Below are 144,179 nucleotides of genomic sequence, written 5' to 3'. Positions count from 1 at the left end.
TCAGCATGGCTTCCCATACAGGTGAGTCTTGGCAACAGTTTTACATAATCTGTAATAAAAGTCTCTTTATGTTTAATGTATAATGATGTCCTACTTTGGGAATATAAAAACAGATAATTATAATTCTGTTGAGTTGGACACTTTCCAAGGTTCAGCCTCAATTTCGAGAAGGTATATAGCAAGATACAAGGCTACAATGCAAAAAAAGACGAGGGGCACAAAGATCTCACTAAGGAAGGCCAATCCAATTACCTCTGTATACAGGGAGCTCCCCCTAGTGGTGGCTGCAGACAGGATCTTATCATGTATCTCTGTATACAGGGAGCCCCCCCCTAGTGATGACTGCAGACAGGATCTTATCATGTATCTCTGTATACAGGGAGCTCCCCCTAGTGGTGACTGCAGACAGGATCTTATCATGTATCTCTGTATACAGGGAGCTCCCCCTAGTGGTGGCTGCAGACAGGATCTTATCATGTATCTCTGTATACAGGGAGCTCCCCCTAGTGGTGGCTGCAGACAGGATCTTATCATGTATCTCTGTATACAGGGAGCTCCCCCTAGTGGTGACGTCAGACAGGATCTTATCATGTATCTCTGTATACAGGGAGCTCCCCCTAGTGGTGGCTGCAGGCAGGATCTTATCATGTATCTCTGTATACAGGGAGCGCCCCCTAGTGGTGGCTGCAGACAGGATCTTATCATGTATCTCTGTATACAGGGAGCTCCCCCTAGTGGTGACTGGAGACAGGATCTTATCATGTATCTCTGTATACAGGGAGCTCCCCCTAGTGGTGGCTGCAGACAGGATCTTATCATGTATCTCTGTATACAGGGAGCTCCCCCTAGTGGTGGCTGCAGACAGGATCTTATCCTGTATCTCTGTATACAGGGAGCTCCCCCTAGTGGTGGCTGCAGATAGAATCTTATCCTGTATCTCTGTATACAGGGAGCTCCCCCTAGTGGTGGCTGCAGACAGGATCTTATCATGTATCTCTGTATACAGGGAGCTCCCTCTAGTGGTGGCTGCAGACAGGATCTTATCATGTATCTCTGTATACAGGGAGCTCCCCCTAGTGGTGGCTGCAGACAGAATGTTATCATGTATCTCTGTATACAGGGAGCTCCCCCTAGTGGTGGCTGCAGACAGGATCTTATCATGTATCTCTGTATACAGGGAGCTCCCCCTAGTGGTGGCTGCAGACAGGATCTTATCATGTATCTCTGTATACAGGTAGCTCCCCCTAGTGGTGTCTGCAGACAGAATCTTATCCTGTATCTCTGTATACAGGGAGCTCCCCCTAGTGGTGGCTGCAGACAGAATCTTATCATGTATCTCTGTATACAGGGAGCTCCCCCTAGTGGTGGCTGCAGACAGGATCTTATCCTGTATCTCTGTATACAGGGAGCTCCCCCTAGTGGTGGCTGCAGACAGAATCTTATCATGTATCTCTGTATACATGGAGCTCCCCCTAGTGGTGGCTGCAGACAGGATCTTATCATGTATCTCTGTATACAGGGAGCTCCCCCTAGTGTTGTCTGCAGACAGGATCTTATCATGTATCTCTGTATACAGGGAGCTCCCCCCTAGTGGTGGCTGCAGACAGGATCTTATCATGTATCTCTGTATACAGGGAGCCCCCCCTAGTGATGACTGCAGACAGGATCTTATCATGTATCTCTGTATACAGGGAGCTCCCCCTAGTGGTGGCTGCAGACAGGATCTTATCATGTATCTCTGTATACAGGGAGCTCCCCCTAGTGGTGGCTGCAGACAGGAGCTTATCATGTAACTCTGTATACAGGGAGCTCCCCCTAGTGGTGGCTGCAGACAGAATCTTATCATGTATCTCTGTATACAGGGAGCCCCCCCTAGTGATGACTGCAGACAGGATCTTATCATGTATCTCTGTATACAGGGAGCTCCCCCTAGTGGTGTCTGCAGACAGGATCTTATCATGTATCTCTGTATACAGGGAGCTCCCCCTAGTGGTGGCTGCAGACAGGATCTTATCATGTATCTCTGTATACAGGGAGCTCCCCCTAGTGGTGACTGCAGACAGGATCTTATCATGTATCTCTGTATACAGGGAACTCCCCCTAGTGGTGTCTGCAGACAGGATCTTATCATGTATCTCTGTATACAGGGAGCTCCCCCTAGTGGTGGCTGCAGACAGGATCTTATCATGTATCTCTGTATACAGGGAGCTCCCCCTAGTGGTGACTGCAGACAGGATCTTATCATGTATCTCTGTATACAGGGAGCTCCCCCTAGTGGTGACTGCAGACAGGATCTTATCATGTATCTCTGTATACAGGGAGCTCCCCCTAGTGGTGGCTGCAGACAGGAGCTTATCATGTATCTCTGTATACAGGGCGCTCCCCCTAGTGGTGGCTGCAGACAGGATCTTATCATGTATCTCTGTATACAGGGAGCTCCCCCTAGTGGTGGCTGCAGACAGGATCTTATCATGTATCTCTGTATACAGGGAGCTCACCCTAGTGGTGGCTGCAGACAGGATCTTATCATGTATCTCTGTATACAGGGAGCTCCCCCTAGTGGTAGCTGCAGACAGGATCTTATCATGTATCTCTGTATACAGGGAGCTCCCCCTAGTGGTGGCTGCAGGCAGAATATTATCATGCATCTCTATATACAGGGAGCTCCCCCTAGTGGTGGCTGCAGACAGGATCTTATCATGTATCTCTGTATACAGGGAGCTCCCCCTAGTGGTGGCTGCAGACAGGATCTTATCATGTATCTCTGTATACAGGGAGCTCCCCCTAGTGGTGGCTGCAGACAGGAGCTTATCATGTATCTCTGTATACAGGGAGCTCCCCCTAGGGGTAGCTGCAGACAGGATCTTATCATGTATCTCTGTATATAGGGAGCTCCCCCTAGTGGTGGCTGCAGGCAGAATATTATCATGCATCTCTATATACAGGGAGCTCCCCCTAGTGGTGGCTGCAGACAGAATCTTATCATGTATCTCTGTATACAGGGAGCTCCCCCTAGTGGTGGCTGCAGACAGAGTCTTATCATGTATCTCTGTATACAGGGAGCTCCCCCTAGTGGTGGCTGCAGACAGAATCTTATAATGCATATATAACTACTATTACTGCCCCCTATCTAAAAGAATATAACTACTTTAATACTGCCCCTATGTACAAGAATATAACTACTATAATACTGCTCTATGGATGGTAGGTAACAGAAAGTATTCCGGTGAATGGAGTTTCCCCGTAATCTACAATCAGACAGGTAAAGCCGGACCCTATAAATGCACAGTGACCAATTATATACACATCAATCTGTGCCAGTCTCAATATATACACAGCGGGTGGCGTCTCAGTATCAGTCCTTCCGCGCGGCACAATCAGTGCTACCATGTGTCGGTGCCAGGAGATCGAGCGGGTCCATGACTCCAGTGCATGAGCAGAGAACCTGCGGCTGAGACTCTCCCCGCCTGGCGACAAATCTGCCAACATCATGGGTATCTCATGAGGAAATATATATGTAAAACATAAACTGCTCCTCCACCTAGTTTAGTAGGTAATTGTATCTCAACTTAATTAATATTACAAAATAAATATTTAATTGCATAAAAGGGCAAGGCCCAATATGTGTGAAATCTAGATTGGGAAGACGTTGTATTGCAGCTCAGTCCATTATATACTGAAGTACCGGGTACAACCTGTGGACAAAAGTGGCGCTGTTCCTATACAAAACAAGCATGTTTTTTTATTTTCATACAACCCCATTAAAATGCAAATGTATCACAGGACCCGAGCGGACACAGAGCATCAGCAGCGAGGGAAGACTGATTTTATGTAAATTTAGATACATTTTTAAAAAACGCCAAATGGGAAAATGTGAAAAGCAGTAATCTTCCTGTATGATGTAATAATATAGCATTGGACGATATTGTACAAGCGATAAAATGACAGAGAAATGTGTGCAGCAGCCCTAAGTCTGACACTCCCATCCGGGCTCCCATAGGATTGCATGGAGAAAATGACTCCGATTAGAAGGCTTTGTGGTCCAGCTCTCTGGTACTCATGTGGTGCAGAACTGTGGTTCTGGGCATAGATGATGACCATGCGCTCTCCATATAATAACTATGGCTAAGTGGCTGCAAGAAAAAAATCACCAGAATGCTACTTTAAAGATTAAGCGTCACTTGCAAACAGGGCTGTATTTTGCCTTCGTGCTGCCCTAGGCACTTAAAGTGGTCGCGGCCCTTAGTGACAACGTAACACTGAGTTTTCGCACACGACATCTGTTTAAGGCAGATCTACTCTGTAAAACACTTGAAAAAGTATCAATGAGAAACAAAGGGCACTAACCCCCCCCAATGGGGATCACCACAGGCACATCAAAACATAGCATGGGTATAAAATATTCCCACCACACCGTCCCCACTTATATACTGTGACTGTCACACTGCCCCTAATATACTACACACTGCCCTCCCTTATAAATTATACCCACCACACCTTCCTCGATTATAAAATATGATCTGCACATTGTCCTCACATCATGCTGCCCCCTCCTCACAATGTCCCATGCATGCTGCCCCCTCCTCACAATGTCCCATCCATGCCCAGCATCAGCCTCTCTCCCCCCAGCCTCCCCCAGCATCAGCCTCTCTCCCCCCAGCCTCCCCCAGCATCAGCCTCTCTCCCCCAGACTCCCCCAGCATCAGCCTCTCTCCCCCCAGCCTCCCCCAGCATCAGCCTCTCTCCCCCCAGCCTCCCCCAGCATCAGCCTCTCTCCCCCCAGCCTCCTCCAGCATCAGCCTCTCTCCCCCCAGCCTCCCCCAGCATCAGCCTCTCTCCCCCCAGCCTCCCCCAGCATCAGCCTCTCTCCCCCCAGCCTCCCCCAGCATCAGCCTCTCTCCCCCCAGCCTCCCCCAGCATCAGCCTCTCTCCCCCCAGCCTCCCCCAGCATCAGCCTCTCTCCCCCGAGCCTCCCCCAGCATCAGCCTCTCTCCCCCGAGCCTCCCCCAGCATCAGCCTCTCTCCCCCCAGCCTCACCCAGCATCAGCCTCTCTCCCCCCAGCCTCCCCCAGCATCAGCCTCTCTCCCCCCAGCCTCACCCAGCATCAGCCTCTCTCCCCCCAGCCTCACCCAGCATCAGCCTCTCTCCCCCGAGCCTCCCCCAGCATCAGCCTCTCTCCCCCCAGCCTCCCCCAGCATCAGCCTCTCTCCCCCCAGCCTCCCCCAGCATCAGCCTCTCTCCCCCCAGCCTCACCCAGCATCAGCCTCTCTCCCCCGAGCCTCCCCCAGCATCAGCCTCTCTCCCCCCAGCCTCCCCCAGCATCAGCCTCTCTCCCCCCAGCCTCCCCCAGCATCAGCCTCTCTCCCCCCAGCCTCCCCCAGCATCAGCCTCTCTCCCCCGAGCCTCCCCCAGCATCAGCCTCTCTCCCCCCAGCCTCCCCCAGCATCAGCCTCTCTCCCCCCAGCCTCCCCCAGCATCAGCCTCTCTCCCCCGAGCCTCCCCCAGCATCAGCCTTTCTCTCCCCCAGCCTCAGCCAGCATCAGCCTCTCTCCTCCTAGCCTCAGCCTCTCTCCTCCCGGCCTCCCCCAGCCTCAGCCTCTCTCTCCCCAGCCTCCTCCAGTATCAGCCTCTTTCCCCCAATATCAGCCTCCCTTCCTCCACCGCATGCGCAGATCTCCGGTCTGCGTTAGAGACACCCGTCCCCCACGCTCCTTATAAATCTTCAACTCTGCGAGCACTTACCTGCTCCAGTGCCCGCTGCTATCTTCCTGGCTCACGTGAGTGTCCTCTTCTGACACCGGCTTCCATCGCGTCATCCTCCGCGGCGTCCTGCCATGAGCTCTGCATGTGATGTCCACACAGCATTGGACGCAGCACAGAGGAAGGAGCTGATTGGCGCGCGCCTGTGACCAAGGAAGTGCAGGCGCCGGCACTTCCGGGGTCAATCAGCTCCCTTTGCCCGGTGGCCGCAGTTTGTTTGCATTCCCGTCTTAATTGACGCGGACACAAATAAATGGAGGTGCGTCTCTCCCCCCACCGAAAACACAGCGGATTTAATCGACTATCTAACGGAGGGGGAGAGGATGTGTAAAAAAAAAAAAATATATTTTTTTTTTTTTTGCTGCCAGAAGGTGCCGCCCCCCGCAACCTGCCGCCCCAGGCACCGGACCACGGGTGCCTAGTGGTAAATACGGCCCTGCTTGCAAAGAACAATTTACAACACTGCCGAAAACTGTGCCAACATTAAGATCAACATAGCTTTCGATTGTCTGCAGCATAAGGAGATTTTCTTAGCATCATAAATGGCTAAAATTGCAAAAATGAACAACTTTGCTATTTGAAAATCTTTTTGCTTTTTCAGTTTTTTTTGTCCATTGCCTAGGTTACCGGCCACTTCTGCAGTAGATCAGCGGTGGCCAGTTTCCTAAGCAAAGACTAGTGCACTTATAAGATAATGCTGTAGCTTTTGCATTTGCTACAGAGGAAAAGCTACGTCTGCTTTCAGCACAGGAGAGCACACGGCTCCACCGCGCCACCCTGCCTGACCTGTCAATCACTCAGGAGGGCGGTGCACTCCTGAAGCTTTATGTTGAGACAACCAAGGGCGGTCATATCATTGGTGCAACCTGTGCGGCCACATAGGGGTCCAAGAGGTCAGGGTGGAATTGTGCATTTTGAGGAGCTTTTTGGGCTGCACAGGGCCCATATACAATCCTAGCACAGGAGCCTTCTTCTGTCTGTGTCTGCAAGTGGATACAACCACATTGAAGAAGTTGCTGGTGATGGCGGTATAGTTATGCAGTGCAGCAGCACAGTTTTCCGCCACATCGGTGTTGCACCTCATCTATGGTGTTGCTGCAAAGTGTGAACCATATGGCTGCAGTGATGCCATATACAGTATAAGGAGGATTTGTGATCCCATAAAATACCGAAATTGATCACTTGGCACTGTTGTTGTTGTTGTTGGCACCTGCAGAGCCTGTTCTGAAAGATTCCTCCTCCCCGTGTGTATTAGTTCCCTATGTCAGCACACACCTCTGGGTGATCGCCATATAGTAATCTGCTATACCCTGTACACTGACCGGTAATACCTGCAGAGTGGGGCACAGACGTCCTCCACTAATCCCAGGCTGGCATGGAGCGCGGGCACTGAGACAATACCAGGCTCCGAAGATAAATCAAGTAACAGGAGCGTTGGTAAATATGAGGCAAGAGGCCAGTAAAAGAAACACACCGCCTGCATGCTCAGCAGAACTGTAATATCGAGCCACAGGCACTATGTGTGCCGCCATATGTTGCTGAGAATACTTCATTTATAGGACACCCAATGAAACATTGCTCAATTTTTTCGATGCAGGAATGAGGGAATAGAATGTAGTTTACTACAACCCCCAATGTCCCAAAAATTACTCCAAATTGCCCAACTTTTGGCCTTGCTCTTACCCTTATGTGGCCCATGTTTCGCGCATTCAATTCCTATTTATTTGAATAAGGGCTGATCTGGCATCATAGCAATCAGTCTCCAGCCGCCTTTGGGTTTTCTTTACTCTATGCTAATGTGGCGCCCCTGAGGCTTCCGTCGCCACAGGTCATTGCACCCCATCAGCGGTGTGATGCCCCATTCTGGGAGAGGAAGAGAGTGAACTCCGGTCCCCTGGTAAATTCACACTACACCCATTGTTAGGTACATACTGGGACCAGGGAAAGTGGCAGGCAACCCTCCCATGCTGCATGCTGGGAGGGGCCGTAAGACCCATCCCTGCTCCTATAGGGTGGTAGCTTAGCAACTGGGGAGGTGGGAGGAGCCACCAGAGAGCAGATAGAGAAAGGAAGGTCGAGTTAGTTTCAGTTTACCTCAGGGAGTGAAAGAGTGAGGAGCCAGCATGTAGTTGGAGAAGAAGAACGAGAGCAAGGAGGGAGGAGGAGGCCTGCTGGAGGCAGGCAAGGAGGAAAGAAAGAAAGAAAGAAGGAAAGAAAGGCTCCAAGTCAGTCAGGAGCAGAGGAACTGAAGGAGACGCTTCCTGGTGAAGAACCTGGGACCCAGAGGTCCAGGTGACACCACGCAGAGACAGAAGGAGTCGCAGGGCCACGGGTAGTCCTGTAGGTACCACGAGCAGTCCTTGTTAGGTACCGAAGCCGAGGGCCTAGAGGCGCTACGGGTAGTTGCAGGCTGCGGTGGCCTGTTCCACATTGACATCGGTGGAGTGATTAGCTGCGACAGGGGACGGTCCCTAGAGACTGGAGGAGTGCAAAGACAATCTCCAAACAGTAAAAACCGAGGCCCAGGGACGTTGTAAGCACCCAGGGCCAGAACCCAGAGCAGACCTTCAAAAAAGGGGTAATCAGCCGACAGGTGACCCCCCAGCCTGGAGGCTGTAATGGAGGCCAAGCCAGGTCCATCTTAACTAAGGCAAGGCTAGTGAAGACAGCAGGGAAAGAGACACTAAGAGAAGGGTACCGGATTCCACGCTCTGAATCACCCAGAAGGCGGAGGTCCCTGACAGTGGTCCCAGCAGTCCGAGGGTCCTGCTACCCTGACAAGAACTGTGAGTAAAGAACTTGAACTGCACCCTTGAAGTGGTCTCTGTTATTTCCGCTGCATAGACATTCACAAGCACCAACTGTGCCCCGGGCATTGCTCCACCTGTGGGGAGCAGTACCACCTTTGCTGCCATAACATCATCCCGGTGGCCTCACACAGCAGCGGCGGCTTAATAGCCGCATACCACAGGTGGCGTCACGAACACAAACTTTAATTCAAGCCACATATTCTACTGACACCCACAAAGGGCCACGGAGCCGGGCCCAGCCACCACCGGACTAGTCCGGCCCGGCACCGGGTGTCCCATAGCCCTGGGGTGGGCGAGTCAACTTTGGCGTCACAAACAGGATTTCGTGCCCGGTCTAACCGGGTACTGTGCGCCTGAAGAACCGTGTAACAGACTGTGTACTTTACTGAGAAACCGCCGCCATTAGCGCTGCTGAGAGCGGGAAGAAGGGGGGCGTGCAAGAAGAAAGGGCGCGAAGAGAAGCCCCGCCCCCTTGTCCAAGAAAAGCGCGCGAGGCGGTGCCCGCCATAGAAGGCGGAGGAAGAAAAGATGGCGCGTGAAGAAGCTAAAAGGATGGACGCCGAGCAACGAGCGGCCAGAGGAGGAGTGGCCGAGCCGGGACACGCACCTCAGAACCGGGTTGTGTCCTGCGTCCTGGAGAGCGGAGAAGATCCAGCAGCCGCTGCAGGGCCGGGTAAAGAGAGTGACACCCCCAGCCGGCGGAGCCCGGATTGCCAGGTGGGGTTCCTGCCCGGTCCTCCTGCAGGCGCGCGTGCCACGACCGCAGCTCCGATACCAGCACCCTGCAGCAAGACAGCGACCACCAGAACACCGGAGATGCAACTGAGGGGTGAGTCATTTAATGCCCCTGCCGGCGCGAGAGCCCCAACCCCCGCTGCCATGCCCGCGGTCCCTGGAGGGACGCCCGACACGACGACGCCGATCCGGGCCGCAGCTACGCCAGGTGCGGCCCGCCAAGATCTCACCGCCGGAGCGACGCCCATCCACACCGCAGCAGCGACTCCAACCCACGCCGCCGCCATGCCAGGCGCGGCCCGCCAAGACAAGGAGGCAGCCCCAGAAGAGCCAGAGTGGCGCCGTATGGCTGGTAACCCCCTGCAAGCCAGCAGCCTCGCGCCAGCCAGTAACCCTATGCAAGCCAGCAGCACTACCTCAGAGCAGGCCCAGGCCGCAGCATCTTGCAGCAGGCCTGCTACAGCCACGCAGGAGACGCAGACTGTGCTGACCGCTGTCTACCTGCTTCCAGGTGGGGAGCCGGAGAAGAATCCCTACATGTAAAGAAGTAAGAAGCAGCTGAACTGTATATAGCCCCTGTCTGCCCCTTATTCTTTTCGAAGATGACACCCTTTCCTACTGTACTGCCCCTCATGCTTTTTGAAGACGTCACCCCCATGATTATATGTACCGGGCCACTGAACTGGAATGTGGGCCCCGGTGGATGTGTATGTGTCTTATGTAACCAGGCCATTGGACTTAATGGCTGGTTGATTTTGTCCCATTATTGTTTAATTGAAAGAAACGAACTGCCGGGCTACTGGACTTGTTGTAGCCGAAAATGTATATAGTTGCACCCGTTGTGCCCCCTACCAGAATTATGGGGGATGTGCCCAAACCGTGCAATGAACTGGAAGTGCACACATAGTTTCTTTATAAGAAGTTCGCAACGTTTACTGATATGTGCCTCCCATAAAGGGAAGAAATGTTTTATTGTTTTATTACTTTGCATACAAAAATGTTTTGCAGTTTCTCCACATGTTTTTGTTGTTTTCCAGCCCGAGGACGTGCTGGGATTTGCTGTGGGGGAGTGTGGCGCCCCTGAGGCTTCCGTCGCCACAGGTCATTGCACCCCATCAAGCGGTGTGATGCCCCATTCTGGGAGAGGAAGAGAGTGAACTCCGGTCCCCTGGTAAATTCACACTACACCCATTGTTAGGTACATACTGGGACCAGGGAAAGTGGCAGGCAACCCTCCCATGCTGCATGCTGAGAGGGGCTGTAAGACCCATCCCTGCTCCCATAGGGTGGTAGCTTAGCAACTGGGGAGGTGGGAGGAGCCACCAGAGAGCAGATAGAGAAAGGAAGGTCGAGTTAGTTTCAGTTTACCTCAGGGAGTGAAAGAGTGAGGAGCCAGCATGTAGTTGGAGAAGAAGAACGAGAGCAAGGAGGGAGGAGGAGGCCTGCTGGAGGCAGGCAAGGAGGAAAGAAAGAAAGAAAGAAGGAAAGAAAGGCTCCAAGTCAGTCAGGAGCAGAGGAACTGAAGGAGACGCTTCCTGGTGAAGAACCTGGGACCCAGAGGTCCAGGTGACACCACGCAGAGACAGAAGGAGTCGCAGGGCCACGGGTAGTCCTGTAGGTACCACGAGCAGTCCTTGTTAGGTACCGAAGCCGAGGGCCTAGAGGCGCTACGGGTAGTTGCAGGCTGCGGTGGCCTGTTCCACATTGACATCGGTGGAGTGATTAGCTGCGACAGGGGACGGTCCCTAGAGACTGGAGGAGTGCAAAGACAATCTCCAAACAATAAAAACCGAGGCCCAGGGACGTTGTAAGCACCCAGGGCCAGAACCCAGAGCAGACCTTCAAAAAAGGGGTAATCAGCCGACAGGTGACCCCCCAGCCTGGAGGCTGTAATGGAGGCCAAGCCAGGTCCATCTTAACTAAGGCAAGGCTAGTGAAGACAGCAGAGAAAGAGACACTAAGAGAAGGGTACCGGATTCCACGCTCTGAATCACCCAGAAGGCGGAGGTCCCTGACAGTGGTCCCAGCAGTCCGAGGGTCCTGCTACCCTGACAAGAACTGTGAGTAAAGAACTTGAACTGCACCCTTGAAGTGGTCTCTGTTATTTCCGCTGCATAGACATTCACAAGCACCAACTGTGCCCCGGGCATTGCTCCACCTGTGGGGAGCAGGACCACCTTTGCTGCCATAACATCATCCCGGTGGCCTCACACAGCAGCGGCGGCTTAATAGCCGCATACCACAGGTGGCGTCACGAACACAAACTTTAATTCAAGCCACATATTCTACTGACACCCACCAGGGCCACGGAGCCGGGCCCAGCCACCACCGGACTAGTCCGGCCCGGCACCGGGTGTCCCATAGCCCTGGGGTGGGCGAGTCAACAATCTAAGGTTTGGAAACTATTGGGGTCCCCTATGGATCTGTGTGACCCCTTCATTAAGTGGCTTTTGTTTTTCCTCCCCTTCTTCCAGGGGACGTCACTTTTTTCTGTTTCTTTCCCCATAGCCATGTGAGGGCTTGATTTTTGCAAGACAAGTTGTAGCTTTGATTGACACTATTTTACCCTAAATTGTGCAAAAAAAAAGCACAAAAAGCGAAAAACAGACAAAAGCACGAGATCCGAGGACGAATCCGCTGCTGTCTGAAGGTTCTGGGGTGGACGTCCCTATTCTCTGGGAGACGTGAAGGCACAAAAAAAGGCCGCGGCCATCGAATTCAGAAACTCATGGGAATAAGTGAGTTTATTACTTTATGGCGCCACATACAGAAGCACTGTGGGTGTAACTGATGGCACATTTCCCTGGCAGTATCTTCTGCCCGGTGACCTCTGCGGAACATATATTTATGCAATTTTAGGAAATAGACGCAATCTTCCTGTGTGTTACCATAAATGTGGTTGACGCTTGTGCAGAAATGTAGAAATTCTCTGTAGAATCAACCAGGATGTGGATAACGGTGATGAATTTGCAGTCCGGAATCTTTTCATCTCAGGACAGGAATTAGTGTAACTTTCAAAACCCCTAAAATGTGTCTATGAATCTACAATCATCTCAATCCTTATTACCAGGACAGGGAGGTATAAATAGGGGTGCAAATATCCCCCATATAGGCTCCATGTACATTAGAAGGAGAAACTTTGCCAATATTTGGTTCAATATCTTCTACCGTTTTGTGCATGCAGCACCGGTGCAGAGCTATGTGTCTGTGACGCCCTGGCGCCACCCGGTGGTCACAGAGAAACAATACACCCGACACAACACCATCCCACATCAGGTACCATCTGCCACAAAATTCTAGCCACCCCCCTCAGGATAAGACGGACACACCAGTGGGCAGGACACGGCGGATTGGGAGCGCCCACCTAGGGGTCTTGAGGATCCGGGGGAGGGAACCAGTCAGTTGAGTTTTAGTTAAGAAAAGTTAAGTGAAGTGGAGAGTCAAAGTGACAGTGAGGAGTCTGAAGTGGAAGTCTGAGCCTAGTGAAGGGTAGCCAGGGTAGTGGCCCTGGTCTACTGGCTAGGTGGCAAGCAGTGGACCGTGTCCAAAGGCGACGGGAGTCCAGTCACGGGAAATCCAAAGTGGACCGGGGCAGGGTTGGAGCCCGCCGGTACCGACACTCGGGATCCGGTCCAGGCGGGCTACCTGGACCCTAGTTAGAAGACGGTTGCAAGCCCTTTCTCTAATTAACCAGGCCGGGAGTAAGGTTCCGGACGTTGTTCCAGTGTGTTATCCCAGATAGAGCGAAACGGCAGCCCACCGCGGGGAATAGGGTGACCGCAAACACCCACTGAGATCCCAAGGGTCAGTTTTCGCGGGCACGTCTCCCAACCAGAAATATACCAGGAGCGGACTTCCCTGTTGCACACGAGGTTGTCCAGAATAGAGGAAAAGTACAGAGTGCCGGAGGTAGGGACATCGGTACACCAGCCGGGTGTGGGAACCGAGTACACCCAGAAGCGGCAGCCGGCCTCTGACACCTTGGTTTACCAGCAGACTTGTGTGCAATTATTCAACCGTGAGTACACCAACACCCTCCAGTCCGGCCCGACGCACCACCACCGGCAGCCATCACCTCCCTTGTCCTGGACACTGAGCCCCGGGGCATCCACCCCTACCCACAGAGGGGTTAACACCCAGCTGCAGCTCCATCGCCCCCGGGTGCTCCCCAACAGCAGCGGTGGTACTCCACCTTACCACACACTGTGGGTGGCATCACAAACTGTTACAACAATCCCGTGTACACGTTACATCCCCTTTTTATTTGAGTGTCCGGACCACCCCCGGGTCCGGAGACCCCTCGAGCCACTGCGGATCCGGACCCGAGCAGCCCGGCTGCTGACGTGGGGGCGGCACATGTCTCTATGGTAGGATTTTCAATCATGGTGCCGTTTCTTGATAGCCCAAATTTGCCAGGTCTGGTTACAAAATGATGAAATGATCACAATATGTCCGGTTACGGACACCCCAGGTGTAAACTGTACAGAACCTGGCAGCAAATGTTCACTTTGCCTTCAGCGCCACCACAGGCCAAATGAAGAATTTCACTGTGATGGATGAAATCTTTAGGCGGAGGCAGAGATCCTCTTTGTATCTGTCCTCTCTGGCTCATAAATAAGGGGCCTGAATTTGGGAACCCCCGGACTCCTCCTCGCTGAACTCAGAATCCCCTAACAGATCTGTCACCTGATGTCACAATACATTATTTGCATACAGTGGCGTAACTAGAGTTCGATGGGCCCTGGTGCAAAATTGCCCTGCCCTTAGTTTGGTCGCATGTATATATACAGTGTGTCCACCTATATTCCGTCCACCGCCATTAACTTGAGAACGGCGGCAGCTATAGACATAGAAGTGGTGTCTAGGTGTAGTAAAGTAGCCATGCACTACACAATGAAACCACCTATAGCGCCACCTGGTGGAAAACAACGGAGTTAGCATTTTTATCTCAAAAACAGAACGAGATAAAGAAAAAAAATGAATTTTAAAGTTGTAGGGCATCATCAATTCAATACGAATCGACACCTTGCATACAGAAATGCTATGATATGAAACCCATGACACCCCCCCACCCAAAAACATTGAATGCTGGTCACGCATATGGCGCTCATTTAACTTTGATGCTCAAAGTGGTCCCCGTCAGCTTTAATGCACATCTGGGCTCTGCACAGCATACTGTATCTTGCTGCATGTTGTGCAATATGGTAGGTGACACATTTGCACAAGCATCTGTGATACGTCGTCGTAGGTCCTGCAATGTTGGTGGAGGGGTCGCATACACCTGCTGTTTGATGTGACCTCACAGAAAGAAGTCCAATGGGGTCAGGTTAGGTGAGCGTGGAGGCCACTCCACACAGCCACCATACCCAATGACTTGTAGGAAGGTCTCCATGAGGTATCGCTTCACGTCCGCAGGCTTGTGAGTTTTACACGTTCTAATCATAGCATTTCTGTATGCAAGGTGTGGATTCGTATTGAATTGATGATACCCTACAACTTTGTAATTCACTTTTTTTCTCTATCTCGTTCCGTTTTCGAGATAAAAATGCTAACTCCGTTGTTTTCCACCAGGTGGCGCTAGAGGTGGTTTCATTGCGTAGTGCATGGCTACTTTACTATACCTAGACACCACTTCTATGCCTATAGCTGCCGCCGTTCTCAAGTTAATGACAATGGACAGGAGATGGGTGGACACACTGTATATATTTAGTGTTATAAATCCTATAAAGACATACAGGGTAACCCCCCCCCCATTATGTAGTGATGTTGTCGCGGGCGGGGAGGAGGGTGTCAGCACACCGCGCTCACCCCTTCTGCTCGGGTCCGGCTGCTCAGTGGTGGCTCGAGCCGTAGGCCGGATCCCGGGGGTTTTTCTCGAGCGGCACTCCTCGCCCGTGAGTGAAAGGGGGGGTTTGGGATGTTGGGATAATGTCCGTGACGCCACCCACGGTTGTGGTGATGTGTAGCACCACCGCTGCTCAATGCGGGGATCCCGGGGGTGGTGATGGGGAGCAGCCAGGTGTTGTGTTGCCCCTCCGTGGGTAGGGGTTGGTGATCCCGGGGCCCGGTGATGGCTTGGGAGGTGCAGGGCTTGGTGGGCGCAGGGACGCGGGGACAGCGCTGTGCCTTGCGGCACTGTGGTACTCACTCAGCCTGAGACGTGACACAGTTTGTACGGTAAACCAAACGGCTGGTAGGACGGTCCCACAGACGGCTGCTTTGCTTCCCCGGCAGGTGACGGTGATGTCTCTCTTCCCTGCACCTGTATGTACGGTTGGTTGCGATGGGTCCCCACCGGTAACCCGCTCCCCGGCTTCAAGCTGGGCCGGAGGAGCACTACACTTTGCCCGCAGGCGCTGGCCCTCAGAGACTGGTGCCCTGGCGGTGGCGGTGCCTCTGTTGTACGGGTTGGGCTGTTGCCTTCAATCGGGACTTGGTTGTTGGGGGAATCTACGTCCCCTTCACTGACGGATTCGGCAAATTTGGCGACTCCTAGCCTTGCCGGGGTCCGAGAGGCCCCTGCCCTGGTGCTGACTGTCCTTCGGAACACTGCTCCAGACCACCGGGCACACAGCCAACGGGGTCCTTCCAGGAACTTCCAAACGGTCCCCCTCCGGACAGTCACCGCCGTCGCTGACCTTGCTGTTCTGGCCCTACACAAAGCTGGGCTCTCAGGCTTGGCACACTCTCTGCTCTGTCACCACTTCTTGCTTTCCTCCTTTACTACTCTTCTTTCCTCCACTTTCACTTCTCTTATCTGCTCCTCACTCAACTCCGTTGTTACTCTTGCCCTCCCCGGGCTAATCTGCCTGGTACTTCCTGCCTCCAGAGCTGTGATCTCCTTGGTGGGCGGAGCCAACCGCCTGGCCCACCCCCTGGTGTGAATCAACAGTCTCTGGAGGAAGGCAACAAGGATTTCTGGTTAGCTTAGGTGTGCCTACCTGGGATGTGGGGTGTGGTGGTGTTGTGACCTGTGACCCCTGGCTTGCCCAGGGCGACACAATGTCCCCCATCCTGGCCTTCTTCCTGGTAAATATGTCCCCCATCCTGGTATATATGCCCCCCATCCTATGTATGTCCCCATCCTGGTATATATGTCCCCCATCCTGATATATGTGTCCCCCATCCTAGTATATATGTTCCCCATTCTAGCCCACATCCTGGTATATATATAATCCCATCCTGGTAAAATGTTTCCATTTTCCCCCATCCTGGTATATATGTCCCTATACTAGGGCCCTCTTGGTATATACCATCCCCCTCTTGGTATCTACTGTCCCCCTCCTGGAGCCCTCCTGGTGTATATTGTCCCCTTACTGGGCTCATCCTGGCATATACTGTCCCCTTCCTGGTATATATGTCCCCATCCTGGTAAATATGTCTCTTTTTTTGTCTAATGCAAAAACAACAGCATTGTACTCACCCTCCCTTGCTCCCTTGTCATGTGGCGTCCTCGTTTATAGCCAGTGCACAGTGGACGGCAGCTTTCATCTGTATTGGTGCTATTGCAACACATGATGTCATCGCCATGCGCCACCCTCAGTTACTGGAACGCAGATGAAAGCTGACGGCTTCTGTTTGGCCAGCTGCATGTATCGCCGCACAGGGACCCAACGGGTTTCTGCACCGCAACGCATTTAATCTGAATGTGCAACTGTGACGCCCTGGGCAAGCCAGGGGTCACAGGTCATCACACCACCACACCCTACACCCCAGTTAGGAACACCTAAGCTAACCCAAAATCCTTGTTGCCTTCCTCCAGAGGCTGATGTTCACACCAGGGGGTGGGCCAGGCGGTTGGCTCCGCCCACCGAGGAGTTCACAGCCCTGGAGGCGGGAAGAACCAGAGAGATAGAGTTTGGAGGAGGAAGTGGAAGGAGTGGAGGATTAGCCCAGGCAGGGCTCGAGTAAAGTTCAGTTTAGGAAGTGAAGGAAGTAAAGTGGTAAAGGAGGACAGTAAGAGTGGTGACAGGAAAGAAAGAGTGTGGAAAGCCTGAAGTTGGTCCAGCTGTGTGCAGGACAGAGTCAGCAAGGTCAGCAACGGCGGTGATTGTCCGGAGGGGGTGACCGTTTGGAAGTTCCTGGAAGGACCGCGGACGGGTAGTGGTCCGGCAGTCTGGAGCAGTGTACAAAGGACAGTCAGCACCAGGGCAGGGGCCTCTCGGACCCCGGCAAGGCTAGGAGTCGCCATAATTTGCCAAATCCGTCAGTGAAGGGGACGTCGATCCCCCAACAACCAAGTCCCGATTGAAGGCAACAGCCCAACCATTACAGTAGAGATACCGCCACCGCCAGGGCACCAGTTTCTAAGGGCCAGCGCCTGCGGGCAAAGAGTAGAGCTCCTCCGGTCCAGCTTGAAGCCGGGGAGCGGGTTACCGGTGGGAACCCATCGAGACCATCAACAACATCAGGTGCAGGAAAAGGGACATCACCGTCACCTACTGGGGAAAGCAGGTGCAGCCGTCCGTGGGAACTGTCTTTCCAGCCGTGTGTTTTACCGAGAACTGTGTCAACGTCTCAGGCTGAGTGAGTACCACAGTGCCGCAAGGCACAGCGCTGCCCCCGCGTCCCTGCACCCACCAAGCCCTGCATCTCCCACCTCATCACTGGGCCCCGGGATCATCAACCCCTACCCACGGAGGGGCAACACAACAACTTGCTGCTTCACACCATCACTCCCGGGATCCCCACACCGAGCAGTGGTGGTGCTAACAAATCACCACAACCGTGGGTGGCGTCACGGACAATAGACAATATCCCAACAACCCAATCCCCTTTCACTAACGGGCGAGGAGCGCCGCTCGAGAACCCCCAGGATCCGGCCCACCGCTCGAGCCACCACTGAGCAGCAGCAGCCGGACCCGAGCAGAGGGGTGAGCGCAGTGCTAACACCCTCCTCCCCGCCCGCGACAACTTGGCGTCACGAACAGGATCTTACCGCTCTACCGTCTGGTAGAGGTGCGCCTTGTTACCGCCGGAGGTGTCCGGCAGAAAAATTTCAGAAGCCGCCATCTTTGGCGCGAAAAGTTCCCGCTCGAGCGTCTTCTCGAGTAGCAGAGGCGCGAAGGCCGAAACCCCGCCCCGAGAGAGGAGGGGCCGGAAAGAGCTAAGGGGGACGGAAACAAGATGTCTGCGCCCGACGGAGCCGCTGGAGGAGCGGCGGTCGCAGCCGCAGTGGCACCCGCCCATGAATGGGCCTGCCCAGGCCCCGGTTGCGCTCGCGGGAGGTGCCGCGGCCCCCGCGCTCGCTCAGGTGATGCCGTTCTCCTTGCCCTATGCGCCCGGAGCTACCTGGCTACCGCAGTATGACGGGGAACCTGACGCTTTGCAGGTCTTCCGGAAAAAGCTTAACCCGTTGCCAGAACTGTACCCCCTGACCGATAAGCAACGTGCGGCGGTAGTGCTGGGCCAGTTAACCGGCGCGGCTGAGCAGGAGGCGGAGACCGGGGCCGAGGGGGACCGGCTCTCTGTAGCCACCATCTTTGAGAAGCTACAGACTGCCTTTGAGACCCGGACTGAAGCTGAGCTGAGGATGCAGTTTTACCAGTGCCGGCAACGGGCTGTGGATAGCATTCGGGACTATGCTTTACGTCTGCAGACCGCCCTCCGCACGCTAAAGCGGGTGAATCCTATCAATGAGGCGGATAGCAACAAGATGTTAGTAGAGCAATTTGTGCAGGGGATGAGATCCCCTGAGGATCGCAAGCAACTCCGGCTGTGGGCCCTGGAACACCCTGATGTGGACTTTGCTGTGTTAAAGGAACGGGCCATTAAAGCACTACAGCCCCCAGCTGCAGAAGTCCTGGAACCCGCCCCGTGGCCCGTCGAGACAGCCCCCGTTGTGGCGGCCCCTGCCCTACCAACCTCTCCAATACCTGCAGCCCCAAGCAGCACAGTGGAAGAACTGGCAGCCCAGGTCCGTCGCCTGGACGGAGACCTCGCCAAGATTCTTGCTGCACTACAACCTCTGACCAGATCTCAGCCTCCAGCACAGATCCAGCTTGCTGACAGCCCCGAGGATGTTCCCTGGATGCAGCGGAGAAGTGCTAATAACCCGCGGAGCAGACCTCCAATCTGCTACAAGTGCCGTAAGCCTGGTCATTACTTCCGACAGTGCCCGTTAAACGAGCAACCCCTGGGGCCCCGGGCCAATCCTCAGGAGTAGAACATCGTGGCCCCCCGGACTGGCGGGACCGATATATCGGGGCCCGCCTCATCATCCCCGTGGCTGTGGACGGCATACCAGTGATGGCTCTCTTGGACACTGGATCACAGGTAACCACCATACCATACACGTTGTACCAGCGGTATTGGGGAATAGACGAGCTGGCACCCCCAGATAATAGTATAACGCTAATTGCTGCTAATGGACTCCCATTGACCCAGGTGGGGTATAAACAAGTGGCTATGACAGTGGGGCAAGCTGAACTACAACACCAGGGTATGATTGTGATCATGAATGAACCCAGTGATCATAACCCGAAGATAGTGCTGGGAACCAATGTGATGGAGCACTGCATGGCTGATGTGTTGACCCTATTGCAACAGCTGGCCACCACAGCGGCAGGGAGCCGGCAGAGGGCTGTGCAGCGTGAAATCCGTGCCCTGATGTACCGCCAGCATGTAAGCTCAACAGGAGGGGAGATTGGTGGAGTGAGAGTGATGGATGTTGCTCCATTGACTGTGCCCCCTAGGAGTGAGATGATGATTTGGTGTAGGGCAGCAGTAGGGCCTCAGGGGCGTGACTACCCTGCTATGATGGAGCCCATGCCCTCCGAGCACTGGCCCACTGTAATGGCCGCCCGAGGGGTGGTGGATATAAAGAAGGGGAGAGTGCCTGTGAGGGTGTTGAACTGTGGGGAGGAAGAAGTCAGGCTTCCCCGGTATGCCACCATTGCCAAGCTGCTCACCCTGGATCCCCACACCATCCACGAAGCCAGTCCCTCAGTTTCCCCACCTAACACCAGCACTTCCCCGCCTCAAGGGGTGGTAAAGGAGTGGCACCAACAGCTACACGTGGGTACTGACGATACTCCTACACATCACAAAGCAGGGGTGTACAGGGTGGTGCAGGGGTATGAACAGGTTTTCAGTAAACATCTACTAGACTTTGGGCAGATCAAAGGGGTCCAACACCACATCCCCACCGGTGAACACCCCCCTATCAAAGAGAGGTACAGTCCTATTCCCCCTGCACATTACCAGTGTGCCAAAGACATGTTGAGGAATATGAAGGAGGCAGGGGTTATTCGGGACAGCTGTAGTCCCTGGGCCGCTCCGTTGGTACTGGTCAAGAAGAAGGATGGTACCATGCGGATGTGTGTGGACTACCGGAAGATTAATCAGATAACCCATAAAGATGCCTACCCACTGCCTCGTATTGAAGAGTCTTTGGCCGCACTGGGAACTGCAAATTACTTCTCTACCCTTGACCTCACCAGTGGGTACTGGTAGGTGGCCGTGGCCCCGGAAGACCGGGAGAAAACCGCCTTCACCACTCCGATGGGGCTCTGTGAATTCAATAGTATGCCGTTTGGGCTGTGCAACGCCCCAGGAACCTTCCAACGGCTGATGGAGTGCTGTCTGGGACACCTAAACTTCGAGACCGTCCTATTGTACTTGCATGACGTGATTGTTTACTCCCAGACGTATGAAACCCATCTGGAGCACCTGGCCGAGGTGTTCGCGTCCCTTGCCAAATACGGGATGAAATTGAAGCCTTCTAAGTGTCACCTGCTGAAACCCAGAGTGCAGTACCTGGGGCACGTGGTAAGTGCAGAAGGTGTCGCCCCCGACCCTGAGAAGATCACTGCCATCCAGGGCTGGCCGAGACCAACCACAGTGAGGGAAGTAAGGCAGTTTCTGGGTCTGGTGGGGTACTACCGGCGCCTTATCAAAGGGTACACGAAGATGGCTGCTCCCATGCAAGATCTCCTTGTGGGACTGACCAAAGGTGGTAGACCCCTAGGAGCCCCACTGGTGTGGGAAGAAAAGCAGGAAGAATCCTTCTGCCAGCTGAAAGCGGCCTTGACTGGGGAAGAGGTCTTAGCGTATCCTGACTATGGCTGCCCATTCATCCTCTATACTGACGCCAGCAATGTGGGACTGGGAGCAGTCCTGTCCCAGGTCCAGGATGGGAAGGAGAAAGTGATAGCTTATGCTAGCCGGAAGCTTAGGCCAACTGAAAGGAACCCCGAGAACTACAGCTCCTTCAAGCTCGAGCTCCTGGCATTGGTATGGGCTATCACCGAGCGGTTCCGCCACTACTTGGCTGCAGCAAAATTCACCGCTTTCACGGACAACAATCCATTGACCCACCTGGACACAGCCAAGCTGGGCGCATTGGAGCAGCGGTGGGTGGCCCGGCTAGCCAACTACGACTTCACCATCAAGTACCGAGCTGGTCGTGTCAACATTAATGCTGATGCACTCTCCCGAATGCCCCATTTGTCAGAAGAAGGGGGCGAGGATGATGACCTCGAGGAGATTGAGCTGCCTGCATTTCACGAGCCACCAACTGAGAAGGTACAAATACACCAACAACGGGTGGATCTGGACCCACGGCCCAGTCAGGAGTGGCAGGAAGCTCAAAACCAGGCGCCGGCTGTCCGCCTCGTCAAGACCCTGGTGGAACAAGGTGCTGTTGGAATGGACCCTGCCGCTCCAGCTGAAGCCCAGCGCTTGTGGAAGGAACAGAAACGGCTTTATCTACATCAAGGGAAGCTGTACCGTGAGCTGATCACCCCGAAGACCCATGAGAAAATCTGCCAGTTGGTTATTCCCCAAGCTGATGTGGCTACTGTTCTGCGGGCATACCATGATGGTGCCGGACACTTCGGGTGGAAGAAGCTGGAGATGCTGTTGAGAGAGCGGTTCTACTGGAGTGGGATGCGGGAGTCGGTAGAGGCCTGGTGCCGAGAGTGTGGTCCTTGCACGCTGAGAAGGAAGGACGAGACCAGCCAGAGGGCGCCCCTACACCCAATCATCACACATCAACCGCTGGAGCTGGTCGCCCTAGACCATGTCAAGCTCACCCCCAGCAGAAGTGGGTACGCCTACGCGTTGACCATCGTAGACCACTATTCAAGATTCATGGTGGTTGTCCCCGTCAAGGACCTAACTGGTCGAACTGCTGCTCGAGCGTTCCAGGCTTATTTCTGCCGCCCACATGGATATCCAGAAAAAGAGCTTACTGACCAAGGCCCGGCTTTTGAAGCGGAGGTGTTCCACGAGTTTAGCCAGTTGTACGGCTGTAAGAAGATCCGGACCATCCCTTACCATGCCCAGACCAACGGCATGTGTGAGAAGATGAACCACTTGGTCCTGGGACTCCTCAAGACGTTACCGCTAGAAGAGCGGAACCTGGGGCCGGAGAAGCTACCCGACTTGGTCGATATGTACAACAATATCCCGTCCAGCTCGACAAAGTGCATCCCAGCATACCTAATGAGGGCTCGTCCCGGCCGCCTGCCGGTGGACCTGGAAATAGGGTTGGAGTCCCCGGAAGCACTCCCTTCGACAGCTGAATGGGAAACTCGGCGGAGAGCACAATACCAGCAGATTCAGGAGTATGTGGAGAAGAACCTAAGTCGAAGTCGAGAACAGCAAGAGCAGCGATTCAACCAGAAAGCGTCTGCGGGCCCTTTCCAGCCAGGAGATGTGGTGTTAAAGCGGAAGAGGAAGACCCACAAGCTGGATGATCAATGGGAACCAATCCCATACGTCATACAACCCACAGGGTGGGAAGATGGGAAGGCCTACCAGATCAGTCGTGACCAAGGGGGCACTTTGGCCACGGTTTCCCGGGACCATCTGAAAAGGTGCCCACCAGCATTGAGGGCAACGGCTGACGTACCAGTTCCTCCACCAGCAGAGAAGGCAAAAGAGGTGATCCACACTGTGATGGGTGACTTCCCAGCAGACTGGCCTACACCGAACGGCGTGGTGATTCTTCCAGTAATACTGTTCCCACAACCTGTGGATGAAGAAGTGGTGGAAGCGGTCGACCGTGAGCCAGAACCAGTGCCAGTGCCCAGGGATGAACCTGTACCCAGCTCCCCTATGCCTCCGCCTGCCCCACACGATAGAAGGGAGGAGGAACCGGTTGTTCCCTCTGCCCCACTGCATAGCCCCACTGACACCGGACCCCGCAGGTCCACCCGTCCCAACCTAGGTAGACCCCCACTTAGGTACAGGGAGACTGTCCTTTAAAGAGGGGGGGTCAGGAAGTCTGTGTGAACCGGCCGGAGGCGGCACTGTTGTCCCCGTGGGGACCGTTTGAAAGTTGTTTTGCATGAGGAACTGCTCATGGACAAGCCCGTGAACTTGCAGGGCAACCACAAACGTTAAGTGGCTTGTAAATAAGTTGTTTGCCGTTACCGTTTCCGCAATGCCGCCTCCGGAGAGGCAGGTTGGAGGGAGGGTCCGCAGTAGAGCCGGCTGGGGCCCAGCCACCACAGGGACCGGTGGCTACCCTCTGGAGGGGAAGGACAGATCCCGCTCGGGTAACTTGTGCTGGACTGTGGGTCAAGGGGTGCTGCCTGGGTTTTTGGGGCAGCATCAGGGCCAGGTTGCTTGGGTGGGAGAGAGCGGAAACCGTAACCGTGAACCGTTATGCAACGTTTAAGAAATGTGCCTCCCGTCATGGGAAGAATTATTAAAAAATGTAAATATGTTACCGTTTACCTTTTATGCATTTTCAGAAAAATAAAACCGGTGTTGGACGGGCAGCCCGCGGACGGTCTGCATTTTGCTAAGGGGGAATGTGACGCCCTGGGCAAGCCAGGGGTCACAGGTCATCACACCACCACACCCTACACCCCAGTTAGGAACACGTAAGCTAACCCAAAATCCTTGTTGCCTTCCTCCAGAGGCTGATGTTCACACCAGGGGGTGGGCCAGGCGGTTGGCTCCGCCCACCGAGGAGTTCACAGCCCTGGAGGCGGTGAAGAACCAGAGAGATAGAGTTTGGAGGAGGAAGTGGAAGGAGTGGAGGATTAGCCCAGGCAGGGCTCGAGTAAAGTTCAGTTTAGGAAGTGAAGGAAGTAAAGTGGTAAAGGAGGACAGTAAGAGTGGTGACAGGAAAGAAAGAGTGTGGGAAGCCTGAAGTTGGTCCAGCTGTGTGCAGGACAGAGTCAGCAAGGTCAGCAACGGCGGTGATTGTCCGGAGGGGTGACCGTTTGGAAGTTCCTGGAAGGACCGCGGACGGGTAGTGGCCCGGCGGTCTGGAGCAGTGTACAAAGGACAGTCAGCACCAGGACAGGGGCCTCTCGGACCCCGGCAAGGCTAGGAGTCGCCATAATTTGCCAAATCCGTCAGTGAAGGGGACGTCGATCCCCCAACAACCAAGTCCCGATTGAAGGCAACAGCCCAACCATTACAGTAGAGACACCGCCACCGCCAGGGCACCAGTTTCTAAGGGCCAGCGCCTGCGGGCAAAGTGTAGAGCTCCTCCGGTCCAGCTTGAAGCCGGGGAGCGGGTTACCGGTGGGAACCCATCGAGACCATCAACAACATCAGGTGCAGGAAAAGGGACATCACCATCACCTACTGGGGAAAGCAGGTGCAGCCGTCCGTGGGAACTGTCTTTCCAGCCGTGTGTTTTACCGAGAACTGTGTCAACGTCTCAGGCTGAGTGAGTACCACAGTGCCGCAAGGCACAGCGCTGCCCCCGCGTCCCTGCGCCCACCAAGCCCTGCATCTCCCACACCATCACTGGGCCCCGGGATCACCAACCCCTACCCACGGAGGGGCAACACAACAACTTGCTGCTTCACACCATCACTCCCGGGATCCCCACACCGAGCAGCGGTGGTGCTAACAAATCACCACAACCATGGGTGGCGTCACGGACAATAGACAATATCCCAACAACCCAATCCCCTTTCACTCACGGGCGAGGAGCGCCGCTCGAGAACCCCCAGGATCCGGCCCACCGCTCGAGCCACCACTGAGCAGCAGCAGCCGGACCCGAGCAGAGGGGTGAGCGCAGTCCTGACACCCTCCTCCCCGCCCGCGACACAACCTCGGACACACATCCAGCTGAAGCAGAGGCTGGGGCCAGCGGGCTTCCTGCACACCCGGGCCCGGTCGCGGTTGCGATCCCTGCGACTGCAATCGTTCCACCCCTGTCTTTATACATTTTTAAATAGATCCCATAGACCAAACAAGGTCGGTGTAGTTACTATGAAAATCCAAGTCATAATGGCTAAATAATACTGATATAATAAGTATTTTATACATTCAGCTAATGAGTGAGAAAGCTCATGAGTCCAAGTGTATTCATCCTCTGCTCACCCGTCCAGCCGGATCACTGCAGCTTGTACTGAGCAGTGTGAGATTTCAGCAGGAGGAGGGACACTGAGGAGCTGTCACTAAGGCTTGGTGGGTGGAGATTCAGCATGGAGGAAAGACACTGATAAGCTGTCAATCACGCGGGGTGGGCTGGCAGGGATATACACGGCGGTCAGACAGTGTGAATGGAGCCCTACTTCTATATTAGCACAGGTCAGGGCTCGGCTCATCACGTACTTTATTCTATATGACACGGATGTGGGAACACGTCGGCTGCACCTCTACAGCGGAGGTCACATGCTTTGGTTTTTTATTTTAATAGCTTTTTGATACAAAGTTTACTGTCTGTGATGATGAAGGGATTGTAAAGAGAGGAAGCCGTTACACTGCATCGCACAGCGGTGAGCGGGGGGTGAGGCTGTGGTTGTTACATCACGATGTGACGTCCATTATTTCTCACCCAGACAATCCTGTCTCCATTCCTAACTATTTTAGGCCTCATTAATAGTGGTGCAGTGGTGAAACCGCTCGGATCCGGGGTCTGCTGTGGCTCAAGGGTCTCCGGACCCGGGGGCTCGCGGCCACTTCATATTAAAAGGGGGTATTTACAGGGGATAAGAGTTAGTGACGCCACCCGTGGTTCGCGGTAAGGGGAGTACCGCAGCTGCCAATGGGAGTACCCGGGGGAGATGGAGTGGGGCAGCCAGATGACGTTCCCTCCACGGGTAGGGGAGGCCCCGGGACTCTGGATGATGGTGGAGGTGTAGGGGAGCGCAGCGCTGGTTGGAAGCAGGGCAGGACCATGTACTCACTCAGGCAGTGTCGCTGATGCTGCGACCGCAAAGCAGACTCTGACACAAAAGGTAAACCAAGTCTCTGGGTGCTGCTGCCCTCTCGGGGGAGCTCGTCCGGGTTCCGTCCCCTGTAGTACTGTTGGGTGGTCCGGAGCCTGCCTCCATGCACAAATTAGAAGTGTTCTGGTGGCCCATTGGCGTAAAGCTGTCCGGGCCCCGCTCCCTACTTGTCGATAGTGGAGCTGCGCTCTCAAGGGCTCACGCTTGGGATTTCTGTGGCCTGTGTGGGTTGGAAAGCCCTATCTCCCTCGTTGTGTTGGTGCATCCAATCTCTAAGCTTCTTGGGGACAGTCCATAAAGTCACTATCCTCCACAGGTTAATTGCCGGGTTGCCTGAAGCTACTCCCCGACCTAGGGTCCAGAACCCCGCCGTAGTTTCGGTCCCGGACCAGTTATTAGGCTTGAGATGCTGTCCGTCCTCCAAGACCGGGTCTAGGCACCCAGCCTCAATACCCTGGGACCAGGTCTCCGACTCCTCCGGGCCCAGACCACCGTCTGCGACCCAACCTACAACATACAGGAAGCCACTTCTCCCTCAGCCCCTCACTTTTTTAATCTGAAAGCAGCACGATGTAGGGGCTGAAAGGCTAATTCCAGGGATGTGTCACTTACTAGGCTGTGTGCTGTAGTCTTAATACAATCAGTGTTTTATCAGCAGGAGATTATCACTGCAGGACTATGTGTCTTGTGCCAGACAGTCCAGCTAATCTGTGTAACCCCACCCCCACCACTGATTGGCAGCTTGCTGACAATTTATTTAAGAAGCAGCCAATCAGTGGTGTGGGCGGGGTTATACAGGATTCAGCATTCTGGAACAGAGAAAACAGGGATTTTATCAAAACTGCCTCAAGCAGCCTATTAAGTGACACATCACTGAAATCAGGATATCTGCCCCAACAGCGTGTTGCTCTCAGATTACACAGCAAAAATCTGCTGGCAGATTCCCACTAAGATATTCATGAAGTGATTATAACCATAGACAACTGGAAATGTTGAGACCTTAACTCATGATTGGTGATTTCTTAATTACAAGGAGTTTAGAACGATTACAAATATAAGTTTGCCGCTAGAGGAATCAACACGTCCATGCATTACTTATATAACACCCCGACATCCATCATTGTGCTCCATGTAATACCTACTCTCCCCTGAGGAGGCGCTGCATGGAACTTGAACACCAGATAATGCTGATTTTTGGGGTCAATGCAACAAGACTCATTTTTAGGGGATCCTAACAAATACGTTACAAAAACATAAAACCCCTTTAAGTGGCCGAAGTAAATGTAGAAGATTGAATGGAGGATCTCCAGGGTGTGACTGTGACCGCTCTCCGTCCCACACGTCCCTGGTGCGGTGCTGCCAGTAACACACACTGGTATCACCAGAGAGGCACGTTCTCCACGTCGCCCTATCCCCTCTTTAATCACAAAACCACAAAAGGAAATTACCGCAAAGGAAATGCAAAACGTATTTTTCAGAATGATAATAGTTTAGTTCTGTATGTGACTAAATGTGACGATTACCTAATAACTTAACTAGAATAATCCAGCCAATGAACTAGTATATACACACTATAATACTGACCACTGCGTACAAAAATATAGCCACTATAATACTGCCCCTATGTACAAGAATATAACTACTATAATACTGCTCCTATGTGCAAGAATATAACTACTATAATACTGCTCCCTATGTACAAGAATATAACTACTATAATACTGTCTCTATGTACAAGAATATAACTACTATAATACTGCCACTATGTACAAGAATATAACTACTATAATACTGCCACTATGTACAAGAATATAACTACTATAATACTGCTCCTATGTGCAAGAATATAACTACTATAACACTGCCTCTATGTACAAGAATATAACTACTATAATACTGCCCCATGTACAAGAATATAACTACTATAATACTGCCCCTATGTATAAGAATATAACTACTATAATACTGCCCCTATGTACAAGAATATAACTACTATAATACTGCCCCTATGTACAAGAATATAACTACTATAATACTGCCCCTATGTACAAGAATATAACTACTATAATACTGCCCCTATGTACAAGAATATAACTACTATAATACTGCCCCTATGTACAAGAATATAACTACTATAATACTGCCCCTATGTACAAGAATATAACTACTATAATACTGCCCCTATGTACAAGAATATAACTACTATAATACTGCCCCTATGTACAAGAATATAACTACTATAATACTGCCCCTATATACAAGAATATAACTACTATAATACCACCCTATGTACAAGAATATAACTACTATAATACTGCTCCTATGTACAAGAATATAACTACTATAATACTGTTCCTATGTGCAAGAATATAACTACTATAATACTGCCCCCTATGTACAAGAATATAACTACTATAATACTGCCCCCTATGTACAAGAATATAACTACTATAATACTGCCCCCTATGTACAAGAATATAACTACTATAATACTGCCCCCTATGTACAAGAATATAACTACTATAATACTGCCCCTATGTACAAGAATATAACTACTATAATACTGCCCCCTATGTACAAGAATATAACTACTATAATACTGCCCCCTATGTACAAGAATATAACTACTATAATACTGCCCCTATGTACAAGAATATAACTACTATAATACTGCCCCCTATGTACAAGAATATAACTACTATAATACTGCCCCTATGTACAAGAATATAACTACTATAATACTGCCCCCTATGTACAAGAATATAACTACTATAATACTGCCCCTATGTACAAGAATATAACTACTATAATACTGCCCCTATGTACAAGAATATAACTACTATAATACTGCTCCTATGTACAAGAATATAACTACTATAATACTGTTCCTATGTGCAAGAATATAACTACTATAATACTGCCCCCTATGTACAAGAATATAACTACTATAATACTGCCCCCTATGTACAAGAATATAACTACTATAATACTGCCCCCTATGTACAAGAATATAACTACTATAATACTGCCCCCTATGTACAAGAATATAACTACTATAATACTGCCCCTATGTACAAGAATATAACTACTATAATACTGCCCCCTATGTACAAGAATATAACTACTATAATACTGCCCCCTATGTACAAGAATATAACTACTATAATACTGCCCCCTATGTACAAGAATATAACTACTATAATACTGCCCCTATGTACAAGAATATAACTACTATAATACTGCCCCTATGTACAAGAATATAACTACTATAATACTGCCCCTATGTACAAGAATATAACTACTATAATACTGCCCCCTATGTACAAGAATATAACTACTATAATACTGCCCCTATGTACAAGAATATAACTACTATAATACTGCCCCCATGTACAAGAATATAACTATTATAATACTGCCCCTATATACAAGAATATAACTACTATAATACTGCCCCCTATGTACAAGAATATAACTACTATAATACTGCCCCCATGTACAAGAATATAACTATTATAATACTGCCCCTATATACAAGAATATAACTACTATAATACTGCCCCCTATGTACAAGAATATAACTACTATAATACTGCCCCCTATGTACAAGAATATAACTACTATAATACTGCCCCCTATGTACAAGAATATAACTACTATAATACTGCCCCTATGTACAAGAATATAACTACTATAATACTGCCCCTATGTACAAGAATATAACTACTATAATACTGCCCCTATGTACAAGAATATAACTACTATAATACTGCCCCTATGTACAAGAATATAACTACTATAATACTGCCCCTATGTACAAGAATATAACTACTATAATACTGCCCCTATGTACAAGAATATAACTACTATAATACTGCCACTATGTACAAGAATATAACTACTATAATACTGCTCCTATGTACAAGAATATAACTACTATAATACTGCCCCTATGTACAAGAATATAACTACTATAATACTGCCCCTATGTACAAGAATATAACTACTATAATACTGCCCCTATGTACAAGAATATAATTAGACACCTCTGCACTGTTTGCAATCATTTTTTGTTGGTGATCAAGGTAATGTAAATGAGGTGAGCACATAAAGCGTATGATTATAGCTGTACATTGGGTTACGCTGGTTCTGCCTTTCCAGACTGTTCATGGTCAGGGCACTGTACCAAGTCACGATGAGCCAACGCCGGATACATGGTGGTCACTTGGTCCTCTCCATCTTCCACTTTTTGTGAAAGCAGGTAAAAGAATGCGGAAAATATGGTGGAGTTCAGGGAAATAGTTGTCAACCTCTAGACCACCAGGGATAATATTTAGAATTTAGAACCAATAGATCACTGGTAATCTTACTATTAACCATTGCAACATGACAGATTAATAGATTTTTGGGACTAGCTATGAGATCCTGAGTCACTTATATTAGTCCTAATCGTGCTTATCCTCTTGGGCGTTTTGACATTTAATTTTTTTACTATAGCACCTCAATTGTGGCCGGACCCAACCCTTGAAGACTCTGTGTAATTTTGATCCGATGCTCAAAAATATCTCTTTGGACTTTATCCTATCGGGTCAGATTGTTTCCCTGCAAGTTACTGTATATGGTGAAAAGCTTCTTTTGAGATGCAGAAAAAGTCCATGCTGGAAAAAAATGAGCCCAAATTGGAGCTCCAATTATTGGATGCCCGTAGGCAGAGTTTAAGGTTGGGGCAGTTGGTAGACCTTATATTTCGGTGGAGCCAATATTGATCCATACTCGGAGTGACAAGTGGAGTCCATGTTTATTTACGAAAGATATCAATTAAAACCACATACAAATCAAATATACAAGGCTGAGTGTTATGATTCAGGGACCGAGGAGGATCAAAAAATGCGGAATCACAAAAAGGTAACAGAGTGGCTGGAAACTTAACGGACTGCAGACCTAATCCTGAAACACTACTAACAGTAGCCGTGGGGCGTGCCTACGATGACCTGGACGCCTCAACACAGCCGGAGAACTAAATAATCTCACAGATAGAGATATAAGAAAGCTAATCTGCCTCGGAGCAGTCCCCAAAGATAGATAGATAGCCCCCCCACATGTAACGACTGCAGTGATATAGAAAAACACAATACAAAGTGAGAAAAGACAGATTTCAGCAAAGGTGAGGCCCAAACTATCTTTATAGGAAAGGATAGGAAAGAGCAACTGTCTGCAGGCGTAAAAACCCTAATATATACCAACACTTCTGATATGGAAAAATCCTGAGGTCACACAACCTCTCCCCCACTGTATCAGCACAATGATTTTACTGGGATCCAAAAACACTAATACAGATGAGGGACTGAATTAATACCAAGCATGACAAACACAAACAGCTGAGTGTATGTGTGTATGTATGTATGTATGTGTACGTGTGTGTATGTGTGTGTCTTTATGACATCTTTATGACTTGTGCATAATCTTGCCCATCCCCATTAAATACCAACTCTCATTTCTCAGATTCGTTTTCATTATTACCACGTCATCTGTTTTTACATCCCTGTGTGTGTGTGTGTATGTATGTATGTGTATGAATGTGCATGTATATGTATGTAAGTGTAGGTGTGTGTGTATGTGTGTCAGCTAAAGGAATCTGCACCGTCACATTTACAATTATGAAATTTTGTAAAGACGCCTCATGTGATTCAGGAAACGTCATTGACTATGTTTTGAGGGGAAAATTTAACCCCGCACTTTAGATTTTCACCAGAAAACCTTCCATCATTAAAGTCAATGGAGCTGGGAGCTACACGTTATTAATAGGACCTGTGATTGGTTGCTATAGGCAACGGAAGACATTGTTAGCATAAAAAACTTCTGTGTGAGGTAATAAGATGTCGGTGGAGAGACAAAGACATAGAGACAGAGACAAACACAGACAAAGAGATAGTGACAGAGACAGACAGGGAGATAGAGAGACAGACAGGAAGACATAGGCCCTGTGCGCACTAGACAATTTTAGTGCCGTTTTTAGCGCCATTTTTGTGCTGAAAATGCTGTGACATTGCTTCCCCAGCAATATCTATGGGTTTTCAGAAGTACTGTGCACACAGCGGGTTTTTCTTAGCTGCGTTTTTGTGGTGCCCACAAAAACGCAGCATGTCAATTATTTCTGCGTTTTTCACTGCGGTTTTCACTCATTGAATGCAGTGCACAAAAATTCAGCCAAAAACACAGCCAAAAACGCGGTAAAAACGCTGCTTTTTTTGCTGCGGGTGCGTTTTTTGCAACCAAAAACACACAAACGCAGCGTGAAAAAAAACCACCTAGTGTGCACATAGCCATAGGGAGACAGAGAGACATACAGAGATAGACAGAGAGATAGAGACATACATAATATGTATATTATTGGGCACATGTGCCTTTTTGCATGTATTACAAAAAAAAACCCCAAAACGTTTTGTTCACAGATTATATTGTGTGCAGATTTGTATATACTTTGTTTTCTGTTGTTTTTTGCTTTTTATTTTTCTTATGACTGATATGTCTATTTTTCTGTTAATAGATTCTGCCTTGATAAAGGCTCACCAATGAGCCGAAACGTTGGCAAAACTGATGGTTGACTTTTTTTTGTAGAATAAATACGTTTTATATATATATATATATATATATATAAAAAAAAATATATCCTGTATGAATTTATATGTGTGCCAGAAATAATTTTCCACCATATTAGCATTTTTTTCGGAGTATCAACCCCATATGGTTGTAGCGGAGCTTCTCCATTATCACAGAGACAGACAGAGACAGAAAGTGAGAGAAACAGAGAGATAGAGAGAGGCAGAGAGGCAAATACTCAGCAGTGAGGGCCTCCCACTTCCAGATACGTACCGCTCATACCCCGGACTTTCCATCCATGGACGAGGAGAGGAAACTCTGCATCCTACTGGGGGAAGAGGAATCAATGGGAGAGATCGCCGCCCAATATGTCACCACATGTCATAAGCTGGGAGTACTAAAGACCTCCAAATGGACAATCATTCCCCAAATTGTGGCCCCAACACCCCATCCCCACAACCCTAACCCACTCCCCTGTCACACTTCTTTTCTTGCTTTGGCAATGCTAATTGTATTTTGGTTCTGCCAATAAAGCCGATTTGATTTGATTGGATTGGATTTGACAGACAGAGAGAGACACAGTGACAGACAGTCAGAGACAGTCAGAGAGACAGACAGAGAAAGAGTCCAGAGATACAGAGACAGACAGAGAGACAGACAGAAAGAGACAGACAGAGAAAGAGACAGAGATACAGAGAGACAGAGAGAAAAACAGACAGAGAAAGAGACAGAGATACAGAGAGACAGAGAAACAGACAGAGAGAAAGATAGACAGAGAGACAGACAGAGAGAAAGAGACAGACAGAGAGACAGAGACAGACAAAGAGACAGAGAGAGACACAGTGAAAGACAGTCAGAGACAGACAGAGAGACAGCGGAAGAGACAGAGATACAGAGACAGACAAAGAGACAGACAGAGAGAAAGACAGACAGAGAGACAGAGAGAAAGACAGACAGAGAGACAGAGAGAAAGACAGACAGAGAGACAGAGAGAAAGAGACAGACAGAAAGAAAGAAACAGACAGAGAGAGACAGAGAGAAAGAGACAGACAGAGAAAGACAGACAGAGAGAAAGACAGACAGAGAGAAAGAGACAGAGACACAGTGACAGACAGTCAGAGACAGAGAAAGAGACAGAGATAGACAGAGAGACAGACAGAAAGACAGACAGAGAGAAAGAGACAGACAGAGAGAAAGAAACAGACAGAGAGACCGAGACAGACAGAGAGAAAGAGACAGACAGAGACAGACAGAGAGAAAGAGACAGACAGAGAAAGACAGACAGAGAGAAAGACAGACCGAGAAAGAGACAGACAGACAGAGAGAGAGAGAGAGAGAGACAGATGGAGAGAAAGAGACAGACAGAGAGAAAGAGACAAACAGAGAGAAAGAGACAGACAGAGAGAAAGAGACAGACAGAGAGAAAGAGACAAACAAAGAGAAAGAGACAGACAGATAGAAAGAGACGGACAGAGAGAAAGACAGACAGAGAAAGAGACAGACAGAGAGAAAGACAGACCAAGAAAGAGACAGACAGACAGAGAGAGAGAGAGACAGACGGAGAGAAAGAGACAGACAGAGAGAAAGAAACAGACAGAGAGACCAAGACAGACAGAGAGAAAGAGACAGACAGAGACAGACAGAGAGACAGACAGAGAGAAAGAGACAGACAGAGAAAGACAGACAGAGAGAAAGACAGACCGAGAAAGAGACAGACAGACAGACAGAGAGAGAGAGAGAGACAGACGGAGAGAAAGAGACAGACAGAGAGAAAGAGACAAACAGAGAGAAAGAGACAAACAGAGAGAAAGAGACAGACAGAGAGAAAGAGACAGACAGAGAGAAAGAGACAAACAAAGAGAAAGAGACAGACAGATAGAAAGAGACGGACAGAGAGAAAGACAGACAGAGAAAGAGACAGACAGAGAGAAAGACAGACCAAGAAAGAGACAGACAGACAGAGAGAGAGAGAGACAGACGGAGAGAAAGAGACAGACGGAGAGAAAGAGACAGACAGAGAGAAAGAGACAGACAGAGAGAAAGAGACAGACAGAGAGAAAGAGACAGACAGAGAGAAAGAGACAGACAGAGAGAAAGACAGACAGAGAAAGAGACAGACAGAGATAGACAGACAGGGAGAGACAGAGAAAAAATAAGGAATAACGTTTGGAACTCCATTCTATGTCTGAACTGGGTGCAAAAACCTAAAAAAACATCACTATGGGGAGATAAGGTATGCACACCAGTGACTATGCAAGGGGAATACATGAAATAGCAGAAACTGCTGTGTGAATACTGACATGAAAAATTCAATAGCTATATGTAAGAATGAAATGTGAAAAATGGAATCTGCATTACTGCCATGAACATATGAATCAAGAGAAATTTAGCTACTGAATTGATCAATGCAATATATACAGCCTGGGTCTCAGCTTCCCATACACGGTAAGTTTTTTAACTGCATGAGAGGACACACACAAGCTAGGGACCCCAACGTAGAGAAATACTTTGGCGTAGTGTTGGGGTCTATTGCATTGATCAATTCAGTAGCTAAATTTCTCTTGATTCATATGTTCATGGCAGTAATGCAGGTTCCATTTTTCACATTTCATTCTTACAAATAGCTATTGGATTTTTCATGTCAGTATTCACACAGCAGTTTCTGCTATTACATGTATTCCCATTACATAGTCACTGGTGTGCATACCTTATCTCCATATAGAGACAGACAGAGAGACAGAGAAAGAGACAGAGATACAGAGACAGAGAGAAAGAGACACACAGAGAGAAAGAGACAGACAGAGAGACAGAGAGAAAGAGACAGAGAGAAAGAGACAGAGAGAAAGAAACAGACAGAGAGACAGAGACAGACAGAGAGAAAGAGACAGAGATACAGAGACAGAGAGAAAGAGACACAGAGAGAAAGAGACAGAGAGAAAGAAACAGACAGAGAGACAGAGACAGACAGAGAGAAAGAGACAGAGAAAGAGACAGACAGAGAGAGAGACAGACAGAGAGAGAGGGAGAGTGGGAGGGAGACAGAGAGACAGTTACTATCCTGGGCAGTGCCGGGTACTGCAGCTAGTAGTAAATAAAGGTACACATCCCTATGGGCCGTCAGTGATGTCCCTCCAGTCAGCAGCTGGTTAAGTCTTGCTCCTCTCCTCGCCCTCGTGTGTTCTCAGCAGCGTTTGCCATCAGAGTATTTGCTCATTTCACTTAACAATAAGCCAATCTTATCGCTTGTTCTTACCTATAAATGACGCCCTGGGACCAGTATCAAAATCCATGAAGCAAAACGAAAATCCTGTACGGTGACACGAAACCTCCTGTGATTTGTGACAACATTGTCATTGAATTAACTTGTGCTGTGCCATTAAAAAATATCTGCCTTCTTTTTACTGCATTTTTAACTAAAACTAGATAAAGGAAAGCGCAGTCTGATTTGGACTTTTTGTGTAGGCTTGATAAAGGGAAACTGTCAGATGAAATATTCTCTGTAATCTGGGAGCAGAATGATGCAGGGGCTGAGGGCCGGATTACAGGGATGTGTCACTTACTGGGCTGTGTGATGGTTTTTCAATAAAATCAATGTTTTATTAAGAGGAGATTTTCAATGTTGAATTTTCACCATGATTATGGGATAGCAAGAAACCAGGACTCCTATACTGACCCTTAAGCTAGGGGATCCTAAAGTATCCCTAATCTCATGTATACTCCTGATGGTAGAGAGGCCTGAGTCTTCTTCCTGGCCTTGCTCCTGTCCAGTCCTGTTCTGATTCTCCCTCCCCCAAAAAAGGGACAGGACAAGAGTGAGATAAAACCCACAAAATAAACAGTCAAGGGAAAAAACAAAACTCTGTCACTGAATACGCACAGTTACAAGTGAAAAGGTTTTGGTACCGTGTTAGCCAGTTGAAAAATTATTGAATGTATTGAATGTGAATACGCACATGTCGCGGGCGGAGGAGACACGCTCGCCACGCTCGGGTCCGGGGCTTCTGCTGCTGCTGCTCGGTGGCTCGAGCGGTGGACCGGACCCGGGGACTCGAGCAGCGCTCCTCGCCCGTAAGTGAAAAGGGGTGGTTTGTTTAGGGAGATAGTTCGTGACGCCACCCACGGGACGTGGTGATGATGGCACCACCGCTGCTGGTAACGGGGATCCCGGGAGAGATGGTAGGGTGCAGCTAGGATGTTGTCCCCTCCGTGGGTAGGGGTTGGTGTTCCCGGGGCCCGGTGGTGTAACGGGGAGGCTGGATGGCTGGGGTGCAGGGTTGCAGGGGCAGCGCGGCGCGGTGCCGGATGGCACTGTTGTACTCACTCAGACACAGATGCACAGAGTCTCTGGTAAACCAAAACGGCCGGATGGACGGGTCCCGCAGCCGGCTGCAATGTTGTTGTGCTCTCCCCGGACGGCTGATGGTGGCTGTCTTTCCCTGCACCTGTGTAGACTGTGTCGACTCCGATGGTTTCCCAAACGGTAGTCCGCTCCCCGGCGTATAGGTGCCGTAGGAGCCCTTTTGCCTGCAGGCGCTGGCCCTTGGAACTCTAGCCTGTGGCGGTGGCTGTATATTCTCACGGTGTGAGCGGTTGCCTTCTGACGGGACTTGGGTAGTTAGGAAACCCCTGGGGTTCCTGTCACTCTCGGATTTGACTATTAATGGCGGCTCCAAGCCTGGTCGGGGTCCAATAGCCCTGCCTGTGTGCTAACTTCACTTCGGTCTCCAGTTCGGTACCGGTGGGCCACCGCCCAACCCCGGTCCTACGGTTCTACGGAGATCCGTCAACTCCTGCAGACGGCCCCCACCGTCTCCCAACCTTGCTGACAGTGCCTGGGCTCCAACCCAGACACTTGAAGTTTGTGTCCTCTCACTGTCACCTCCAAACTGAAACTCCACTACTTTTCCCGCCTCCAGGTCTGTGAACTCTTCGGTGGGTGGAGCCAACCGCCTGGCTCCGCCCAACCTGGTGTGGACATCAGACCCTGGAGGGAGGCAACAAGGGTTTTTGTCTGACTGGTGTAACTGCCTAGGGTGGGGGTGTGTGTATGATGCTATGTCTGTGACGACCTGGCTAGTCCAGGGCGTCACACACACACACACACACACACACACAGGATAAGACAATAAGAGATTAGGAAGAAAACAAGAGCAGGAAGGAAGCAACAAGACAACAGGGGTAAACTCCATAACTGCTCCAAGCAATGAGCACAACTTTCATCAGAGTGTGGGACATCACACCTCACAAATGAACATAGAATAAACTATAGCCGGCATGGGTAGAAGGATTCAACCAGCATAAATAAGAGGGGAGCAGATGTGATAGGTCTCCCCACCACATATGATCACAGGACCAGCAGAGATTAATTCCCACTAGCCTGCCTATGAATTAACACATGCCCGAGTCTGCCTGTGTTTGTCCCAGATATTGGGTGTCATTGTTGGCACCAAGAAGCCACTTTTTTTCTCCGGTGCTGAAGATTTGGGTGCAGATTGAGGTCTGGTTCATGCTTCTGGAGATATGTAAACCTCTCTTATAAGATGTTAGACAGCGGGGGAGGAGAGAGATGTTTTCGGGTCTCTACAAACTCTTGTTCTTGATGATAGAAATCAAGAAATGATGCATATGACTGACGCAGTCCGTGACTAATGTAAAGACTAGGGGAGAGGATTGGGGGGGACTTCCCCACAGAAGGGAAATATCTGCTTGTCACGTATCAAGCATAATGTGGCGGATGAAGGAAGAAGTGTCACGTCCTCGATAGACTGACTCCGAACTTAGAAAATAGAAGGTGTTTCCTCTTTGTCAGTGAGTGCGGCCGTAGACTCCACTGACGGCTCAGCCACGTGTCCACGTCACCGCTCAGGACAACGAGCCACAATACAGGCCACAAAAATACCCGTGGGTCAATAGTGTAATTCCCCAGTCCGGCCATCACAAGACCTTCTTCTCTTCCAAAGACGCATAAAGTGATTTTTTCATCCTTAAACCCGTCCTTCAGATCTTTCTTCCACTATTTAAAATATTTCTGCAGATACCAGAAGAATAATTCTTATAATATTTTTGGATTTATTGGAGAACAATGCATCCATTTTTTTTCTTAAATTTTATCATAAATACAATTTTATTTTCTCACTTGCCGTAGAGGTCGTCTGAAAAAGTCACATGCAGCCGACTTCAAAGAATATAACTGCCAGTGTAGGGGAAATACAGGATCATCCGATGACTGCGATCAGTAGAGCGTGTGTGCCACACCGCAAACACCGAGCAATCTCCAACAGAAGCGAGAAAACATCCTATACTTACCACAGACAGAAATTAGATGCGTGTCCATGGGCAGTATTATAGTTGTTATATTCTTGTATATAAGAGCAGTATTATAGTAGTTATATTCTTCTATATAGGGGCAGTATTATAGTTGTTATATTCTTGTACATAGGGGCAGTATTATAGTAGTTATATTCTTGTACATAGGAGCAGTATTATAGTAGTTATATTCTTGTACATAGGAGCAGTATTATAGTAGTTATATTCTTGTACATAGGAGCAGTATTATAGTAGTTATATTCTTGTACATAGGGGCAGTATTATAGTAGTTATATTCTTGTACATAGGAGCAGTATTATAGTAGTTATATTCTTGTACATAGGAGCAGTATTATAGTAGTTATATTCTTGTACATAGGAGCAGTATTATAGTAGTTATATTCTTGTACATAGGGGCAGTATTATAGTAGTTATATTATTGTACATAGGAGCAGTATTATAGTAGTTATATTATTGTACATAGGAGCAGTATTATAGTAGTTATATTCTTGTACATAGGAGCAGTATTATAGTAGTTATATTCTTGTACATAGGGGCAGTATTATAGTAGTTATATTCTTGTACATAGGAGCAGTATTATAGTAGTTATATTCTTGTACATAGGAGCAGTATTAAAGTAGTTATATTCTTGTACATAGAGGGCAGTATTATTGTAGTTATATTCTTGTACATAGGGGCAGTATTATAGTAGTTATATTCTTGTACATAGGAGCAGTATTATAGTAGTTATATTCTTGGACATAGAGGGCAGTATTATTGTAGTTATATTCTTGTACATAGGGGCAGTATTATAGTAGGTATATTCTTGTACATAGGAGCAGTATTATAGTAATTATATTCTTGTATATAGGGACAGTATTATAGTAGGTATATTCTTGTACATAGGAGCAGTATTATAGTAGTTATATTCTTGTACATAGGTGCAGTATTATTGTAGTTATATTCTTGCACATAGGGGCAGTATTATAGTAGTTATACTCTTGTACATAGGGGCAGTATTATAGTAGTTATATTCTTATACATAGGGGCAGTATTATAGTAGCTATACTCTTGTACATAGGGGCAGTATTATAGTAGTTATATTCTTGTACATAGGGGCAGTATTATAGTAGTTATATTCTTGTACATAGGAGCAGTATTATAGTAGTTATATTCTTGTACATAGGAGCAGTATTATAGTAGTTATATTCTTGTACATAGGGGCAGTATTATAGTAGTTATATTCTTGTACATAGGAGCAGTATTATAGTAGTTATATTCTTGTACATAGGAGCAGTATTATAGTAGTTATATTCTTGTACATAGGGGCAGTATTATAGTAGTTATATTCTTGTACATAGGAGCAGTATTATAGTAGTTATATTCTTGTACATAGGTAATCACACAAAATCTGTTAAAGGTATACAGATTTAAAAAAGCTCAAAGAAGTCAAAGATTTAATAAAAATGTTTTCCTTTATTGAAATATCTTCTCTTTTATAAAATATATATATATATATAATTCCACAATATAGTACCCAAGGACAGGATAGTGAAGGTCATAGAGTAATTATCCCACACCAGCATATGGATTCAAGACATTAACATATCATAGCACCTTACAATTAATTATACATATATTAAGCTGCAGTGAAAATTTAAATCTCCTTTTTTTTATAAAAAATTATTTTTATAATTATTTTTATTCCGGAAAAACATCACATGTTCAACAAAAGGTATAATTTATCATGCCCAATGCCCATGTAATAAGATATATGTGGGCTTAACAACTCGAGAATTCAAGATCAGAATACGTGAACACTGCCGTGATATAATTAAAGCAAGAACCATTGAAGATGAGTCACAACTTAAAACGATACCGAGACACTTCAAAAAAGAACATAATTGTAATCCCTATTTGCTCAAATTCAGGGGCATAGATACAGTGGATTTGGGATTTAGGGGAGGTGATTTAGCGAAAGCATTGGCTCGTGTAGAAAGCAGGTGGATTTTTAGATTAGAATCCCTGAGTCCTCAGGGTCTTAATGAGACCATCGGGTTTGGTGCATTTTTGTAAGTTCTAGAGAACATATATTTTTGTGTTTTTAGGGGTGGGTTGTTCAGGTTTTAATTATATTTGATTTTATGGCATTTTAACATATATATTTTTTCTCTCTTCTATTTAGAATATCTATATACTTATGAAAAAATCTTTGGCTAGGAGAAGAACCGATATTTGATGAAGCCTTCTTCTTATCTGTAATAAATAATGTTTATCTCTTTGAATGTAATTGGATTGGTCGGATGTCCTACCTCTTCCATCCCTAGTTTGGTGTGGCGTAGGTGGGACACCCTTCTTATCGTCTTTTGGGGCGGTTTCGGCGTGTTGGAGCATATACAAAAAATATCAAACGAAAAATTTGAAATGGATACTATATATATTAATAAAAATCAAAACATTTTTGTGTAAATATAACTATATTTTTAATGTTAATATGGGTGAAAACTATTTGTTGTAGATACGAATTGTATATTTATGAATTGATATTGTTATTTTTTTATATTTATATAAAAAACTTTTTTCACTTTATTTATTTTTCACGTAAATTTCACACACAATTACTATTTTATGAATAGCATTATATTTAATAATTAATAATTAATAATTATGTATATTAATATTGCACATTTTTCACCTGTTGAATATTATGTTCATGTTAGTGTACTATATTGATCACTACTGTTGGTATACAATGTTTAATATATTTCCATTTGTTGTCTATGATATGTAACACTCCTTAAAGATTTATATGCCTTTATAATAGGAACCAATGTATATATTAGATAGAAGAGGGATATCCCTTTTGTTAAAATTAATGCTGTTTTGCGGATTCACGTGCATTGCCCTCACAGTGTGGTGCGCGGGTCAGGAGAGGCTTGGACTGCGGCTTCCGTCCGGCGGCAAAAATTGACCATGCACTGCCTCCGTTGTCTGATGACAGATGGAGCGCAGTATGCGGGTCAGAGCCGCCGGGCGGAAGTTCTTTTTACTTCTGGCAGTTCCAACCTCCCGACGTCGCGCCGTACAGCACGGGTGAGCGCAGTTCACTTGATTAGGCAGCATACTATATAAAGACCATGGCTCCCCACCCCAACACACGCCCCCTGAAGAAGAAACGGCGAAACACGTGTTGGGGTTGCAGGACGTGGATTTTAGGTCTCTAATAAGGTAACGCATGAACAGTTTTTTCTCTGCGGTGGATTTGTGGATTCATTACCTTTATTCAAGCTATTTGGCTTGTCATTCTGTAAGTTGAAATATAGTAATGTTTTGCCACACGTCCACAGAACAGGGAACGAACTTAATGACCAGGAGTCCCGTACTAGCATGTGGTATCTGATGCATAATACTCTGCATTTTTTTCAATTGATTTTTGTGATTCAGAATTGTCACAGGGAGGAATCGTTATTCATATGATATTTTATATTTTATGAGGAACCGATAAATCCTACGGCACTATTTTTAACATATAATGATTAACGATTCTGTACCAAATGTCAATTTATGCAGTTTTTTGCCACATGGTATGCTGCTGTGATTATTATTACTAAATAATTTTTTATAAAAAAAGATTTAAATTTTCACTGCAGCTTAATACATGTATAATTAATTGTAAGGTGCTATGATATGTTAATGTCTTGAATCCATATGCTGGTGTGGGATAATTACTCTATGACCTTCACTATCCTGTCCTTGGGTACTATATTGTGGAATTATATATATATATATATATATATATATATATATATATTTTTTATAAAAGAGAAGATATTTCAATAAAGGAAAAAAATTTTATTAAATCTTTGACTTCTTTGAGCTTTTTTAAATCTGTATACCTTTAACAGATTTTGTGTGATTAATTCTGATATAGAAGCTTTACCACTCAGGTGGGGAAGTGTGTTATAATAGGCAAGATTTTGTGAGTTCTTGTACATAGGTGCAGTATTATTGTAGTTATATTCTTGCACATAGGGGCAGTATTATAGTAGTTATACTCTTGTACATAGGGGCAGTATTCTAGTAGTTATATTCTTGTACATAGAGGCAGTATTATAGCAGTTATATTCTTGCACATAGGGGCAGTATTATAGTAGTTATATTCTTGTACATAGAGGTAGTATTATAGTAGTTATATTCTTGTATATAGAGGCAGTATTATAGTAGTTATATTCCTGTACATAGGGGACAGTATTATAGTAGTTATATTCTTGTACATAGGGGCAGTATTATAGTAGTTATATTCTTGTACATAGGGGGCAGTATTATAGTAGTTATATTATTATACATAGGGGAAGTATTATAGTAGCTATATTCTTATACATAGGGGTCAGTATTATAGTAGTTATATTCTTGTACATAGGGGCAGTATTATAGTAGTTATATTCTTGTACATAGGGGGCAGTATTATAGTAGTTATATTATTATACATAGGGGCAGTATTATAGTAGCTATATTCTTATACATAGGGGTCAGTATTATAGTAGTTATATTCTTGTACATAGGAGCAGTATTATAGTAGTTATATTCTTCTACATAGGGAGCAGTATTATAGTAGTTATATTCTTCTACATATGGGCAGTATTATATTAGTTATAATTTTGTACATAGGGGCAGAAAAATTCCGTTATTTGAAATAAAATACAAAAGTCTCCCTCTTTCACCAGTTTATTTAACCCCAAAACACCCAGGTCTGACATTATCTACACGAGGTCCCACGACGATTTCAGCTCTGCTACATCTGAAGGAGCATCGAGCGGCCATAGGAAGTAGCCAGCAGCTTTTAGCTTCAGGCAGAGACTGAGATGCAGCAATGAGTGGGGACGTCACTTAGGTTACTTGTGGTCACAACTGGAAGTTCCCACGGTCCTCCACCTATGATCACAAGTAACCTGACCTCAGGTGACCTCAGTAAAGTCAGTGACCTCACCTCAGGTGAGATCACTGAGTTAACAGACCTGCATCTCCTGGTTAGAGAACCGCAAATATTTTTGCCAATAAATGCAGATTTGGTGCTGAAATTTTTACACGATATTCCTGCACCCAATCTATGCCAACTGGCACAAAAAAAGAATCACTGCTGCATCATACCACATGTGGTTTTGATCCATTTTTTTGTCAGGAGGTGTAGAATGGGTGCAGGAATATGGTGTAAAAATTTAGTCACCAAATTTGCATCTCTTGGCCCAAAGATCCAAAAAAACACACCGTTTTCACACCTTTTTGGTGCAGTTTTCTACAAGGAGGTGCGAATTTGGTGCTGAAATCTGGTGCAGCAGAAACCGTTTTTTTTTTGTACATTTGGAACAAGAAATGCAAATTTGGTGATGAAATTTTTATACCATATTCCTGCACCCATTCAACACCTCCTGGCAAAAAAACGCATCAAAACCACATGCGGTATGTTGTGATAGTGATGTGATTTTTTTTTTTGCCAGGAGGTGTAGATTGGGTGCAGGAATATGGTGTAAAAATTTCAGAACCAAATCTACATCACCTGGCAAAAAAACTGTGGTTTTCTACCATGTGATGCAGGTCTGAGGTGAGGTCTCCTGAGGTCAGTTTACATGCGATCACACCTGGAGAACCATGGGAACCGCCAGCTGTGACCACAAATAACCTGAATGACGTCACCGCTCATCGCGTGGCTCAGTCTCTGCCTGAAGCTCACAGTGGGCGGTCATATTCTATGGCTGCACGCTGTACCTTCAAATGTAGCAGGGCTGGAATCGTCGTGGGACCTTGTGTGGACTACGTTGGACCTGGGTGCTTTTGGGGTTAATAAATTGGTGAAAGAAAGTGTTTTTTTGTATTTTATTTCCAATAAAGTATTTTTTCAGTCTTTGTGTTAATTTCTTTTCACTTTCAGGATAGTAATGGAAAGAAGTCTCATAGACACCTGCCATTACTAATCTAGGGCTTAGTGGCAGCTGTGGGCTGTTATTAACACCTCATTACACTGATTGTCACTGCACCAGGGAAATTGGAATGAGCTGGGTAAAGCACTCTAATTGTCACATCTAATGGATGCGGCAATCCTGGCCGGCTGAAGGCTGCTATTTTTAGGCATTAAGATGTCTATTCACTGGAATGACGGGGCCGAGGCCGACCCTGATAAAGGCCCAGATCATTATCCTCCTCCGCCAAACTGTAAAGTGGAAGCAATGCACTTAGGTGGGGAACGTTGTCCATTCACAAAACCCACTGCATAGAACACTTCTCCTCCAGAGCCCAGTGATGGAAGCTTTACACCGCTCCATCCTACTATCTGCATTGATTTTTGGTGATGTGCGGCTCGGCATTGTGCTTGATGATGTACGGCTCGGCATTGTGCTTGGTGATGTATGGCTCAGCATTGTATTTGGAGATGTACAGCTCGGCATTGTGCTTGGTGATGTACGGCTCAGCATTGTATTTGGTGATATACGGCTCGGCATTGTGTTTGGTGATGTACGGCTCGGCATTGTGTTTGGTGATGTACGACTCGGCATTGTGCTTGGTGATGTACAGCTTGGCAATGTGCTTGGTGATGTGCGGCTCAGTATTGTGCTTGGTGATGTACGGCTCAGTATTGTGCTCGGTGATGTACAGCTCAGTATTGTGCTTGGTGATGTACGGCTCAGCATTGTGCTTGGTGATGTACGGCTCAGTATTGTGCTCGGTGATGTACGGCTCAGCATTGTGCTTGGTGATGTACGGCTCAGCATTGTGCTTGGTGATGTATGGCTCGGCATTGTACTTGGTGGTGTACGGCTCGGCATTGTGCTTGGTGATGTACGTCTCGGCATTGTGCTTGGTGATGTATGGCTCGGCATTGTGCTCGGTGATGTATGGCTCGGCATTGTGCTTGATGATGTACGGCTCAGCATTGTGCTTGGTGATGTACGGCTCAGTATTGTGCTTGGTGATGTACGGCTCAGCATTGTGATTGGTGATGTATGGCTCGGCATTGTGCTTGGTGATGTGTGGCTCAGCATTGTGCTTGGTGATGTGCGGCTCGGCATTGTGCTTGGTGATGTATGGCTCGGCATTGTGCTTGATGATGTACGGCTCAGCATTGTGCTTGGTGATGTACGGCTCGGCATTGTGCTTGGTGATGTACGGCTCAGCATTGTGCTTGGTGATGTATGGCTCGGCATTGTGCTTGATGATGTACGGCTCAGCATTGTGCTTGGTGATGTACGGCTCAGCATTGTGCTTGGTGATGTACGGCTCGGCATTGTGCTTGGTGATGTACGGCTTGGCATTGTGCTTGGTGATGTACGGCTCAGCATTGTGCTTGGTGATGTACGGCTCAGCATTGTGCTTGGTGATGTATGGCTCGGCATTGTGCTTGGTGATGTACGGCTCAGTATTGTGCTCGGTGATGTATGGCTCAGCATTGTGCTTGGTGATGTACGGCTCAGCATTGTGCTTGGTGATGTATGGCTTGGCATTGTGCTTGGTGATGTATGGCTCAGCATTGTGCTTGGTGATGTATGGCTCAGCATTGTGCTTGGTGATGTACGGCTCAGCATTGTGATTGGTGATGTATGGCTCGGCATTGTGCTTGGTGATGTGCGGCTCAGCATTGTGCTTGGTGATGTACGGCTCAGCATTGTGCTTGGTGATGTACGGCTCAGCATTGTGCTTGGTGATGTACGGCTCGGCATTGTGCTTGGTGATGTACGGCTCAGTATTGTGCTCGGTGATGTATGGCTCAGCATTGTGCTTGGTGATGTACGGCTCAGCATTGTGATTGGTGATGTATGGCTCGGCATTGTGCTTGGTGATGTACGGCTCGGCATTGTGCTTGGTGATGTACGGCTCGGCATTGTGCTTGGTGATGTATGGCTCAGCATTGTGCTTGGTGATGTATGGCTCGGCATTGTGCTTGGTGATGTACGGCTCAGCATTGTGCTTGGTGATGTACGGCTCGGCATTGTGCTTGGTGATATATGGCTCAGCATTGTGCTTGGTGATGTACGGCTCAGCATTGTGCTTGGTGATGTACGGCTCGGCATTGTGCTTGGTGATGTACGGCTCAGCATTGTGCTTGGTGATGTATGGCTCAGCATTCTGCTTGGTGATGTACGGCTCGGCATTGTGCTTGGTGATGTACGGCTCGGCATTGTGCTTGGTGATGTATGGCTCGGCATTGTGCTTGGTGATGTACGGCTCAGCATTGTGCTTGGTGATGTACGGCTCGGCATTGTGCTTGGTGATATATGGCTCAGCATTGTGCTTGGTGATGTACGGCTCAGCATTGTGCTTGGTGATGTACGGCTCGGCATTGTGCTTGGTGATGTACGGCTCAGCATTGTGCTTGGTGATGTATGGCTCAGCATTCTGCTTGGTGATGTACGGCTCGGCATTGTGCTTGGTGATGTACGGCTCGGCATTGTGCTTGGTGATGTATGGCTCACCATCCATTCTGTCACCTGACACTGGGAGGGGCAAGAGACCAGATAGTATATAATCGGGGGCAATGGGACTGAATGAACCATTTGAATGCAATCATTAAGACATGGGGCCCAATACTCCAGTCCTTATAGTATACACATATCCTCCACTTGGGCCCTTTACGGTCCATATATACCCCTACATGCACTAGTTCTGCATAGTCATAGAATGGAATAAAGCTATTTTTTTCAGGGGGTTCCAAGGTTCCTCGTCCTGACATTACTTATAATAGCAATGTTTTTATTTTTTCATTCTAATTTATAAATCACAATTTAATAAGATGTAGTGAATGCGCCCATGGCAGTGCCCTGAGAAATGTCAGATGAACTGAGTATTCTGAGGACCACTCTATAGAAACTTTGCACAACCGGTCACTGATGGGAATTTTCATCATTGTCATAGATGGGAGCGATCATTCAGTAATGATGCAACAGACCCAGCCCTCAGAACCTATATACACACCCTCTTACATATTCAGAGAGGGGAAGCTGAGCAGCTCACACAGCGGAGCGCTACGGCAGGCAGGACACCGCTTGCTACATCTGGCATGGTCCTGGAGTTAGTGGCTTTAGGATTTAACCCTACAAGGAGCAAAAAATCTGCAAGATGGAGCCTAAAAGGGTGAGTTATCACCTTAATTTCAGCATATGGGGGCAGCAGCTGCCATTAGATAATGTGCACTGTAGACCGGACAGCATATTCATTAATAATACACTATTATGCAGGATCTAGATGACTTTTTGCAGGAGTCATGACTCTAGTCCTGTGCTGAGAGCAGAGATGTTTACTTCCAGAACCCGAACATGGGGTATATTGTGTGCCACAATGCGGCATCTGGTGGGTCACAATGGGGTATATTGTGTACCAGAATGGGGTATACTATGTGCCACAATGGGGTATATTGGGTGCCCCAATGGGGTATATTGTGTCCCACAATGGGGTATATTTTATGTCCCAATGGAGTATATTCTGTGCCACAATGGGGTATATTGTGTGCCAGAATGGGGTATACTATGTGTCACAATGGGGTATATTGTGTAGCCCAATGGGGTATATTGTGTGCCCCAATGGGGTATATTGGGTGCCACAATGAGGTATATTGTGTGCCCCAATGAGGTATATTGTGTGCCACAATGCGGCATCTGGTGGGTCACAATGGGGTATACTGTGTGCCAGAATGGGGTATACTATATGCCACAATGGGGTATATTGTGTAGCCCAATGGGGTATATTGTGTGCCCCAATGGGGTATATTGGGTGCCACAATGAGGTATATTGTGTGCCACAATGCGGCATCTGGTGGGTCACAATGGGGTATACTGTGTGCCAGAATGGGGTATACTATGTGCCACAATGGGGTATATTGTGTGCCCCAATTGGGTATATTGTGTGCCCCAATGGGGTATATTGGGTGCCACAATGGGGTATATTGGGTGCCCCAATGGGGTATATTGTGTGCCACAATGAGGTATATTGTGTGCCACAATGGGGTATATTGTGTGCCCCAATGGGGTATATTGTGTGGCACAATGAGGTATATTGTGTGCCCCAATGAGGTATATTGTGTGCCCCAATGGGGTATATTGTGTGCCCCAATGGGGTATATTGTGTGCCCCAATGAGGTATATTGTGTGCCACAATGGGGTATACTGTGTGCAACAATGGGGTATATTGTGTGCCACAATGGGGTATACTGTGTGCCACAATGGGGTATATTGTGTGCCCCAATGAGGTATATTGTGTGCCACAATGGGGTATACTGTGTGCCACAATGGGGTATATTGTGTGCCACAATGGGGTATACTGTGTGCCACAATGGGGTATATTGTGTGCCCCAATGAGGTATATTGTGTGCCACAATGAGGTATACTGTGTGCCACAATGAGGTATACTGTGTGCCACAATGGGGTATACTGTGTGCCACAATGGGGTATACTGTGTGCCACAATGGGGTATATTGTGCCACAATGGGGTATACTGTGTGCCCCAATGAGGTACATTGTGTGCCAAAATGGGGTATATTGTGTGCCCCAATGGGGTATACGGTGTGCCACAATGGGGTATACTGTGTGCCACAATGGGATATACCGTGTGCCACAATGGGATATACCGTGTGCCACAATCTCTTATTACATAAATCTAGGGGTGCAGCAATGTGCCCCTCTCTCCTCTCCAGGACATTTATTAAAAATGGGACTCCAATTTTAAAGCTGTGTGCGCACTGTGCGTTTTTTATTCATTTTTTTATGCAGTTTTGGTGCAATTTGTGGCAATGTATCTGACATTTTGTGGCACTTTCCTTATATTTTTTATTTGCAGATTTGGTGCAGAAAATAATCTGCAGCGTGTCAATTGTTGGCGCATTTTTCCTGCCATTTTTTAGCCCTTCCACCCATTGACTATTTTTAAAAAAAAAATGCATGGCACAAAAATGCACCAAAAAAACACAGCAAAAAATGCACACAAAAAATGCACCAAAAAGCATACGTTGTTTGGTGGGTTTTTGGTGCTTTTTTCACCCAGAAGGTGCAGATTTCATGCACAAAATTTCTGCACCAAATCTGCAGTGTGCGCACATGGCCTAATAATTTGTGGATAAGTGAGATGTCGGGGGGGGGGGGGGGGGGGATATTTGCATGATATGATCTGTGGACGTTCTGTGTCTGAGATAAGATGTGAAGGTTTCAAACTGCAAAAGGCTCATTAATATCTGTGAATCAGAAATGCTACAACGTTTCCATGTAATGATAATATAGAGTAGATGCATCTGATACCGCCTCTGGGGTCCTGCTGCTTCTTGTCTTGTTCCTGCAGATATTTCATGGTTTCTTGTGCTTATCGTCCTCCATCTCTCAGGCTTCGTCTTCTTTAATCACACTTGTCATTTGCTTTTATTCTGTTTATTTTTTTTTTGGGTTCCTTCTGTTGCTCTTTGTGTTTTTTTTCTCTATTATCCTCTGTTGTTTTGTTCTCTATTATCCTCTATGTTGTTTTGTTCTCTATTATCCTCTATGTTGTTTTTTCCTCTATTATCCTCTATGTTGTTTTTTTTCTCATTTATCCTCTATGTTGTTTTTCCTCTATTATCCTCTATGTTGTTCTTTTCCCTCTATTATCCTCCTATGTTGTTTTTCCCTCTATTAACCTCTGTTTTTTTTTGTCTATTATCCTCTATGTCGTTTTTGACTCTATTATCTTCTATGTTGTTTTTCCTTCTATTAACCTCTGGGTTTTTTTCTATTATCCTCTATGTTGTTTTTTCCTCTATTATCCTCTATATTGTTTTTTTTCTCTTTTATCCTCTATGTTGTCTTTTCCTCTATTATCCTCTATGTCTCTTTCCCTCTTATTCTCTGACCCTCCTCTTGTTTCTTTCTCATTCTATAAATCTCTACTTCTGTCTTCCGTCATCCCTCGCTCATTGTCCCTCGCTCATTGTCCCTCGCTCATTGTCTCTTGCTCTCGTTCTCGCTTTGCTTGTTAGTCTTGATGCAGGGTGCGAATCCTTGGGTCATAAACGCCTCTTTTTTGGCGCATCTTTCACCTAGAGTGCACTGTCATCCACTACAGTACATCTCTATTGTAATTTATGCCATTTTTGAAGGGTAATTTGCTGGTTAGGTCCCCCCCCATCTCTATGCCGCCCACTTTAGGAAACGGCCGGGCTTGCCAGAGAAATTGTAACATTTTTGCACAACTTCATGTTACTTAAAAATATTGCAACAGTTCAAACTGTTTTACGCAAGAATTCGGGCGAAAACTGATGAATTTGGACCAGGATATACCTGTCCAAATTTAAAGAGGGGAATCAGGAAGATTGGCCCTCCCATTAATATAGAACAAACCCCCTGACCAGCGGCATGTAAATCCGAAATACCGGAGTACATATGACCATCCCCTAATAAAGAAACACATCAGACCTGCTAAATATAAAGACCCGGACCAGAGCCTCCTTTTATAAAACAGACCACAAGCCAAATATATGGAAAGACAGGTCAGCTCAGTGCTAACCCTTGTGGCTTTGCACCTAATCCGCATAGATAAGCCCCGGTTTGGACTTTTGTCCAGTTGCGACGAAAGAGAGAAATCCGGCAAGGTCTCGTGACAAGAACGTAGAGAAGGTTCTTCAATTCCACTAAATACAAAGACATCCAAAATAATGTGAAAAAAAAGTTAAAACGGCACCTCCAAGAAAACCAACGCGTTTCGGCTTATGCATTAATCATGACCCAAGCCAGACCCCTTTTAAAAGCCCCCAGCCAAGACTTTTAATCAGATCCCAGACAAAACCTTCCCATTACAGACCCCACATGCCTTAATTCACCTTTTTACCTTCTATCCTCCGTTCCTTGGACAATGGCTTCCCTCTGCCTGGAGGGAAACGTGAGAATGGCGAGAGTTGAGTATGTTCGGCATCCAGGAGATGTGACGGCTCTTCCCGGAGTCTGGGAGATCTTTATTTCTGGAAGGGTTGGAGAATATGGTTCTCATGGACATTATTCTCCTGCAGCAATAAATTCCAATAATTTACTAAAGTATTACAAAAACATGAACTGGTCAACTGCAACCATCCTCTAGTAAGAGGAGAGAAGCCAAAGCTATGGGCTTCAAGACCACTCAATGCTGACTTCCAAAAAGAAGCCAAGAAAAGCCACAACAGCTTCCAGAATGTAGGAATCTTGAAGAAATCTACAAGAAGGTCCACACCGGGGAGTTATTTGCCACCTTGAAACAAGTCAAGTCTTTCTAAGACCACTAAGCAAACCCCCCAAAAAAACATTATGGTAATGAAATTAGCGACAAGCAGGACATCAAGCTGCAATGGGAGGTATACACAGAGGAAATATAAGCCATCAGGAGGAGCGTGGGGACCAAAAGGAACCAGAACCAGACCTATTGGAAAGGGAATTGAATTGGGCGATCGTCAAAGCACCTGGCATTGATGGTATCCCCTACAAGTTGCTCAGTCCAGTCCGAAGAGCCACACAACAGCACTATGCCAGAAGATCTGGAGGAGCACACATGGCCAAATGACTGGAAAAGTTTTCATTCGATGCCAAAGAAAGGTGACACCAGGGACTGTGCCAACTATAGAACAATTGCCCTTATCACCAATGCCAGTAAGGTGCATCTAAGTCATCCTGCTTGGGAAACATCAACCTTCGTGGCGCAAAGCTGGATTCTGTAAGGGCGTGATCACATCACAAACCTAAGGTGGAACATAGAAAGACGAGGGAGAACCAGTAGAAGCTCCACTCATGCATTATTGATTATACAGAGGCTTTTGCTTGTGTTGAGCATGATAAGCTTTGGGAAGCATTCAGGTAGGAGAGCTTGGGAATTAAATTAGTAACCAGCAGGACATCAAGCAGTGATGGGAGGTATACACAGAGGAAATATAAGCCATCAGGAGGAGCGTGGTGACCAAGAGAAACCAGAACCAGACTTCTTGGAAAGGGAAGTGGATTGTGCCGGCGTCAAAGCACTTGGCATTGATGGTATCCCCTCAGACCTGCTCAAACCAGTCCAAAGAGCCACACAACAACACTATGCCAGAAGATCTGGAGGACCACACATGACCAAAGGGCTGGAAAAGTTTTCATTCCATTGCCAAAGAAGGGTTACGCTAGGCACTATGCCAACTATAGAACAATTGCCCTGATCACCAATGCCAGTAAGATGCCTCTAAAGGTCATCCTGAAGTGCTTGGGAAACATCAACCTTCGTGAAGCAAAGCTGGATTCTGTAAGTGCGTGATTACATCACAAACCTTAGGTGGAACATAGAAAGGGTAGGGAGAACCAGTAGAAGCTCCACCCGTGCATTATTATTGATTATACCGAGGCTTTTGATTGTGGCGGGCATGATAAGCTTTGGGAATCATTCAGGTAGGAGAGCTGGTACATCAGATTACATAAATCAGATCACCGTATGACGATCAAGGAATTACAGTGCAAACCAGGAATGGAGATACAGAATGGATCAAGATCAAAAAGGGAACAAGGCAAAGATTCATCCTCTTCTCCTATTTTTTCGATCTCTCTGTGGAATCATGAGGAAGCTGGACTTAGATGATTTGAATATTGGGGTAAAACTAGGTTGAAGAACCATCAACTATCTGAGATATGCAATGATAACACCCTGCTGGCAGAGAGTAAGAAGGACCTTCAAGAAGAGTGTGGGAAGATGTGGCTTCACCTGAACATCCAAAAAGAAGACCAAAGTCCTGACGACCACCAATGAGGAAGGAATATAAGTTGTCAACAGCTTCTTTTTTCTTGGGTCCCTCATTAATCACAATGGTGGTATGACAGCAGAGATAAAGAGTCGATTAGAAATGGAGCTTGCATCATGGCGAGAAGGACCTTAAAGAAGAACGTGAGAAGATGGGGCTTTACCGAAACATCAAGAAGGCCAAAATCCTGACGACCACCAACGAGGAAGGAATATAAGTGGTCAACAGCTTCTTTTTTCTTGGGTCCCTCAGTAATCACAATGGTGGTACAACAGCAGAGATTAAGAGTCAATTAGAAATGGAGCTTGCACCATGGCGAGATGGACCTTAGAAGTGAGAAGATGGGGCTTTACTGGAACATCAAGAAGACCAAAATGCTGACGACCACCAATGAGGAAAGAATATAAGGGGTAAACAACTTCCTTTTTCTTGGGTCCCTCATTAGTGGTGGTAATGACAGCAGATCAAGAGTCAATTAGAAATGGCGCTTGCACCATGGTGACCTATGGAAGCACAAAGACATCTCAATCACCATCAAAGACTGATCACGGTAATTGTGATACAAAATGCCAAAAATATCTGAGAGATCTGGACAATCTCAAAAATGGACAGAAGGAAAACTGATGCCTTTGAGCTGTGGTTCAGGAGAAGCCTTTGACAAATCCAATGGACAGTTACTGTAGGATCACCAACAAAAATGGTATAGGTCATATAAACCCAAAGATGTCCCTGGAATGCGAGATCACCGGGCAGAAACTGACCGATTTTGGACATATGATGAGGACAGAGTCAGAAGAAAGGGACATGCCACACGGAATGGTCAGTGGTCAAAGGAAACGCGGAGACCAGAGGTGAGAACTCGCCTATAGATTGTCCAAGGGTCGGGCACAACTGAACAAATCCTTACTGAAGATCATTCTAAAACAATAAGTTGCTGATAGTTTACAGATTGCAACAGATTTTCCAAAATGATATAAAAAAAAAAGAAAAATGAAAAAATGAACAGTAAAAAGAAAGTCACTAAGGTATCATAAAAATGTGAGGGAAACATGTTTCACCATGAAAGGTCAAAATAAATTCTTGTTTTAGCAAATCCCTCTGCTGTCAGCAGGAAGCGTTCTCCTCCGTCTCTCACATCTTCCCATACAATGTGGTATCAGGAGTCCCAGCCATGCCCATAAGTAAGGAACTATTACATCTGCATATTATATACAACGTATAATTACTGGTAATTTACAGAGCAATTCCACCCGAATTATAAATTCACATGTCAGTAGGTGCACTAGGAGTTAATGCACTGTGCGAGGTGCCTGCCAGGCAGTGGAGTATCTACAGTCCAATGAGCCCTGGTGGGCAATGTTGACATTGGCCCCCTACCTGCATTATAGTGTTCTAAATCCTATAAAAACATATGAGTTGCCCCCTTCCCCTTTCATTATGATAAGTAACCTATTTATGTCCTATTTACTGGTATATATGTCCCCATCCTGGTATATATGTCCCCATCTTGGTATATATACCCCTCCAATCTATCCTAAACTCTGCGGCCCGCCTAATCCACCTCTCCCTTCGCTATTCCCCAGCCTCGCCACTCTGCCAATCCCTTCACTGGCTTCCCATCGCCCAACGAGTCCTGTTCAAAACATTAACCATGACATACAAAGCCATCCACAACCTGTCTCCTCCCTACATCTGTGACCTAGTCTCCCGGTACCTACCTGCACGCAACCTCAGATCCTCACAAGATCTCCTTCTCTGCTCCTCTCTTATCTCCTCTTCCCACAATCGCGTACAAGATTTCTCCCGTGCATCCCCCATACTCTGGAACGCTCTACCTCAGCACATCAGACTCTCCCCTACCGTGGAAAGCTTCAAGAGGAACCTCAAGACCCACCTCTTCCAACAAACCTACAACCTACAATAGCCCTCAGTCCAGTAAACCACTGCACAACCAGCTCTGTCCTCACCTATCGTACCATCACCCATTCCCTGTAGACTGTGAGCCCTCGCGGGCAGGGTCCTCTCTCCTCCTATACCAGTCTGTTTTGTACTGTTAATGATTGTTGTACGTATACCCTCTTTCACTTGTAAAGCACCATGGAATAAATGGCGCTATAATAATAAATAATAATAATATATATATCCCCATCCTAGTATACTGTATATTTCCTCATCCTGGGCCTATCCTGGTATATATGTCATCATCCTGGACCCATCCTGATATATATGCCCTTATCCTGGGCCCATCTTAGTATATTTTTCCCCATCCTAATATATATGTCCCCATCCTAATATATTCCTAGTATATATATGTCCTCATCCTGGGCCCATCCTGGTATATATATCCTTATCCTGGGCCCATCCAGGTAAATATGTCTACCATCCTGGTATATTTGTCCAACATCTTAGTATGTATGTCCCCATCCTAGTATATATGTCCTCATCCTGGACCCATACTGGTATATATGTCTTCATCCTTTGCCCATCCTGGTATATTTGTCCCCCATCCTAGGATATATGTCACAATCCTAGTATATATGTCCTCATCCTGGGTCCATCCTAGTATATATATCCTCATCTTGGGCCCATACTGGTATATATGTCCTCATCCTGGACCCATACTGGTTTATATATGTCTTCATCCTTTGCCCATCTTGGTATATTTGTCCCCATCCTAGGATATATGTCTCAATCCTAGTATATATGTCCTCATCCTGGGTCAATCCTGGTATATATGCTCTCATCCTGGGCCCATATTGGTATATATGTCTTCATCCTTTGCCCATCCTGGTATATTTGTCCCCCATCCTAGGATATATGTCTCAATCCTAGTATATATGTCTTCATCCTGGGTCAATCCTAGTATATATATCCTGATCCTGGGCCTATACTGGTATATATGTCCTCATCCTTTGCCCATCCTGGTATATATGTCACCTATCCTGGTATATATGTCCCCATCCTAATATAACGTATATGTCCTTATCCCGGGTCCATCCTGGTATATATGTCCTTATCCTGGGCCCATCCTGGTATATTTGTCCCCCATCCTAGGATATATGTCTCAATCCTAGTGTATATGTCCTCATCCTGGGCCCATCCTGGTATGTATAGTCCACGCTCTGCCTCCAACACATAAAAGGAAAATGCAACATTCTATTCACTTTTCTCGGCTCCCCGTTGCCTGTCCTCCTGATCTGTAGCCGGTGCAGTGGCCGGCAGCTGACATTGCGTACCTGTTATTGTGATGTATGACACCAGTGTCATGCGCCCCAGTCATGGTCATGCCGACGTCAGCTGCCTGCCTCTTTTTGTCAGGTAGCTTGTATTGCAGTGAAGGGACTCAATGAGTCTCTGTGCAGCAATGCATTTCAGCTGGTTTTGTATTCTCGGACGCACATCCAGCTGCATTATGCGCTGGAGCCGGTTGCAACCTCTGCGACCATGATCGTTAAGTCCCTGCTGCCGGCAGGTGACCTGACAGGCAAAATTGCAGGAGATAAACAGTTTGACTTTGCTGCAAACAGCCTCCGTATCTCAGCTTCCAGTAAATAGGACATAAATAGGTTACTTATCATCAGTTGCATGTACATTTTCAGGCTTTGATTGCATCGTCTTGTAGTTAATTAATGCACATTTTTCCCATCCCTTTAAATATACTGTGTATATTTATGTAGATTTCTCAGTGTAGCTCTGGGATTCTACATGCATCCATCACTGCCTTAAAGTAATTACGCGATATGTGGAAATCACATTCGAAAGCCAAAAGCCTATTTATTGATGCATACACAGCGCCACCTATAGGAAGGGACAGAGAAGCGATAAAAAGGGTTTTTTGTTTATATTTATACACTGATTATATATATATATATATATATATATATATATATATATATATATATATATATATATATATATAAAATAATATATATATATATAAAAAACATATACATATACACATTACAGTTCATAAGTTTGGGGTCACCCAGCCAATTTTGTCTTTTCCATGAAGAATCACACTTTTATTTATTAAATGAGTTGCATAATGAATAGAGAATATCGTGCAGACAGTGACAAATTTATAAATAGTGATTTTTACTTGAAATAATAATTTTCTCTTCACACTTTGCTTTCGGCACAGACTGCTCCTTTGTAGCAATTCCAGCTTTGCAGATCTTTGGCATTCTAGCTGTTAATTTGCGGAGGTAATCTGGAGATATGTCACTTCCCCCCTCCCACAAGTTGGATTGGCTTGATGGGCAGTTTTTGGTACCATACGGTCAAGCTGCTCCCACAACAGCTCTATAGGGTTGAGATCTGGTGACTGGGGCCCTCCATTACAGATAGATACCAGCTGCTGCTTCTTCCCTAAATAGCTCATGCATAATTTGGAGGTGGCTTTCGGTCATTCTCCTGTTGTAGGATGAAATTGTCTCCAATCAAGCGCTGTCCACAGGGTATGGCATGGCAAAATGGAGTGATAGCCTTCCTTATTCAAAATCCCTTTTACCTTCTACACATCTCCCACTTTACCAGCACCAAAGCAACCCCAGAGCATCACATTACCTCCACCATGCTTGACAGATGGCGTCAGGCAGTCTTCCAGCATCTTTTCAGTAGTTCTGCGTCTCACAAATGTTCTTCTGTGTGATCCAAACACCTCAAACTTTGATTCGTCTGTCCATAACACTTTTTTCCAATCTTCATCTGTCCAATGTCTGTGTTCTTTTGACCATATTAATCTTTTCCTTTTATTAGTCAGTCTCAGATATGGCTTTTTCATTGCCACTCTGCCCTGAAGGCCGGCATCCCGGAGTCGCCTCTTCACTGTAGACGGTGACACTGGCGTTTTCCGGGTACTATGTAATGAAGCGGCCAGTTGAGGACCTGTGAGGCGTGGATTTCTCATACTAGAGACTCTAATGTACTTGTCTTGTTGCTCAGTTGTGCAGAGCGGCCTCCTACGTCTTTCTACTCTGGTTACAGCCTGTTTGTGCTCTCCTCTGAAGGGAGTAGTACACACCGTTGTAGGAAATCTTCAGTTTCTTGGCAATTTCTCGCATGGAATATCCTTCATTTCTAAGAACAAGAATAGATTATCGAGTTTCACATGAAAGTTCTCTTTCTCTGACCACTTAGAGAGTTTAATGGAACCAACAAACGTAATGCTCCAGATTCTCAACTAGCTCAAAGGAAGGTCAGTTTTATAGCTTCTCTAATCAGCAAAACTGTTTTCAGCTGTGCTAACATACTTGCACAAGGGTTTTCAAGGGATTTCTAAACATCCATTAGCCTTCTAACACAGTTAGCAAACACAAGGTACCATTAGAACACTGGAGTGGTGGTTGTTGGAAATGGGCCTCTATACACCTATGTAGATATTGCATTGAAAACCAGACGTTTGCAGCTAGAATAGTCATTTACCACCTAACAATGTATAGAGGGGATTTCTGTGTAATTTAATGTTAGCTGCATTGAAAAAAAAATGTGCTTTTCTTTCAAAAATAAGGAAATTTCTAAGTGACCCCAAACTTTTGAACTGAAATATATATATATATATATATATATATATATATATATATATACGGTGTGTGTATATATATATATATTTAGATAGATATATATATATATATATATATAAAAAAATATAAAATAAGTTTGTTCTTTTGCTTCAAAAATCCCCAGCCGGATTACAACAGGTGCTGCATACGACAGATTATTACGCCAACCATGATTATTTCCCGCCTTAGAAACTGACATTGGTAAGTTAAAAAAAAAAATAGTTTTAGCTTAAATAAAACCAGTCACTTGTCATAATTAAGTTCTTATTAGCCCAATGTAAATTCCACCATTCTCCTGAATCCGGCGATGTGTTTCTTTTGTTCCTGCTCCTCTCTGTTCCTGAAATATGGCCACTTCTTCCAGTGTTTTGTTTAGCCAAGTGGGAGTGGTTTTCAGCTCTTCTCTGTGCAAAAATTCTTAAGAACCACACCCTTTTGGCTTAACAGACTAAATGTATATAACGGGAAGAGGGGGCCATATCTCAGGAACAGAGAGGCGCAGGAAGAAAAGAAAAACAACGTCGGATTCAGGAGAACAACGGCTGCAACAATCAGTACAAAACCAAAGAAATTCTGCACAAACTGTCACAGCCCGTGTCAGGAAGCTCAACTGCTGCTCGTTGTAATCATCGGGGGTCTCCACCTGACTCCAGTTCATCATTGAGTGGGCAAATGCTCACATTCGATGACATCTGGCACGTTGTAGAGGTTTCTCTTCATGGATAAATCCCGGTTTTCACTGTACAGGGCAGATGGCAGACTGTATGGCATTGTGTGGGTGAGTGGTTTGCATTGTGAATGGAGTGGCCCCTGGTGGCGGTGGGTTATGTATGGGCAGGTGAATGTTCTGGACAACAGGCACAGGTGGATTTTTATTGATGCCACTTTGAATGCACAGAGATACCATGATGAGGTCCTGAGGCCATTGTTGTGCCTCATCCATGGCCATCACATTATATCACATGATAATGCACGGCCCCATGGTGCAAGGATCTGAAAGCTGAAGACATCCCAGTTCTTGTATGGCGGCATACTCCCTGGACAGGTCACCCATTGAGCAGGTTTGGGGCTCTGGATCGGCGAATACAACAGCGAGGACAAGTTCCTGCCAATATTGAGCAATTTTGCAGCTAATGAAGAAGAGAGGACCAACAATCCACAGCCACAATCACCAACCTGATCAACTCTGTGCGAAGGAGATGTGAGGCAAATGGTGGACACATACTGACTGGTTTTCTGACCCCTCGGACCTCCCCAGTACTGTAATATTGCATATTTTAGAGTGGCCGTTTATTGTGGCTAGCCTAAGGCACACCTGTGCAATAATCATGCTGGCTAGCCTAAGGTACACATGTGCATTAATCAAATTGGTCCACTTAAGGCACACCTGTGCAATAATCCTGCTGGCCAGCGTAAAGCACACCTGTGGAATAATCATGCGGGCCAGCCTAAGGTACACCTGTGCAATAACCATGCTGGCCAACCTAAGGCACACCTGTGCAATAACCATGCTGGCCAGCCTAAGGCACACCTGTGCAATAATCATGTTGGCTAGCCTAAGGCACACCTGTGCATTAATCAAATTGGTCCACTTAAGGCACATCTGTGCAATAATCCTGCTGGCCAGCGTAAAGCAAACCAGTGCAATAACCATACTGGATAGCCTAAGGTGCACCTGTGCAATAATCCTGCTGGCCAGCGTAAAGCAAACCGGTGCAATAATCATGCTGGTCAACCTAAGGCACACCTGTGCAATAATCATGCTGGCCAGTCTAAGGCACACCTGTGCAATAATAATCCAGGCTAATCAGCATCTTGATAAGCCTGTGAGGTGGATGGATTATCTCGGAAAAGGAAAAGTGCGCTCTCTAACACAGATTTAGACATATTAGAGAACAATATTTGAGAAAAAACGGCCTTTAGTACATAGAAAAAGTCTTAGATGTTAGAGTTCAGTTCATGAAAAAGGGAAGAAAAATCTGAAGTGTTGGGTGAGTATAATTGTTCAGTGTATATATTTATGGTGGTTGATTTGTCCTATTTACATTAATCTCTGAGCTTTTTCTGGATACAGTGTAAAGTAACTGATTGGAAGTTGGTGTTTGAGCTTCTGTTCCTTGCGGCTCCCCTAGAGGGAAAACAAGGTATTACACTGTGTCAATAGAACGTCAATGGTGAAAATACATTATGTATGGAGCCGGTTGACTAATGTGAAAGCTACATACAATAAAAAATCTCATCATGATAAGTATATGGTCACTTGTTATACAACCAGTATATTAGTCCATATTAATTGTATCACATATCTCCTGTCTCTCTGCAGGGGGGTCTGACCTGCTCCTTGGTTTTCGCTGTAACGGTGGCATCAATTGGTTCCCTGCAGTTTGGATACAACACAGGAGTGATCAACGCTCCCGAAGAGGTAAAGGGAACGAGTCCTGCAGCAACTGTAATGAGGCTGTCACTATGAAGCATCTGATCAATATGTATCATTAATGATGTCCTTTTATAATAAGTCAAACTAGAAAAAAATGTTAAAAATTCTCTTGGAGATTCCTCCTGTATTCAGCGTTACCTCTGATGACCCAGGACAACACTCACCCCATGAAGGGTAAAAGAAGGAAATAATATTAATTCTAACATAGAAAACTATAATACCACCCCTATGTATAAGAATATAACTGCTATAATACTGCCCCTATATACAAGAATATAACTACTATAATACTGCCCCTATGTACAAGAATATAACTGCTATAATACTGCCCCTATGTACAAGAATATAACTACTATAATACTACTCCTATGTACAAGAATATAACTACTATAATACTGCCCCTATATACAAGAATATAACTACTATAATACTACTCCTATGTACAAGAATATAACTACTATAATACTGCCCCTATGTACAAGAATATAACTACTATAATACTGCCCCCTATGTACAAGAATATAACTACTATAATACTGCCCCTATGTACAAGAATATAACTACTATAATACTGCCCCCTATATACAAGAATATAACTACTATAATACTGCTCCCTATATACAAGAATATAACTACTATAATACTGCTCCTATGTACAAGAATATAACTACTATAATACCGCCCCTATGTACAAGAATATAACTACTATAATACTGCTCCTATGTACAAGAATATAACTACTATAATACTGCTCCTATGTACAAGAATATAACTACTATAATACTGCCCCTATGTACAAGAATATAACTACTATAATACTGCCCCTATATACAAGAATATAACTACTATAATACTGCCCCTATATACAAGAATATAGCTACTCTAATACTGCCCCTGTGTACAAGAATATAACTACTATAATACTGCCCCTATGTACAAGAATATAACTACTATAATACTGCCCCCTATATACAAGAATATAACTACTATAATACTGCTCCCTATATACAAGAATATAACTACTATAATACTGCTCCTATGTACAAGAATATAACTACTATAATACTGCCCCTATGTACAAGAATATAACTACTATAATACTGCTCCTATGTACAAGAATATAACTACTATAATACTGCCCCTATATACAAGAATATAACTACTATAATACTGCCCCCTATATACAAGAATATAACTACTATAATACTGCTCCCTATATACAAGAATATAACTGCTATAATACTGCCCCTATGTACAAGAATATAACTACTATAATACTGCTCCTATGTACAAGAATATAACTACTATAATACTGCCCCTATATACAAGAATATAGCTACTGTAATACTGCCCCTATGTACAAGAATATAACTACTATAATACTGCCCCCTATATACAAGAATATAACTACTATAATACTGCCCCCTATATACAAGAATATAACTACTATAATACTGCCCCCTATATACAAGAATATAACTACTATAATACTGCTCCCTATATACAAGAATATAACTACTATAATACTGCTCCTATGTACAAGAATATAACTACTATAATACTGCCCCTATGTACAAGAATATAACTACTATAATACTGCCCCTATGTACAAGAATATATCTACTATAATACTGCCTCCTATGTACAAGAATATAACTACTATAATACTGCTCCTATGTACAAGAATATAACTACTATAATACTGCCCCTTATATACAAGAATATAACTTCTATAATACTGCCCCTATATACAAGAATATAACTACTATAATACTGCTCCTATGTACAAGAATATAACTACTATAATACTGCCCCTATGTACAAGAATATAACTACTATAATACTGCTCCTATGTATAAGAATATAACTACTCTAATACTGCCTCTATGTACAAGAATATAACTGCTATAATACTGCCCCTATATACAAGAATACAACTAATATAATACTGCCCCTATGTACAAGAATATAACTACTATAATACTGCCCCTATGTACAAGAATATAACTACTATAATACTGCCCTATGTACAAGAATATAACTACTATAATACTGCCCCTATGTACAAGAATATAACTACTATAATACTGCCCCCCAATATGCAAAGATATAACTACTATCACACTGCCATCTATGTACAGTAATATTACTGCTATAATACCTCCTGATTATGATACTGGTCCTAATGAAGTGATTTACTGGAGCCCATTACTGATATGGGGCGGTATTACTCCTGTGACCGCTCCTGACAGTGATACACCGGTCTGGCTCCTGTCTTGCTTTTGCCTCTCTATGGAATGAATGGGTTTCGTGCTTCAACAAGTTACATTTTTGTTGGATTCTTGAACAGTTCTGACTTCTGTCTTCCTGAAATGACAGAATGTTCTGGAATTTACTGACACAGGAAAACTATTGACGCTAGACACAAATCTAAAGCTTTGGTGATGTGGAGCAAATGGAGGGTTACCTGGAATTCTGCTCCCCACAATGGGGGCGAGGGGAGGGGTGAGGTGGGGGAGCAGAGGGTCTCTGAGCTGCTGTGATCTCTCCATGGTCAGTGCACACTCTCGTGCTAGGAATTCACTAGTTTTCTTGATTTGCCCCCGGGCTGCGGAGTGCCTGCACAGACTGGAGCGCCGCACAATGCAGGGACCACACTGCAAATATGTCACATAGAAAGAAATACCGAAACATGCAGGAAAAATAGTGAATTACTGACCATAATAAGGTCAAGAAGATATTGTATTCAAAAGATTCAGACACATGTAATAGGTGTGATATATAAATATGTGTATTGTGTATGTGTGTATATCAGGTGTATTGTGTATGTGTGTATATCAGGTGTATTGTGTATGTGTGTATATCAGGTGTATTGTGTATGTGTGTATATCAGGTGTATTGTGTATGTGTGTATATCAGGTGTATGTGTGTATATCAGGTGTATGTGTGTATATCAGGTGTATTGTGTATTTGTGTATATCAGGTGTATTGTGTATTTATGTATATCAGGTGTATTGTGTATGTGTACTGTTTACATTGTGTATGGACATTGTGTGTTCTCTATATATGTATACTGTGTGTATATGTATATGACTGTGTATGTGTGTAATGTGTATTGTGTATATGTGTGCACTGTGCATTGTATTGTGTAATATGTGTTCTGTGTATATTGTATGCATGCACTGCATATACGTATGTACTGTTTCTGAGTACTGTGTATATATCTGTGCTCTATGTGTATTGTATATATGTGTGTAATATGTATGACTATTGTGTTTATATGGTTACAGTGTGTACTGTATATATTTGTGTGTATATTGTATATGTGTATAATGTGAATGTGTGTATTGTAAATATGTGTGCAATGTGTATGTCTGTTTTGTGTATGTGTACTGTATGTATTGTATATGTGTATATTGTGTTCGTCACGGGGTCCTTCTCCAGTATCACACAATCAACAGAGCGAGAGATGGGTGAACAATCCAAGAATATTTATTCCAAGCAAATCAATCGGTCCATAAAATAATCCACCACACAGAGGGTAAAAATAGTCCAGAAACACGAATTTAGTCCAGTTAGTGCATAAATGTCCCAGGGATCAGTCACACTCCTCCAGCAGTCCTTCTCCAGGGAAATCGAGGTTTCTCATAGTCTCTCTGGGTTGCTGGCCGCAGCCTCAGCTTTTCCCTCAGAGGATCAATCTTGCTTCTTTTCTCTTGTAATACTGATATTTCTGGCATGCTGTCGTTCCAGGCACTATCACCCACTCACCCTGGTCTCCTATGACTTACCCCTGCCTCATGCCATCCACTGGTATCTGCTATCCTAAGCCCATATTCTGCTAAGTACCTATATTTGCGCTTATCTGCCTTTTGATATATATGCCTTGAAAAAGGCTCAAATGTGAGCCGAAACGTTGTCATTTTGGTTGACTTCTTTTGCAGAATATGAAAATAAAATATTCTTCAAAGACAATCAGGTTAATGTCAGGAAAATACCAGGAACCATAAAAAATCGGGTAGTACACATTTTCCCAATGTGTACTACCCGATTTTTTATGGTTCCTGGTATTTTCCTGACATTAACCTGATTGTCTTTATATATACATTTTTATGAAACAAACTTTTTTCCTCTTATGCCTGTAATTGTATACTAATAAAATTTCATTGGATTATTTGCAAGAGGTTGTTATACTGTGCATTATTTTTGATTAATCGATATCCTCACTAGTAGAAACCCCTGCTCTCTCTTGTTTTCAAGCAAAGAGTTTAGTTGGATCCCAGTCCCCCCTCCCTTGCACCTAGGGACAGAAACACTACAGGGGGTGATTACCTACAGACAATTCAATGCACACACAAGCAATACAAAGAATGGACAGAGCACCAAGCCTAAAATACGAACCTACACAACACCCCATATTCCACCATCACAGCGTGTATTGTAAATGTGTGTAATGTGTAAGTGTGTACTGTATATGTGTGTATCTTATACATTTGTGTAATGTATGTTCTGTGAATATTGTATTCTTTTATTATATGTGTAATGTTTATGTGTGTACTGTATGTAATATGTATATGTGTGTGTACTCTTACACTCCTCCAATCTATCCTAAACTCTGCGGCCCGCCTAATCCACCTCTCCCTTTGCTATTCCCCAGCCTCGCCACTCCACCAATCCCTTCACTGGCTTCCCATCGCCCAACGACTCCAGTTCAAAACACTAACCATGACCTACAAAGCCATGCACAACCTGTCTCCTCCCTACATCTGTGACCTTGTCTCCCGGTACCTACCTGCACGCAACCTCAGATCCTCACAAGATCTCCTTCTCTACTCCTCTCTTATCTCCTCTTCCCACAATCGCGTACAAGATTTCTCCCGTGCCTCCCCCATACTCTGGAATGCTCTACCTCAGCATATCAGACTCTCACCTACCGTGGAAAGCTTCAAAAGGAACCTCAAGACCCACCTCTTACAACAAGCCTACAACCTACAATAGCCCTCAGCCCAGTAGACCACTGCGCGACCAGCTCTGTCCCCACCTATTGTACCATCACCCATTCCCTGTAGACTGTGAGCCCTCGCGGGCAGGGTCCTCTCTCCTCCTGTAGACTGTGAGTCCTCGCGGGCAGGGTCCTCTCTCCTCCTGTAGACTGTGAGCCCTCGCGGGCAGGGTCCTCTCTCCTCCTGTAGACTGTGAACCCTCGTGGGCAGGGTCCTCTCCTCCTGTAGACTGTGAACCCTCGCGGGCAGGGTCCTCTCTCCTCCTGTAGACTGTGAGCCCTCGCGGGCAGGGTCCTCTCTCCTCCTGTAGACTGTGAGCCCTCGCGGGCAGGGTCCTCTCTCCTCCTGTAGACTGTGAGCCCTCGCGGGCAGGGTCCTCTCTCCTCCTGTAGACTGTGAGCCCTCGCGGGCAGGGTCCTCTCTCCTCCTATACCAGTCTGTCTTGTACTGTTAATGATTGTTGTACGTATACCCTCTTTCACTTGTAAAGCGCCATGGAATAAATGGCGCTATAATAATAAATAATAATAATAATAATAAAAAAATACTGCATATATGTGTACTGTGTATATTGTATAAACACATTGCACAGATGTATACAATATGCACAGTAATGTTTTTTGTGTGTACTCTAATGTGTATATGTGTGTGTACAGTACACACATTATATAAATGTATACAATACACACACTAATGTTTCTGTGTTCTATGTAATGTGTATATGTGTGCTCTATATGTATTACATATGTGTGTGCTGTGTATATTGTAGACATGTGTATGTCTATATACTGTTTATATTGTATTTTTTGTATATATGTGTATAATGTTTAAGTCTGTACTTTGTGTCCTATGTGCATGATGTCTATATTGTGTATATATCTGTATTATATCTGTATTATGTTTATTGTGTGTATGTGTTTGCACTATGTGTACTATGATATATATATATATGTGTGTGTGTGTTCATATCATATAGACTTCCACTTACGGAAACCTAAGAGAGCCTAAGAGGATGTTCTTTCGGTCTTATATGGCTTATTCAGATTGTGAGCCCCAATGGGGACAGTGTTGCCAATGTATATAAAGTGCTGTGGAATTAATAGCGCTATATAAATTAATAAAATTATTACTATTATTATTATATCAGCGCACCACAAGAAGAGGAGTGAAGCAATTTACGACACTGCTCCATACATTAATATTCTAGAGTGCGGTGTTTGTTTTTTACAATGATACACTATGGACGTCATATCCCTGAGTTTGCCTGGACTGTATGTCTTGAGCTTTTTGTCAACATATACACTCCCAATGAAAAAAAAAATATTATGCCGCCGTGTAAAATGTACTGCAATTGTCGTGGGCGGAGGAGGGGACGCTGTGCTCTCCCACTGCTCGGGTCCGGCTGCCGCTGCTGCTGCGGCCTGCTGCTGCTCGGTGGTTCGAGCGATGGGCCGGATCCCGGGGACTCGAGCGGCGCTCCTCGCCCGTGAGTGAAAGGGGTTTGGTTGTTGGGACAGTTTATTGTCCGTGACGCCACCCACGGTTGTGGTGATTGTAGGAACACCACCGCTGCTCTGGACGGGGATCCTGGGAGCGGTGACAGGGAGCAGCAAAGTTGTTAGTTCTCCCCTCCGTGGGTAGGGGGTAGTTGTCCCAGGGCCCAGTGATGAGGTGGGTGGTGCAGGGCTTGGTGGGGCGCAGGGACGCGGGGGGCAGCGCTGTGCCTTGCGGCACTGTGGTACTCACTCAGCCTGAGACGATGACACTGTTCTCGGTAAAACACATGGCTGGAAAGACGGTTCCCACGGACGGCTGCTGTTGCTTTTCCCCGGTAGTTGACGGTGACGGTCCCTTTTCCTGCACCTAAGTCTATGTTGGTAGCGATGGATTCCCACCGGTAACCCGCTCCCCGGCTTGGTTATGGGCCGGAGGAGCCCTACTTTGCCCGCAGGCGCTGGTCCTGAGAAACTGGTGCCTTGGCGGTGGCGGTGTCTCTCTCATACGGTTGGACTGTTGCCTTCAATCGGGACTTGGTTGTTGGGAGACCCAGAGGTCCCCTTCACTGACGGATTTGGCAAATTCACGGCGACTCCTAGCCTTGCCGGGGTCCGAAAGGCCCCTGCCAATGGTGCTGGCTTCTCCTTGTGTACCGGTCCGGTACCGCCGGGCCACCACCCGTCCACGGTCCTTTCGGCAACCTCCAAGTAGCCTCTCCTGCAGACGGTCACCGACGTCTGCTGACCTTGCTGTTCTCAGTCCGGGGCACACACCCGGGCCAGCTTCAGGGTTTCTCAACTCTCACTTTTACTGTCACTACTCTCACTGTCCTCCTTCTCCTTCCTCTCTTGCTCCTCTGCCACTTCACTGTTTACTCCTTCACTTCCACTCTCTATCTCTCTCCAAACTGAACTCTTCACTCTCCTAAACTGATCTCTCCTCTCACTTCCTCCTCCAAACTCTATCTGCCTGTGTTTTCCCTCCTCCAGGACTGTGAACTCCTCGGTGGGCGGAGCCAACCGCCTGGCCCACCCCCTGGTGTGGACATCAGCCCCTGGAGGAAGGCAACAAGGATTTTTGTGTCTTTGGTGTACCTATCCGGGGTGTAGGGTGTGGTGGTGTCATGACCTGTGACCCCTGGCTTGCCCAGGGCGTCACACAATAATAATGTGATAATGTGAAAATCTCCTGTCACCGTATTTTATTCCAGCAGAACACAGATCAGATCAGGAGGTGAGTGTGGGACATGTTTCCATTTCATTGATGGCGGCGACACATCTCAGAACAGTTGTGTCCAGGCCGTCTCCACCATTGTGCATCATCCCCTCCTCTTCTTACAAGTCTGTAAATATTGGGGAAGTGAGGAGACAACTGCTGGAGTTTTCGGAGAGGAACGTCGTCCCTTTCTTGGCTGATGGCGGATTCTCGCTGCTCCACAGTTTGGGGTCTTTTTTGCTGGATTTTTCATTTCACAATGCGCTAAAGGTCTGGACTGTAGGCGGCCGGTTCCTCACCAGAACTCTTCTTCTGCGGAGCCGTGCTGCTGTGATGGACGCAGTATGTGGTCCCCATTATCGTGCTGAAATATAGAAGGTCTTCCCTGAAATAGACATTGTTTGCACGGAGCAGATGTTGTTCTAACACCTCTATATAATGCTCAGCATCTGTCGCGGGCGGGGAGGAGGGTGACAACGCTGCGCTCTCCCACAGCTTGGGCCCGGCCGCCGCTGCTCTGCGGCTACTGCTGCTCGGTGGCTCGAGCAATGGGCCGGATCCCAGGGACTCGAGCGGCGCTCCTCGCCCGTGAGTGAAAGGGGCTGATTGTTGGTGGGGGATTTGATTAATGTCCGTGACACCACCCACGGTTGTGGTGATTCTGGTGCCACCACCGCTGCTCTGTACGGGGATCCCGGGAGCGGTGACAGGGAGCAGCTGACTTGGTGATTCTCCCCTCCGTGGGCAGGGGGTTGGCTGTCCCGGGGCCCGGTGATGGGGTTGGGATGGTTGACAGGCGGGTTATGGGGGCCTGTTGAGGTGCAGGGGCAGCGCTGTGCCGCACGGCACGGAAGTACTCACTCAGCCCAAGGATGATGACACAATTCACGGTAAACAAGCGGCTGGATGGACGGGTCCCTCGGACGGCTGCGGTGCTGATGTTCCCTGCAAGTTAGCGGTGACTGTCTCTTCCCTGCACCTAAATACGGTTGTTGGTAGCGATGGGTTCCCACCGGTAACCCGCTCCCCGGCTTGGATATGGGCCGGAGGAGACCCTCTTTGCCCGCAGGCGCTGGCCCTGAGGTACTGGTGCCTTGGCGGTGGCGGTGTCCCTCTCTCACGGTTGAACCTTTGCCTTCAATCGGGACTTTGCTGTTTAGAGACCCAGGAGGTCCCCTTCACTGACGGATTTGGCAAATTGTACGGCGACTCCAAGCCTTGCTGGGATCCGAAAGGCCCCTGCCAATGGTGCTGGCCTCACTTTGTGTACCGCTCTGGTACCGCCGGGCCACCACCCGTCCACGGTCCTTTCGGCAACTCCGATCAGCCTCCACTGCAGACGGTCACCGCCGTCTGTCAACCTTGCTGTCTCATCTGGGGCACACACCCGGACGCTCTCAGTCAGTTTTTGGTTGCTCTACTGCCACTTCACTGCTCTCACTTCCACTCCTCAACTCCTCTCAAACTAAACTGTTCGTTTTCCCGCCTCCAGGACTGTGAACTCCTCGGTGGGTGGAGACCAACTGCCTGGCTCCACCCCCTGGTGTGATCATCAGCCCCTGGAGGAGGGCAACAAGGGTTTGTGTTTTGACTACGGTGTTCTTGCAGGGAATGTGGGGTGTGTGGTGATGTTGTGACCTGTGACCCCTGGCTTGCCCAGGGCGTCACATTCCCCCTTAGCAAAACGCAGACCATCCTCGGGCTGCCCGTCGAACACCGGTTTTATTTTTCTGAAAAAGATAATAAACACATACAAGTATAGTAACATCATCCCACAACGGGAGGCACTTTTCTTAAACGGTTTCAAACGGTTAACGGTTACGGCTTCCGCTCTCACCCACCCAAGTAACCTGGCCCTGATGCTGCCCCTAAGAAACAGGCAGCACCCCTTGACCCCAGTCCTGCACCAAGTTACCCGAGCGGGATCTGTCCTTTCCAGGGGACCCACGTCCATGGGGAGCCCCTGGAACCCCCAGAGGGTAGCCACCGGTTCCTGTGGTGGCTGGGCCCCAGCCTGCTCCACTGCGGGCCCTCCCTCCAATCTGCCTCTCCGGAGGCGGCAATTGCGGAAACGGTAACGGAACTTATTTACAAGCCACTGAGTTTGTGGTTGCCCTGCAAGTTCTCGGGCTTGTCCATAGGAGTTCCTATGCAAAAACTTTTTAAGTGGTCCCCACGGGGACAACGGTGCCGGCAACGGCCGGTTGCAAATCACGGTTGGGTAATCAGGTTACTGTTCGGTAATCATTCACTTTCATTTTCAAACTTTTAAAACTTTTCAACACAAACACACTTTTGGTCCCAACGGGGACGGTGACAACGGTGCTCCGCTGCCCTTACTCCGATTCTTCAGCTGAGGCGGACCCATCCTCTGCCACCAGCATATCAAACAAGCACTGACATGCCCGTTGTGACAGGGGCGCCCGGTATCCGTTCCCACCGGTGCGCAGGGTGTAGAAAACCACTGGGTCCCCTTCATAGCGGGGACGCTCACTTGCCGCCGCACCTTCAGGGGTAGGCTCAGCATCGGAGCTGGAGTCACGTTCACTTGTCTCTGCGTCAGGCGGGTTGCCGCCAGTTGCCGCAGCCTCCAGGCCTCCAGCATCCAGCACATCTGGTCCTTCGGTGGCAGTGTGGGGCAGTAGGTCAGGTTGGTTAACGCTGAGGCACTCCAAGAATGAGGGTAGGGATGATACGAGGGCCGAGACAGGGCCGGGCCCCCCAGCCGCAGTGGCCGGTCCTGGTAGGACATGGGGACGTGGGCTACCCATTGGCTCCGTTGCATCTACTCCCTTCACATACATTGGGGCGGTTGCAACCAGCGCTTCCACTTCGTTGGTCCACTGCTCCATCATAAGGAGTATCTGACTCTGCTGGCTCTGGTGGAACTCTATCACTCGGGCCTTCATCCAGGCCACGGTCCCGGGCTCGGGATCCGGCGTAATCGCGGCTGGGGCTTCTGGCATCTCTTCATCCAGGGGCCATGGTCCCAGCGGCTCCCACGGAAGCGATTCAGGGGACTCCTGAGCGTCTGCAACCGGCTGATCCGCCGGGGCGGTGTGGCAGGGTTTCGCTACCGGTTGCGGGGGTAGTGGGCCTAGTGGCGGGGCGGCGGCAGCTAACGCGGGTAGCGGGACGGAAGGCAGAATGAGCGGGTGCAGGCCGGGCTCCTCAGCCGCAGCGGCTGATCCCTCGGGAATACAGGGGCGTGGGTCCCTTACCCGCTCCTCCGAATCCTCTTCCATCTCGCGCCTCCGCATAGCAGCCACCACGTCCGCCATGTCGGTCTCCCACTCCTCTAGGAGGAGCTGCATGTGGGCCTGCAGACAGTTACTCAGTGGAATGGTCCGGTCCCTCAGCCACATCGCCGTGCCAGGTGTGAGAGCGTCCTCGTTGGTAGTCGGACTGTGCATTTTGGCAATAAAGGCTTCCAGGAACACAGTATCGCTGCAGAGTCCTGGCGTCCCCGCTTTTATAGCCATGGCTACATGCGATCAGTCGCCATTTCGTCCCCCTTAGCCTCTTTCCGGCTCCTCCTCTATCGGGTTGGGGTTTTGGCCTTCGCGCCTCCATTACTCGAGAAGACGCTCGAGCGGGACTTTTTCGCGCCCAAGATGGCGGCTTTCCAAATTTTCCGGCCGGACACCTCCGGCGGTAACAAGGCGCACCTCTACCAGACGGCAGAGCGGTAGGATCCTGTTCGTGATGCCAAGTTGTCGTGGGCGGGGAGGAGGGTGACAACGCTGCGCTCTCCCACAGCTTGGGCCCGGCCGCCGCTGCTCTGCGGCTACTGCTGCTCGGTGGCTCAAGCGATGGGCCGGATCCCGGGGACTCGAGCGGCGCTCCTCGCCCGTGAGTGAATGGGGCTGATTGTTGGTGGGGGATTTGATTAATGTCCGTGACGCCACCCACGGTTGTGGTGATTCTGGTGCCACCACCGCTGCTCTGTACGGGGATCCCGGGAGCGGTGACAGGGAGCAGCTGAGTTGGTGATTCTCCCCTCCGTGGGCAGGGGGCTGGCTGTCCCGGGGCCCGGTGATGGGGTTGGGATGGATGACAGGCGGGTTATGGGGGCCTGTTGAGGTGCAGGGACGCAGGGGCAGCGCTGTGCCGCACGGCACGGAGGTACTCACTCAGCCCAAGGATGATGACACAATTCACGGTAAACAAGCGGCTGGATGGACGGGTCCCTCGGACGGCTGCGGTGCTGATGTTCCCTGCAAGTTAGCGGTGACTGTCTCTTCCCTGCACCTAAATACGGTTGTTGTTAGCGATGGGTTCCCACCGGTAACCCGCTCCCCGGCTTGGATATGGGCCGGAGGAGCCCCTCTTTGCCCGCAGGCGCTGGCCCTGAGGTACTGGTGCCTTGGTGGTGGCGGTGTCCCTCTCTCACGGTTGGACCTTTGCCTTCAATCGGGACATTGCTGTTTAGAGACCCAGGAGGTCCCCTTCACTGACGGATTTGGCAAATTGTACGGTGACTCCAAGCCTTGCCGGGATCCGAAAGGCCCCTGCCAATGGTGCTGGCCTCACTTTGTGTACCGCTCCGGTACGGCCGGGCCACCACCCGTCCACGGTCCTTTCGGCAACTCCGATCAGCCTCCACTGCAGACGGTCACCGCCGTCTGTCAACCTTGCTGTCTCATCCGGGGCACACACCCGGACGCTCTCAGTCAGTTTTTGGTTGCTCTACTGCCACTTCACTGCTCTCACTTCCACTCCTCAACTCCTCTCAAACTAAACTGTTCGTTTTCCCGCCTCCAGGACTGTGAACTCCTCGGTGGGTGGAGACCAACCGCCTGGCTCCACCCCCTGGTGTGATCATCAGCCCCTGGAGAAGGGCAACAAGGGTTTGTGTTTTGACTACGGTGTTCTTGTAGGGAGTGTGGGGTGTGGTGATGTTGTGACCTGTGACCCCTGGCTTGCCCAGGGCGTCACACATCGATGGTGTCCTTCATGTGTAATCTGCTCATGTTATAGGCACCAGTGCAGCCCCAACCATCAGAGATACAGAACTGTGCACTGATAACAAGCTGGAAGGTCCCTCTCCTCCTGAGTCTATGGGACACCACATCCATGGTTTCCATAAAGAATGTAACATTTTGATCCATCCGACCACAGAACATTGTTAACCTTCTTCAAAAAATTTTCTGAAATGTGTTTCTAAATTAATGGGGTTTTTTTTCAGTTGAAATGGTAAAATGTCCAACAGTCAACTTCTGATCTGTTCTATGTCTTTCTGTGAACGAAATACGGAGAGAAGAGATTTTCAAATCATTGCATTGTTACTTCTTTCCATTTTACACCGTGGCCAACTGTTTTGGAACTGTACAAGAAACAGACCATTAATATGATACAAACAGGGTCTGATGTGTACGGTGCTCTGTGTGTTACCCTGTATGTTGTACAGTATAACAGAATTATATATGAATATATATAGTGTAATACATAAACAGTATATTGCAGTGTCATTTATCTGCACTATATAGTAGTATTATTTATATGCACATACTATGTAGTAATATTATTGATATGCACACACTATATAGTAGGATTATATATGCACACACTACCGGTATATAGTAGGATTATATATGCACACACTATATAGTAGTATTATCTATCTATCTATATATATATATATATATATATATATATATATATATATATACACTATATAGTAGCATTATTTATATTCACACAGTATGTAGCAGTATTATTTATATGCACTCACTAATAACATTATTTATATTCATACACTTTATAGTAGTATTATGTATGTGCATACACTATATAGTAGTATTATTTATATTCGCACACTATATAGTAGCATTATTTATATGCACACACTATATAGTAGCATTAATTATATTCATGCTCAATAGTAGTATTATCTATCTATCTATCTATCTATCTATCTATCTATCTATCTATATATATATATATATACACACTATATAGTAGCATTATTTATATTCACACAGTATGTAGCAGTATTATTTATATGCACTCACTAATAACATTATTTATATTCATACACTTTATAGTAGTATTATGTATGTGCATACACTATATAGTAGTATTATTTATATTCACACACTATATAGTAGCATTATTTATATTCACACACTATATAGTAGCATTATTTATATGCACACACTATATAGTAGCATTAATTATATTCATGCACTATATAGTAGCATTATTTATATTCACGCACTATATAGTAATATTATTTATATGCACACACTATATAGTAGCATTAATTATGTTCATGCACTATATAGTAGCATTATTTATATGCACACACTATATAGTAGTATTATTTATATGCGCACACTATATAGTAGTATTATTTATATGCAGACACTATATAGTAGTATTATTTATATGCACACACTATATAGTAGTATTATTTATATGCACACACTATATAGTAGCATTATTTATATTCACACACTATATAGTAGTATTATTTATATGCACAAACTATATAGTAGTATTATTTATATGCACACACTATATAGTAGTATTATTTATATGCGCACACTATATAGTAGTATTATTTATATGTAGACACTATATAGTAGTATTATTTATATGCACACACTATATAGTAGTATTATTTATATGCCCACACTATATAGTAGCATTATTTATATTCACGCACTATATAGTAGTATTATTTATATGCACACACTATATAGTAGTATTATTTATATGCACACACACTATATAGTAGTATTATTTATATGCACATACTATATAATAGTATTATTTATGTGCACACACTATAATAGTAGTATTATTTATATGCACTCACTATACAATAATATTATTTATGTGCACACTATATAATAGTATTATTTATGTACACACTATATAGTAATATTATTTATATGCACTCACTATATAGTAGTATTATTTAAATGCATATACTCTATAGTAGTATTATTTCTTTTCACACACTATATAGTAGGTGTATTATTCCTAAAGACTTTTCTTGTGTGTGTACAGTATATAATGGCATGTTTTATGTAGAGATATATTTAAGTGTACAGGGTATGATGGTATTAATTCAGTGCTGTGCATTATATTGTTTACATCATTATTTTTTGCACAGTATGGCAGCAATATCTAGTTATACTTTACACTATATTTGGCTGTTTCCCCTCACACTTCATCCAATGATACAATAGTCTCGATTTCAGTTTTTTAAGTAAGAAAAGCATAAAATGATATTATCCTGGAAAGCGTTGGCGAGTTGGTGTTGATTTTAGCTTACAAGCTCCAGTCAATTGTTGAAAAGAAAGATGCCGCTTTGATTTTATCTGCTAACATTCTGCTTTTCTATAAAGGGTTTGTGTCTTGTTTTCTCATAGATCATCAGAGCCTTCTATAACAACACGAACCTCCATCGCTATGGGAAGCCCATGTCGGAGGGCATGCTCACCTCCCTCTGGTCCCTCTCCGTGGCTATATTCTCCGTCGGGGGGATGTTTGGATCTCTGTCTGTTGGATATTTCGCAAACCGCTTTGGCAGGTGAGAGTGGGATACCGTCACTGCACAATCCTTGTCGAGCAATAAACCGCTATATAAATGCGGCAGAGGCAAGTGTGCCGGTTTTTTGGAGCCAACTGAACCGCAATTCGGGGCCAATTGACCCAACCCTCCAGCTCCAGTAGATTGCCACAGTTTTAGGTGTTATTCGCCTCCGTTTTCATGACCGACTCCAGTTGATTTTGACGCCATTGATTGATCTGATCACGTTCTCTTTACCAGGAGGAATTCAATGCTGTTGGTCAACATCGCCGCCTTGGTAGGGGGAGCCTTAATGGCCCTCTCGAAGATTGCGTGGTCATTCGAGATGCTCATTATTGGAAGATTCATCATTGGAATATTTTCTGGATTCTGCACCGGTTTGGTACCCATGTATATTGGAGAGCTGGCGCCGACTGCTTACCGAGGAGCTCTGGGCACACTGAACCAGCTTGGCATCGTGGTGGGAATATTGATAGCGCAGGTTGGTTGGCCTTAAAAGTCAAATCATTGGCCTAAAATGGTTTTCTTGGATATTAACCTGTTTACCGTTGGCGCTTTCAGGGAATTGTACACATTTGTTTATGGTCGGCGGTCTGGCTGGGATTGGGACCCCCAAAGTCCTGCACACACCAAGAGAATGCTAGTTCTGACCGGCAACATCATCGGACCTTAATGGCTCAGAGCCTCATGATGATGTTATCCCTGTGCTGTCTTCTAGATGCCACAATCAATAGCGATTGCGGCATATATCAGTTTGGAAGAGTGAATGCGCTCCTTCTCTCACCTTTTCGGCACCTCGCAATATGATTACATGGGAGCCGAGGGTTGTCATAGCAGCTGGAGGTCAAATGATGACCTCCGGGTCTTCTACATATGGTGGCCTGTTAGACCCAGCCTGTAGCAGGGTCTAACAGGTGATATGTCAGCCTAAAGCCTGCTTTACACGTTGCAATTTCGCATACGATATCGTAGGCGATTTGCAACGCCCCCATCGTATGTTCGGCACGTTCACTTTGTTGAACGTGCTGCACATACGAGTAACCCCCCTCAGACGTACTTACCTTCCATATGACCTCGATGTGGGCAGCAAACGTCCACTTCCTGGAGTGGGAGGGACGTTCGGCGTCACATCGACGTCACGCGGCAGCCGGCCAATAGATGCGCTACCCCGGGTACGATGAACAATCTGACGTTCAATCCATGAGCAATGAACGACGTGCGTGTGATGAACGTTTTACCGTTCAATCGCAATCGCACATACCTGTCACACACTACAATGTACCTTACGATGCCGGATGTGCGTCACTGACGTGACCCCGCCGAGACATCGTAAGATACATTGCAGCGTGTAAAGCTGGCATTAGGCCTCCTTCACATATCCATTAAAAAAAACTAACGTTTTGCATGGTGTGTGGTGTAGGTGTGTTTATGTGTCCGTTTGTTTGTGTTCCTGGTGCTGTTCATGTGCTATTCTTGTGCCATCTGGATGGCACATGAACAGAATGAACTTGTATACTTATCTGTCTCTGATACTGCTGTCTCCGGCGCTGCTGTTACTTCCGGGTCCGTAGTCTATGCAGTGAATATTCATGAGCATAATGAGCAGGATCCGGAAGCAACGGCAGTGCCGGAGACAGGTGAGTATAAAAATTATTTTTCTTTTAAGTGATGTGTTTTCTCTTGTACGTGTCACACTGATGACACACGGATATCATGTCGCCGTGTTTCTTGACACCACATGTACCGGTAACACGGACGTGTGAAGGAGGCCAAACATTGACAGGTGTAATGCACTTCCATGCTTGTGCATAGCAATGCATAATACCAGCGATCAGCGTAATAAAAGTTAAAGTCTCATAGAGGGACTAAGTAAAAAAAAAAAATTGTAAAAAAAAAATAATCACAAAATAAAGAACAAGAAAAATAAATAAATAAATAAAAAAAAATAAAAAAGAAATAAAAAAAAAATAATAATAAATATATATATATATATATATATATATATATATATATATATACCAATAAATACGTATATTAATATAAAAACAAATAATAATATAAAATAATAATATAAATAATAATAATATAAAAACAAAAATAAACAAAAAAGTACAAATATTTGTTATCGGTATGTCATGAATGACCCCATATATAAAATTGTCACACTATTTACCCCTTCAATAAACAGTAAAAAAAAGTGTCATAAAACACTGCTTTTTCATCATACTGCCAAACAAAAAGTGGGATAAAACGCGATCAAAAAGTGAAATGTAAATAAAAATGGTATAGCTGGAACAAGTCAGCACAGTCAGCGAAAAAATAAAAAAAGTTCTAGCTCTCAGAAGACAGCGATGCAAAAACTTCTTGTTTCTATAAAATTGTTTTTATTGTGTAAAAGAGGAAAAACATAAAAAAATGATATAAATGTGGTATCTCTGTAATTGTACTGACCCAAAAAATAAACCTGTCTTATCACTTATCACTCGGCTTAAAAAAAATCCTTGAATTGTTGGTTTTTGTTCATTCTGCCTCCCAAAAATCGGAATAGAAATCGATCAAAAATGTTGTGTCCCAAAATGATACAAATAAAAAAATCAACTCTGTCGGCAGGAATATAGAAAATTTATAGCTCTCAAAATATTGAGATGCAAAAACTTTTTTAAAGCGTTGTTTTCGTGCGTGATAGCAGGCAAACATAAAAACCCAATATAAATTTGATTTTGCAGTAATTGCACAGACCCAAAGAATAAAGCCGCCTAATCACTTATACCACATGGTGAACGGCGTAAAAAATAAATAATACAGTTCTTGACCTGCTGTTGATTTGTTCATTCTTTCTCCCAAAGATCGCAGTAAGGCTCGGCTCACATTTATCCTGCGCCCTACTCTGAGCGCTTACATAAGGTTTCCATATAAATCTCTGAAATATGTGATTCAGACAACACCCCCGATGGAACATTCATTATAATGAGGCAGAAGTCATTTTGGACTGTCTCTGGCCTATGATCTGGCAATGTCCGTCTTTTAAAAAGTTTGTGAAAGTGCGGTCAGCCATAGTTTTTGCACTTCTGACCGAACATAGGTCAGACCCCAAAGTAACTCTGTTGCATCATTGTTGAATGGATTTGTCGAGCGTTTCATCTGAAACACATAATTCTGAGATTGAGATGTAAACCCTAATGTAAGTGATAAGCGTGAGGCACAGGATAAATGTCATTCAAAATGTCATGTAAAATGTTCCCAGTAAAAGCTTAGACTCATTCCACAAAAATAAAACAAGTCACCACTCCTTCATCTGTTAATGAAAATATAGGGGGTAGTGCAAAGGCTCTGAAGACCACCACGGCACCTCTTTCTCCAACCCCCCAAAAGACATCCAGTCAAATCTGCACTCCCAAATCCAAAATGCCCCCATCCCTTCTGAGCCACAGTGTGCCTAAAACGCAGTTAGCGTCAACATGTTTCTAAATACAGTATTGAGCAGAGACCACTTAACTTTTGGTTACGTTTTTTCCAAAAGCACAATCAGGGCACAATGTATGGGCACTACAATACCATATTTGCAATTTTAATTTTGCAACAACAACTGTGCTAATTAACTCACTGCTCCCCTAGATTAATTAATTGAGGGGTGTAGTTTGTAAAATGGCATGACTTATAGGGATTAAGCTTTTCTGGCACCTCAGGGGTTCCTGCATCCTCAAACCATAAAAGCAAAATCTGAACTCCAGTATGGCGCTCTTTCCATTCTGAGCTTTGCACTGTGCCTCAAAAGTAGTTTTCAACCACATATAGTCTATTGACGAACTCCAGAAAAAACTGTAGTGTTTGTTTTCTCCTTTTACTCTTTTCAAGCAACATTTTATTTTAAAATCTGAGAATTTTACATATACTCAGCCCAATTTTATACAATTGTGTGATTTGCCTGAGGGTTAAAAATGTGAGTGGTGTAGTTTCCAAAATGAGTCACTTGTGGGGGTTTCTGCTGTTTTGGCATGTCAGGGGCTCTTCATATGTGAGTCCAGCCAAACTGGTGCTCCAAATTTTAAATAATACTCCTTCCCTTCTGAGCCCTGCCATGTGCCAAAAGAGTAGACACTTTACTCAGGAGAAATTGCACAACAAATTGTATGATACATTTTCTCCTGTTACCCTGTAAAAGAGAAAAATTTGGGGCTAAAGCTACAATGTTGTGGCAAAAATTTTTTTTTTTTTCATTTTCACAGGTCAATGTTCTAAAATACTGTCAAGCCCCAAGGGGTTCAAGGTGCTCACCACACATCTATATAAATTCCTTGAAGGGTCTAATTTCCAAAATGGGGTCACTTGTGGGAGAGCTCCACTATTTAGGCACATAAGGGGCTCTAGAAATGCGACATGGCTTTCACTAACGATTTCAGCCAATTTTGAGCTCCAAAAGTCAAATCAAGCTCCCTCTCTTCCTGTGCGCCAAACAGCAGTTTTCCACCACTTATAGGGTATTGTTGTACTCAGGAGAAATTGCACAACAAACTGTGTGGTGCATTTTCTCCTTTTACCCTTGTGAAAATTTGGGGCTTAAGCAACATTTTTGTGGCAAAAATGTAGTTTCTTATTTTGACAGTGCAACGTCATAAAATTCTGTGAAGCACCTGTGGATTCAAGGTGCTCATTACGCATCTAGGTAAATTCCTTGAGGGGTCTAGTTTGCAAAATTGGGTCACTTGTGGAGGTTTACGCTGTTTAGGAGCATCAGAGGCTCTCCAAACGCAACATGTCGTCCGCTTTGTATTCCAGATAATTTTGTGTTCAAAAAGTCAAATGGCGTTCCGTCCCTTTTGAATTCTGCCGTGCCCAAACAGTAGCTTTCCACCCCACATGGGGTATCGGTGTACTCAAGAGAAATTGCACAGCAAATAAACCCTTCTAACTTCATAACCAAAAACCAAGATATTTAAAAAATGGTGCTGGTGCAAAATAGACATGTGGGAAATGTTATTTATCAACTATTTAGTGTGATATAACTATTAAGGTCATAAAAATTCAAAGTTCGAAAATTGCACAATTTTCACATTTTTTGTCAAAGTTTTGATTTTTCAAAAATCAGCACCCTCATGAGTTGCCATGCTGGAACTTGGTTTCCCAGCAATTGGTTATAGACATTTTTGGAGTAGATGGAGACTCAATAATACACTCAGTACATCAAATATAAAATACTATACACGTGTTTCAATCCATAATCCATCCCTTTCCATACAATAATATATTATATATATATATATTTATTATAGTGTATGTTAGGTAATATTTAGACCTGTGTAGTACTGTTTCTTCTGTACATAAATGCCGCCAAATAACAGTAGATCCATCCATACATACCGTAATCTAATTACACAATTAGTTGTAAGATTTATGGTGGTGAGAAATCGGATCTAGAGAGGCTGATGAAATTTTCAGGACCTCCAAGTCCTACGCCTCTTAAGGTCCCCAAACAAAACACAAGGCTAAAGTTGGCTGAACATACCGATATCAGGTGTACTTATAACATAGGACATGGATTAGGAAGAGTGCATTTTCTTCTAACTATTTTAGATCATAATTGGTATCCTCTCTTTCAGATTTTTGGGCTGGAAGTGATCCTGGGGTCAACCACCTTCTGGCCTCTCTTACTGGGTCTCACTGTTCTCCTGTCGGTCCTTCAGTGCGGGCTGCTGCCGTTCTGCCCAGAAAGTCCCCGATATCTACTGATTGTAAAGAAGGAGCATGAACAAGCGGAGACCAGTGAGTATCAAGAGAATTCTGATGGATGTAGTCGAAGGATAAGGACTGGTAGTAGGATGAGAAGGACTGGTAGTAGGACGAGAAGGACTGGTAGTAGGACGAGAAGCACTGGTAGTAGGAGGAGAACAACTGGTATTAGGAGGAGAAGGACTGGTAGTAGGACGAGAAGGATTGGTGGTAGGAGAAGAAGGACTGGTAGTAATAGGAGGAGAAGGACTGGGTAGCAGGACGAGAAGGACTGGTAGTAGGACGAGAAGGACTGGTAATAGGAGGAGAAAAACTAATGGGAGGACACGAACTGGTATTAGGAGAAAGACTGGTATTAAGAGGAGAAGGACTGGTAGTAGGACGAGAAGGATTGGTGGTAGGAGAAGAAGGACTGGTAGTATTAGGAGGAGAAGGACTGGGTAGCAGGACGAGAAGGACTGGTAGTAGGATGAGAAGGACTGGTAATAGGACGAGAAGGACTGGTAGTAGGACGAGAAGGACTGGTAGTAGGATGAGAAGGACTGGTAATAGGACGAGATGGACTGGTAGTAGGACGAGAAGGACTGGTAGTAGGATGAGAAGGACTGGTAATAGGACGAGATGGACTGGTAGTAGGACGAGAAGGACTGGTAGTAGGACAAGAAGGACTGGTAGTAGGAGGAGAAAAACTAGTGGGAGGACACGGACTGGTATTAGGAGAAAGACTGGTATTAAGAGAAGGACTGGTAATAGGAGAAGACGGACTGGTAGTAGGAGGAGAAGGACTGGTAGGAGGAGAAGGACTGGTAGTAGGAGAAAAAGGACTGGTAATTGGAAAAAAGGACTGGTAGGATATAAACTGGTATTAGGAGGAGAAGGACTGGTAGGAGGAGAGGAAGGACTGGTAGGAGGAGGGGAAGGACTGGTAGGAGGAGGGGAAGGACTGGTATTAGGAGTAGGAGTAGAAGGACTGGTAGTAGAAGAATAAGGTCTGGTAGGAGGAGACGGACTGATAGGAGGAGGAGATAGACTGGTAGGAGGAGGAGACGGACTGATAGTAGGAGTAGACGGACTGGTATTAGGAGGAGACGGAATGGTAGTAGGAGGAGAAGGACTGATAGGAGGAGACGGACTGGTAGGAGGAAAAGTGGTAGTGTAGAACAATGCAAGTAGTATAAGTGTAAGTAGTGATAGTAATATAAAATTGAAAAATGAATGGTGATAGTAGTGTTAGTAGCTGAAGAATACATACCGTAGTAGTATAAGAATAAGTAGTGTTGGTAGTGGAAAAAAAGTAGTTGGAGGTCGTATCAGAAGAAGTAGTAGCTGTAATGATAGAACTACTAGTAGCAGTCAGAAGGAGAGTTAGTTGTAGTATTGGTGGTAGAAGTAGATTCATCACTAGATGTAGTAGAAGTGGAATAATAATAATAATAATTAATAATTAATAAGTAGTATTAGTAGAAGTGATAGTAAAAATATTAATTATCAGAAGAAGTAGAAGTTGTAATGGTAATAATAGTTGAAGTAGAAGAGTGGTAGAATAAGTAACAGTCAGAAGAAGCATAATGATAGTAAGCATAGTGATAGCAAAGTAATAAAAACAATAAAAACGTTACGGCTCTTGCAAGAAAGAAATGATAAAAGACGTATTGCAGTAAGAAGTTGGCCACGTTTGTCTCCCATTGCCCAATTTTACATCCAATGCTCTCACCGTCTTACGATAAGCCACATTGCATTTTATTGACTTGATAAATAAGGTTTGGAGAAACTTTCTCACTACTTTGTTTTAATGTCTTCACATCTGATGTTAGTTCTTCGGAGCCTTCGGGGCACTCACGATGTGGCTTCTGACATTGAAGAGATGAAGGAAGAAGGTCACCGCATGGCACAGGAGAAACCCGTGTCCTTTATAGAACTGTTCCGCTCCAGTCAGTACCGGCAGCCCATTATTATCGCCATCGTTCTGCAGCTTTCGCAGCAGCTATCTGGCATTAATGCAGTGAGTAATCTTATTTTTTAGCCTTTTTTCCTTTTACATTATCAGCCTCTGATTGACTCTTCTTGTTTTTTTTTTTATTACCAGGTCTTTTACTATTCCACAAATATCTTCAAGGCTGCAAATGTTCCAAATCCGGTTTATGCAACTATTGGTGCTGGCGTGGTCAACACTGTTTTTACCGTTGTATCGGTGAGTATTGTCCCATATTTTGAACGTACTGCTTTACAGAAATGGAAATGTCTCCATGTTAGAGATATGCCTGTCACTTTGAGACAAATTGAATTCATCATGAGTTTCACAAAAGATTTGAATTTGCCCAAATTCTATTTTTCTTTTTGCGAAACACACGTTGGGTTGGATTCAGAAGAGTCAGGAGAGTAAATAAATCTATAATAATATTCACTTGGATTTTACTTGTCTTCTTTGATTTCGTTACTAGTGTGGTCTTCATTGAGCCACCTGAAGATGGCCCAATGTAGACCACCTAAAGATGGCCCAATATAGACTACCTGAGGATGGCCCAGTGTAGACCACCTGAAGATGGCCCAGTGTAGACCACCTGAAGATGGCCCAGTGTAGACCACCTGAAGATGGCCCAATGTAGACCACCTGAAGATGGCCCAATGTAGACCACCTGAAGATGGCCGAATGTAGGTCACCTGAAGATGGCCAAATGTAGACCACCTGAAGATGGCCAAATGTAGACCACCTGAAGATGGCCCAATTTGGACCACCTGAAGATAGCCCAATGTAGACCACCTGAAGATGGCCCAATTTAGACCACCTGAAGATGGCCCAATGTAGACCACCTGAAGATGGCCCAATGTAGACCACCTGATTATGGCCCAATGTAGACGGCCCAATGTAGACCACCTGTAGATGGCCCAATGTAGACCATCTGACGATGGCCCAACGTAGACCACCTGAAGATGGCCCAATGTAGACCATCTGAAGGTGGCCCAATGTAGACCATCTGAAGGTGGCCCAAAGTAGACCAACTGAAGATGGCCCATATATGGCCCAATGTAGACCATCGGCGACCAGACCTAAAAAGACAAATGGACAGTTGAGAGCAGGGAGAATATAGTTTTTTCATTTCTTTTTATATTTGTTTATTATGGGCTGGGGTCAGGAGAATAAAGCAAAATAATCTACATTCATTTCACGCCAAATATATGTGCTGTCAATTGAATTTTTTGGCCAGTTTGGAGCAAATTGATGAATTCTCACTCGTCCGTACTCCATATACAAATATATAAATGTTAATAATATTGTCATCTCTTCTAGCTCCTGATTGTGGAGCGCGCTGGACGTCGGACTCTGCACCTTATTGGTCTTGGTGGAATGGCAGTGTTTGCAATAATTATGACAATTTCCTTAAGACTAAATGTAAGACTATGACTAATATTTTATTATTTCCCCCTAGCTATTCATCTTCCTTATATCTGGGGCCCACATTAAAATGATGAGGACCAATGGCAAAATTTGGGATAGGCTTTTTTACATGCTGCCACCACCAGGGGGAGCTCAAAGCATATAGACTCTAGTATATCACCAGGGAAAATATGATACTAGTCAAAATACTATAAATTACAAATAACAGTAAAGATTCCAAAACATATCACCAGAAATTGCCAAAATGATGCCAAAATGATGCCAAAACCCAACGTCCGAGCGATAGCGTCTTGTATCGCTCAAACCCATGGAGTCATGTGACGTATGTGACGTACGTGTATGGAGCGGGTTCACTGGTTGAGCCTGCTTTATGGGGATGTGGCTTCGTTACCTACTTGTGACTCCCAGGACTAGAGATCAACTGTTAAGAGCAGAGTTAACACCTAAGGTGCCGCAGTCAATAAACACCGCAACATCTATTAGAGGCCCCATATCTGCTATGCTAATGCTCTAATTAAAACAGACGTATTGCACTATTATACAGTGCCTTGCAAAAGTATTTGCCCCCCTTGAATTTTTCAACCTTTTCTCACATTTCAGGCTTCAAACAAACATAAAAATGTTAATGTTCTTGTGAAGAATCAACAACAAGTGGACACAATTGTGAAGTTATACGAAATGTATTGCTTGAAATTGGGGCGTGCAATATTATTCATCCCCTGTAAGTTAATACTTTGTAGCGCCCCTTTTTGCTGTGATTACAGCTGCAGTCTCTTGGGGTATGTGTCTATCAGTTTTGCACATGGAGAGGTGAAATTCTCGCCCATTCTTCCTTTGTAAACAGCTGGAGCTGAGTGAGGTTGGATGGAGGCGTTTGTGAACAGCAGTTTTCAGCTCTTTCCACAGATTCTCGATTGGGTTCAGGTCTGGACTGTGACTTGGCCATTCTAACACCTGGATATGTTTATTTGTGAACCATTCCATTTTAGATTTTGCTTTATGTTTGGGATCATTATCTTGTTGGAAGACAAATCTCGGTCCCAGTCTCAGGTCTTTTGCAGAATCCAACAGGTTTTCTTCAAGAATGGTCCTGTATTTGGCTTCATCCATCTTCCCATCAATTTTAACCCTCTTCCCTGTCCCTGCTGAAGAAAAGCAGGCCCAAACCATGATGCTGCCACCACCATGTTTGACAGTGGGGATGGTGTGTTCAGGGTATTGAGCTGTGTTGCTTTTACGCCAAACATATCGTTTGGCATTGTGCCCAAATAGTTCGATTTTGGTTTCATCTGACCAGAGCACCTTCTTCCACATATTTGGTGTCTCCAGGTGGCTTGTGGCAAACTTTAAACGACACTTTTTATGGATATCTTTGAGAAATGGCTTTCTTCTTGCCACTCTTCCATAAAGGCCAGATTTGTGCAGTGTACGACTGATTGTTGTCCTATGGACAGACTCTCCCACCTCAGCTGTAGATCTCTGCAGATCATCCAGAGTGATCATGGGCCTCTCGGCTGCATCTCTGATCAGTCTTCTCCTTGTCTGAGATGTAAGTTTGGATGGACGGCCGGGTCTTGGTAGATTTGTGGTGGTATGATACTCCTTCCATTTCAATATGATCGCTTGCACACTGCTTCTTGGGATTTTAAAGTTTTGGAAATTTTTTTGTAACCAAATCCGGCTTTACACTTCTCCACAACAGTATCACGGACCTGCCTGTTGTGTTCCTTGGTCTTCATGAAGCTCTCTGCGCTTTACACAGAATACTGAGACTATCACAGAGCAGGTACATTTATACAGAGACTTGATTACACATAGGGGCTTATATTTATCATCATCAGTCATTTAGGACAACATTGCATCATTCAGAGATCCTCAATGAACCTCTGGAGTGAGTTTGCTGCACTGAAAGTAAAGGGGATGAATAATATTGCACGCCCCACTTTTCAGTTATTTACATTTTTAAAAAGTTTAAATTAAGCAATAAATTTTGTTCAACTTCACAATTGTGTCCCACTTGTTGTTGATTCTTCACCAGAACATTAACATTTTTATTTTTATGTTTGAAGCCTGAAATGTGGGAAAAGGTTGGAAAATTCAAGGGGGCCGAATAGTCCATGTCCAATGGTGGGAAATTCTGTATCGACGTACTAATTGTGACCCGCAGATCTATGTTAACTGGCCGCACAGTGAATATTATTAAAAAAAGGTTTCAGTACATCATATGTTAGTGTAAATGGTGTCAAATTATGTAGGTAAAAAAGTGAAAACGGGAGGCGATGCCAAGAAGTTACCAAATACATAATGCACTGTACACCGCCATACAGTGCTTACATAATACCACTAAAGAGTGCTCAAAATATCACCACCCGGTGGGTATTAATTACATCAATAATAACATATATTATATATTATTATTTAATTATATTTAATTCTCACCGATGTAAAATGAATCCCAGAAACTGTTAATTGGAATAACAACTACTTCAACCATCCTCAAACTTTTCATTGGAGTAAGAACTACTTCAACAATCCTCAAATAACCACCATAGAGTGTTTAAATAATACAGCCATACAGTACTTAAATAATACCACCGTACACTGGTTAAATATTAATATTTCCAGTTCCCAAATTACATCACTGTATAGTGACTAAAATGATATCACCAACCTATGCTATACTGACAGACCCCTTCTAATAATAGCACCGCCACCAGTCTACACATTCCATATAACATAGTCACGTCTATGTCTTGAGTGGAAGGTATAGATGACAGTGATATCGTTTTCATTCTTCATTCTGTTGTTCCAGGACGATGGCCGGGTAATAGGATGGAGTTACGTCAGCATCGCGGCAGTCTTTGGGTTTGTGGCTTTGTTTGAGATCGGCCCAGGACCCATTCCGTGGTTCATCGTCGCTGAGCTCTTCAGTCAAGGTCCTCGGCCGGCAGCCATGGCTGTATCTGGATGCTCCAACTGGACGGCAAACTTCCTAGTTGGCATGTTGTTTCCCTATGCACAGGTAGGTTGGTCAGGTGGTGTAGATAGTGGAGGGGGCTGTTCACCAAGGAGTGGATGAACCATATTCAATACCCTGTCCAAACTTAGGACATGACTAGGTAGTAAGGATGAAAAAAATATTTGCCTTACCCGGTTGCAACCTCTGGTTCAGTCCATTTGCAACCACTGTGTCTGGCATCCTCGGCCTGGTATACCCTGCGCGCTGTTGTCACTTCGTAGGCTCCAGGATGTCATGACTTATGCAACATCTTGACAAGGCAGGGCCTCACACAACCTCATTATCACGCTCGCCGCTGGGTGGATGGTGCTGCGACGAGCTGAAGTGGACCTACTGGACCACAGTGAGACCCCGGACCTACCCTTTCCGTGAGGTAGAGGACAGGGACTATGGCAGCTTACCCCCAGGACAGGGCAGACACAGGAGTCTCAAGTGCAGACAGGGACCACCAGGTTGGCTCAAGGCAGGTAGCACAGGCAGAGTCTCAAGCACCAACAGGGCAAGACGGACAGGCAGAGTCACTATCAAGTCACATGGCATGGTCAGGGCAGGACGGGCAGACAGACTCTCTAGTACCAACAGGGAAGGCAGAGTCCAGGTACAGGAAGATTGGGACTGGAACCAGGTGCCAACAGGCAGGATGGGCTGGTAGCCAGGTACAGGCAAGATGGGACTGGAACCAGGTGCCAACAGGCAGGATGGGCTGGGAACTAGGTACGGGCAGGGCAGGCTTGCCCAGGTGTCAACAGGGAGGATGGGCTGGGAACCAGGTATCAGACAGAACAGGACAGGTGACCTGACAACTGACTGGATAGAACAAACTGACTAACAGACTCTAAGGTATTGAACAGGCGCCTCCCCTAGTGGGAGCTTGCCCTAAATACCCAGTGCCTCTAAGCAATAGACTGAGAGACACTTCCAGAGAGTGTCGAGGTGGCCCTTTAAGAGAAGGGCAGCAGCGTGTGCACTCCCTAGGAAGAGGAATCCACGTGGGGGAGCAACCAGAGATGCTGGGCAGCATAGAGGGAGCCGGCCGCGGTGGTGAGTCGACGCATGTCCCTGCAAGAGGGGGGAGGCAGAGACGCAGCGTTACACTCATGACATGGCAGGACCTTCAAAGCGATAGCGGGGCAAAGGGTATGCAACCAGCCAGAGATGAAAATTGTGTACCGCAAATCTGTTTGCTTTTCTCTACCGGATAGATTTTTTTGGACATGAGTTGGCTACTCCATTGTCTCATGGTAGAGCCCAATCAAAAGTCTCACCTTTTGACGTAAAATCTCTTTAGTAACGAGGTTCTTGGATTAAAAGATCGAGCTCCATAATTGTGTTCTCTCAACTTGACACATTTCCTTTTTTTTCTTCCTCTACCCACCTCTATCCACACTACAGAAAGGATGCGGTCCATTTGTCTTCCTAATATTCATGGGCTTTTTGATCATCTTCTTCATCTTCACCTTCTTCAAAGTCCCGGAAACAAAGGGTCGGACATTTGAAGACATTGCCCAACAGTTTCAGAAAAAGAGTCGTCTAGAACCTGCCGGGAAGCGCAACAGCGTAGAACTGACGGGTGTTAAGGTGCCGCAGGATCCGCTGGAGTAAACAAGGCGATGGTTGATGTCCACCATATGCTCCATCTCTTCTGCTCCAAACATGATCAGGCCATGACCTGATAGTGGCTGGGACATCTCAGGAAAGTTTCTTTTTTGGGGGAAAACTAGGACAATAGAAGTCTTGAAAAACGTTGGATCACGCTGCAGATGTGAACACCTCTGGATCCACTCCTTGCCATCAGGACCGTATTCACTGCATATGACGTATTATAAGAATGGAGTGCCTTGTTTCTCCCGATACAAATGATCAGGACCATAAGAACTGTTTGTCTAGTTTATTTATTTAAAGTTTATTCAAAAAAGATATTTTTATATATTTGATATTCTATCTTGTCCGGCTTTCACAATCCTGCAGAAACATCTCCCCCCTTCCCCTATCTCACAGACACGCGCTACATTATATATTGATATAAATGGAATTGTCCACCTCACCAGGCCAGTATAGAGAAGCTATAGCTGGCATTAATGGAATAGTCCAGCCAGCATATACAGTGTGTCCACCCATATCCTGTCCACCGCCATTAACTTGAGAACGGCAGCAGCTATAGGCATAGAAGTGGTGTCTAGGTATAGTAAAATAGCCATGCGCTATGCAATGAACCCACCTATAGCGCCACCTGGTGGAAAACAACGGAGTTAGCATTTTTATCTCAAAAACGGAACGAGATAGAGGAAAAAAGTGAATTACAAAGTTGTAGGACATCATCAATTGAATACAAATCGACACCTTGCATACAGAAATGCTATGATATGAAAGCCATGACCCCCCCCCCCCCAAAACATTGAATGCTGTTCACGCATATGGCGCTCATTAGTGGCCCCCGTCAGCTGCAATGCACATCTGGACTCTGCACAGCATACTGTATCTTGCTGCACATTGTGCAATATGGTAGGTGACACGTTTGCACAAGCATCTGTGATACGTCGTCGTAGGTCCTGCAATGTTGGTGGAGGGGTCACATACACCTGCTGTTTGATGTCACCTCACAGAAAGAAGTCCAATGGGGTCAGGTCAGGTGAGCGGAGGCCACTCCATGCAGCCACCATACCCAATGACTTGTAGGAAGGTCTCCATGAGGTATTGCTTCACGTCCGCAGCCTTGTGAGTTTTACACCTTCTAATCATAGCATTTCTGTATGCAAGGTGTCGATTCGTATTGAATTGGTGATGCCCTACAATTTTTTAATTCACTTTTTTTCTCTATCTCGTTCCGTTTTCGAGATAAAAATAATAACTCTGTTGTTTTCCACCAGGTGGCGCTATAGGTGGTTTTATTGCGTAGCGCATGGATACTTTACTATACCTAGACACCACTTATGTGCCTATAGCTGCTGCCGTTCTCAAGTTAATGGCGGTGGACAGGATATGGGGGGACACACTGTATAGGTGGGGAGTGAATGTGACTGTCTTCTAGATCCCTGTTTGTTAGAAAGACCCCTGTGTATCTAATAATAATAATAATAATAATAATAATAATAATAATAATCTGGGGCAAATCTACAAGAAAGTGATAAAGAGTTACCACCTTTTTATTTTTATATAAATAAGGTGAAAATAAGAAACTTTGTAATGTATTTTATCAGAGATGTCTGCTTCTTTCTCCTTCTGGACTGATCTTTCTTTCTCAATATTCCGAATTCATGGGTTAAATGTGACTTTGGTGAATACAGTCTTTCCCATTACTGAGACAGGAGATGACACTTGGTGCTCATAAAGTTCTATGGAGAAAAGTAATTGTTGTTTTAGGAGAACTTGCAGCAGAATGTTTGTGTCTCCTCCATAGAACTTTAAAAGCACCAATTGTCATAGCCGATCTCAGTAATGGGAAAATGTGTCTTCACTGGATACAGATTTTACAAATTTCCCTCTGAATTTTTGAATAAAAGATCAATCCAGGAGGAGAAAGAAGCAGATTTATATGATAATAATAATAAAAATAATATTTATTCATTTATATAGCGCTATTAATTCCACAGCGCTTCACATACATTGGCAACACTGTCCCCATTGGGGCTCACAATCTAAATTGATGAACTATATTCCACAGTTGCTTATTTCTATGTGTACTATTCATAGATGAAATAAAAATTGAAATGACGGTTATTCTTTAAGATTATCTGCAGCGCCATTGTGGGAGAAAAAAAAAAAGCATTATGAGGTGTCCATCATAATTAATGGACTGTCTGTGTAATGTACGAGCATGTTGGGTCCTCCAGAGATTTAAGGGTATGTGCACACGCTGCAGATTTGGTGCAGAAATTTTCAGAAAAAGGAGTTCTCAGTGAGCTGCTGATTTGCAAATATAATGCAAAAATAATGCAAAAATAAAAATAAATGTCTATTTCATATTAGAACCAAAGAAATTCTAATAAAAAAAAATAACTGTAAAAGCAAATTGATGAATTTTTAAAATTGTATCATATTATGTAAAACGATTCATGAGGAAAATGTGTTTTTACCATATTATATGTATATACTGTATGCATTTCTTTCTCTGTTTACAAAAAAATAACTTGCAGTATTACTTGCCCAGTTTATAATTCTTCCGGGAGGGACTTGGAGGCTGCTGGAGTAACGGGCGGCCTCCTGGACTGCTTATGTGGCAGAATATCTCTCGGGACCCATTGGACTTGCCTAAAATCTCTTGGGAATTGGTATTCTAGGAGTTTTCTTTACTCAGGGAGGCAGGTAACAGGTGTGGAGCAGGGCGTCTGGAGAGCTTTGTGCACTGCTAGATGGCTACTCCGTCCAGATAATTGTCATTAAATGTATAGTTATTTGGGGCATGGTGCACATGGCAATATTTTGTGATAGGCACTGTGTAGCACTATTATTTTATAGAACAATATGGCAGTATTACATGTGTATTGACAGCTTGCTTGTCACAATGTGACTGCAGGATAGCGAGGGACAGAGGCCTCTTATACTGTCCTTCACGCTATCCCTAACCTCTGGATTACCCCTGATCGTGGAGATGCTGGAGTCTCGTGCCTTACTATTTTCATAACCAGCTCTAAAATGTTTCCCCCTTTCCAGGGAAGGAAGGGACAGGAGTTTGATGGCAACACAGATAAAGACAGACAAGGAAAAAACAAAACTCAAACACACTGCAAACTCACAAGAACGAACAGTAAGACACTGAGGAGAAAAGCAAGAGAAGCAAGGCAGCAGCAAAAGGACCACAAAGGTTAAAACCACATCCGCTCACAGCAGTAAAATACTATAACCACCAGTAAGTCTGGATAACAACATCTCACCAGACCAGTATAGAGAAGTTATAGCTGGCATTAAAGGAATGGTCTAGCCAGCATATATAGGAGGGGAGTGAATGTGACTGGCTCCCCCACAGCATGTGATCAAAGGAGACTAGCAAGCAGCCCAGCAGGGATTAACTCTTGCTAGTCTGCCTATTAACTACAGATCCATGAGTCAACGCCCAAGCCACAGATCCTCAGAGAAGTTATCACCAGAGTGTCAGAATATGTAGTCTCCACAGATCCTGACGCAGCCATGACAGTCGGCGATGTTTGTAAAAACCTCCTTTTGATAATGCTATTCTACTCAGAGAAGGGTGCTATGGCATGTAACGCCCATGACAGCGTTCTCCCATGCTCCTGCTCTCCTCCCCCGGTGAGGACACCGGCATTCTCACCTGTCTGGGCATCCTGCTACTGGGGTCTTGTCTCATGCTGTGGCCTCCCGGCGAGTCCGTGCACCTTGCAGAGATCCAATCTCTGTCTGCAGGACGCGCCCACGGCAATGCCCCTTTTCCTAAAGGGCCAGCGCTCTCCTAACCCAGAAGTTCTCCCAGGTCAGCTGTAGGTACTTAAGGCACCCTAGCCCTATGCTAGGTGACTGGGCAATGAGTTTAGTCATTGCTAGTTGTCACTTCCCCTAGCTTTGTGCTGCTGTTCCACTGTGCTAAACATACTGCTTATACCTGTCCGTATTGCAGAGTGCCGCTCCCACTACCTGCTGTAAGCCACCACATTGGCTGCCTACCACGATACCTGTTGCTACGAGGCATCGTCTCCAGCTGCTGTCATTTATCCATCCACTCGTCCATCCATCCCGATTGGAACCTCTACACCAGCTGCTGCTGCAACTCTATACCAGAGACTGTCGCTCCCATACCCCTGGGGCCAGCCAACACAACATCTGTCTTCCGAGTGGCACCCGGATCCTACCTGCGCCGTAACACCTCTACTATCAGGAGCTCTGGAGAAAACCAGGTTGCGGTCAGTAGTCAAGCCCCTCTGGGTTTTCTGTGTGTCGCGGCCCAGTGGGTCCACTAAAATCCCTGCTTGCCCGGCGAGCCTAACAAGGCAGATGTGGATGGTTACTGGGGGAAATCTTTACATAACTTTTTGTATGGCTATAGACTGCTCATTTCTGGGACCCCCACATCTCTGGACAACAGAGATTGCTATTCAGCATTTGTATCTAGCAAGAATGTAAGGGGTACTTTGCACGCTGCGGCATCGCTAGCCGATGCTAGCGATGCCGAGCGCGATAGTCCCCGCCCCCATCGCACATGTGATATCTTGTGATAGCTGCCGAAGCGAACATTATCGCTACGGCAGCTTCACACGCACTCACCTGCCCTGCGATGTTGCTCTGGCCGGCGACCCGCCTCCTTATTAAGGGGGCGGGTTGTGCGGCGTCACTGCAACGTCACACGGCAGGCGGCCAATAGCAGCGGAGGGGCGGAGGCCCACCTCCTTCCTTCCGCATTGGCGGCGGGACGCAGGTAAGGAGATGTTCCTCGCTCCTGCGGCTTCACACACAGCGATGTGTGCTGCCGCAGGAACGAGGAACAACATCGTAACATCGGTCGTTCCGAAATTATGGAAATGACCGACGCTACACAGATCACAGATTTACGACGCTTTTGCGATCGTTAATCGGCGCTTCTAGGCTTTACACGTTGCGACATCGTTACCGGTGCCGGATGTGCGTCACTTTCGATTTGACCCCGACGATATCGCAGTAGTGATGTTGCAACGTGCAAAGTACCCTTAAGGCTAATTCATTGGTATGGGTGAGTCCTAGACTTCACTGGAAAGGCCCCTGGCAAGAGTGGTCCATTCTCGATCAGGTGGTTTGGGGCTTATCAAGCTTTTTACCTCCACCACTCTTAATAGGGCCCTTTCAATGACCAACAATAAATTTGAGTCTGCATAGGACCCTTACCGGCATATTATCACATCCGAACTGGACGATTTATGGAAATAGCTCTTTTAGAGGATTCCTTTATGAGGTTTTTTGTTATAAGGGGATGTGGTGCTAAAGTTGACCATAGTAATTGTGACTGTAATGGAGGTGTACTTAGGAAGGAGTGGGCACAACGAGCTGTGGTTTCAATTCCCTCTTTCTGCAGTCGATGGCCCCGTTCTGAATCTGAAACTTGAGGACCGGGAGTTGGTTTAATGCAAATGAAGCCAAAACAAAAACAAAACAACAAGTATGAGTAAACAACTAAATATAGCGTGAGAGCGGGAAGTCACCGTCCAATGTGCCATATGGTTCTTCACCAATGATACAGCCCCATTTAACTCTTGGGGATTATCAAACGCTCCGGATTATCGTAAATCAATGAAAAATACATTGAAAGCCAAATTTCTGGGCCTCAGTGCAGAATCTGGTACAGTGTTCCAAACTAGCATATTTATAGTATAATGTAGCACAGAGGAGCTCTCAGAAACAGGAGGGCTGGGGAGCAACTTCTACCTCTGCACCCCATAAAGCTACCTGTTTTCATAATGCAGATCCGCTGGGGATCAGATGATCGTTACTGGTCTGACCAATTAAATTCCAAGTAATTGGTTAACATTACTGAAAAAAAAGATTCATTAAAACAACCAAACATTCATCTCTGCCCTGCGTCCTCCATAGCTGATACTTTCCACTGTGGCAATAGAGGGGGAACCACGCAGCGGACCCCTCTCATGGACATCCATATGTCTTAATAGGGACAGCTCCTAATAGTGGAAGGATCCAGGATGCTGAGATATGAGGTGTTGTTTACTGGTGTCTTTACACTATAGTTGTATAGGAGTTAATTCCTGCTGGCTTGTGAACTTGTCGCGGGCGGGGAGGAGGGTGTCAGCACACCGCGCTCACCCCTTCTGCTCGGGTCCGGCTGCTCAGTGGTGGCTCGAGCCGTAGGCTAGATCCCGGGGGTTTCCTCGAGCGGCACTCCTCGCCCGTGAGTGAAAGGGGGGTTTTGGGATGTTGGGATAATGTCCGTGACGCCACCCACGGTTGTGGTGATGTGTAGCACCACCGCTGCTCAATGCGGGGATCCCGGGGATGGTGATGGGGAGCAGCCAGGTGTTGTGTTGCCCCTCCGTGGGTAGGGGTTGGTGATCCCGGGGCCCGGTGATGGCTTGGGAGGTGCAGGGCTTGGTGGGCGCAGGGACGCGGGGGCAGCGCTGTGCCTTGCGGCACTGTGGTACTCACTCAGCCTGAGACTTGGACACAGTTTGTACGGTAAACCAAACGGCTGGTAGGACGGTCCCACAGACGGCTGCTTTGCTTCCCCGGTAGGTGACGGTGATGTCCCTCTTCCTTGCACCTGTATGTACGGATGGTTGCGATGGGTCCCCACCGGTAACCCGCTCCCCGGCTTCAAGCTGGGCCGGAGGAGCACTACACTTTGCCCGCAGGCGCTGGCCCTCAGAGACTGGTGCCCTGGCGGTGGCGGTGCCTCTGTTGTACAGGTTGGACTGTTGCCTTCAATCGGGACTTGGTTGTTGGGGGAATCTACGTCCCCTTCACTGACGGATTCGGCGACTCCTAGCCTTGCCGGGGTCCGAGAGGCCCCTGCCCTGGTGCTGACTGTCTTTCGGAACACTGCTCCAGACCACCGGGCACACAGCCAACGGGGTCCTTCCAGGAACTTCCAAACGGTCCCCCTCCGGACAGTCACCGCCGTCGCTGACCTTGCTGTACTAGCCCTACACAAAGCTGGGCTCTCAGGCTTCTCTCTCTCTCTCTGTCACCACACTTGCTTTCCTCCTTTACTCCTCTTTCTCTCCTCGCTTTCACTTAGTTGTTTACACTTGCCCTCCCTGGGCTAATCTGCCTGATACTTCCTGCCTCCAGAGTTGTGAGCTCCTTGGTGGGCGGAGCCAACCGCCTGGCCCACCCCCTGGTGTGCATCATCAGACTCCTGGAGGAGGCAACAAGGATTTCTGGTTCAGCTTTGGTGTGCCTACCTGGGATGTGGGGTGTGGTGGTGTGTGACCTGTGTCCCCTGGCTTGCCCAGGGCGACACATTCCCCCTTAGCAAAATGCAGACCGTCCGCGGGCTGCCGTCCTACACCGGTTTTATTTTTCTGTAAAAGGGATAACAGGGTTAAACAAACAATAAATGACATTTTCATAACTTCTTCCCTAGACGGGAGGCACATTTTACTTTTAACGTTTCAACGGTGTACGGTTACGGTTTCCGCTCTCTCCCACCCAAGTAACCTGGCCCTGATGCTCCCCCTAAAACCCAGGCAGCACCCCTTGACCCACAGTCCAGCACACGGTACCCGAGCGGGATCTGTCCTTCCCTCCAGAGGGTAGCCACCGGTTCCTTTGGTGGCTGGGCCCTGGCCTGCTCTGCTCAGGGCCCTCCCTCCAACCTGCCTCTCCGGAGGCGGCCTTGCGGAAAACGGTAACGGTACCCAACATATTTACAAGCCACTAACGTTTGTGGTTGCCCTGCAGAGTTCACGGGCTTGTCCATGGATAGTTCCCATGCATTTTTAAACTTTAAACGGTCCCCACGGGGACAACGGTGCTGGCTCCAGCCGGTTGCAAATCACACGGTGAATCAGGTGAAAACTCGGATAATCATTTTTCATCATCTTTCAACTTTGGCAAACTTTCAAACTTTTTTAAACAGACAGGTGGTCCCAACGGGGACGGTGCTGCGGGCCTCCATTGCCCTACTCGGTATCTTCGTCCTCCTCACCCGGCTCGGGGTGAAAGGACATGGGCACCAGCCCCTCCAGCGCATAGCACGCACGGCGTGGAAGGATCGCCCGATACCCGTTGCCTCCGGCTCGGGGAACATAGGTGGCCTCCAGGCCAGGCAGGGCAGCGACCCCCTCTTCCTCCTCCGACACGGGCTCAGTGTCAGGCCCGGAGTCGCTATCTTCTGCCCCCGCCGCAGTCACAGAGGGATGCACGCCCGACAGGCCAGGCTCGGTGCAGCGCGCGAGCGAGTAGGACGGAGGTAACACAGGAGCCAGGGGCAGACCGGGTCCCTCAGCCGCAGCGGCCGGTCCCTCGGGGACACAGGGGCGTGGGTCATTCTCCCGTTCCTCCATCACAGCCTCCACTCCATACACTCGCGCCACCGCAACTAGGGCCTCCACCTCCGTGGCCCACTGCTCCATCAGCCCGTCAATCCGACTCTGGTAATGACGGCAGATCCCCGCCGCCCGGGCCCTCAGCCAGGCCGCCGTTCCCGACACCCGCTCGGTAGTCTCTGCAGAGCTAGGTGGGGCGGACATTGTTCGTTAGGGTCGGCAGACCGGGGGCCTCAGGGTGTTGGCTTGCACCGCCACACTTACATGCGTCCAGCCGCCATCGCGTCCCCCTTAGCTCTTTCCGGCCCCTCCTCTCTCGGGGCGGGGTTTTGGCCTTCGCGCCTCTACTGCTCGAGAAGACGCTCGAGCGGGAACTTTTCTCGCCAAAGATGGCGGCTTCTGAAATTTTTCTGCCGGATACCTCCGGCGGTAACAAGGCGCACCTCTACCAGACGGCAGAGTGGTAAGATCCTGTTCGTGACGCCAAGTTGTCGCGGGCGGGGAGGAGGGTGTCAGCACACCGCGCTCACCCCTTCTGCTCGGGTCCGGCTGCTCAGTGGTGGCTCGAGCCGTAGGCCGGATCCCGGGGGTTTCCTCGAGCGGCACTCCTCGCCCGTGAGTGAAAGGGGGGTTTTGGGATGTTGGGATAATGTCCGTGACGCCACCCACGGTTGTGGTGATGTGTAGCACCACCGCTGCTCAATGCGGGGATCCCGGGGATGGTGATGGGGAGCAGCCAGGTGTTGTGTTGCCCCTCCGTGGGTAGGGGTTGGTGATCCCGGGGCCCGGTGATGGCTTGGGAGGTGCAGGGCTTGGTGGGCGCAGGGACGCGGGGGCAGCGCTGTGCCTTGCGGCACTGTGGTACTCACTCAGCCTGAGACTTGGACACAGTTTGTACGGTAAACCAAACGGCTGGTAGGACGGTCCCACCGACGGCTGCTTTGCTTCCCCGGTAGGTGACGGTGATGTCCCTCTTCCTTGCACCTGTATGTACGGATGGTTGCGATGGGTCCCCACCGGTAACCCGCTCCCCGGCTTCAAGCTGGGCCGGAGGAGCACTACACTTTGCCCGCAGGCGCTGGCCCTCAGAGACTGGTGCCCTGGCGGTGGCGGTGCCTCTGTTGTACAGGTTGGACTGTTGCCTTCAATCGGGACTTGGTTGTTGGGGGAATCTACGTCCCCTTCACTGACGGATTCGGCAAATTTGGCGACTCCTAGCCTTGCCGGGGTCCGAGAGGCCCCTGCCCTGGTGCTGACTGTCTTTCGGAACACTGCTCCAGACCACCGGGCACACAGCCAACGGGGTCCTTCCAGGAACTTCCACCGGTCCCCCTCCGGACAGTCACCGCCGTCGCTGACCTTGCTGTACTAGCCCTACACAAAGCTGGGCTCTCAGGCTTCTCTCTCTCTCTCTGTCACCACACTTGCTTTCCTCCTTTACTCCTCTTTCTCTCCTCGCTTTCACTTAGTTGTTTACACTTGCCCTCCCTGGGCTAATCTGCCTGATACTTCCTGCCTCCAGAGTTGTGAGCTCCTTGGTGGGCGGAGCCAACCGCCTGGCCCACCCCCTGGTGTGCATCATCAGACTCCTGGAGGAGGCAACAAGGATTTCTGGTTCAGCTTTGGTGTGCCTACCTGGGATGTGGGGTGTGGTGGTGTTGTGACCTGTGTCCCCTGGCTTGCCCAGGGCGACACAAACTGCTACTAGGACCTCAGGTTACTAATGACCACTCACAGCCGCCTTCACTCTTTATCACATACTGGATCCGGTTACTCGTCGCCAAATATAGCTCAGCTTTGTTTCAGCAATACCAGTCCTTATCATAGTGATCCAGAGCCTGGTGATTTGTCCTCTGCTTTCCTGTGTAGTGTGGAAATATCCCTATTGTTAGTTTATTTCCTCCCTGTGTTTTATTTCTTCCTGGACACGTATTGACTCTCCCCTATGTTGTTTGCAGTGTGTATGTGTTTAGGTTTTTCCCATTTGTGGTACTTGTGGGGTTTGCTTCTCCGGTCCCAGCCCTCTCCAGGGGTGTGGAAGAGGGAATGTAAGATCAGGGTTTGGACAGTTAGGGTCACGCTGGTGGTTAAGACCTAGCTACCATTAAGCTTACCTCTGGGATAGGGACAGCGCATGGTTCCTAGTCTGAGGATCAACTTAGAGGTCTCTGCATCAGTTTCCCCAACACAAAATCTGTTCTTCATATTGGATGGATTTATAAATGAGAAGTCTGTTGTATCTGACTAATGATGAGTACAGCTTACTGTATAATAGCAGTTACATATTTCATTATAATGCCACAGATGTTGCCCATTTCACAACCACAGTAACTCATTTTCCCTTATGTACCGCCCTGCTCTCAGCAGCCGAGCTGCTCGGATTCGGCCCTTCTGTGGGTGGCTCGAGGGTCTCCGGACCCGGGGGCCTCACGGTCACTTCAAATGAAAAGGGGTAGTGATGGTATGGTGGATGTGGGACGTAATTGTACGGGCAGAGCCGTACGGAGTTCGTGACGCCACCCACGGTGCGTGGTGATATTGGACACCACCGCTGCAGTTACGGGGAACCCGGGGGAGATGTTGTGCAGCAAGTTGTTAACCCCTCCGTGGGCAGGGATTGTGGCCCCGAGACCCGTTGGGGAGGCTGGCGATGCAGGGAGATGGGCGACCGCAGGGTGTTGATGTACTCACTATTAGAAACACACACGAGTCTCTGGTAAACCAAGGTGATGGTGGTCGGTGCCCGCAGCCGGCTGCGTTCGGGTTCTCCCACCCGGCTGGTGGTCTCTGTCTTTCTCCTGCACCTGTGTAAGATGGTGGACTGCCTGTGCTTCCAACGTCTGGAGTCCGCTCCCGGCTGGTGGTTGCCTAAGGAGCCCTTTGCCCGCAGACGCTGGCCCGTGGGATCTTTGAGCCGTGGCGGTAGGCTATTATCCCCCTCGGTGAGCTGTTGCCTTCAGTCGGGACTTTGGGTGGGACAGGACCTCTAGTCCTGGCTGCAATCAGTTAATTAGCTAGCCACCAATCGCTTCTGGACCAAGCTTCTGGGTCTGAGTACTCCCCTTTGTGCTCCGGTTTCCGAGTCGGTTCCCCGGGTCGGTACCGGCGGGCCACTACCCTGTCCCGGTCCACCTTGGTTCCACCGAGCCGTCGTCCCGGCTCCTGCAGACGGAGACCGCCGTCTGCCTCCTAACCAAAGGCACTAGGGCTCCTACCCTGGCACCTGTTCAACTTGGGTTCTCGCCTCTGCTGGAGCTGCACACAGCTCCAGCCCACACTCCTCTCCAACTTGAACTCTAGACAGAACTGTTTTTGTTTTTCCCGCCCCAGGCTGTCTAGACTCCTCGGTGGGCATCTTCCAACCGCCTGGTTTCGCCCCCTGGTGTCTATCAGGCCCTGGGGGTGGTGACTAGGTTTACAATGTGCGGCTGCTGTTACCTGTGAGGGAAAGGTGTAATGCGGGGCCGTATCTGTGACTACCTGGCTGGCCAGGGCATCACACTTACACATCAACTCCTACCAGTCACCGGTGCCTCCCTATAATGCCAGCCACACACAGGCCTCCAGTGTAATTCTCAGGGGCCCCAGTGTTCCCCCTGTGGCACTAGAATCAGTCTGATATTCCTCCTGGGCAGGGCTTCTTAGAGTCATATGACCTCCACTCCCATTTTTTCATTGCTCAGCATTGTCATTTGATTGTGATGTCATTAAGATTCTTCTGCTTCACTCGTCCCATCATGACAAACATCTTTAGTACTTTGTAGAGTCTCTCTGGCTGTTATGACCTGCTGCCCCTCTGGCTGTTATACTTGCTGCCCCTCTGGCTGTTTTGACCAGCTGCCCCTCTGTCAGTTATTACCTGCTGCCCCTCTGGCTGTTATGACCTGCTGTCCCTCTGGCTGTTATGACCTGCTGCCCCTCAGCCTGTTATGACCTGCTGCCCCTCAGCCTGTTATGACCTGCTGCCCCTCAGCCTGTTATGACCTGCTGCCCCTCTGGCTGTTATGACCTACTGCCCCTCTGGCTGTCATGACCTGCTGCCCCTCTGGCTGTCATGACCTGCTGCCCCTCTGGCTGTTATGACCTGCTGCCCCTCTGGCTGTTATGACCTACTGCCCCTCTGGCTGTTATGACCTGCTGCCCCTCTGGCTGTTATGACCTGCTGCCCCTCTGGCTGTTATGATCTGCTGCCCCTCTGGCTGTTATGAGCAGGTGCCCCTCTGGCTGTTATGACCTGCTGCCCCTCTGGCTGTTATGACTTGCTGCCCCTCTGGCTGTTATGACTTGCTGCCCCTCTGGCTGTTATGATTTGCTGCCCCTCTGGCTGTTATGACCTGCTGCCCCTCTGGCTGTTATGACCTACTGCCCCTCTGGCTGTTATGACCTGCTGCCCCTCTGGCTGTTATGACCTACTGCCCCTCTGGCTGTTATGACCAGGTGCCCCTGGTCATAACCTGCTTCAAACATGATACATAGCCAGACTCCAGCTTCTGGCAGTGATCCTGAGGAATCTAGGTCCATTCCTCATGAGAATGGCCTCCAGGTCACTAATATTCTTGAGTTTCATGATGTACCTCCTGTCTTCAAATCCTACCATAGATTTTCTATGGGGATCAAGTCAGACGACTAATTTTGAAACCGAGCCTTGGTGGCCTGTGAGGTGCTTAGGATCATTGTCCTATTAGAATGCCCAATAACGCCCAAGCTTTATCTTCCTCACAGACGACACCACATTTTGACCGTAGAGATGCTTTTGACCTCTGTCAGATCGGTATACACTGATATACCTTGTTTTTGCTGTAAAGAATAGTTCAGTAAAGGCATACATAAAAAAAAATGTCTTTATGCCTGATATAGTGACATGATACTGGAAAATATAAATATTGGGCCCAGTTATCACAGTAAGCCTGTCCTTGTTGCCCTCAGCGCCCAATCAGAGATCAGCTTTCATTTTAGAAACTGTTCTGGTCAAAAGAAAGCTGTGCTGTGATTGGTTGCTATGGGAAACAAAGTCAGTCATATTAGGCCTCAATTAGGCCTACTGCTCCCCTTTGTTGTCATTTATTAGTAAAGGCCCTAAAATTATACCGTAGCATACCCTCAATGGAAAAAGAATTACATGGCTGCCTAGAGTACAAGCCTCTGGCGAACCCTGGCAGAAGGAAGGATGAAGTGACAAATGAGCAGCCAGTCAGCCATGTCCTTCCCATCAGCTCCAGACCATGTAGTCCCTAAATAAACACATTAGCCCCACTTTACTCCTAAATAAAAAAGGCCTCATAGCATACCCTTAAATAAATAATGCCCTACAATGTGCTCTTGAATCAAAATTTGCCCCAAATTGAGTCCCTTGAATAAAATATGCCCCCAAAATGTGCACCGGAATTGAAATATGCTCCATCAAATGCTCCTGAATAAAAAAAAATGGCCTAAGAAATCATACTGAATAAAAAAAACCTCATAATGTGCCCCCTCAATTAAATATGCCCCCAAAAATGCGTCCTTTAAAAAAAATATTTGTCCTAAAATGTCAATGAATAATGTGCCCCTTCAGTAAAATCATACCCCCAGTAAAAAAAAAAGATGCCACGAAATGTGCCCCTGAATAAAAATATGTACCTTACACTGCGTCTCTACATCAAAAAGACCCCCAATTTTGAATAAATCTGTGTCACTACATTGTCAGTCAAGACAAATATGCCATAAAATGTTTCCAAAAGGGGGTGGAATATAGGTCTTGTATGAAAAATAGGGTAAAGTCCTAAAAATTGGTGGGGCTTTTCTTCAGTATAGGACTAGTCCACCTGATAATCTGCAATATTTACTGATAGTTGCTGTGAAATCTAGAATTCTAACAAAAAAATCAATTCACACAAAATTTTAGGTCCAAAAATGTTTTATTTATATACGGTACATAAAGAGCAAAGATGCTCCATATCTCAAGAAGAAAACGAGGAATGAAGAAACAAGAATTGAGCATTTCCTGTCATGGAAATTCACATCAATGATAAAGGAAACATTCTGAAGTTACAGGACACTAACCAAACTGATGGCTATAATACTGTCCCCAAGTGCGAGAATATAACTACTATAATACTGCTCGTCCGATTTAGAAGAATATAACTACTATTATACTGCCCCCTATGTACAAGAATAGAACTACTATAATACTGCACCTATGTACAAGAATATAACTACTACAATACTGCCCCCTATGTACAAGAATATAACTACTATAATACTGCCCCTATGTACAAGAATATAACTACTATAATGCTGCTCCTATGTACAATATAACTACTATAATACTGCTCCTATGTACAAGAATATAACTACTATAATACTGCCCCTATGTGCAAGAATATAACTACTATAATACTGCCCCTATGTACAAGAATATAACTACTATAATACTGCCCCTATGTACAAGAATATAACTACTATAATACTGCGATTATGTAGAAGAAGATAACTACTCTAATACTGCCCCTATATACAAGATAGAACTACTATAATACTGCCCCTATGTACAAGAATATAACTTCTTTAATACTGCCCCTATGTACAAGAATATAACTACTATAATACTGCCCCTATGTAGAAGAATATAACTACTATAATACTGCTCCTATGTACAAGAATATAACTTCTAAAATACTGCCCCTATGTACAAGAATATAGCTACTATAATACTGCCCCTATGTACAAGAATATAACTACTATAATACTGCTCCTCTTTAAAAGAATATAACTACTATAATACTGCTCCTATGTACAAGAATATAACTACTATAATACTGTCCCTATGTACAAGAACATAACTACTATAATACTGCCCCCTATGTACAAGAATATATCTACTATAAAACTGCTCCTATGTACAAGAATATAACTACTATAATAATATCCCTGTGTCCAAGAATATAACTACTATAATACTGCCCCTATATACAAGAATATAACTACTATAATACCGCCCCTATGTACAAGAATATAACTACTATAATATCGCCCCTATGCACAAGAATATTACTATAATACTGCCCCTATGTACAAGAATATAACTACTATAATACCGCCCCTATGTACAAGAATATAACTACTATAATACTGCCCCTATGCACAAGAATATAACTACTATAATACTGCCCCTATGTACAAGAATATAACTACTATAATACTGCTCCTATGTACAAGAATATAACTACTATAATACTGCCCCTATGTACAAGAATATAACTACTATAATACTGCCCCTATGCACAAGAATATAACTACTATAATACTGCCCCTTTGTACAAGAATATAACTACTATAATACTGCCCCCTATGTACAAGAATATAACTACTATAATACTGCTCCTATGTACAAGAATATAACTACTATAATACTGCCCCTATGTACAAGAATATAACTACTATAATGCTGCTCCTATGTACAAGAATAACTACTATAATACTGCCCCCTATGTACAAGAATATAACTAATATAATACTGCTCCTATATACAAGAATATAACTACTATAATACTGCCCCTATGTACAAGAATATAACTACTATAATACTGTCCCTATGTACAAGAATATAACTACTATAATACTGCCCCTATGTACAAGAATATAACTACTATAATACTGCTCCTATGTACAAGAATATAACTACTATAATACTGGCTCACTGTTGACTTTAGATCTCAATTCTTCTCTCCTTGGGGTAATATTTTCGGATTTTGAGCATGAATTAGCCACTTGTGTACTCTGAAATTTTCAATCTATATATGGATTGTGTTGATCTCTAAAGTCCCAGAAGATCGAATGCTTCATGTAAGTCTTCCATGTCATAGGGCGGCTGTGTGGAAAGAAGGAATATTGGGTTAGTCTTCAAGAGAACATGAAATAATATATTATAATTGTAGAGGTCTCTTTGCGCCACCTAGTTGCTGCCAGCGGTGCTGCATATTTTATTTCTTTATTATTTGCTGCAGAGCCCAAAATAGATTTATAAACTGAGTTGTTCTAATGGGAATAATCACTTGAAAGTTTTTGAGCGGGAATTGATGTATCTTTATATACTCTTGCACTCACCTCTAGGATACGCCGCAGCTTTCTGGAGAGTCTCACTGAGTTCTCATGCAGTCCATCCCAAGCTTCAAACCTTCGCTCTCGAGTCTCCACAAAGGTGTTCCAGCAGTAGAAGTAGTCTACGAAAGGTTAACAATGGAAGAACTGATGTTCTCTGCGCAGATGTAGCAGAGCCGTACGTGTTAGGATAATCAGATAAATGGGCTTTGGTATCTGGGCGCCATATCTTACCTTTGTAGCTCATGACGGCCAGTCGCACCCCCGCCCTCTGCAGCCTCCGCAGACCCTCGGGCTCCGCGTTCTGTTCTTCGCAGAAGTACAGTCTGGCGCTGAAGATGCGCAGGGTCAGGTTTGGGTGGTTGCGCAGAAATTCGGTAGTGCGCCGGGCGCAGTCGCAGCATGGGCTCCACGAGCTGAACCAGGTGACCCGGAACGCCCTGTTCGGATCATGCCCCAACCAGATGGACAGGTAGCGCAGGAACAGGATCTCCGCATGGCAATTACTTCGGTTCCGCAGATAGCCAAAGTCCATGGCGCAGGAGACGGAGCTGTAGCGGCGCTTCACTATGTAGCACAGGTAAGTCTCGTGCCGGCCGCGGGCCCAGCGGAGGTTCTTGTAGTGGTACAGGAACTTGTGGCGCTTCAGGAGCAAACTGGAGGGTGAAGGGAGTTTATAATGGAAGATGGGTCATGCAAGAAATGCTTCTATAGATTATATATCGGTTGTGTACAATACGTCCAATACTAGTCACAGCTGAGGGTCTGTTACAATTATTTCCAGTCGAGACAATCAGCAAAAAACATCAGCTGCAAAAAGTTTGCTACAATGAATCATTGCAGGTAAGGCCCTCGTCACAGGTCCGTACAAAAAACGAACGTTGTGGATTTCCGTGTGTGTGTCATCAGTGTACTGTTCATGTGCTATCCATGTACATTCAGATAGCACACGGACAGCGTGAACTTGTATACTTATCTGTCTCCGGTGCTGCTGTTGCTTCCGGTCCGCAATCAGTGCAGTGAATATTCATGAGGCATAATGAGCGGGACCCAGAAGCAACAGCAGCGCTGAAGATAGGTAAGTATAAAAATACATTTATTTCTCATTGACAGGTGTTTCCTCCGGTATGTTTCACACTGATATCACACAGATCACATCAGTGTGTGATGCATGTGACATCCGGATAGCACACAGACAGCATGAATTTGTATACCTACCTGTCTCCGGCGCTGCTGTCACACTTGCTTCCGGGTCCACAGTCAGTGCAGTGAATATTCATGAAGCATAATGAGCGGGACGCGGAAGCAACAGCAGCGCTGAAGACAGGTAAGTATAAAAATACATTTATTTCTCATTGACATGTGTTTCCTCCAATATCTATCACACTGATATCACACAGATCACATCAGTGTGCAGTCAGTGTGACATCCGGATAGCACACAAACAGCATGAACTTGTATACCTACCTGTCTCCGGCCCTGCTGTCACACTTGCTTCCAGGTCCGCAATCAGTGCAGTGAATATTTATAAGGCATAATGAGCGGGACCTGGAAGCAACAGCAGCGCCGGAGACAGGTAAGTATAAAAATACATTTATTTCTCATTGACAGGTGTTTCCTCCGGTATGTATCACATTGATGTCACACAGATCACATCAGTGTGTGGTGCATGTGACATCCGGATAGCACGCAGACAGCATGAATTTGTATACGTACCTGTCTCCGGCGCTGCTGTCACACTTGCTTCCGGGTTGCAATCAGTGCAGTGAATATTCATAAGGCATAATGAGCAGAACCTGGAAGCAACAGCAGCGCCGGAGACAGGTAAGTATAAAAATACATGTATTTCTCAGTGACATGTGATTCCTCCGGTACGTGTCACACTGATGTCACACAGATCACATCAATGTACGGTCCATGCAACATCCGTGCTACCGGCCCAAACTAGACATGTCACCGTGTAGAGCACACAGACACTCTTGTGCTCCACACGAACACATGGTCCATGTCTAAACACACACGTGTGCGCAGTCCCATTGATTTTAATGGGTCTGCGTGTGTCCGTGTCTCCGATGCGTGTGAAAACGGACCTCACACATACCGGAGACATGGGCATGTGTGAAATGTATCACTCTGGAGATCAGGTGATAGAAGACTGGATACAATTGCAGCAAACCCTCAGCTGTGGTATTAGATTTCTAAGGTTTTCAGACTTTGGCATTAAATGTTCACATTCAATGACCACAAAATGAGATTATAAATAATGAACATGACAAGGTATTTTAGAAAATTGTAGACATGTTATAATCTGCCGGTTCAGAATCTGCACCGGGCATTGCGCCGCCGCGTCTATTGTGGGAATTAACGGACCCAGGAAAAAACTAAACTCTGGTAGATGTATTAAAGGGAATCTGTCACCACTTTCACCTTTTTAAGCTGTTAATATGGGCATAGAGGCTATAGTCTTATCTTTATGTCTCATATCAGATGCTTTGTTGTTGAAATATCATCTTTTATCACTTTATGTAAATGAGCTCTTCCAGGCCATGGGGCGGATGCTGCCTGGAAGATAACTCCGCCTCCAGAGATTATTTTAAATAAAAGGGGCGTTACCAGTGTGATGTGTGATGGCCGCTCTCTGCTCTGACTGCATAGCTGTGTGTGACTATAACTGACACTTCTGCAGGCTCCTCTCCGCTTCAGCCTCCAGCAATGAAGCAGAGCTCAGGGAGCTGCAAAAAATGTGTTTGAAAAATTCAAATTTAATTCCTGTTCTCTGTCAGTTACTTGTCTCACACTGGTAACGCCCCTTTTATTTAAAATAATCTCTGGAGGCGGAGTTATCTTTCAGGCAACATCCGCCTCATAGCCTGGAAGAGCTCAATTTACTTCTAGGCATCATCCGCCCCATAGCCTGAAAGAGCTCAATTTACTTCTAGGCATCATCCGCCCCATAGCCTGGAAGAGCTCAATTTACTTCTAGGCAGCATCTGCCCCATAGCCTGGAAGAGCTCAATTTACTTCTAGGCAGCATCCGCCCCATAGCCTGGAAGAGCTCAATTTACTTCTAGGCAGCATCCGCCCCATAGCCTGGAAGAGCGCAATTTACTTCTAGGCAGTATCCGCCCCATAGCCTGGAAGAGCTCAATTTACTTCTAGGCAGCATCCGACCCATAGCCTGGAAGAACTCAATTTACTTCTAGGCAGTATCCGCCCCATAGCCTGGAAGAGCTCAATTTACTTGTAGGCCGCATCTGCCCCATAGCCTGGAAGAGCGCAATTTACTTCTAGGCAGCATCTGCCCCATAGCCTGGAAGAGCGCAATTTACTTGTAGGCAGCATCTGACCCATAGCCTGGAAGAACTCAATTTACTTCTAGGCAGCATCTGCCCCATAGCCTGGAAGAACTCAATTTACTTCTAGGCAGCGTCCGCCCCATAGCCTGGAAGAGCTCAATTTACTTCTAGGCAGCATCCGACCCATAGCCTGGAAGAACTCAATTTACTTCTAGGCAGCATCCGCCCCATAGCCTGGAAGAGCTCAATTTACTTCTAGGCAGCATCCGACCCATAGCCTGGAAGAGCTCAATTTACTTCTAGGCAGCATCCGACCCATAGCCTGGAAGAGCTCAATTTACTTCTAGGCAGCATCCGACCCATAGCCTGGAAGAACTCAATTTACTTCTAGGCAGTATCTGCCCCATAGCCTGGAAGAGCTCAATTTACTTCTAGGCAGTATCTGCCCCATAGCCTGGAAGAGCTCATTTGCAGAAAGTGATAAAAGATGATTTTCCATAACAAGGCATCTAACATGAGATATAAAGGTATGGATTTTTTCAGCATTCTATAAATTGTATGGCCATATTAGCAGTTTAAAAAGGTCAATATGGTGACAGATTCCCTTTAATGCTGCAGTAAAATTTAGCCTAGAATTACACTAATGGTCGGAATCTATCACAGAGGTTCTTGGTGGATGAAGCCTTTGGTGCATCTGTGAGCCTCCCCTCTAGGCTGGTCACTTTTGCCCAATTTTCCACAGTCACACCTTCTTGCCGAGCAAGACTCAAGAGTATAAAAGACGTAAAGGAGTTCTCGAGGACTGTGATAGTGGTCCCTTATTATATGGACCAGGGGGGTCCGCACCCGGCATCCTCTCTGATCAGGTACCCGCAGCCCGGTGGTGCCTGGCAGGTGAGCGGTGCACAGAGCGGAGCAGCTCAGCCCCGTACATGAGAGCCGCTGTTCCCGGGTACTAAAGTGCCTCGCAAAGTATTACACTGCATCGTGTACGGAACTGCGCTGTTTTAGCTGTGACCTATTTACATCAGACCAATACTGGAAGTTATAAAAACTAACTGGTGGGGAATAAACCAATCTTGGACAATTCCTTTAATAAATTTAGTGTAGAGTGACCCTTGGGGCATAAGACATTTGGGGTATAGGATAATGAGACTGACACTGGGGCTACAGGATAATGACACTGGGGGTACAGGATAATGACACTGGGGGTACAGAATAATGATACTGACACTGGGGGTACAGGATAATGACACTGACACTGGGGGTGCAGGATAATGACACTGGGGGTACAGGATAATGACACTGGGGGTACAGAATAATGATACTGACACTGGGGGTACAGGATAATGACACTGACACTGGGGGTGCAGGATAATGACACTGACACTGGGGGTACAGGATAATGACACTGGGGGTACAGGATAATGACACTGGGGGTACAGGATAATGACACTGACACTGGGGGTACAGGATAATGACACTGGGGGTACAGGATAATGACACTGACACTGGGGGTACAGGATAATGACACTGGGGGTACAGGATAATGACACTGACACTGGGGGTACAGGATAATGACACTGACACTGGGGGTACAGGATAATGACACTGGGGGTACAGGATAATGACACTGGGGGTACAGGATAATGACACTGACACTGGGGGTACAGGATAATGACACTGGGGGTACAGGATAATGACACTGACACTGGGGGTACAGGATAATGACACTGGGGGTACAGGATAATGACACTGACACTGGGGGTACAGGATAATGACACTGGGGGTACAGGATAATGACACTGACACTGGGGGTACAGGATAATGACACTGACACTGGGGGTACAGGATAATGACACTGGGGGTACAGGATAATGACACTGACACTGGGGGTACAGGATAATGACACTGACACTGGGGGTACAGGATAATGACACTGACACTGGGGGTACAGGATAATGACACTGACACTGGGGGTACAGGATAATGACACTGGGGGTACAGGATAATGACACTGGGGGTACAGGATAATGACACTGACACTGGGGGTACAGGATAATGACACTGGGGGTACAGAATAATGACACTGACACTGGGGGTACAGGATAATGACACTGACACTGGGGGTACAGGATAATGACACTGGGGGTACAGGATAATGACACTGGGGGTACAGGATAATGACACTGACACTGGGGGTACAGGATAATGACACTGGGGGTACAGGATAATGACACTGACACTGGGGGTGCAGGATAATGACACTGACACTGGGGGTACAGGATAATGACACTGGGGGTACAGGATAATGACACTGGGGGTACAGGATAATGACACTGACACTGGGGGTACAGGATAATGACACTGGGGGTACAGGATAATGACACTGACACTGGGGTACAGGATAATGACACTGGGGGTACAGGATAATGACACTGGGGGTACAGGATAATGACACTGACACTGGGGTACAGGATAATGACACTGGGGGTACAGGATAATGACACTGGGGGTACAGGATAATGACACTGGGGGTACAGGATAATGACACTGACACTGGGGGTACAGAATAATGACACTGACACTGGGGGTACAGGATAATGACACTGACACTGGGGGTACAGGATAATGACACTGGGGGTACAGGATAATGACACTGGGGGTACAGGATAATGACACTGACACTGGGGTACAGGATAATGACACTGACACTGGGGTACAGGATAATGACACTGGGGGTACAGGATAATGACACTGACACTGGGGGTACAGGATAATGACACTGACACTGGGGTACAGGATAATGACACTGGGGGTACAGGATAATGACACTGACACTGGGGTACAGGATAATGACACTGGGGGTACAGGATAATGACACTGACACTGGGGTACAGGATAATGACACTGGGGGTACAGGATAATGACACTGGGGGTACAGGATAATGACACTGGGGGTACAGGATACTGACACTGGGGGTACAGGATAATGACACTGGGGGTACAGGATAATGACACTGGGGGTACAGGATAATGACACTGACACTGGGGGTACAGGATAATGACACTGGGGGTACAGGATAATGAGACTGGGGGTACAGGATACTGACACTGGGGGTACAGGATAATGACACTGGGGGTACAGGATAATGACACTGGGGGTACAGGATAATGACACTGACACTGGGGTACAGGATAATGACACTGGGGGTACAGGATAATGACACTGGGGGTACAGGATACTGACACTGGGGGTACAGGATAATGACACTGGGGGTACAGGATAATGACACTGGGGGTACAGGATAATGACACTGACACTGGGGGTACAGGATAATGACACTGGGGGTACAGGATAATGACACTGGGGGTACAGGATAATGACACTGACACTGGGGGTACAGGATAATGACACTGGGGGTACAGGATAATGACACTGACACTGGGGGTACAGGATAATGACACTGGGGGTACAGGATAATGACACTGACACTGGGGGTACAGGATAATGACACTGGGGGTACAGGATAATGACACTGACACTGGGGGTACAGGATAATGACACTGACACTGGGGGTACAGGATAATGACACTGGGGGTACAGGATAATGACACTGACACTGGGGGTACAGGATAATGACACTGACACTGGGGGTACAGGATAATGACACTGACACTGGGGGTACAGAATAATGACACTGACACTGGGGGTACAGGATAATGACACTGACACTGGGGGTACAGGATAATGACACTGGGGGTACAGGATAATGACACTGGGGGTACAGGATAATGACACTGACACTGGGGGTACAGGATAATGACACTGGGGGTACAGGATAATGACACTGACACTGGGGGTGCAGGATAATGACACTGACACTGGGGGTACAGGATAATGACACTGGGGGTACAGGATAATGACACTGGGGGTACAGGATAATGACACTGACACTGGGGGTACAGGATAATGACACTGGGGGTACAGGATAATGACACTGACACTGGGGTACAGGATAATGACACTGGGGGTACAGGATAATGACACTGGGGGTACAGGATAATGACACTGGGGGTACAGGATAATGACACTGACACTGGGGGTACAGAATAATGACACTGACACTGGGGGTACAGGATAATGACACTGGGGGTACAGGATAATGACACTGACACTGGGGTACAGGATAATGACACTGACACTGGGGTACAGGATAATGACACTGGGGGTACAGGATAATGACACTGACACTGGGGGTACAGGATAATGACACTGACACTGGGGTACAGGATAATGACACTGGGGGTACAGGATAATGACACTGACACTGGGGTACAGGATAATGACACTGGGGGTACAGGATAATGACACTGACACTGGGGTACAGGATAATGACACTGGGGGTACAGGATAATGACACTGGGGGTACAGGATAATGACACTGGGGGTACAGGATACTGACACTGGGGGTACAGGATAATGACACTGACACTGGGGGTACAGGATAATGACACTGGGGGTACAGGATAATGACACTGACACTGGGGGTACAGGATAATGACACTGGGGGTACAGGATAATGAGACTGGGGGTACAGGATACTGACACTGGGGGTACAGGATAATGACACTGGGGGTACAGGATAATGACACTGGGGGTACAGGATAATGACACTGACACTGGGGTACAGGATAATGACACTGGGGGTACAGGATAATGACACTGGGGGTACAGGATACTGACACTGGGGGTACAGGATAATGACACTGGGGGTACAGGATAATGACACTGGGGGTACAGGATAATGACACTGACACTGGGGGTACAGGATAATGAGACTGGGGGTACAGGATAATGAGACTGGGGGTACAGGATACTGACACTGGGGGTACAGGATAATGACACTGGGGGTACAGGATAATGACACTGGGGGTACAGGATAATGACACTGGGGGTACAGGATAATGACACTGACACTGGGGGTACAGAATAATGACACTGGGGGTACAGGATAATGACACTTGGGGTACAGGATACTGACACTGACACTGGGGGTACAGAATAATGACACTGGGGGTACAGGATAATGACACTGACACTGGGGGTACAGAATAATGACACTGGGGGTACAGGATAATGACACTTGGGGTACAGGATACTGACACTGGGGGTACAGGATACTGACACTGGGGGTACAGGATACTGACACTGACACTGGGGGTACAGAATAATGACACTGGGGGTACAGGATAATGACACTGGGGGTACAGGATACTGACACTGACACTGGGGGTACAGAATAATGACACTGGGGGTACAGGATAATGACACTTGGGGTACAGGATACTGACACTGGGGGTACAGGATAATGACACTGGGGGTACAGGATAATGACACTGACACTGGGGGTACAGGATAATGACACTGACACTGGGGGTACAGAATAATGACACTGGGGGTACAGGATAATGACACTTGGGGTACAGGATACTGACACTGGGGGTACAGGATAATGACACTGGGGGTACAGGATAATGACACTGGGGGTACAGGATAATGACACTTGGGGTACAGGATACTGACACTGACACTGGGGGTACAGAATAATGACACTGGGGGTACAGGATAATGACACTGACACTGGGGGTACAGAATAATGACACTGGGGGTACAGGATAATGACACTTGGGGTACAGGATACTGACACTGGGGGTACAGGATAATGACACTGGGGGTACAGGATAATGACACTGACACTGGGGGTACAGGATAATGACACTGACACTGGGGGTACAGAATAATGACACTGGGGGTACAGGATAATGACACTTGGGGTACAGGATACTGACACTGGGGGTACAGGATAATGACACTGGGGGTACAGGATAATGACACTGGGGGTACAGGATAATGACACTTGGGGTACAGGATAATGACACTGACACTGGGGGTACAGGATAATGACACTGGGGGTACAGGATAATGACACTTGGGGTACAGGATACTGACACTGGGGGTACAGGATAATGACACTGGGGGTACAGGATAATGACACTGACACTGGGGGTACAGGATAATGACACTTGGGGTACAGGATACTGACACTGGGGGTACAGGATAATGACACTGGGGGTACAGGATAATGACACTGGGGGTACAGGATAATGACACTTGGGGTGCAGGATAATGACACTGACACTGGGGGTGCAGGATAATGACACTGACACTGGGGGTACAGGATAATGGCACTGACACTGGGGGTACAGGATAATGACACTGACACTGGGGGTACAGGATAATGACAGTGGGGGTACAGGATAATGACACTGGGGGTACAGGATAATGACACTGACACTGGGGGTGCAGGATAATGACACTGACACTGGGGGTACAGGATAATGACACTGACACTGGGGGCACAGGATAATGACAGTGGGGGTACAGGATAATGACACTGGGGGTACAGGATAATGACACTGACACTGGGGGTGCAGGATAATGACACTGACACTGGGGGTGCAGGATAATGACCCTGACACTTGAAGGTTCAGGATAATAACAAAAATATCCCCCAAAATTTCTAAAAGAACATAGAGCGTAAAGAAATATAAAACAATTGTCTAAAAAGTTATTTAGAACCTAAACTAAAAAAAAGCGAGCTCATTGTCTGAGTGTTGGCGGTAGACAATGCTGTATACCGTACATATATCCGCATCCTCCAGATGACGGTATTATAGTCGCTCAGCTGTGAGAATCGCTTCGCTCTGACTCAGGGAGGACTGAGATGAGTCCATCAAATTTGTAAAAAAAAAATATTCATATTTTCGTTGTTAGTAAGAGACGTTTGTTTTACAAAGACTAAGAATAAATAATTCAGAGAGTAGGATGAAGACTCATAGTGATAGTGGGGGGATGATGGGGTCTCACCTGTCCATTTTTGGGGTCTGCACCGCGCCTCTGAGTCACTCCAGTACTAGCATCGTCCTTAAAATACCCCGGGTGACGTCACTCAACCCCCAATTGATTTGTCATCGTCAACGGTCAGGATTCAAAAATGTACAAAGCAACCAAAACACTTGACTCCCCGATCAGTTCCTCCTCTAGAGATAAACCTGAATAATGTTCTCGGTGATTAGTTCCTCGCCCATTATACCGAAATCTAGTGACAGACCCCAAGAAAACAACTAATAACTGCGATTGGTCGTCTACTCTAGACTTCAAGAAACTGGCAGTGACCACCATTCAAGATCGGGAAAGTGGATGAAAGACATTTATCAATCATTTTTTCTATTATGCTTGTCTTTTTATGTAGGGGCAGTATTATAGTAGTTATATTCTTGTACATAGGGGCAGTATTATAGTAGTTATATTCTTGTACATAGGGGGCAGTATTATAGTAGTTATATTCTTGTACATAGGAGCAGTATTATAGTAGTTATATTCTTGTACATAGGGGCAGTATTATAGTAGTTATATTCTTGTACATAGGGGGCAGTATTATAGTAGATATATTCTTGTACATAGGGGGCAGTATTATAGTAGATATATTCTTATACATAGGAGCAGTATTATAGTAGATATATTCTTGTACATAGGAGGCAGTATTATAGTAGTTATATTCTTGTACATAGGGGCAGTATTATAGTAGTTATATTCTTGTACATAGGGGGCAGTATTATAGTAGATATATTCTTGTACATAGGAGCAGTATTATAGTAGATATATTCTTGTACATAGGGGCAGTATTATAGTAGTTATATTCTTGTACATAGGGGGCAGTATTATAGTAGATATATTCTTGTACATAGGGGCAGTATTATAGTAGATATATTCTTGTACATAGGGGCAGTATTATAGTAGTTATATTCTTGTACATAGGGGCAGTATTATAGTAGATATATTCTTGTATATAGGAGCAGTATTATAGTAGTTATATTCTTGTACATAGGAGCAGTATTATAGTAGATATATTCTTGTACATAGGAGGCAGTATTATAGTAGATATATTCTTGTACATAGGGGCAGTATTATAGTAGTTATATTCTTGTACATAGGAGCAGTATTATAGTAGATATATTCTTGTACATAGGGGCAGTATTATAGTAGTTATATTCTTGTACATAGGAGCAGTATTATAGTAGATATATTCTTGTACATAGGGGGCTGTATTATAGTAGATATATTCTTGTACATAGGAGCAGTATTATAGTAGTTATATTCTTGTACATAGGAGCAGTATTATAGTAGATATATTCTTGTACATAGGAGGCAGTATTATAGTAGATATATTCTTGTACATAGGGGCAGTATTATAGTAGATATATTCTTGTACATAGGGGCAGTATTATAGTAGTTATATTCTTGTACATAGGGGCAGTATTATAGTAGTTATATTCTTGTATATAGGGGGCAGTATTATAGTAGTTATATTCTTGTACATAGGGGACAGTATTATAGTAGTTATATTCTTGTACATAGGGGCAGTATTATAGTAGTTATATTCTTGTATATAGGGGGCAGTATTATAGTAGTTATATTCTTGTACATATGGGGCAGTATTATAGTAGTTATAGTCCTATACATAGGGGGCAGTATTATAGTAGTTATATTCTTGTACATAGGGGCAGTATTATAGTAGTTATAGTCTTATACATAGGGGGCAGTATTATAGTAGTTATAGTCTTATACATAGGGGGCAGTATTATAGTAGTTATAGTCTTATACATAGGGGGCAGTATTATAGTTGTTATAGTCTTATACATAGGGGCAGTATTATAGTAGTTATAGTCTTATACATAGGGGGCAGTATTATAGTTGTTATAGTCTTATACATAGGGGCAGTATTATAGTAGTTATATTCTTGTACATAGGGGGCAGTATTATAGTTGTTATATTCTTGTACATAGGGGACAGTATTATAGTAGTTATAGTCTTATACATAGGAGCAGTATTATAGTAGTTATATTCTTGTACATAGGGGCAGTATTATAGTAGTTATAGTCTTATACATAGGGAGCAGTATTATAGTAGTTATAGTCTTATACATAGGGGGCAGTATTATAGTAGTTATAGTCTTATACATAGGGGGCAGTAGTGACAGATGTTTTTCTTCATTCTTCCTCATCAGTAGTGACTGGTCTGTAATTGTCTTATGTAAATGGCGGCAGGGAGGATATGAGGTTACAGTCCAGAAAGCGCTTGGTTTGCGGTCTAATTTCCCGTCACAGAAAGTTTGTATCTGGCGCTGTGCGCTCTCATAGGGCGAGCTCTGCACCCGCCACTCACTTTCTCTATAGACTAAAAATAGGAAGCGAAGCCACAATAAGTTGCTGCAGATAATGATGGGGGGAAGAGACAGCGGAGGCGGCAGAGCTCCTGTCTATATAAGTGAGGAATGAACAAAACTTGTAAGACATTGTCAGAATTATTTCAATTAACTAGTTGTGCAACATAATATATGCATGAGAAATACTTATCTTCAAAGCTGCACTCACTTTTCTGCTGGTGCAGTCACTGTGTACATACAAGTGCTTCTCAATAAATTAGAATATCATCAAAAAGTTAATTTATGTCAGTAATTCAATACAAAAACGGAAATACATATATTATATAGAGTCATTATACACAGAGGGATCTATTCCTATATATTATATAGAGTCATTACACACAGAGGGATCTATTCCTATATATATTATATAGAGTCATTACACACAGAGGGATCTATTCCTATATATTATATAGAGTCATTACACACAGAGGGATCTATTCCTGTATATTATATAGTCATTACACACAGAGGGATCTATTCCTATATATTATATAGAGTCATTACACACAGAGGGATCTATTCCTATATATTATATAGAGTCATTACACACAGAGGGATCTATTCCTGTATATTATATAGTCATTACACACAGAGGGATCTATTCCTATATATTATATAGAGTCATTACACACAGAGGGATCTATTCCTATATATTATATAGAGTCATTACACACAGAGGGATCTATTCCTATATATATTATATATAGTCATTACACACAGAGGGATCTATTCCTATATATTATATAGTCATTACACACAGAGGGATCTATTCCTATATATTATACAGTCATTACACACAGAGGGATCTATTCCTATATATTATATAGTCATTACACACAGAGGGATCTATTCCTATATATTATATAGAGTCATTATGTGGCGCCCTGGACAAGCCAGGACGTCACAGGTACTACAACAACACACCCCACATCCCGGCTAGGCACATCTAGGTCAAACACAAATCCTTGTTGCCTCCCTCCAGGGGCTGATGTCCACACCAGGGGGTGGAGCCAGGCGGTTGGCCCCGCCCACCGAGGAGTTCACAGTCCTGGAGGCGGGAAAAGGAAGGAGAGGAGGAGAGGATCCTTCGGGGGTTCAGGGGTTCCCCATGGACGCAGGTCCCCTGAAAGAAACAGAACCCGCTCGGGCAGCCACCGAGCAGCAGCAGCAGCAGCCGGACCCGAGCAGTAGGTGAGCGCAGCGTCCCCTCCTCCGCCCGGGACAACTTGGCGTCACGAACAGGATCTTACCGCTCTGCCGTCTGGTAGAGGTGCGCCTTGTGACCGCCGGAGGTGTCCGGCCGAAAAACTTGAGAAGCCGCCATTTTGGGCGCGAAAAGTCCTTGCTCGAGCTTCTTCCCGAGTAGTGGAGGCACGAAAACCAAAACCCCACCCCTGTAGAGGAGGAGCCGGAAAAAGACTAAGGGGGACGCGGATGGAGAGATGGCGGCGTCCTCGAACTGAAGCACGGGGGTACCCGCCACCGGAGCGTCCAAGCTCTGGGGGAACCGAGGCGGAGTAGCCTTTGAAGACTGCGGCCCGGGTGAGCTCCCCGCCGGGACCGCTGCGTGGCTGGAGCGGGAGCTGGGCCGGTTCTGCTTGAAGGTGAGGGCGCAGAGCCTGCAGCAGCTGCTGGATTGGAAGGCGGAGATGCGCAGAATGGTTGCTGTAGTGGGGGCCCGTGAGCAAGGGGCCGCTGCAGCCGTACCGCGGCGTGATCAGTCCACCCAAGCTCCAGAACCAGCCCTGATTGCGTGGGAGCCGGGGGCCAGCACCGCAGCCAGTGGTCCAGAGAGAATGCCGCTGATGGAGGAGGGGGTCCCGAGCACGCTGCCCCCACCACCATTCCTAACGGCCGTCAGTGGTTCTGGACTGAACTGCCTATGGAAGGAGAACCCAATGTACCGCCCGGTCCCCGAGTGGGCCGACCCCCTGCGGTGGTAACCGCCTCAAAGTCAGCGAAGCTCCGCTGCAAGTTGTCCCCGTTGGGACCACCAGTTTAAAAGTTTTTGAATGATAAGAGTGAATCACATGAAGATGTAACCAGATTGGCACTTTGATTAAACCGGCCGTTGCCGGCAACCAGTCCCCGTAGGGACTTCCTGCAACCGTTGCGTAAGGGACTTCTTACGGACAAGCCCGAGAACTGGCAGGGCAACCACAAACTTAGTGGGATGTAAATAAAAATGTGTTGGCTTGAAACCGTTGCTGCCTCCGGAGAGGCTGATTTGGGAGGATGGGCCGGGAGGAAAGGGATGGCCCAGGCCCGCCACTACCGTAACCGGTGGCGATCCTCCGGGGGTTCAGGGGTTCCCCATGGACGCAGATCCCCTGAAAGAAACAGAACCCGCTCGGGCAGCCTGGTGATGGACTGGGGCAAGGGGTGCTGCCCACTTCTTAGGGGCAGCATCAGGGCCAGGTTGTTTGGGTGGGAGAAGAGCGGAAGCCGTTACCGTTTGCAACGTTTAAGTACTGTACCTCCCGTTAAGGGAAGTTTTATGCAAAATGCTTGTTTTTACTGTTTTTATATGCTTTACCTCCTTTTCTACAGTTAACCAAAAATAAAACCGGTGATGGACGGGCAGCCCGCGGATGGTCTGCATTTTACTAAGGGGGAATGTGGCGCCCTGGACAAGCCAGGACGTCACAGGCACTACAACAACACACCCCACACCCCGGCTAGGCACATCTAGGTCAAACATAAATCCTTGTTGCCTCCCTCCAGAGGCTGATGTCCATACCAAAGGGTGGGCTAGGCGGTTGGCCCCGCCCACCGAGGAGTTCACAGTCCTGGAGGCGGGAAAAGGAAGGAGAGGAGTTAGTTTTGAGAGGAGTTGAAGTGAGGAGTGAAGTGGCAGTAGAGGAGACTGACCGTGTCCGGGTGCGTGGCCCGGGCACATACAGCAAGGTTGGCAGACGGTGGTGACCGTCTGCAGGAGAGGCTGATTGAAGCGAACCGTAAGGACCGGGGACGGGCGGTGGCCCGACGGTACCGGATCGGGGAGCAAAGAGAGGCCAGCACCATTCGGCAGGGCTTACGGACCCCGACCAGGCTAGGAGTCGCCATACGGTCAAATCCGTTAGCGAAGGGAACCTCCGGGGTTTCCCAGCAGTCAAGACCCGATTGAAGGCAACTGCTCAAACCGTAAAGGGAAACACAGTAACCGCCAAGGCTACAGTTCCCAGGGCCAGAGCCTGCGGGCAAAAGGGGCTCCTTCAGCATCCATCCAAGCTGGGGAGTGGGTTACTGGTGGGAAGCCATTGGAACCGTGAACACAACACAGGTGCAGGGAAAGGCAGTCACCACCAACCTACCGGGAGGAGAACAACCGCAGCCGCCTGTGGAACCCATCCATCCAGCCGTTTGTTTTACCGGAGACTTTGCATTCATCATTGGCTGAGTGAGTACCACCGTGCCGTGCGGCACAGTGCTGCCCCCGCGACCCTGCACCTCACCAGGCCCCGTAACCCGCCTGCCATCCCTACCCCTCACCGGGCCCCGGGACAACCAACCCCCCTACCCACGGAGGGGAGAACCAACATCCAAGCTGCTCCCTGTCATCGGTCCCGGGATCCCCGTCCAAAGCAGCGGTGGTGTCACAACTTCACCACAACCGTGGGTGGTGTCACGGACAATATCCCTAAACCAAACCACCCCCTTTCACTCACGGGCGAGGAACGCCGCTCGAGTCCCCGGGATCTGGCCCACCGTTCGAGCCACCGAGCAGCAGCAGCAGCAGCCGGACCCGAGCAGTGGGTGAGCGCAGCGTCCCCTCCTCCGCCCGGGACAACTTGGCGTCACGAACAGGATCTTGCCGCTCTGCCGTCTGGTAGAGGTGCGCCTTGTGACCGCCGGAGGTGTCGGGCCGAAAAACTTGAGAAGCCGCCATTTTGGGCGCGAAAAGTCCTTGCTCGAGCTTCTTCCCGAGTAGTGGAGGTGCGAAAACCAAAACCCCACCCCTGCAGAGGAGGAGCCGGAAAAAGACTAAGGGGGACGCGGATGGAGAGATGGCGGCGTCCTCGAACTGGAGCATGGGGGTACCCGCCACCGGAGCGTCCAAGCTCTGGGGGAACCGAGGCGGAGTAGCCTTTGAAGACTGCGGCCCGGGTGAGCTCCCCGCCGGGACCGCTGCGTGGCTGGAGCGGGAGCTGAGCCTGTTCTGCTTGAAGGTGAGGGCGCAGAGCCTGCAGCAGCTGCTGGATTGGAAGGCGGAGATGCGCAGAATGGTTGCCGTAGTGGGGGCCCGTGAGCAAGGGGCCGCTGCAGCCGTACCGCGGCGTGATCAGTCCACCCAAGCTCCAGAACCAGCCCTGATTGCGTGGGAGCCGGGGGCCAGCACCGCAGCCGGTGGTCAGCACCGCAGCCGGTAGTCCAGAGAGAATGCCGCTGATGGAGGAGGGGGTCCCGAGCACGCTGCCCCCGCCACCGTTCCTAATGGCCGTCAGTGGTTCTGGACTGAACTGCCTATGGAAGGAGAACCCAATGTACCGCCCGGTCCCCGAGTGGGCCGACCCCCTGCGGTGGTAACCGCCTCAAAGTCAGCGAAGCTCCGCTGCAAGTTGTCCCCGTTGGGACCACCAGTTTAAAAGTTTTTGAATGATAAGAGTGAATCACATGAAGATGTAACCAGATTGGCACTTTGATTAAACCGGCCGTTGCCGGCAACCAGTCCCTGTAGGGACTTCCTGCAACCGTTGCGTAAGGGACTTCTTACGGACAAGCCCGAGAACTGGCAGGGCAACCACAAACTTAGTGGGATGTAAATAAAAATGTGTTGGCTTGAAACCGTTGCCGCCTCCGGAGAGGCTGATTTGGGAGGATGGGCCGGGAGGAAAGGGATGGCCCAGGCCCGCCACTACCGTAACCGGTGGCGATCCTTCGGGGGTTCAGGGGTTCCCCATGGACGCAGGTCCCCTGAAAGAAACAGAACCCGCTCGGGCAGCCTGGTGATGGACTGGGGCAAGTGGTGCTGCCCACTTCTTAGGGGCAGCATCAGGGCCAGGTTGTTTGGGTGGGAGAAGAGCGGAAGCCGTTACCATTTGCAACGTTTAAGTACTGTACCTCCCGTTAAGGGAAGTTTTATGCAAAATGCTTGTTTTTACTGTTTTTATATGTTTTACCTCCTTTTCTACAGTTAACCAAAAATAAAACCGGTGATGGACGGGCAGCCCGCGGATGGTCTGCATTTTACTAAGGGGGAATGTGGCGCCCTGGACAAGCCAGGACGTCACAGGCACTACAACAACACACCCCACACCCCGGCTAGGCACATCTAGGTCAAACACAAATCCTTGTTGCCTCCCTCCAGGGGCTGATGTCCATACAAGGGGGTGGGCCAGGCGGTTGGCCCCGCCCACCGAGGAGTTCACAGTCTTGGAGGCGGGAAAATGAAGGAGAGGAGTTAGTTTTGAGAGGAGTTGAAGTGAGGAGTGAAGTGGCAGTAGAGGAGACTGACCGTGTCCGGGTGCGTGGCCCGGGCACATACAGCAAGGTTGGCAGACGGTTGTGACCGTCTGCAGGAGAGGCTGATTGAAGCGAACCATAAGGACCGGGGACGGGCGGTGGCCCGACGGTACCGGATCGGGGAGCAAAGAGAGGCCAGCACCATTTGGCAGGGCTTACGAACCCCGACCAGGCTAGGAGTCGCCGTAAAACCGGTCAAATCCGTTAGCGAAGGGAACCTCCGGGGTTTCCCAGCAGTCAAGACCCGATTGAAGGCAACAGCTCAAACCGTAAAGGGAAACACAGTCACCGCCAAGGTTACAGTTCCCAGGGCCAGAGCCTGGGGGCAAAAGGGGCTCCTTCAGCATCCATCCAAGCTGGGGAGCGGGTTACCGGTGGGAAGCCATTGCAACCGTGAACACAACACAGGTGCAGGGGAAGGCAGTCACCACCAACCTACCGGGAGAGCTACCGCAGCCGTCTGTGGGACCGGTCCATCCAGCCGTTTGTTTTACCGGAGACTTTGCATTCATCATTGGCTGAGTGAGTACCACCGTGCCGTGCGGCACAGCGCTGCCCCCGCGACCCTGCACCTCACCAGGCCCCGTAACCCGCCTGCCATCCCTACCCCTCACCGGGCCCCGGGACAACCAACCCCCCTACCCACGGAGGGGAGAACCAACATCCAAGCTGCTCCCTGTCATCGCTCCCGGGATCCCCGTCCAAAGCAGCGGTGGTGTCACAACCTCACCACAACCGTGGGTGGCGTCACGGACAATATCCCTAAACCAAACCACCCCCTTTCACTCACGGGCGAGGAACGCCGCTCGAGTCCCCGGGATCCGGCCCACCGCTCGAGCCACTGAGCAGCAGCAGCAGCAGCCGGACCCGAGCAGTGGGTGAGCGCAGCGTCCCCTCCTCCGCCCGCGACACAGAGGGATCTATTCCTATATATTATATAGAGTCATTACACACAGAGGGATCTATTCCTATATATTATATAGTCATTACACACAGAGGGATCTATTCCTATATATTATATAGAGTCATTACACACAGAGGGATCTATTCCTATATATTATATAGTCATTACACAGAGAGATCTATTCCTATATATTATATAGAGTCATTATACACAGAGAGATCTATTCCTATATATTATATAGAGTCATTATACACAGAGAGATCTATTCCTATATATTATATAGAGTCATTACACACAGAGGGATCTATTCCTATATATTATATAGAGTCATTACACACAGAGGGATCTATTCCTATATATTATATAGAGTCGTTACACACAGAGGGATCTATTCCTATATATTATATAGTCATTACACACAGAGGGATCTATTCCTATATATTATATAGAGTCATTACACACAGAGGGATCTATTCCTATATATTATATAGTGTCATTACACACAGAGGGATCTATTCCTATATATTATATAGAGTCATTACACACAGAGGGATCTCTTCCTATATACAGTCATATGAAAACGTTTGGGCACCCCTATTAATGTTAACCTTTTTTCTTTATAACAATTTGGGTTTTTGCTATTTCTGTTTCATATATCTAATAACTGATGGACTCAGTAATATTTCTGGATTGAAATGAGGTTTATTGTACTAACAGAAAATGTGCAATCCGCATTTAAACAAAATTTGACAGGTGCATAAGTATGGGCACCCTTATCATTTTCTTGTTTTGAACACTCCCAACTACTTTTTACTGACTTACTAAAGCACTAAATTGGTTTTGTAACCTCATTGAGCTTTGAGCTTCATAGGCAGGTGTATCCAATCATGAGAAAAGGTATTTAAGGTGGCCACTTGCAAGTTGTTCTCCTATTTGAATCTCCTATGAAGAGTGGCATCATGGGCTCCTCAAAACAACTCTCAAATGATCTGAAAACAAAGATTATTCAACATAGTTGTTCAGGGGAAGGTACAAAAAGTTGTCTCAGAGATTTAAACTGTCAGTTTCCACTGTGAGGAACATAGTAAGGAGATGGAAGAACACAGGTACAGTTCTTGTTAAGCCCAGAAGTGGCAGGCCAAGAAAAATATCAGAAAGGCAGAGAAGAAGAAGAATGGTGAGAACAGTCAAGGACAATCCACAGACCACCTCCAAAGACCTGCAGCATCATCTTGCTGCAGATGGTGTCACTGTGCATCGGTCAACAATACAGCGCACGTTGCACAAGGAGAAGCTTTATGGGAGAGTGATGCGAAAGAAGCCGTTTCTGCAAGCACGCCACAAACAGAGTCGCCTGAGGTATGCAAAAGCACATTTGGACAAGCCAGTTACATTTTGGAAGAAGGTCCTGTGGACTGATGAAACAAAGATTGAGTTGTTTGGTCATACAAAAAGGCGTTATTCATGGAGGCAAAAAACCACAGCATTCCAAGAAAAGCACTTGCTACCCACAGTAAAATTTGGTTGAGGTTCCATCATGCTTTGGGGCTGTGTGGCCAATGCCGGCACCGGGAATCTTGTTAAAGTTGAGGGTCGCATGGATTCAACTCAGTATCAGCAGATTCTTGACAATAATGTGCAAGAATCAGTGACGAAGTTGAAGTTACGCAGGGGATGGATATTTCAGCAAGACAATGATCCAAAACACCGCTCCAAATCTACTCAGGCATTCATGCAGAGGAACAATTACAATGTTCTGGAATGGCCATCCCAGTCCCCAGACCTGAATATCATTGAACATCTGTGGGATGATGTGAAGCGGCTGTCCATGCTCGGCGACCATCAAACTTAACTGAACTGGAATTGTTTTGTAAACAGGAATGGTCAAATCTACCTTCATCCAGGATCCAGGAACTCATTAAAAGCTACAGGAAGCGACTAGAGGCTGTGATTTTTGCAAAAGGAGGATCTACAAAATATTAATGTCCCTTTTATGTTGAGGTGCCCATACTTATGCACCTGTCAAATTTTGTTTAAATGCGGATTGCACATTTTCTGTTAGTACAATAAACCTCATTTCAATCCAGAAATATTACTCAGTCCATCAGTTATTAGATATATGAAACTGAAATAGCAAAAACCCAAATTGTTATAAAGAAGAAAGGTTAACATTAATAGGGGTGCCCAAACTTTTTCATATGACTGTATTATATAGAGTCATTACACACAGAGGGTTCTCTTCCTATATATTATATAGAGTCATTACACACAGAGGGATCTATTCCTATATATTAGATAGTCATTACACACAGAGGGATCTATTCCTATATATTATATAGAGTCATTACACAGGATCTATTCCTATATATTATATAGAGTCATTACACACAGAGGAATCTATTCCTATATATTATATAGAGTCATTACACACAGAGAGATCTATTCCTATATATTATATAGTCATCATACACAGAGGGATCTATTCCTATATATAATATAGAGTCATTACACACAGAGGGATCTATTCCTAAATATTATATAGTCATTGGGCACAGAGGAATCTATTTCTATAATATATAGGAATAGGTCCCTCTGTGTGTAATGACTCTATATAATATATAGGAATAGATCCCTCTGTGTGTAATGACTCTATATAATATATGTATTTCCCTTTTTGTATTGTATTACTGCAATAAATTAACTCTTTGCTGATATTCTCCTTTATAGAGATGCACTTGTACATGGTTGCGCACAGTGGTGTGACAGTCGGTGAGTGGAGCCCGGCAGCTGTGCGGGGGTGGATGGTGCAAGTTGCACATACAAACAAGTTGCAGGTGTGCGGATGTGTGCGTTGTGCCGATACACCGCTGTATGCTGGGGGATGTGAGAATAAGTCGGGAGGGGGTGAGGTTGTTTTGAACTTTGATCACATTCACAGACAGAATTACAGAAACCACCGAGTCATGGTTAGACGGCACCACACTCTGATGCATGACGACAGGTCCTGATACCTGGGGTTCAGGTGTCAAATGAAGCAAAGACTGCATCGCATTATTTTAAGCATTGACAATGTGATGTGGACACTATGTGGTACTGTTAATTTGCACTCTATGATGCTATTGTTTGAGTGCAGATATGTGCCGCCCCCGTGTCAGCAGCCGGGCTGCTCGGATCCGTATCCGCGGTGGCGCGAAGGGCGTCCGGACCCTGGGGTCGTGCGGCCACTCAAATAAAGGGGGTATTTACAGGGGATTGTATAGTTAAAGTTCGTGACGCCATCCGTGGTGTGTGGTAAGGTGGAGTACCACCGCTGCAGTTGGCACCCGAGGGTGATGAGAGGGGCAGCCAGGTGTTGTGACCCTCCACGGGTAGGGGGATGCCCCGGGACTCGGTGATGGAGTTGGGGAGTGCCGTTGAGGGTGAAAGGGTCACGTGCGTATGTCGCGGGCGGGGAGGAGGGTGTCAGCACACCGCGCTCACCCTCTTCTGCTCGGGTCCGGCAGCTGCTCAGTGGTGGCTCGAGCTGTGGGCCGGATCCCAGGGTTTCTCGAGCGACACTCCTCGCCCGTGAGTGAAAGGGGATTTGTGGTTGGGTGTGGGGGATTGTTATAGTTCGTGACGCCACCCACGGTTGTGGTGATTTCACCACCGCTGCTCAATTCGGGGGTCCCGGGGATGGTGATGCGGAGCAGCCAGGTGTTGTGTTGCCCCTCCGTGGGTAGGGGTTGGTGATCCCGGGGCCCGGGGGTGGAGAAGGAGGTGCGGGGCCTGGTGGGCGCAGGGACGCGGGGGCAGAGCTGTGCCTTGCGGCACTGTGGTACTCACTCAGCCTGAGACACGGACACAGTTTGTATGGTAAACCAAACGGCTGGTAGGACGGTCCCACAGACGGCTGCACCTGCACTCCCGGTAGTTGACGGTGATGTCCCTCTTCCTTGCACCTATGGTTGACTTGTGGTAGCGGTGGATTCCCTCCGGTTACCCGCTCCCCGACTGCAATCTGGGCCGGAGGAGCTCTACACTTTGCCCGCAGGCGCTGGCCCTGAGAAACTGGTGCCTTGGCAGTGACGGTGTCTCTCTGCTTCAGGTTGGGCTGTTGCCGTCAATCGGGACTTGGTTGCTGGGGGATTTACGTCCCCTTCACTGACGGATTCGGCAAATTTGGCGACTCCTAGCCTTGCCGGGGTCCGAGAGGCCCCTGCCCTGGTGCTGACTGTCCTTCGGAACACTACTCCAGACCACCGGGCACACAGCCAACGGGGTCCTTCTAGGAACTTCCAAACGGTCCCCCTCCAGACAGTCACCGCCGTCGCTGACCTTGCTGTTCTGGCCCTACACAAAGCTGGGCCCTCAGGCTTTGCACACTCTCTGCTCTGTCACCACTTCTTGCTTTCCTCCTTTTCCACTTTTCTTTCCTTCACTTTCACTTCTTTGTTGTTTACTCTAGCCCTGCCTGGGCTACTCCTCCACTCCTTCCACTTCCTCCTCCCTGACTGAACTCTTGCCCTGCCTGGGCTAATCTGCTGTTCACTCAAGCTCGTCCCTGAGCTGACTGCCTGGTACTTCCTGCCTCCAGAGCTGTGATCTCCTTGGTGGGCGGAGCCAACCGCCTGGCCCACCCCCTGGTGTGAATCACCAGCCTCTGGAGGAAGGCAACAAGGATTTCTGGTTAGCTGTGATGTGCCTACCTGGAGTGTGGGGTGCGGTGGTGTTGTGACCTGTGACCCCTGGCTTGCCCAGGGCGACACATTCCCCCTTAGCAAAATGCAGACCGTCCGCGGGCTGCCGTCCTACACCGGTTTTATTTTTCTGAAAAAGGGGTAACAAGGTTAAGCAAACATGAATAACATTTTTAATAACTTCTTCCCAAGACGGGAGGCACATTTACTTTTAACGTTGCAACGGTTTACGGTTACGGTTTCCGCTCTCTCCCACCCAAGTAACCTGGCCCTGATGCTGCCCCTAAAACCCAGGCAGCACCCCTTGACCCACAGTCCAGCACACGGTACCCGAGCGGGATCTGTCCTTCCCTCCAGAGGGTAGCCACCGGTTCCTTTGGCGGCTGGGCCCTGGCCTGCTCCGCTCAGGGCCCTCCCTCCAACCTGCCTCTCCGGAGACGGCATTGCGGAAAACGGTAACGGTAACCAACATATTTACAAGCCACTAACGTCTGTGGTTGCCCTGCAAGTTCACGGGCTTGTCCATGGATAGTTCCCATGCATTTTTAAACGGTCCCCACGGGGACAACGGTGCCGGCTCCAGCCGGTTGCAAATCACACAAACAAATCAGGTGAAAAACTCGGTAATCATCTTTTTCTTAATTGGCAGAACTTTCAAACTTTCAACTTTTCAAACAAACAACCACTCCTTCACATTTGCGGACCCCTTTTACTCATAGAACGGTCTCCCTGTACCTAAGTGGGGGTCTACCTAGGTTGGAACGGGTGGACCTTCGGGGCCCGGTGTCAGTGTTGCTAGACAGTGGGGTAGAGGGAACAATCGGTTCCTCCTCCCTGCTATAGTGTGGAGCAGGCGGAGGTGTAGGGGGGCTGGGAGCAGGTTCATCCCTGGGCACTGGCACTGGTTCTGGCTCACGGTTAACCGCTTCCACTACTTCTTCATCCACGGGTTGTGGGAACAGTATTACTGGGAGTATCACCGCGCCGTTCTGTGTAGGCCAGTTTGCTGGGAAGTCACCCATTACAGTGTGGATTACCTCTGCTGCCTTCTCCACGGGTGGAGGAACCGGTACTTCAGCCTCTGCCTTCAACGCTGGGGGGCATTTTTTTAGATGGTCCCGGGAAACTGTGGCCAGGGTGCCCCCTGGTCACGACTGATCTGGTAGGTCTTCCCATCTCCCCATTCTGTGGGTTGTATGACGTAAGGGACTTGCTCCCACTGATCATCCAGCTTGTGGGCTTTTCTCTTCCGTTTCAGCACCACATCTCCTGGCTGGAAAGGACCTGCGGGCGCCTTCTGATTGAACCGGTGCTCTTGCTGTTCTCGACTTCGACTGAGGTTTTTCTCCACATACTCCTGGATTTGCCGGTACTGTGCCCTCCTCCGACTTTCCCACTCTGCCGTTGAAGGGAGTGCTTCCGGGGCCTTCAATCCCATCTCCAAATCCACCGGCAGGCGGCCAGGCCGAGCCCTCATCAGATACGCTGGGGTGCACTTCGTCGAGCTGGACGGGATATTATTGTACATGTCGACCAAGTCGGGCAACTTTTCCGGCCACATGTTCCGTTCTTCCAGCGGTAGCGTCTTGAGGAGCCCCAGGACCAAGTGGTTCATTTTCTCGCACATGCCGTTGGTTTGGGCGTGGTATGGAGTGGTCCGGATCTTCTTGCAGCCGTACAACTGACTGAATTCGTGAAACACTTCTGCTTCAAAAGCCGGGCCTTGGTCAGTCAGCACCTTCTCGGGGTACCCATGGGGTCGGCAAAAATAAGCCTGGAACGCTCGAGCAGCGGTTCGACCAGTCAGGTCCTTAACGGGGACTACCACCATAAATCTTGAGTAGTGGTCTACCATGGTCAATGCGTAGGTGTACCCACTTCGGCTAGGGGTGAGCTTGACATGGTCTAGGGCGACCAGCTCCAGCGGCTGATGGGTGACTATGGGATGTAACGGTGCCCTCTGGCTAGCCTCGTCCTTTCTCCTCAGCGTACAAGGACCGCACTCTCGGCACCAGGCTTCCACCGATTCACGCATCCCACTCCAATAGAACCGCTCCCTCAACAGCATCTCCAGCTTCTTCCACCCGAAGTGGCCAGCACCATCATGGTATGCCCGCAGGACAGTAGCGACATCAGCTTGAGGAACGACTAACTGGCATATTTTCTCATGGGTCTTCGGGTTGATCAGCTCACGGTACAGCCTCCCTTGGTGTAGGTAAAGCCGTTTCCGTTCTTTCCACAAGCGTTGGGCTTCGGCTGGAGCGGCAGGGTCTATTCCCATAGCACCTTGTTCCACCAGAGTCTTGACAAGGCGGACAGCCGGTGCTTGGTCCTGGGCGTCCTGCCACTCTTGACTGGGCCGCGGGTCCACATCCACCCTTTGCTGACATACTTGTACCCTCTCAGTAGGCGGCTGGTGAAACGCAGGCAACTCGATCTCCTCGAGGTCGTCATCCTCGCACCCCTCTTCTGACAAATGGGGCATCCGGGAGAGTGCATCAGCATTTATGTTGACACGACCAGCTCGGTACTTTATGGTGAAATCATAGTTGGCTAGCCGGGCTACCCACCGCTGCTCCAGCGCGCCCAACTTGGCCGTGTTCAGGTGAGTCAGCGGATTGTTGTCCGTAAATGCGGTGAATTTTGCCGCCGCCAAGTAGTGGCGGAACCGCTCCGTGATAGCCCACACCAACGCCAATAGCTCGAGCTTGAAGGAGCTATAGTTCTCAGGGTTCCTTTCGGTCGGCCGGAGTTTTCGGCTGGCGTAGGCAATCACCTTCTCCTTTCCATCCTGGACCTGGGATAGGACCGCTCCTAGCCCCACGTTACTGGCATCCGTGTGGAGGATGAATGGGCGCCCATAGTCAGGGTACGCCAGGACCTCTTCTCCGGTCAAGACCGCCTTCAACTGGCAAAAGGACTCCTCATGCTTGTCCTCCCACGACAGTGGGGCTCCAATAGGTCTACCACCTTTGGTCTGTCCCACGAGGAGATCTTGCATGGGGGCAGCCATCTTCGTGTACCCCTTTATAAAGCGCCGGTAGTACCCCACCAGACCCAGAAACTGCCTTACTTCCCTCACTGTAGTTGGCCTCGGCCAGCTCTGGATGGCAGTGATCTTCTCAGGGTCGGGGGCGACACCATCCGCACTCACCACATGCCCTAGATACTGCACCCTGGGTTTCAGCAGATGGCATTTTGAGGGCTTCAACTTCATCCCGAACTTGGCAAGGGACGCGAACACCTCGGCCAGGTGCTCCAGATGGGCTTCATATGTCTGGGAATAAACAATCACATCATCCAAATACAGCAGGACGGTCTCGAAGTTTAAATGTCCCAGACAGCACTCCATCAACCGTTGGAAGGTCCCGGGGGCATTGCACAGCCCAAACGGCATGCTATTGAATTCGCAGAGCCCCATCGGGGTGGTGAAGGCGGTCTTCTCCCGGTCCTCGGGGGCCACGGCCACTTGCCAGTATCCGCTGGTGAGGTCAAGGGTCGAGAAGTAGTTTGCAGTTCTCAGTGCAGCCAAAGACTCTTCAATACGAGGTAATGGATAGGCATCTTTATGGGTTATCTGGTTGATCTTCCGGTAGTCCACACACATCCGCATGGTACCATCCTTCTTCTTAACCAGTACCAACGGAGCGGCCCAGGGACTACAGCTGTCCCTAATAACCCCTGCCTCCTTCATATCCCTCAACATATCCTTGGCACACTGGTAATGTGCAGGGGGAATAGGCCTGTACCTCTCTTTGATAGGGGGATGTTCACCTGTGGGAATGTGGTGTTGGACCCCCTTGATCTGCCCAAAGTCTAGGGGGTGCTTACTGAAAACCTGTTCGTACTCCTGCACTACCCTGTGTACCCCTGCCCTGTGATGTGTAGGGGTATCATCAGTGCCTACGTGTAGCTGCTGATGCCACTCCTTTGTCTCCCCCTGGGGTGGGGAAGTGCTGGTGGTAGGTGGAAGTGTGGATGGACTGGCTTCATGGATAGTGTGAGGGTCCAGGGTGAGCAGCTTGGCAATGGTGGCATACCGGGGAAGCCTGACTTCTTCCTCTCCACAGTTCAGCACTCTCACAGGCACTCTCCCCTTCTTCACATCCACCACCCCTCGGGCGGCCATCACAGTGGGCCAGTGCTCAGAAGGCATGGGCTCCATCATCGCAGGGTAGTCACGCCCCTGAGGCCCTACTGCTGCCCTACACCAGATCATCATCTCACTCCTAGGGGGCACAGTCAATGGAGCAACATCCATCACTCTTACTCCACCAATCTCCCCTCCTGTTGAGCTTACATGCTGGCGGTACATCAGGGCTCGGATCTCACGCTGCACAGCCCTCTGCCGGCTCCCTGCTGCTGTGGCGGCTAGCTGTTGTAATAGAGTTAACACATCAGCCATGCAGTGCTCCATCACATTGGTTCCCAGCACTATTTTCGGGTTATGATCACTGGGCTCATTCATGATCACAATCATACCCTGGTGTTGCAGTTCGGCTTGCCCCACTGTCATAGCCACTTGTTTATACCCCACCTGGGTCAATGGGAGTCCATTAGCGGCAATCAATGTTATACTACTGTCTGGGGGCGCCAGTTCGTCTACGGCCCAGTACCGCTGGTACAACGTGTACGGTATGGTAGTTACCTGTGATCCAGTGTCCAAGAGAGCCATCACTGGTATGCCGTCCACAGCCACGGGGATGATAGGGCGGGCCCCGATATATCGGTCCCGCCAGTCCGGGGGGCCACGATGTTCTACTCCTGAGGATTGGCCCGGGGCCCCAGGGGTTGCTCGTTTAACGGGCACTGTCGGTAGTAATGACCCGGCTTACGGCACTTGTAGCAGATTGGGGGTCTGCTCCGCGGGTTGTCGGCACTCCTCCGCTGCATCCAGGGAACGTCCTCGGGACTGTCAGCAAGCTGTATCTGCGCCAGAGGCTGAGGTCTGGTCAGAGGTTGTAGGGCAGCCAGGATTTTGGCAAGGTCTCCGTCCATGCGACGGACCTGGGCCGCCAGTTCTTCCACTGTGCTGCTCGGGGCTGCAGGTGTTGGAGAGGTAGATTTGGCTGAGGCCGCCATAACGGGAGCCGTCTCGACGGGCCACGGGGCGGGTTCCAGAACTTCGGTTGTTGGAGGCTGTAGTGCTTTAATGGCCCGCTCCTTTAACACAGCAAAGTCCACATCAGGGTGTTCCAGGGCCCGCAGCCGGAGTTGTTTACGATCCTCAGGGGACCTCATCCCCTGCGCAAATTGCTCCACTAACATCTTGTTGCTATCCGCCTCATTAATAGGGTTCACCCGCTTCAGCGTGCGGAGGGCGGTCTGCAGTCGTAGAGCATAGTCCCGAATGCTATCCCCAGCTCGTTGCCGGCACTGGTAAAACTGCATCCTCAGCTCAGCTTCAGTCCGGGTCTCAAAGGCAGTCTGTAGCTTCTCAAAGATGGTGGCTACAGAGAGCCGGTCCCCCTCGGCCCAGCTCTCCGCTTCCTGCTCCGCCGCACCGGTTAACTGGCCTAGCACTATCGCTGCACGTTGCTTATCCGTCAGGGGGTACAGCTCTAGCAACGGGTTAAGCTTTTTCCGGAAGGCCTGTAGGGCATCCGGTTTCCCGTCATACTGCGGTAGCCAGGCAGCTCCGGGCGCATAGGGCAAGGAAAACGGCATGACCTGAGCGAGCGTGGGGGCCACGGCACCTCCCGCTGGTACGGCCGGGACCTGGGCAGGTCCATTCCCATCCGCGGGTGCCGCTGCGGCTGCGACCACCGCTCCTCCAGCGGCTCCGTCGGGCGCAGACATCTTGTTTCCGTCCCCCTTAGCTCTTTCCGGCCCCTCCTCTCTCGGGGCGGGGTTTCGGCCTTCGCGCCTCTACTGCTCGAGAAGACGCTCGAGCGGGAACTTTTCGCGCCAAAGATGGCGGCTTCTGCAATTTTTCTGCCGGATACCTCCGGCGGTAACAAGGCGCACCTCTACCAGACGGCAGAGCGGTAAGATCCTGTTCGTGACGCCAAGTTGTCGCGGGCGGGGAGGAGGGTGTCAGCACACCGCGCTCACCCTCTTCTGCTCGGGTCCGGCAGCTGCTCAGTGGTGGCTCGAGCTGTGGGCCGGATCCCAGGGTTTCTCGAGCGACACTCCTCGCCCGTGAGTGAAAGGGGATTTGTGGTTGGGTGTGGGGGATTGTTATAGTTCGTGACGCCACCCACGGTTGTGGTGATTTCACCACCGCTGCTCAATTCGGGGGTCCCGGGGATGGTGATGCGGAGCAGCCAGGTGTTGTGTTGCCCCTCCGTGGGTAGGGGTTGGTGATCCCGGGGCCCGGGGGTGGAGAAGGAGGTGCGGGGCCTGGTGGGCGCAGGGACGCGGGGGCAGAGCTGTGCCTTGCGGCACTGTGGTACTCACTCAGCCTGAGACACGGACACAGTTTGTACGGTAAACCAAACGGCTGGTAGGACGGTCCCACAGACGGCTGCACCTGCACTCCCGGTAGTTGACGGTGATGTCCCTCTTCCTCGCACCTATGGTTGACTTGTGGTAGCAGTGGATTCCCTCCGGTTACCCGCTCCCCGACTGCAATCTGGGCCGGAGGAGCTCTACACTTTGCCCGCAGGCGCTGGCCCTGAGAAACTGGTGCCTTGGCGGTGGCGGTGTCTCTCTGCTTCAGGTTGGGCTGTTGCCGTCAATCGGGACTTGGTTGCTGGGGGATTTACGTCCCCTTCACTGACGGATTCGGCAAATTTGGCGACTCCTAGCCTTGCCGGGGTCCGAGAGGCCCCTGCCCTGGTGCTGACTGTCCTTCGGAACACTGCTCCAGACCACCGGGCACACAGCCAACGGGGTCCTTCTAGGAACTTCCAAACGGTCCCCCTCCAGACAGTCACCGCCGTCGCTGACCTTGCTGTTCTGGCCCTACACAAAGCTGGGCCCTCAGGCTTTGCACACTCTCTGCTCTGTCACCACTTCTTGCTTTCCTCCTTTTCCACTTTTCTTTCCTTCACTTTCACTTCTTTGTTGTTTACTCTAGCCCTGCCTGGGCTACTCCTCCACTCCTTCCACTTCCTCCTCCCTGACTGAACTCTTGCCCTGCCTGGGCTAATCTGCTGTTCACTCAAGCTCGTCCCTGAGCTGACTGCCTGGTACTTCCTGCCTCCAGAGCTGTGATCTCCTTGGTGGGTGGAGCCAACCGCCTGGCCCACCCCCTGGTGTGAATCACCAGCCTCTGGAGGAAGGCAACAAGGATTTCTGGTTAGCTGTGATGTGCCTACCTGGAGTGTGGGGTGCGGTGGTGTTGTGACCTGTGACCCCTGGCTTGCCCAGGGCGACACACGTACTCACTCAGTCCATGAAGCTGACACCGACAACTTGGTAAACCAAAGTTCTGGACACCGCTGCCGCTGAGGGGAGCTAGTTTGGGTCCCGTTCTCACTGGTGCTGCCTGATGATCTGTGACTTTTCCCCGGCACTGAGTTCTCTTGCTAGTTGGCCCCGGTAGTATAGAACTAGTCGGGTCCCGCTCCCCAGTATGGTTAAGTGTGGGAGCTTGTGTCGCGGGCGGGGAGGAGGGTGTCAGCACACTACGCTCACCCCCACTGCTCGGGTCCGGCTGCTGCTGCTCAGTGGTGGCTCGAGCGGTGGGCCGGATCCCGGGGGTTTCTCGAGCGGCACTCCTCGCCCGTGAGTGAAAAGGGGATTTTGGTTGGGGAGATTGTTTATTGTCCGTGATGCCACCCACGGTTGTGGTGATTGAGTGTACACCACCGCTGCTCTATATGGGGATCCCGGGGATGGTGAGGCGGAGCAGCCAGTTGTTGTGTTGTCCCTCCGTGGGTAGGGGTTGGTGATCCCGGGGCCCAGTGGGGTGCAGGGGCGCAGGGGCAGCGCTGTGCCTTGCGGCACTGAGGTACTCACTCAGCCAGTAAACACGACACAGTTCTCGGTAAACAAACGGCTGGATGGACGGGTCCCTCGGACGGTTCACGGTGCTGCGGTTCCCTGCAGTTAGCGGTGACGGTCTCTTCCCTGCACCTTTGAAATGTCTGTTTGGTAGCGATGGATTCCCACCGGTTACCCGCTCCCCGAATACAATCTGGGCCGGAGGAGCTCCACACTTTGCCCGCAGGCGCCGGCCCTGGGAAACTGGTGCCTTGGCGGTGGCGGTGTTTCCCCGTTGTGGTTGGACCTTTGCCTTCAATCAGGACTTGCTTGTTGGGAGATCTACGTCCCCTTCACTAACGGATTTGGCAATTTACGGCGACTCCAAGCCTTGCCGGGATCCGAAAGGCCCCTGCCCTGGTGCTGACTGCCTTTTGTATACTGCTCCAGACCCCCGGGCACACAGCCTCCGTGGTCCTTCCAGCAACCTGCAGACAGTCCCACTGCAGACCTTCACCGCCGTCTGCTGACCTTGCTGACTCCGTCTGGGCACACAGCCTCAGACCAACTTCAGGCTTTCTGTCACTTCCACTAATGTTTCACTTCACTCTAGCTCCCTCCTGAGCTACACTCTGGTCACTTAGCTCCTCACTCAAGCTCCTCCTGAGCTAATCTGCCTGGTACTTCCTGCCTCCAGAGCTGTGATCTCCTTGGTGGGCGGAGCCAACCGCCTGGCCCACCCCCTGGTGTGAATCACCAGCCTCTGGAGGAAGGCAACAAGGATTTCTGGTTAGCTGTGATGTGCCTACCTGGAGTGTGGGGTGCGGTGGTGTTGTGACCTGTGACCCCTGGCTTGCCCAGGGCGACACACGTACTCACTCAGTCCATGAAGCTGACACCGACAACTTGGTAAACCAAAGTTCTGGACACCGCTGCCGCTGAGGGGAGCTAGTTTGGGTCCCGTTCTCACTGGTGCTGCCTGATGATCTGTGACTTTTCCCCGGCACTGAGTTCTCTTGCTAGTTGGCCCCGGTAGTATAGAACTAGTCGGGTCCCGCTCCCCAGTATGGTTAAGTGTGGGAGCTTGTGTCGCGGGCGGGGAGGAGGGTGTCAGCACACTACGCTCACCCCCACTGCTCGGGTCTGGCTGCTGCTGCTCAGTGGTGGCTCGAGCGGTGGGCCGGATCCCGGGGGTTTCTCGAGCGGCACTCCTCGCCCGTGAGTGAAAAGGGGATTTTGGTTGGGGAGATTGTTTATTGTCCGTGATGCCACCCACGGTTGTGGTGATTGAGTGTACACCACCGCTGCTCTATATGGGGATCCCGGGGATGGTGAGGCGGAGCAGCCAGTTGTTGTGTTGTCCCTCCGTGGGTAGGGGTTGGTGATCCCGGGGCCCAGTGGGGTGCAGGGGCGCAGGGGCAGCGCTGTGCCTTGCGGCACTGAGGTACTCACTCAGCCAGTAAACACGACACAGTTCTCGGTAAACAAACGGCTGGTTGGACGGGTCCCTCGGACGGTTCACGGTGCTGCGGTTCCCTGCAGTTAGCGGTGACGGTCTCTTCCCTGCACCTTTGAAATGTCTGTTTGGTAGCGATGGATTCCCACCGGTTACCCGCTCCCCGAATACAATCTGGGCCGGAGGAGCTCCACACTTTGCCCGCAGGCGCCGGCCCTGGGAAACTGGTGCCTTGGCGGTGGCGGTGTTTCCCCGTTGTGGTTGGACCTTTGCCTTCAATCAGGACTTGCTTGTTGGGAGATCTACGTCCCCTTCACTAACGGATTTGGCAATTTACGGCGACTCCAAGCCTTGCCGGGATCCGAAAGGCCCCTGCCCTGGTGCTGACTGCCCTTTGTATACTGCTCCAGACCCCCGGGCACACAGCCTCCGCGGTCCTTCCAGCAACCTCCAGACAGTCCCACTGCAGACCTTCACCGCCGTCTGCTGACCTTGCTGACTCCGTCTGGGCACACAGCCTCAGACCAACTTCAGGCTTTCTGTCACTTCCACTAATGTTTCACTTCACTCTAGCTCCCTCCTGAGCTACACTCTGGTCACTTAGCTCCTCACTCAAGCTCCTCCTGAGCTAATCTGCCTGGTACTTCCTGCCTCCAGAGCTGTGAACTCCTAGGTGGGCGGACACCAACCGCCTGGCTCCACCCCCTGGTGTGGACACCAGCCCCTGGAGGAAGGCAACAAGGATTTGTGGTTAGCTGGTGTACCTGCAGGGAATGTGGGGTGTGTGTGGTGTTGTGACCTGTGACCCCTGGCTTGCCCAGGGCGTCACATTCCCCCTTAGCAAAACGCAGACCGTCCTCGGGCTGCCCGTCCAACACCGGTTTTATTTTCATTTTTGTTTTCTGTAAATGTAAAAGGGTATAACATGATAAACGGTAAATTATGTACATTTTTAATAATAACTCTTCCCAAAACGGGAGGCACATTTCTTTAACGTTGCAAACGGTTTACGGTTACGGTTTCCGCTCTCTCCCACCCAAGCAACCTGGCCCTGATGCTGCCCCTAAAGCCCAGGCAGCACCCCTTGACCCACAGTCCAGCACACGGTACCCGAGCGGGATCTGTCCTTCCCCTCCAGAGGGTAGCCACCGGTTCCTTTGGTGGCTGGGCCCCAGCCTGCTCTGCTGAGGGCCCTCCCTCCAACCTGCCTCTCCGGAGGCGGCATTGCGGAAACGGTAACGGCAAACAACATATTTACAAGCCACTTAACGTTTGTGGGTGCCCTGCAAGTTCACGGGCTTGTCCATGGATAGTTCCCATGCAAAACTTTTTAAACGGTCCCCACGGGGACAACGGTGCCGGCTCCGGCCGGTTGCAAATCACAAAGACAATCAGGTGAGATACTCGGTAATCATCATTTTTCTTATCATCACTTTAAACTTTCAAACAAACTTGTAAACATGCTGACTGGTGGTCCCAACGGGGACTGTGCAGCGGCACTCCGCTGCCTTTTGCGGCTCAACAGTCCATTCTCACTCGTGGGGCTCTAGTGCCACCTTCACACGGTGCACCGCTCTGGACCCCAATGGTAGCTCGCTGCAGGCGATCTTCTTCCATATTCATGCGGGCATGCACCTCCGCTCTATACCCCTCTCGGGCATCGATCTCCCTGCGCAGCTGATGTTGCCGCCGCTCCCAGCCGGGAGTACTTTCTGTTTGCTCCGGTTCAGCGTGTGCGGGGGACGGACCCAGCCAGAGTCCCTCCGTGTCGGCTACGACCGGCACCTTCAGTAATGAGGGACCCCGCTGTGACATGGCCTCCTCTGCCTCCTGGCAGCTGCATCCCCGCCGTGCCTCCGGTGCATCTTTGCTGACGGGCTCAGCCTTTGGCTTCTTCCATAGAAGCGGTTCAAGGTGGTCATGAGCTTCTGCTGCAGGTCGGTCCGCCGGGGTGGATTGGCAGGGTACCGCTACCGGTGGTGGTGGTAGCGGGCCTAGTGGCGGGGCAGCAGCAGCTAACGCGGGTAGCGGGAGAGGCAGCAGGGTGAACGGGTGTAGGCCGGGCCTCTCAGCCGCAGCGGCCGATCCCTCGGTAATACAGGGACGTGGGTCTCTTACCCGTTCCTCCAAATCTTCCTCCACCTCGCATCTCCACATAGCAGCCACCACTTCCACCATGTCGGCCTCCCACTCCTCCAGGAGGAGCTGTATGCGGACCTGCAGACGGCTGCTTAGCTGGGCGGTCCGGACTTCCACCCACGCCGCCATGCCGGGCGCGGGGACCACGGTGTTGTTGGTCGGACTCAGCATCTTTAGCAGCGGCCTCTTCCAGGAACCAATAAATGGCCGCAGGGTCCTGGCGTCCCTGCTTCCACAGCCGCGCTCACATGCGGCCAGCCGCCATTTCGTCCCCCTTAGCTCTTTCCGGCCCCTCCTCTCTCGGGGCGGGGTTTCAGCCTTCGCGCCTCTACTACTCGAGAAGACGCTCGAGCGGGAACTTTTCGCGCCAAAGATGGCGGCTTCTGAAATTTTTCTGCCGGATACCTCCGGCGGTAACAAGGCGCATCTCTTCCAGACGGCAGAGCGGTAAGATCCTGTTCGTGACGCCAAGTTGACGCGGGCGGGGAGGAGGGTGTCAGCACACTACGCTCACCCCCACTGCTCGGGTCCGGCTGCTGCTGCTCAGTGGTGGCTCGAGCGGTGGGCCGGATCCCGGGGGTTTCTCGAGCGGCACTCCTCGCCCGTGAGTGAAAAGGGGATTTTGGTTGGGGAGATTGTTTATTGTCCGTGACGCCACCCACGGTTGTGGTGATTGAGTGTACACCACCGCTGCTCTATATGGGGATCCCGGGGATGGTGAGGCGGAGCAGCCAGTTGTTGTGTTGTCCCTCCGTGGGTAGGGGTTGGTGATCCCGGGGCCCAGAGGGGTGCAGGGGCGCAGGGGCAGCGCTGTGCCTTGCGGCACTGAGGTACTCACTCAGCCAGTAAACACGACACAGTTCTCGGTAAACAAACGGCTGGTTGGACGGGTCCCTCGGACGGTTCATGGTGCTGCGGTTCCCTGCAGTTAGCGGTGACGGTCTCTTCCCTGCACCTTTGAAATGTCTGTTTGGTAGCGATGGATTCCCACCGGTTACCCGCTCCCCGACTACAATCTGGGCCGGAGGAGCTCCACACTTTGCCCGCAGGCGCCGGCCCTGGGAAACTGGTGCCTTGGCGGTGGCGGTGTTTCCCCGTTGTGGTTGGACCTTTGCCTTCAATCAGGACTTGCTTGTTGGGAGATCTACGTCCCCTTCACTAACGGATTTGGCAATTTACGGCGACTCCAAGCCTTGCCGGGATCCGAAAGGCCCCTGCCCTGGTGCTGACTGCCCTTTGTATACTGCTCCAGACCCCCGGGCACACAGCCTCCGTGGTCCTTCCAGCAACCTCCAGACAGTCCCACTGCAGACCTTCACCACCGTCTGCTGACCTTGCTGACTCCGTCTGGGCACACAGCCACAGACCAACTTCAGGCTTTCTGTCACTTCCACTGATGTTTCACTTCACTCTAGCTCCCTCCTGAGCTACACTCTGGTCACTTAGCTCCTCACTCAAGCTCCTCCTGAGCTAATCTGCCTGGTACTTCCTGCCTCCAGAGCTGTGAACTCCTAGGTGGGCGGACACCAACCGCCTGGCTCCACCCCCTGG

General features: G+C 47.8%; 2 protein-coding genes across 2 annotated transcripts; one reads left to right on the top strand and one right to left on the bottom strand.

Annotated features, from left to right (window-relative positions):
• Positions 1-48,352: 48,352 nt before the first annotated feature.
• On the top strand, positions 48,353-91,659 carry LOC142313219 (solute carrier family 2, facilitated glucose transporter member 3-like). The gene is made up of 10 exons (XM_075352200.1): positions 48,353-48,478; positions 61,977-62,075; positions 77,188-77,348; positions 77,589-77,829; positions 82,946-83,108; positions 84,890-85,077; positions 85,162-85,266; positions 86,365-86,466; positions 89,285-89,494; positions 90,884-91,659. Exons 1-10 carry the CDS (start codon positions 48,464-48,466, stop codon positions 91,091-91,093), a joined length of 1,494 nt encoding a protein of 497 aa, XP_075208315.1. The 5' UTR covers positions 48,353-48,463; the 3' UTR covers positions 91,094-91,659.
• Positions 91,660-107,206: 15,547 nt separating this feature from the next.
• Positions 107,207-108,058, bottom strand: LOC142313218 (single-stranded DNA cytosine deaminase-like). Its single transcript, XM_075352199.1, has 3 exons — positions 107,725-108,058; positions 107,497-107,612; positions 107,207-107,260 (listed from the first exon to the last, which is right to left on the bottom strand). The coding sequence occupies exons 1-3, from the start codon at positions 108,023-108,025 to the stop codon at positions 107,207-107,209; spliced, it is 471 nt and encodes a 156-aa protein (XP_075208314.1). The 5' UTR covers positions 108,026-108,058.
• Between the last annotated feature and the right edge of the window lie 36,121 nt (positions 108,059-144,179).

The sequence above is a fragment of the Anomaloglossus baeobatrachus genome, chromosome 5, assembly GCF_048569485.1.
Source record: "Anomaloglossus baeobatrachus isolate aAnoBae1 chromosome 5, aAnoBae1.hap1, whole genome shotgun sequence".
Taxonomy (NCBI): Eukaryota; Metazoa; Chordata; class Amphibia; order Anura; family Aromobatidae; genus Anomaloglossus; species Anomaloglossus baeobatrachus.
The sequence above is the reverse complement of the archived record's forward strand: the minus strand, read 5'-3'. Positions and strand labels throughout refer to the sequence as shown.

What these genes read in the sequence shown, in the direction of transcription:
- LOC142313219 (XM_075352200.1), top strand. An exon ending in TGATCAACGCTCCCGAAGAG is followed by an intron (nt 62,076 to 77,187) that starts GTAAAGGGAACG and finishes GTTTTCTCATAG; the next exon opens with ATCATCAGAGCCTTCTATAA. An exon ending in TGTTGTTTCCCTATGCACAG is followed by an intron (nt 89,495 to 90,883) that starts GTAGGTTGGTCA and finishes TCCACACTACAG; the next exon opens with AAAGGATGCGGTCCATTTGT.
- LOC142313218 (XM_075352199.1), bottom strand. Translation starts at nt 108,025, where the DNA reads ATGGACTTTGGCTATCTGCGGAACCGAAGTAATTGCCATGCGGAGATC. An exon ending in GGCCGTCATGAGCTACAAAG is followed by an intron (nt 107,613 to 107,724) that starts GTAAGATATGGC and finishes AACCTTTCGTAG; the next exon opens with ACTACTTCTACTGCTGGAAC. An exon ending in AGCTGCGGCGTATCCTAGAG is followed by an intron (nt 107,261 to 107,496) that starts GTGAGTGCAAGA and finishes CTTTCCACACAG; the next exon opens with CCGCCCTATGACATGGAAGA.